This window comes from Desmodus rotundus, chromosome 5, assembly GCF_022682495.2.
Source record: "Desmodus rotundus isolate HL8 chromosome 5, HLdesRot8A.1, whole genome shotgun sequence".
Classification (NCBI taxonomy): Eukaryota; Metazoa; Chordata; class Mammalia; order Chiroptera; family Phyllostomidae; genus Desmodus; species Desmodus rotundus.
In genome coordinates this window covers 63,928,362-64,072,540 of record NC_071391.1, presented here as the reverse complement: position 1 = coordinate 64,072,540, position 144,179 = coordinate 63,928,362, and the positions used below count along the sequence as shown (strand labels likewise).

The window sequence follows — 144,179 nt, the reverse complement described above, 5'->3', positions numbered from 1 at the left end:
AGCAGGGTAATCAAGCCTACTGAGAAGTTGTCTTATTTTACTTTAAATAATTTTTTTTTTATTTTTCAATTACAGTTGACATACATATTAGTTTCAGGTGTACAACCTAGTGATTAGGCATTATATAGCTTACAAAGTGATCATCTCAATTAATCTTGTACCCATGTGACACCATGCATTGTTATTACAACATTATTAACTGTATCCCCTATACTGTACTTTACATCCCTGTGACTATTCTGCAACTACTAATTTGTACTTCTTAATCCCTTCACCTTTTCCACCCAACCCCCAGGAACCCTTCCATTTGGCAACCATCAAAATGTTCTCTGTATCTATGAATTTGTTTCTGTTCTTCTTCATTTATTTTGTTTTTTAAAATCAATTGTTGATACATATGTATTTATTGCTATTTTATTGTTCATATTTTTATCTTTTTTTCCTTCTTTTTTAAGAAAACTAACATTTCATGCACTACTTGTTTGGTGGTGACAAAATCTTTTAGCTTTTTGTTGTTTGGAAATCTCTTTATCTGTCCTTCGATTCTAAATGGTAGCTTTCCTGGGTAAAGTAATCTTGGTTGTAGGTCCTTGCTTTTCATATTTCACTTTGAATATTTCTTGCCAATCCCTTCTAGCTTGTAAAGTTTCTATTGAGAAATCAGCTGAAAGTCTTATGGAAGCTCCCTTGTAGGTAATTAACTGCTTTATTTCCTGCTGCTTTTAAGATTTTCTCTTTGTCTTTAACCTTTAGTATTTTAAACATAATGTGTTGTGTGCTGTGGGCCTCTTTGGGTTCATCATGTTCGGGACTCTCTGTGCTTCCTGGACTTGTATGTCTGTTTCTTTCACCATGTTAAGGAAGTTTTCTGTCATTTTTTTCAAATAGGTTTTCAGTTCCTTGCACTCTCTCACCTCTTTCTCGTGTCCCCATGATGCAAATGTTTATCTGCTTGAAGTTGTTCCAGAAACCCTTTTCATGATCCTCATTTTTTTTGGATTTCTTTTTCTTCTAGCTACTCTAACTGGGTATTTTTTGCTTCCTTATCTTCCAAGTCTTTTATTTGATAGTCTGCTTCATCTACTCCACTGTTGATTTCCTGTAGTGTATTTTTCATTTCACTTAATGTATTCTTCATTTCTAACTGGTTCTTTTTGTATGTTTTCTAGGTCCATTTTAATGTTTTCTATCTCTTTGTTAAAGTTCTCACTAAGATAATCTACTCTTCCCCTAACTTCACTGAGCATCCCTATAACCAGTGTTCTGAACTCTGTCTCTAGTAGATTGCTTTTCTCTATTTTTTTTTTTTAGTTTTTTTTCTAGAGTTTTGTTCTGTTCTTTCCTTTGGGCCATGTTTTTTTGTCTCCTCATTTTGGCAGCCTCCCTGTGTTGCAGTTTATTAGCTAGAGCTGCTATGTCTCCCAGGCTTGGTATAGTGGTCCATTTAGTAGGTGTCCTGTAGGGTTCAATGACACAGCTTCCCCATTCATTGTACCTGGCCACTCCAGGTGCACCCTCTGTATGGGCTGTGTACACCCTGCTCTTGTAGTTGAGCCTTGATTGCTGTTGGCACATCAATGAAAGGGATTTACCCCTAGGCTGATAGGCTACAAGATTGACTGTGACCAGTGTGGAGGATGAGCTGTGAGGGGACACACCCCACAGAGCAGGATCTACTTCAGCAGGGCTCTGGTGCCCACTGCATACACCCTTTGTGTGTGTTACTTGTGGAGGTGGTTGGATGGTGCTTCAAAGTGGTGTGAAGCTTTCCACTGGTAGCACTGGCTCTGGGACCACCAGGTGGAGGTCAGCTGCTGCCTGTGTTTTGCCTGGGGTCACCTGGCATGAGCTACAAAGTGGTCTGCAGATGGCTGCTATTTGTACTAGGCTTACAGGTGCCCAAGAGAGGCCAAGCTGCAAAGCAAGACAGGTTGATGATAGTGCCAGGCCTGGGGCCACTTAGCAAGAGGTACAGGGCATGCTAGAGCCAGGTGCTGCATGTTTGAGAGGTTTTAGGAAATTCTGAAGCATGAGCCAAGATGGGCTGTTTGTATGGAAAAGCCACTGGAAATAGCTTGAGTGTGCCAGAAAGTTAGTGGGTTGGGGTCTCAGGGAATCACTAGGGTGGGGTAAACAGGTTGATGGGCATTCAGATATGGTGCCCTCCTGCAGGCTCTGGGTTGGGGGGGGGGACTCAGAGAAGGACCAATGGCCTGTGCCAGCACTTCTGTCTGGGAGAATGATGCCCCTCCAGCTCTCTCCCTTATACTAGACAATTTAGTTCCTCCTTATATGTCCTTGGTGCCTTTCAAGCTGCTACCCCACTGCTGGAGTCTTAGTAAGTCCATGTGCGGGCCCTTTAAGAGGAACACCTGAAACTCCAGAAGCCCTCCCTCTCCTTCAGCCACAATTCCTGCTGGTTGTCACAGCCAGAAGTTATGGAGACTTCTCTTCCTGGCACTGGAACCCTGGGCTGGGGGTTCTGGCGTGGGGGCCCTCACTCTTCAGAGGATAACTCCACAGCTGAGATCTCTCTCCCAATTTTTTTAAATCTTCACTCAGGGATATGCTTATTGATTTTACACAGAAAGGAAGGGAGGAAGGCAGAGAGACATTGATGTTAAGGAGAAACACTGACTGTTTGCCCCTTGCACGTACCCCGACTGGGGATGGAATCAGCAACCTCGGTATGTACCCTGACCAAGAATACAACACACAATATTTTGGTGCACGGAGCAATGCTCCAACTAACTGAGGCACCTGGCCAGGACCCTCCTGATTTTTAGCTGCCACACGTGGGTATGGCACCAGCCCATTCCACATCTGTGCCCCTCCTACCAGTCTCAGTGTGGCTTCTTCTTTATATCCTTAGTTGTTCAGCTGGATGCAGGCAATTCTGAATGATGGGTGTTCTGTAGTTTAGTTGTAATTTTGTTTTTGGTTTTTTTTATTATTTTATTTTATTTTTTAATTAATTAATTAATTTTTATTCAGTTACAGTTGTCTGCATTTTCTCCCCTTCCCTCCACCCCACCCCAGCCAGTCCCACCGCCCTCCCCCACTTCTACCCTCCCCCTTGATTTTGTCCTTGTGTCCTTTATAATAGCTCCTATAGACCCCTCTCCCCACTATCCCCTCCCCACTCCCCTCTGGCTATTGTTACAATGTCCTTAATTTCAATGTCTCTGGTTATATTTTGTTTGCTTTTTTCTTTTGTTGATTATGTTCCAGTTAAAGGTGAGATCACATGGTATTCTATCACAGAAGTTTACACCAAACACTCAGGGGGTTGGAACAGAGCAAGTTAAGAAGCAGAGGCAGGACGAATCAGGAAGCAGGAAGAAACAGGAAGAAACAGGAAGAATCTCACAAACAATGGGAAGACAAAGAAACAATCCCCAAATGAAAGGAAAGGGGGAAGTCTTAGTTGTAATTTTGATCTGGCTGTGGGAGGATTTGAGTATTGCCCTTAACAATACCACCTTCTTGACCGGAAGCCTCACTTACCTCTCTTTTTGGTAGGCAAGTTTTTATAGTATGGCTCCTCAAATTGTACTACTGAATTATGAAACTTTTTGAAACCTAGCATCTTGCTGGGCCTTCCAGGCAAAAAGAAAAATCTGGCGTGCTGGGGGCCTTGCCTAGTGGGAGCAGACGGCCTGCCCTCATTGGGCTGGGAAGTGTCAGTCCCTATGGGACAGCTGGAAGAGTGAGGAGCTCCATGGAGAGAAACTTCTTGGCTACCATTGGGCTATGCGAGTTTGGGTACAAGATAACATGTCTATTGCACAGGGGCTTCGCCTTCTGACAAGAGAGCTCTGGGAAGTACTGGATGGAAACCTGGCCAAGCAGAACAAAGTGGCTCTGAGGACAAAATGGCTCAATCAAATGAAAAGTGCTTTCAGAGCTGACATCAGCCTGACATTAACAGCCAGGTTCTTGTTATTCTCTGCTTTTGAACCTCAGTAGGAGAACTTGTCTGCCTTTGATACTGTAAGCACAATGCTTCATGTTTAAAGATTAAAGCAGCTTTCTGGCTTGTTAGAAAGAAATCACATGGGAATGGGTTTCACAGCCAGAAGCTGGGCTTCCTGAAAAGGACTTCACTCTGCAGCAAGAGTATCGCTCCTTGTCGTGAATATCAAAAAAGCCCATGATTAACTCTCTCTATTAGGGGCCCCATCTCCCACTACTGTTATGTTTAGGATGGAAACAATACAGTCTGATTACCATTGTGTCCTGTGCCATTTAGACTGTAAGTGCAAACTGTGAAATGTAAGAATTTTTTTTATGTCTTGTCACTCCAAAAGAGGTTGTACTTTGGAAGTGGAATTAGAAACAAAGAAACAGTAATTAAAGACTGGTGTCTTCCGTGGGCCAAAAACACAGCCCACAGTGCCAACATTTTGATGGACACTATGTAATTAAAAGTTGCTTTAAGTGGTTGCTAAATATAAATAGTCACAAAAAGGTGACAAAGAAGGGTGATTGTAATATAGAAATTTTTAAAAAGTTACACACAGAATACATGTAAAACACCTGAATAAACATTTAAAATTAAATCCCTAGGGTGCATTGACAGGGTTATACTCCATAGTTTTTGCTTTCTTGTTTATATAAAGCAACAATTTAATGTATACTGTATTTGCAAAACATTACCAGTTAATGCGCACACATTTTTAGGGAAAAGGAGAAGTTTTGTGATTACAGAAGGATGGTATTTTAAATGACAAATTCCAATTTGTCTGAATTTATCCCTTTTGCTACTGTATCTGTTTAATGTAATCAAAATAATAAAAAATTAGTTATTAGTTTTTACTGTATGTAAAATATACCTCAATTAAAAATTTTAATTATTGGTCAATTTGAGCACGATATTGTGGTGGTGGAGGGGGAAATGTCTAAAGGAGGGGAATGGTGAGAGCACAAAATGTTTCTTCTGCTCCGTAAGTAACATTTATGTAAAGGCTCCTGTATTTGCAAAGCCATCTGAGTTGCAGTATCACTAGGGACTTTCCACAATGCAATAAAAACCTCATTTAAAAGATTGAAAATAAGTTGATTTAATATATGTATTTATGAGTTTAAAATAGTTCACACAATTTGTTAGTGTGGTTTTATTTGTTTTTACTGGATATGCTACCCCTGATGGTCAAGCCCAGGCCCCCTGAGGTGACTGGGTGGTTTCACACAACTACACTTGAGAGTGTGGCAGACCCTGCTAATAGTCCCTGTAACCAGCCCTGAACTTCCTTCTTTGCTTCTCTTAGAACTTAAGGAAAAGGTGATACCTACCTGAAAACAAATAAACAGGCATAGAAACTAATGATTGGCATTACTAATCTTCTCCAAAGACAAACACAGCAGGGCCCTTTAAAATGTCAGGTCGAGATTCAACAAGTCTGAACAGCCCAAGATAAAAGTGTTGCTAAATGAGCTCACAGCCAGCCCCTCACACGCCTGCCTTCTCTTGTGAACTGCTTTGGGACAACGGGAGATGTGGACAAGACCTTTATTCCCACTGGAGCAACGTGGGCTCTTTGTTAGGACTTGGTTCCATCCTGACTCTCAGATCAACTATGATGACAATTCAGATTACTGTCCACAAGGTACTCACTGTCCTTTTCAGCATTAACAATAAACTCTCTTGTCTCATCGAGCAGCACAGTCACTCATGGGGGACAAAAGTGTAAACCATAATCCCTATCTCAAGGAGCACTTAGTCTGCTTGGGAAGGTTATACACATACACACAGTGCTTATTAGCTATGGAAGGAAGGAAGGAAGGAGGGAAGGAAGAAGGGAAGGAAGGAAGGAAGGAAGGAAGGAAAGAAGGAAGGAAGGGGGGAAGGAAGGAAGGAAGGAAGGAAGGGGGGAAGGAAGGGAGGGAGAAAGGGAGGAAGGAAGAAAGAAAGGGTAATTTTTTAAAACTAACTTTTAATTTAAAAAATCTTCACTTGAAGATATGTTTATTGATCTCAGAGAGAGAGGAAGTAGGAAGGGGGGAAGAGAGAGAAACATCGATATGAGAGAGAAATATCTATGGTTGGCTGTCTCCTGAACACGCCTGGACTGGCGATTAAACCTGCAACCTAGGTACGTGCCCTGATTGGGAATCGAACTGACAAACTTTTGGTGCATGGGATGATGCTCCAACCAGCTGAGCCACCTGGCCAACGCAGGAAGAGATAGTTTTGAAACAAAACTCATTGCTCTCCATGTGATCTCTGTTCATCATTTTTAAATTGAATTAGTTAAGATTAATTTATTAGAGATTCAATACCTAATTTAAAAAATTAACAACTTATTAGCACTTTAAGAAACAATATTTAATAATAACAAAGGTTCATAAAGGACACATGGACACAACCAATGGGGGGTGGAAGCAGGGGCGGGAGGTGGGGATGGCTGGGGTGGTGGGGGAGTGGTGGGTAAATACAACTGTACTTGAACAACAATAAAATAATTTTAAAAATAATAACAAGGGTTGAGAACATCACACTATCAATATCTTAATACTTATTTTGCTTATAACAAAAGCTGATGTTTTGTTATAAGCAAAAAATCTTTTTCCCTCAAAAAGCTCTGCTTTTAACCATACCATGTTCTCATCCTTATTGTCTGTAGTGGCGGTGAAGTAACACTCTTGCAGTATCCATGAATCTTTGAGTTTCTGAGGAGAGAAATGGAAAAGAAGTGTCCTCACTTCTCCACGGACCCAGGAGGAGGGGGCAGCAGCTCAGCAGAGATCGCATTTAATTACAAAGTACCACAAATGGAGAGTTGCTAGGGTAGTCCCTTATTCGCAGTTTGCCTGTTTGCAGTTTCAGTTTTCTGCGGCCCAAAAATATTAAATGAAACATTATTCCAAAAGTAAACAACTCATGGTTTTAAATTGTGTGCCGTTCTGAGCAGTGTGATGAAATCTCATGTATCTCGCCCCATCTGGCCCCGGGTGTGGGTCGTCCCTTTGCCCGGGTCTCCACACTGTGCCCGCCCCGCCCTTCGTCATGCAGGAGCCACCATCTTGGTTATCAGAGGGACTATTGTATCACACTGCTTGTGTTCAAGCCCCCCTTATTTTACCTGATAATGAAAGGCCCCAAAGCACAAGAGCAGTGGTGCTGCAGTTTGGATATGCTGAAGAGAAGCTGTAAAGTGCTTCCTTTAAGTAAAAAGGTGTGTATGTATGGAACAAATATCATGGGTATAGGGTGGGTACTATCCGAGGTTTCAGGCATCCATTGGGGATCTTGGAACCTGTGCCCCTGGGGATAAGGGAGACTACTGTACATTCACTGTTTCCTGCGTTTGCAATTCTCTGACTTGGTTGAATGTGAAAGGTGCTGAACTCCTAGCAAACCCAGCAGAAAATGGGAGCTACAGACCTACTTAAAAGCATTTGATTAAAATATAATGCCTTAATACATTTTATTTGAAATGATTTCAAATTTACAGCAATCCATTCCCTAATCCTTAATTCCCTAATGCAGTATTTACATTTTACCACAATTGCCTTGTCATTCTCTCTTTTTCCATATATATTTATACATAGAGGTTTTTTGGAACCTTTAAGTTGCAGATGTGATGCCTCATTACTTCCTAATACTTCAATGTATATATTCTAAAAAGAAAAACATTGTCCTATGTAATCATAGTATGGCCATCAAAATCAGGAAATGAACACTGATACAATACTACCAGCTAGTCCTCTTGGTCCGTTCAAATATCTCTGATAGTTCTAATAATATCCTTTGTAGTTCCAAGATCAAACCCAGGATCACATTTTGCAGTTAGTTGTCATATCTCTTTATTCTTCTTCAGCTGGGAACCGTTCCATTGTTGCGGTGTGCTGCCAAACTGGCTCACGGAGAGAGAAGAAGAGCCCTGATATGTAGTGGCTGCCAATTCTTGTGGTGTAAATATTCTTATTCTGGCCAACTTCATGGTGCCAACTTGATGTCCTTGTCCCTGAATGTCAGAGTTGGAAAGAAGTGCATGCAATTGATTTTCTAGAGTGAGCCAATACCAGCCATTACTGACTACCTCTGCCTTTACTTGTATTTCATGACCACAATATGGTTTTTTAATAGAGCCCAGGCCAACTACTTCGTAGGATGTCTTTCATTTTTGGTGTGTTTGATACTTTCTCATATTTGATTCAGTTTACCCACGATATGGCAGTCATGCCCCAGAAGTGATGCTGTGTTCCTCTCAGTGTGTCTTGTCAGGAGGCACCTGAGGTTTATTTGTCCTGTTACTAGAAATAATAAAAGAGATGTGACATTCTTTTTATTATGCTGTAAGATAGTGTCTCCACTACAAAGATAAATTGTATTTTACACCTTAATAAATAATTAATAAGCATTTTTATGCAGAGATACTTTCAGACTCCTTAAATATCCAGTTCCTCCTTAAACTTTTACTTGCTAGTTTTAGCATCCACTGGTGATTCTTGCCTGAATGAATTATTCCTATTATGATTACCAAATAATGATTATTTAGTTCCATGAAGCCTTTACAATGATTAGTTGTCATTCTACTATCAAGTAGATCCTTCCCCTTTCCCCAATTTCTTTACTTATATTAGTATGGGCTCATGGATTCCTATTTTATTCATTGGGTTATAATTTGGTACTATCATTAATTATTTTGATGTTGAAACATTGCAGATTTGGCCAGGTGGAGCCTCTTTAAGATGTACCTATGTTCTGAGTTCCAGCCAAGATGGAGGTGTAGGTAGAAACCTTTTGCTTCCTCGCACAACCAAAAGGAGGATAACAACCAATCTAAAATCAATAAACAACCAGAAGTGCCAGAAAATCAAACTGCATGGAGCTCCAACAACTAGGGAATTAAAGAAACAGTCAACCAGAACAACCAGACTGTAAGAACCCAAGGCGAGGTGGCAGACAGCGTGGAGTGGGGGTGGGAGCAGCTGAGAGAAACCAGCGAGGCAGCAGACCATCTGGGCGGGGCTGGCTGAACAAGAAACTGAGTCCCAGAACTGACTGAGGACTAGGGCGGTTCTCTCCTTACTTTACTCTTGGGTAACTTAATGATGATGTGCCTTGGTGTGTTCCTCTTTGGGTCCAACTTCTTGGACCCAAAAGAAGTCCCTATGGACTCTCATGTGAGAAACTCCCAGTCTCACACGAGAATCCACTGGAAAGTGCACTAGAGCAGAGCAGGCGAGCTGCACTGTTCCCTCTCTGGCCCCTCCCCCACAGGCAGCGCTGAGGTGCAGCAAGGAGGGTTGCCCTGCCCAGGTGAATACCTAAGGCCCCACCCCCTTACAACTTATCAGGTATGCCAAGACAAGGAAATATGGCCCAAATGAAAGAACAGAGCAAAACTTCAGAAAGAGAGCTAAGTGTTAAGGAGATAGCCAACCTATCTGATGGAGAATTTAAAGCCCTGGTAATCAAAATGCTCACAGAACTGAATGAGCTTGGTCGAAAAATGGAAGAACAAGTGAAAGATACCCAAAATGAAATAAAGCAAAATATTCAGGGAACCAAGAGTGACAGGAAGGAAACCAGGACTCAAAGCAACAATTTGGAGCAAAAGAAAGAAATAAACATCCAACTGGAACAGAATGAAGAAACAAGAATTCAAACAAGTGAAGAGAGTCTTACAAACCTCTGGGACAACCTGAAACATTCCAATGTCCAAATTATAGGGGTGCCAGAAGGAGAACAACAATATCAAGAAATTGAAAACTTATTTGAACAAATAATGAAGGAAAACTTCCCCAATCTGGCAAGGGAAATAACTTCCAGGAAGTCCAGGAAGCTGAGAGAGTCCCAAAGAAGTTGGACCCAAAGAGGAACACACCAAGGCACATCATCATTAAGTTACCCAAGAATAAAGTAAGGAGAGAATCTTAAAAGCAGCAACAGGAAAGGAGAGAGTTACATACAAAGAAGTTCCCATAAGACTGTCAGCTGATTTCTCCAAAGAAGCCTTGCAGGCAAGAAGAGGCTGGAAAGAAGTATTTGAAGTCATGAAAGGAAAGGACCTACATCCAAGATTACTCCATCCAACAAAGCTTTCATTTAGAATGGAAAGGCAGATAAAGTGCTTCCAAGATAAGCTAAAGTTAAAGGAGTTCATTATCACCCAGCCCTTATTATATGAAATGTTAAAGGGACTTATAAGAAAAAGAAGATCAAAACTGTGAACAGTAAAATGACAACAAACTCATAACTATAAACAAGTGAACCTAAAAGAGAAGCAAAAACAAAAACAAAAACTAAGCAAACAACTAGAACAGGAACAGGATCAGAGAAATGGACATCACATGGTGGGTTTTCAGTGGGGAGGGGGAAGGGAGGAATGGTGAGGGAAAGGTACAGGGAAGAAGAAGCATAATTGGTGGGCATAAAATAGATGGGGAGAGATCAAAGATGGTGTAGGAAACAGAGAACTCAAAGAACTTACATGAACAACCCATGGACATGAACTAAGTGGGGGAGAAATGCTGGAGGGCTGGGGGCTGCATGGTGGAGGGGGGACAATGGGGGAGAAATTAGGAAAACTGTAATAGCATAATCAATAAAATATACTTAAAAAAAGAATGGAAAGAAAAAGATGTGCCTATGTTCTTTTGAGAGATTCTCATCATTCTTGGATCAATTTCTTACTTCATGGAACAATATATTTGTGCCATACATAAAGTAAGGTGAATCTTTTATTTTCTCTGCATTGCCCTGGAATTGGTGATCTTCTGAAGAGATTTGGTTCCTTGGAGCAGAGAATGGAGTTTAACAACCGATGTCTGGATAGTATATATGCTCAGGCTTTTGGAGTTTCATTGCTTCTTGGCCTCCTCAGAGCTGGAAAATATATGTATGCACATACTACTCACATACACAAATGCGTTGTGGTGGAATGTGAAAATGCACCACGCACACCCCTCTTCAAGGAAGAGCTTCTTGCAGAGAGCTGCCACACCCAGTCTCACCTTTCCTCGGGCATCGGGCATCCAGCCCACAGTTAATGACTGACTGAGGGAAGCATATGAAGACTGGTTATTTTTGTCACACTGAGGAACAACAACTGTGACAGGCCACGTATGCTCCAGAGTAGAGCTGACCACGACTTTCGGGGCCTGCATTGCAGCTTCACATCTTCTGCCCAATCTGTTTCCTTCCACATGTTTTGACCCCTAATATATATCCTACACCCCAAACTATCATTGTTTGCTTTATTGGAGAGCCCAATCGGCAACACATATACACATCTATTTCTATATTTATAAATATATAATTTCACATTGCTACTTCAAATGCCAACCAGTCACCATGGGTTTATTCTAGTCTTCCCCTCTCCCATAATCACCAATATATTTACTTTTCTCCCTCCATCCCTCTTCACCTGTAAGCAATCTCCTGAACAGGCAGAGCATATCGTCCGTCATCCCTACCCTCACCAGCCCGACCACCCTGGCCCTGCCCACCTCACCGGCTGTGCTAGCTGAACCCTCAGCACTAAACATGGGAAAGGGAAGTCCCGTTCATTTTATAAGATAAGAGGTTATAAAACTTCATGTAAGGAATACATTTTATTTGGTTTGAAAGTACATTTCAACAGTATATGAGGCTTTTTTTTTTTACTGGTGACTAAGTTCTATTAAAAATGAAATTCTATGTTACAATTTCATCTTGTGTCAAATTGGAGGAGAAAGAGTTTTCAGAATCAGCATTCTGGAACATGTGATAGAAAAGAAATGTCAAGGAAAAGCCCTAATTAGGAAGTTGCACTATAAAAGCAGCAATCATTTCCCACTGACATAGAAAAGTCTTTGCAGAGGATGTGTGGTTTGAACTGGCTTCTCTAGGATGTATTGGATTTGAACAAATGGATCAGGGAAACAGAAAGATGGGACATAGCGTCAATGAATAATAGGCAGAGGGGGTAAGAACAGGAACATCAAGGGGGAGGATCAATTTGGCAGAAGAGAAAGATTCAAGTAGAAGGAATGAGGACCCTGGAAAGTTAGCTTGTGGAGGATCCTGACAATCCTCAGATTTTATTTGGTAGACAATGGAGAGCTGCTCTTTATCTTTTTAGTGCAATGATAAAGATGAGAATGGTCAAGATGCACTGGTGGGAGAGAGCGTTGGGCCATTCCTGCAGTGGTTTTAGTGTTGTGATAAAGGTGGTGGGGAAACAGGGTTTAATCAGAGAAGCAGACACACAGTGAGTATTATGGAACGTGGATTTATTGTAGGAATAGATCTTAACTATTGTGATAGAGGCTATGGAAGCAAGGGTCTGGAAGGGGGAGTTGGAAGGTCAGAGAAAAGTCACTAATCAGTCTTTCTGAAGCACTGGCATGGGTGGGAAAGTTGGAGATTTAGGGGAATCTGGAGGATCGGTATGTGCAGCTTCCAGCATGGGACCACAAAGGACAGGTGGTAGAAAAGTTTATGGGAAGTTGTCACTTCTCTGTAGCTACTGCTTCTGTTGATCTGCATCCAGGCATCTGGTAGTGGGCCTGCACTACCATTAGTCTTCAAGGCCAACAGTTGTGAAGGAGAGCTAAACATCCAATAAGGGAGAGCAAAGGCAGCTGAGATGAGAAAAAACTCACCTGCATCTCTTGCATCTGTTTGCTAACCGCTTCTAATCATAATGACCTTCAGAAGTCAGTGGCTGCTAATTCACTCCACCTCCCAAAGCTTGCGCAGATTCTTTGTGTTACTCTGGGTCCTCTGGGAAGTAGAAGCAAAAATGGGATTCGCTTTGCAAGAGACTTTTTAAGGGAAACATCTGTGAAGGAAAATGGAGAGAGAGCCAGGGTAGTAAGAGGTCGAAAGAGCCATTCAGACCATGATGCACAGTCCGATCCTGCGTGAAGGTTGGGTGGATCAGTATAGACCTAGAAGAGTTCAGCAAGGCCACTGGGGAGTCCTGCAGTCAAATCAGAAGAATGTCCATCAGCAAAATGTCCTATCTCCTAGGTATGAGCCTACTTTAGTACTCACACCACGCTTAACACGCTTAATCATTCACTGAGAGTGACCCATGGCAAGTGTGAATTGGGTGCTTATGTGGTGAAGGATTTCAGAGTGCAGCAGCTGGGGCCAGTCAACTGCACTTTCTGTAGCTGGAAATCTAAGAATCTTATTTTCTTGGTAACTACACTCTTCTCTTGATCAAGTCTTACCTGAAGCCATGCAGGGAATGTATTAAATTCCAGCTTAACCAAATTTACACAGTACCAACCTCCACAGTTGGTTAGTGGGAATGAGCAGAGGACTTAGGAAATGCCTCATAAAGGTGGAAAATGATGGGAGTTAGTGATTGGATGGATAAGAGGAAAAAATAGAGGGATGAGATCAAAATGTATCTCATCTAGGCTGCTAGATATCCTTGTGAGGAGAGAAAGAAGTTAGAAGCAAAAGCTGTCCCAGAGGAAAGCTGATAAATCCAGTTTTAGACGTGTTAAATTTGAGGCCCTTGAAGGACATGAAATAGAACTTGCTAACAAGCAGCTGGAAACACAAGGCCGGCTCCTGGGCAGAAGCTCAGGAAGAAATATTTGATGGCCGTACAAGAAGAACGATGTGTGGAAGGCGTGGCAATTGGTGGATTCTGAGAGGCTGTAGAAAGAGGAGAGGATTTAATCCAGGTTTACACCCAAGACTAAGAGGAGAGGGACAGAAGGATCATTCAGAGATAGAAAGGGATCTGAGAACCATGATCCTAGAGCGCCACCAAGGCCGGAGGAGGAAGTAGAAACTTGAGGAGGAAAACACCCGCCGTGTCAATGCTCCAGAGAGGCCAAGAGATTGAAGACACACCACAGACACCCCCAGATTCAGGATGAGAAGGTCATTTGTGTTTTTGCACAGTGTAACTTCCAATGAGGGCTGGAGGTGAAAGCAGATGTCAGGGCATTAAGAAGTGAGTGGCAGGTTAAAAAAATGCAGGCCAGTGGGGCAGTTTGACCAGCATCAAGGACAAGTGAAAGTTTTTCAAGGAGGCAGATTTGAGCAGCATTATACACTGAAGAGGAGCCAATTCATAAAGGAGAAACTGACAAAATGAGAAAGAACAAAATCCTGAAAGAGCCTGGAAGAGGGGGAATCAAAAACTCAGGGAAAAGAGCGGTTAGTGTTAGAGGAAACACGTACTCTCGTCACAAATACACACGCATCTCCTGTCCACGGAAGAGGAACTCCTGGCCCCTTCTACAGAGGTCCTGCACATCATCCTTAGCCTGGTTAACACCCTGCATTTTTACTACTAACTCTGTCTCATACACCAGTCATTAATCCACAAACTAAAAATGTAAGTCACTTGGTTTTTTTACATGGCTTTTGCTAACAGCATGCAACAATTAATAAAGAGAAATATCTTGCAACTCACTGAAGAAGGATCATCCATAGGTGTCAGGGTTCTGGTATTTTATTCTTACATTAAATTTAAGGACACGGGGTCTTGTTAAACTGGCTTTTTATTTGAGGATTTGTGGAGTTAGCATATTATGAATGTCTTTGGCAAAATAATTTAGGTAAGAAAGTTTGTGCATATCTTTCATGCAGGTGACAACATCCCAATAAAGTATTTTACAGAGTGCAGAACACCGTCATTAATAACGCAACATCCTCGACAGTCATGCATATTTCCTTTTTATAACAAGCATCTTGGTAACGGCAGGATGCAGAGTGAATAGCTGCCACACTGAAATTCATGAAGTACAACCCATTTTACGAAATGCACATATAAAGACTTTCTGCTCTACTCCTTCTAAATTGCCATCTCTATCCTTATGACTTAGGGATTTGGGAAATAGTCTCCTGGTAATAATACCTTAAAAACGCAGCTCTCTTGCAGTATACCCATTATGCTGATTGAACTACATAAGAAATTCTTAAAATATAGCCTGCCTTATCTCTATAAGGATAATTATCTGTGGAGGATGCTGTGCTTAGAAGTAGCAAGGGGAAATGACTAATGGCTCCAATGCAGGATTGTCCTGGGACTCAGTGTCTTTATAAGAGCAGCTAGGAGTACATGCTGTCAAAATACATCAGGCAGATCAAAAAATTAGAATTCCTCTCCTTTTGTAGGATGAAAAGGAAAAATAATGAAGGGCACACTCAGCATTGCTCTGGTTCAATTCCTTTCTCTGGGCTGCACTGCTAAACCCTGCTTATTGAAACTATCAGAAAAAATGTCTGATTTATGGAATGTTTTTAAAGAAATACAATTTGAATACTCCTAAGTACAAGTAGTAGCTCAAGCCAGGCAGGTGTTCTGGGCGGGCCAGTTGCACGACTAGAGCTGACAATCATTTGTAATTAGCATTATGGCCACGTGTGTGGCATACTTTAAAGATGCTGTCTTTAAGCACTTTTTTACTTTTCAGTCTTCAGTGTTCTTTTGCAACTTTGTTTGCCTTAATTAGTAAACTTTCAGGAGTAAACTTCAGTCCTATCCCTGTTTCATGAATTCAGATTTAGTGGAACTTCAGTAAAGGAATTGTTTGTGTGTGTATGTGTGTTTTAAGCCATTTTATTTTTAACCAAAGAAGGCAAAAAAGAAAACACCAAGTTATAGACTGCAAGGTCATATAAGTTCTGAGGATGGGGCAAGGGCGTCGCTTCAAAGAAGGTGGATTGATACCGTATTTTTCCGTGTGAAATGCGCACCCACGTTTTTGTGAGCATTGTACCTGGGGTTATTATGCCCATTATTATATCCATGGTATGGAATCACTCTACCCATGTACAATGCACATCTTATTTTTCCTTCAAAAATTTGGGCAAAAGCGCACATTATAAATGGCAAAATATGGTATTTTAAAATGTATGAACCATATTCCAGAAACTGAATTAAATAATTTTGTATTAGAAGTCAGGATTTTAAAATCCCAGTCGAGAAATTCTTATGATCTAAGCTTCTAGTCATGTAATCCTTGAAATTCCAAAACACGCTCCCACAAAAGACACAGAGGCTTGGGACTCCTCCTTGGGACCGAAGAGTAATCAGAGGTCACCTAGGGAGCAGACTCAGCCAGCTGAAACAAAGAAGATGACCTGCCATAAAGCCAAAAATAAATAAATAACATCTTTCAAAATAAAAACAACAACAAAAAACTCTGAAGAAAAATCAAATACGGAGGAAATAAAACAGATGGCCTGAGCTCAGCAAACTTAAACTCACACACTTTTCTTATAATAGAGCTTCAGGATTCTTCACTCAGAATCCTTAGAATATGTCCTCCTCCATGTTGGACACAACTTCACCTGGCCTGAATACGGGTTTCTCAGCCAGCTGGAGATCAGAAGCAACCTGCTCCTTTAGGGTGCTGGCAGTGACAGCTGTAATTGCTAGCAGAAAGAGGAGATAGAATCTAAAAACCTAGCAGACTCAACGCCTGCCAACCCATAGTCTCTGGGATAAGTGTTTCAATAATCTCCAAGAACGTTTCTACATGACATTATAGAAAAATATGGCTCTGACTAGTCAAGCCAAGATTCATTTATGTCCAGTGGGCTCATGTTAAAGTGGGAAAAATATCTAAAATGTCAAAAAGTTTGGAGTAGAGTTTCCGCTACATTTAAATTTTATTGATGAGGGATATTTCATTTGTGGCAAAGCCAAAAAAAAATCTGTTTTCTTTCACTTCATTCATGCTTTTCCTCAGTCATTTACTTATTATTTTTGTCCATCCAACAAAATTTGATGTGCCCAAAGTGTTACTGTATTCAGATAATGAGGAAACACTGTAGTTTCAGATGGACTGATTTATAATTAATCTGAAATCACTTATGCAGGTCTAGAGAAACTCAGGATCCAAATACAACCTGGGGAAATGTTTCTCCAAGGGAAGGGAAATGAAGAATTTTGGAGTGTTAATAATAACCAAACCATACCCCAAGGCAGTTCCTTTGGGAAAAGTGTAGACAGTGTGTATATAGATAGAGAAAAATCATTCAGGCAATGTTATATATTCAAAAGAATAAAAGGAAAAAGGAACAGGGGAGGCACAAAGAAGAAAAAAAAAAAGAAAGAAAACAGATTCAACCAGGAGAATGAGGCTCTCACTGGAAAGCAATTCAATTACTTATCAAGCTACTTCAAAACTCAGGATAAAATAAACTCTTCAACTGCATCAAAATAATGCACTAACCCAAGAGGTACAGAAGACCAGCTTGAACTATGTCCTAGAGCAAAGTTTAATTTTGCTTGAAAACTCTCTTTTAAAGTTTAATTTCCTATTTGCATTCAGTTCTTTTCAGTGAATCCATCAGGCATTTATTGAGTTTCACAAATCCACATTTGCATTCAGTTCTTTTCAGCGAATCTATCAGGCATTTATGGAATTTTATAATACGACAGGCCTACTTCGTCTATGCAGTCTATTAAAACTGTCCCTTACTAATTGTGCCCAAAAGTCCACACACACACATTTTCATTACCCTTTCTTTTCCCCAAAACTGAAAACTAAAGAAGGCAAATCTTCCACTAACAGCCAAGAGCAATTATAATAAAACTGATTCAATAAAATTATGAAATTGGCTAACCTGATCTTTGACTTCATGAAGCATCCTTTCTGTAACATCGTTCAATTTCCACATTTATGGAGCACTTACTATCTGTTAGACTCTAGAAAATCTGTTCTCAGACAATATTTTGGTATCATTTATTTATGAATAAATACGTATGAGGGGGGATTCCCCCAAGAGCGGAATTATCTTCTGGAGGGTGGGCCCCTTGTAGCACAGGCTTCCCCTGCAAGGTGAGTGTTCTAGGAACCCACCTGTATCAGTGTACCAGTTGGTGTTGCTGTGAGAGGCTGCATTTGGCTTCAGTGAATTTTTTTGAAGACTCTTTCAGTGTGTTTGCCCACTTCATAATGGCTGATTTACGAGCTCACCTGACCACACCACACTGAGTGTTCAACAGTTTTTGACTACAAACAGCATGACCCCTATACCCCACCCTCCCTATCCATCTGATCTAGCCCCAGATGTCTTTTTGTTTGTTCGTTTGTTTCCCTGGATGAAAAACATCCTCATGTCCTCAAAGGGAAACATTTTGCTGGTGTGGAAAATGTGAAACAAAAAACAGCAGAAGCTCTAAAATGCATCAAAATCAACAAGCTCAAAAACTGTTTTGAGCAGTGAAAAAACATTTTGAGAGTGTACTGCATCAAATGGAGAGTACTTTGAAGGTGGCTGAAGTTTATACATGTAAGAATAAATACACAATTTTTTATAAATAAATTCTGTTTCTTTTGGAGGGTCACCCCTCATACATTAATTTAAGTGCCAGGCTAGGTGCTGGTATTTTAACAATAATCAAGATAGATATATTTACAGTCCAAGAACATAGTCTATGAGTCAATGTGTTGCCTTTCCTGTGGCATCTGCTTTTAAATTTTCTCAAATTGCACTATAAAATGCTTTGAACTATTTCTCTACCTTCTTCAGTTATATATGCATATCTAGGGGCTGGGAATTAAACTGACAAAAGGCAGATTAACAGGAGAAAGGCATACACATTTTATTTGATGTTAATATTTAAATTTTTACATGCATAGAGAACTTCATAGAAAATAAATAAAGACCCAAAGAGGCAGTAGACCCGGGGGCTTATACCATTTTAACAAAGGATAATAAATTTGAAGAGAAGTGATAAGACAAACGAAAAGGGTTCGGAGCATCTGGGGTGGCAAACTGAGGGAAGGCCAATATATGGGGACCACTAATGGAAGATAAGGGTTATTTTAGTGAGTTCTTTTGTGCAGACCCATCTTGGTGGTGACTTCTGTCTCCAGTGATAAGGGCTCTTTTCCTATGGGTAAAGGAGGAAGATGGGTAACACCTTCACAAAGGGAATTTTTTAAATCTGCATTTAGGCAGAAGGGGGAGAGAAAAGAGCTCTTTCTGTGTTTGCTGCTGCTTATCTGCCTTCATCTCAAAATAACCCTTATGCCAAAGTAGCATATTTGGGGGTGATTCTGATCCCCCCTCCAGTACCTTAGTAAAGTACTCTTGGACGGCAGGCACTAGAGCAGGGGCTGGGGTGTTTGGGGTGGGGAGACTGGATGCATGTAGACTACTTCCTGGTCTGGATGAAAGAGTTAGGAAGGTGGAGGCTTTGGAGGACTTTCCTTCTGGAACAAATTACTGGTCATCTGCACAGCACGCTCTCCAGGTAGTGTGATGGTTTCATCTAGGCCCACAAAAATGCCTCCTTATTTTAATCATTCTATTCATTGAACTCCCTGTTTCTATCCAGTGTTATGCCTTCCCTTTCACCTCCCCTGTCTTCTCCATAACCACCCCCAGACATGGTAGAATGGATTTCCCTGGGCTGTGAGCCTTCTTGATTACTGGTGTTGGTGAGAAGAGGGGCCTTGGAAGCACCAGCTCTTCACTCCTCAGTCTATAGTTCCGTGACCTTGGGCAACTTACCTAATTTCCTGAACTTCAGTTTCATCCACTATAAAGTGGCACTAGTTAGTTACATCTCCAAATGTTTCCGTGAGAAGCTTTCAAATAATAACAAATATTCATTGAGCACTTGTGGAAAGCCAGGTCCTTTTCTAAAGGACCTGACATACATTTATCTTAGTAAATCATTAAAAATCAAATGTATAGAGTAGACACCCCTATTATCCTTCCCCTTCTTTAGAAATAGATATTGGGAGGGAGAAGGGGAGACAGTGATGCTTGAGGTCAATGGTTATTTAGATGCTGGAGCTGAGTTTGAGATCTAGTCTCTTAGTTTCCAGAGTGCTGGTTTTTAACCACTAGTCTATTGGCAGCCAGCACAGGTGACTTTTCTCTTTTCTTTTTGTGTTCTCTAATGCTTACCTCCTGGCTGCCGTCTTCCTCACAATCAGCAGTCCTCTCTTCCGACCCCTACTGGACACCAACATAACAGCACCAGTATTCCCTTTTCAAAGCTGAGGGCTCACTTAATTAAAGCTTGTGGCTCAGGCAGATAAAACCTGGCAAGAACCACCTCCACTGGGATGACCCCTCTCTCTGCCCCATTGCACCACAGAAACAATCGCCAGTCTCTGTCAGTAGCCTAGCCATCTGCAGAAAGGCCCTCGAGTCCCTGGAAAGCAAAAACTAAAGTGCACGGTGCCCTGGCATTCACATCCTCTGTTGCAACTCTGACCCAACCCACAGAGTAGTCACTTCCATGAAGCAAAACTGGTTTGAGGAATGGTCTCCAGGCTCCAGGTTTGTTACCTCCTGATAGCTGTTCTTAAGTATTTGTAGGCCTGTGGAGGGGAAGAACAAGAAATTTTCTCTGTGTAGCACAATGAGAAGAAGCCACTAGAGGTAGATTTTGGCTGAATATAAAGAAGACCTTTTGCAAAGCAATTAAGCTTGTTTCCATCTGTAGAACGGGCCACTCTCTTAGAAGGATGAGCTCTTGGTCCGTGGAACTGTTCAGGAACGAGGACTTCTTTCCAAGGGCAATGAGGGCTTTGAAGTTAAACTGAGCGTGAAGCACCGCACTGGGCGAGTTCTTACTCCACATATGAAATGGAGTAAGGACTGGGGAGAGGGTTAAATGATGTGGCATATGTACAGCATCTTGACCGATGTCTACACTTAAAGGGCACTCAACAAATGGTGTTTGTTTATTTAGCTGACACTCACAAAGGCTGAATTATGTGTCAGACACTATTCCAAATGCTTTGAAAATACTAACCCATTAATTCTCTGACAATCTTATGAACTAGTACTGTTACTGTGTCTGGGTGGAATATTGGATGCAGTGACTTCTAGAGCCCCTCCCCTCGCTGAGATTCTGTGACCAAGTTCTGTGATGGCAAGGCTGGTCACAGATCCAGGCAGCGGCCCTTGGGGAAGAGGACTGATGCTTGATGGACTGTTTGATTATATTAGAGACCAGCTTTCCTGACCCGGAGGGTTAGGCATTTGGATGAATGCATTCTCAAGTCTCATACAGCTCAGGGCCCCAATCAAGCATTTTTCTCCCTCACAGACATGTTCATTAACAAATTCTTCCATTATCCTCGAAAGCATGCTCTGGCTACCTGGAAAATGCTCTCCTCTTTTTCTTCCTCCTCCTCCACGTCCTTCTTTTCCTCCTCCTTTTCCCTCTCCTCCTTCTCAGAATTAATTGATACCATGTATTTAATACTTATTTATGCCAAGATTCATGTTAAGTTATACATGTAGGTGTGTATATATGCATATACATACATAGATGTATACGCCATATTTGAGGAGAATGACTGGATCCTGTTATGTTTTGGTGAATTATTAAATATAGGTCCAGCCTGATCTTATTCAGGCCCTTGCTTATTTACCTAGCTACTTTAATGTCCCTGGGATTTATGTCTCTGAGCCCCTGCTGCGGCTAAGTAAATAGCAGACAGAGGTTTTCCATGACAACTTCTCATTACTTAAAAGAAAAAAAAGTTTTAAAATGAAAGGTCATAAGAACAAGATTGAGGAAAAAGACAAGTTGATCAGAAGGTAAATGAACATAGTACCTAAAAAACCAAATAAGGCCAGGAAAGACCTGGCCAGTACAAACTGGGAATTATGTATTAAGACTGACGCAACATTTCTCGTAAGCTAATATTTTGGATGACAGATTTTCTGTGAGAAATGCATAAGATTTTTTGTTGTTGTTGTTCTTGTGTGTGTGTGTGTATATATATATATTTTAAACCTCAGGAACTCATAGCCCAGAAGGAAGGAAAGAAAAAAAGAGATTATTTCTTCTTTTATTCATATAATTATTCAATAATCATGTATTAAGTTTTTATTATGGCTAGTTTGGGGTCCCATAATATGACAGCATTTGAAAAATTATAAAAACAAACAGCTTGATAAAAGGGTAAAAAAATGGATTTTGTTAAAAGGCTAAAGAAAGTTGGTTGTTTTCTTAAGAAGAAAGATTGGAAATTTACCAGTCAATACCTTTAACTATATGAGGGGTTATTTTAAACAATAGTGGTCAGTTATTTTTCTTTGCTGAGCAGAAAAAAAAAAAAGAGAGAGAAAACAGTTTTCACCTATAGCAGGGAAAGTTTAGAGGCTGTCATGGAACCTCATGATAGAATTAAGAGTCCCTGTGACCGGGCCGTGGCAGCAAAGGGCATGGCCTATGCCTGGCCACAAGATAAGAAGTTCCTCAACTTATTTTCTGTTGATCTCCACTGCCTACCACACCCACACACCCTCAGTCTCAGTTCCAGCAAGACAGGTTATAGGAGCTACCACTGCCAGTTGCCTAATCAGCATTGCTGGATAGTCTCCCCGGAGTCTAGATTTGACTCCCAACAGCCCACTTTCCAAGCCCCCATGGAAGCAGTGGGGCAGTGGGTGGAGCAGGAAGCTTGGTACTGGGAGAGCTGGCTGTCAGGTCCTGCTCCACACAGTGCTCTCCTTCGTTGGACCCCCGTTCTCTTGCTGTAAAGTGAGCAAGCTGGTCTTAGTACTAGTGGCTCTCAATCTTCAGTGTCAATGAGGATTTTTATAATTGATGTTCTTTAGGGGAAGAGGGTGCTTGTTTAAAATCCAGATTTCTACCCTCTTCCCCACATAATTTTTATTTAGTCTGGAGTGGCGCACAGGACCCAAGGTTCTGTTTATTAGTAAGTATCTGAGATAGGTGATCTGGGCTAGTGCTTCAATTTGTTTGGGCTGCCATAACAAAGTAACATGGACTGGGGCTTAAACAGCAGACATTTATTTTCTCACGGTTCTGCAAGGTAGAAGTCCAAGATCAAGGTGTTGGCAGGCATGGTTTCTCCTGAGACCTCTCTCCCTGGCTTGCAGTTGGCCGCCTTCTCGCTGTGTCCCCACAAGGCCTTTCCTCAGTGGTGTGCGCATCCCTGGTGTCTTCGTGTGCCCTAGTCTCCTCTTATTAGAAGGACACCAGACAGACTGGATTAGGGCCCACCCTAATGGCCTCGCTTTAACTTAATCACATCTTTCAAGGCCCTATCTCTAAATACAGTCACATTCTGAGGTTCTAGGAGTTAGGACTTCAGCATGCAAATTTTGAGGGGCACAACTGAGCCCCTAACAGCCAGGTAACGTCTAACATTTTACGGCCAATGACAGCTGGTCATACCTCTTTCCAGTCTCAGTCTCCTTTTTGAGTTTTGTAATAGAAGAATTGTGGGATTGTGAAACCTCTCTTTTCATAGCGTATCCACTTCTTTAGCCAAAATTCCCAAGCCTAATCTGGTGGCATCTGGACTTAATCTCCTGGTCCTAATTGACATTACCGCCCTATCTAAGGCACCTGCCACCTCCTACCCTCCACCTCCTGTAATGCATTGATTTCTGATCCGTCATGGCCTTATTTATTTATTTCCTTATTTCCTCTCTCCCCTGCTAGACTGTGAGTTCCATAGATTAGCCAACCTATATGGCATGCTCTGTTCCCAGCACCACACACAGTGCCTGGCACACTGTAGGCACTCACTAGGTATCGATGCCTGAACCCATGGCTGAAGAAGTGAGATGAATTGAGATGACATTTAAGCTTTTTTCCAACTGTAGAATTCCGTCACCTTTCCCCTCTTTATTCTTCCACTGGGACAGTGTTTCAGAGACTTCTTCCCAGCCACACAGGAATAAATAAAAATGTAGAATATCAAACCTCAATGATATCTACCTAGAGTCCTGGGAGAGTTGAAAATTATGCTCACTTTTCACCCTGGTAATGTCTTAATACTGTCTCAGACCTAAAGTACCTGGACTGTACTACCCAGAGATAGGTCAGGGGTAGAGGGAGACAGTCAATCAGCCAAGCGTAAGTGTCACACATCACCCATGATGACTTAAGTCCTGCAGATAATCTGCACGGGCCCACAACCAAGTCTGAGTGTGAGCATCAGGCTTCTTGATCTTTAAGATAAGAAGGCCAAAAAATCTTGGTTATGAACTTTGGACCTGAGACATTGACTAAGACAACAGAAGCAGTTAAGCTTTTTTATTTATGTAATTCTTTTAGGTCGATGAAAAGATGCTGGAAGGTGTCGAAAAAAGCAAAAATAAGAATGCAATAAAACTAATAATAATGATGGAAAATTAAAGTATCAATAATAGTTTAAACAGAGAGAGGCTCACATACACGGGTGAGTTATAATCTCTAACGGGGTTGGGTCTACACATGGGAAAGCCAGGTCATGTCTTAAGGCTGCGGAAGGCGTGTTTTCAGAGAGCTCTCCTATCTCGTCATCGAAGCACTCAATCCCAGCCTGAGTTGATTGCTTTTTCCTTATATTTATTAAATTTGAGAGCAAAGATTTGTTTCTATGTGTGTTCCCTCTACTATACTGATGGCTCCCTGAGAACAATGATCCCACCTCATTTATTTCTGCATCTCCCTGCACCTGCTCCATGGCCCGCAATACGTGTGTACTGAGTGAATGACTAACAAGGAGATTTAAGTATTATTAACCTGACATTGCCAAAATGTTTTATGGCAGATTAGACTGAGACTCATGACTTCTGCCTTGATCGTTCCAGTATATTCTGCTCTCAATAACTTTATCGAGTTTGTAAAATCTTGCTTTTAGTCTAAGGCCAAAATTTCTTTGAATAGGGAAAGCCAAACATGTTTTGGGGAAGAAAGAAGTCAGGAGAAGGATGCTTGCATGTCCCACCTCTGGGAATGCAAAATGATTTTCAAATTATTCCAGGTCAGACATCATCAAGAAAGTGTATACACTGAAGAGGAGCCAAATACCTGTAACACAATGTAAAGCATTTAAAAAAAATCAAATCATGATCCAAATTACACACATTGTTGCCCCACTCAATAATGTACATAATAGTAAATTGACTCTAATTATTAATTCCAATAGTCCCATTCACTGAGAAATCAGTTTATTATAAAGAGTTATTCAGCTCCAGAGCTCCTGGGGCTACAGCCAAGAACCTGCCAGAGAGGCAGTCATGGGGGATCATTATTAATTATCTGTCCAATTATTCCTCTCTCCCTTAGGAACGGCAATAATATGTGCGCCAAAATAAATGAGAGCAAGAAGGATTCACTTGTGCCTACCTCACTACTTCAGGGCCCTTCTAACAGAGTGATTGGCCTGGGTTGGTACTGAGGACTGCTTGGCAGGTAACACAGCGCCTTAAGACACCTTCAGAGCTGCACAGAAATCTGTGCCAGAGGGGAAGACCGACAGAAGTTTTCCGCACAGGAGAAATTGTCCCCCTTTCCCTCTGTCACTTTCCCTTCTTCTGGCTCCCCCTCCCCAACTACCCAGGAAAATTCTCTGGAAAAACTTCCTTCAGCGCTGTCATCTTCTTGGGCTAATCTTTCTGATTGTGCTCCCAACCAAACTGTTTTTCCTTTCCTTTGTTGAGCAAGCTTGAGGGAGATGGTGAAAAGGTTATGAAGCATCATGAGTTGAAGAAGACTTTTTAAAAAATTGTGTAAGATACACATAAAATTTACCATTTTAACCATTCTGAAGTGTACAATTTAATGACATTTAGTACACTCCCAATGCTGTGCAACCATAACCGCTGTCTAGTTCCAGAACACTTTTATCACCCCCAAAGGGAACCCCATGTCATTTAAACAAGTCACTCCCCATCATTCTCTCTTCCCCTCAGTCTCCAGCAACCAGTAATATGCCTGTTGTCTCTACGGATTTGCCTGTTCTGAATATTTCATATTCAGTCTGTAGCCTTTTGCAACCAGATTCTTTCTCTTAGCTAGGTTCATCCACTTTTTAAGAAAGATTTTATTTATTTATTTTTAGATAGAGGGGAAGGGAGGGAGAGAAACATCCATGTGTGAGGGAAATATTGATCAGTTGCCCTGACCAGGAATCAAACAAGTAACCTTTCGCTTTGTGGTATGATGTCCAACCAACTGAACCACACTGGTCAGGGCTGGGTTTATGCACTTTTTAGCATGTATTAGTACTTTATTTTTTTATATTTTATAATATTCCACTGTGTAGCTGTACCACCTTTAGTTCATTAGTTAAAAAACATTTGGGTTGTTTACATCAAACTTTTTAGGGGTATCTCCTATGCATTATCTCCACTTCCTCAACTGATGGGATCTGGCATCTGCCCTAACAAAAATAGCAGCCATAATGACAACAGCCAGTGTTTACGGAGAGCTCGCCCTGCTCCAGGCATTGTACACAGTAGTTTACAACTACAACCCTATTTAATCCTCATGGGGCAAAAGCTCGCGCAGGTTGGCTCAACACTAGGCAGCCCAGCAGGTGGCCTGGGGGCTGAAATCCATGCCAGACTCCACTGGCTGTGTCTGTCCTGAGGGACAGGCACGGGGCTCTTGTGTACACAAAAGCAGCCCCCACAACAGTGCTTTGGGGTAAATGTTATCATTATTCCTAGTCTATACTTAAGGATGAAGTGGAAGAGACCAGGGTTGAACCCAGATCCAAATGAGTCCATATTCTCAGCCACTACTTTTCCTTTTGGATACCATTGGAAAGGACATCTGTGGCTTCCTTTGTTCTTCTTCTAAGATTTCTTTTTTAATCACAATGCAAAATAAAAGATGTATTTTACACTGTGTCCCAGTACATAATGCACATGTAAAATAAAAAAAGTTTATGAAACCACCCTTAACCTTAGCACCTGCAATATACTTTTTCATTCTATTTCATTAAAAAAAAAACAAATCCAGTGGTAAAAGCTCCACAAAATTGATTTCTAGCAGGTTGTTACCCACAGTTTAAAAACCATGGCTGAAATCCATTTTTTTTAGTCTTTATTTTACTCACCCTTTTTGTGACATTTGACACTCTTGGACAGGCCTCTGCTTCTTGAAACTCAATATGTTTTCAGATCAGCCTCTCTTAGGCTCCAGAACGCTATTTTCAGCTTTCTTTCTGAGTCTCAATCTAAATGTCTTATATGTGCTTCAGACACACAGGGGCTCAAAGCTGAACTCATTGTTCCTGCCTTCCCCTTCACCCTTTAAAACCACTCTTTCTCTACTGCTCCCTATCTCAGTAATGCCTTTTCTACCTTTGTAGTCCCTCAAGATCTGTAAAGAATTTTACAGCCAAAAGATAAAAAAGACACCTTTGAAATGAACATATACAAATGGACAAACACATGAAAAGATGTTCAATACCATTAATCACCAAATAAATGAAAATTAAAACTACAATAAAAATGCTATTATATACCAATGAGAGTGTCTAAAATAAAAAGGACTGGCAATGCAAGTGTTGGCAAGGATGTGGAGCAACATGGATTGCTGGTGGGATATAAAATGGTACAATCACTTTGAAGAACTGTTTGGCAATTTCTTATAAATTCAAGTCTACATTTACCATGTGCTCTAATAATTCCACTGCGAGCTATTTCCTCCATGAGAAATAAAAACATATTGTACATAAATTTTTATAATAACTTCATTCATAATAGCCCCAAGTTGAAACCAACTCAAACATTCATTAACAGGTGACTGAATAAGTAAAATGCGGTACATCCACACAGTAGAATACTACTCAACACTGAAGACAATGAAGACACCGACCACTGAAATAGACAATACCATGGATGTACTTCAAACATACTATGCTGAGTAAAAGAAGCCAGACAAAGAAAGAGTACATATTGTATGCATCTATTTACATAAATTCTAGACAAGGGAAAATTAATTCATAGTAAGCCTATCAGTTCTCTGTGTTGGGGACCATAGGGGAGTTGTTTATTAACTGTAGGGAGCATAGGAGGCCTTTTGGATGATGGCGATATTCTATATCTTGGTTGTGGTTACTTGGGTGTATATGTAAAACCTACCAAACAGAATACTAATAGATGTGCTTTTATTTTATATAAAGCTTATCTTTATGAAGTTAATTTAGCTTATTGGAATTTTTAAAAAGTGTTCATCCAAGTCCTTCTTTCTTTCTGTTACCTCCTACAACTAATCAATTATTCAGTTCTCTTGACTCAACTCCAAACATGTCTCTCAAATGAGTCTCTCCTGTGTTGCTCTCCATTGCCCAATCTTAGTTCAGGTCTCTTCTCTGCACCAAGGTGAGGACCTCGTGTTTTTCCCCACTTTCACTGTCCCTAACTCCAGCCAATGTTTTCCTTCTCACCACTCCTAATCATACCCTGACACTTCCTGGATGAAATAATCCCACTGGCTGCTTTCTAAGTATAGGTTGGGGTACAGATTCATTCCTCCCTCCTTCCCTCTTTCCCTCTGAGTCCGTCCTTCCTTCCTTCCTTCCTTCCCTCCTTCCACTGATATTTGTTTGGAAGAGACAAGTGGTTAGCACACATGCAGAGTCATCCATGACTTGGTCCCTCTCAAGGCTCAGTTTTAGTCACTTTGAACATTCACAACTCCACACCTTTATATGTTTTGTACCTGTAACCTATTTTGTCCTTCCCTCTCTCCCTTCCTATTTATTTATATTTCTTAGAGATTTTTCTGTTCTGTGAAGCTCTTTGCCACTCACCCCAGGCAGACATATGTGTTTCAGAGCCTTTTATTTAATCCTTACAGCATTGGCTGATTATCACTTCGTTGTGTTTGTGAAGTCTGTTCCCCTTTCTGGACTGTATATGATTTGATGTTGTAAACTCCGCCACAGTCATGCCTGTGCCTCGAACAACTAACACCATGGGGTTTAATAAATGTTTATTGAATTAAAAGAAACAGACATTTTGGTTGATGATAAAGTTAACAACATAAATTCTCCTGTTGGAATTAATTTTTTCTTCTCCTACCCTCCCATAATCTGTTAGCAGTGTCTTTTTTATAATCACTTATTATTTTCCCACTAAATTGTGACATTTAAAACATTTCTGAAATATTTTAAGTACCTAGAAAAGTATAGAGAATAATAAAATAAACTTCCAGGTACCCACTTTTTGTCAAATCTAGCATTTTTCTCTTATTTGCTTTAGATGGTTTAAAAAATAAATATAACATTTATAGATAAAGTTGGAAATTCTCAAGTGCCCCTTCCCAACGCCATTCCCTTTCCTCCCTTTCAAAGGCAACAACTCTCTTAAACGTGTTGTTTATTTGCATGTGTGTGAATTCATAAGCAATTTATGGTGTTGTTTTACATATTTTAAAACTATATACAAATTATATAATACAACAGATGTTATTCTGCAAGTTGATTTTTGTTTCGTTCAACATATTTTTAGCTTTATCTGTGTTGACACATGTGACTCTTCTTTAAATGAGTGAGTTAAAGAATACAGGCCTGCCTAAATGGTCAGCCAGCTGCAGTCCAACTCTGTGGAAGCAGAAATGTTCTATTGCGCACTCATGGTCCTTATCATTTCCCTGCCGCAGCTCATGGTGTTCTGTGATCAGCTTCCCTTCTCTGGTTCCTGCATGGGAGACCGTGCCACAGACAGCACCGTTATCTCAAAGAGACAGTCCATGAAGAGTCAGGACTGGACACAACTTTCATAAGCTATAGAGATGGACTGAATCTATAAATCTGAAAGTTAGCAAGGACAAATGTGAGGTGCTGCATTTGGGTAAAAAAAAAAAAAAATCCTATGGCACAAATACAGGCTGGCCAGACACGGCGCAGAAGCAGACCATGAATAGAAAACAGGGTGCTTTAGTTGACAAGCAAGGAAGACTGTGACAGGAGGCTCCAGAGGAGAACCCCCGAGAGGAAGTCTGGACTGAGAGGTCTAGTGATGGAGCCAGGGCTGCTTGGACTGTATCTGGAAGAGTCTCCAGTTTCTGAATGTGGAGCTTGTTCAAGAGAAAGTAGTGAGAATGGTTGAATGAAAAGGTAGACTTTTCACATCAAGAAAAGAAGTGCACCAGGCCTGGGCTGGACCACCACGGTGGTCTCCTACACACTATCTGACAGTCTCCCCGACCCCTTCTTCTCTGCACAGCTATTAGGTTGTCTTTGTAAAAGGCACATCTGATCACACCAGGTGTGAGCCTTCTCTTAGGACCCTGAAGGCACCTGTTACTCTCAGGATAGGGATCAAATCCTTAGCTAGGCCCTGAAAGCGCAGCTTGGTCTGGTCCCAGCTCCCAGCTTCCCTCTCTCCAAGCTGCCTCTGCTCTCCAGCCTCTCAGTCCCTCCGGTGTCCGGGCAGCCCATGGCCTGGGGATCTCTTCTTCATCCTCCTCACTCCTTGGTCTAGGTCAGCTTCCCTCATTATCCACTCTTAAAGAACCTTATTTCCCTCCTGAGTCTATTGATCCCTACAGTATTGCACATTCACTCATGTGATTGATTTGATTGATTTTTATCTGGCTTTTAGCGGGACTCTAACATCACTCAGGTTTAGAGTACCCATGTCTGTGTTTGCTTTTCCATTATGTGCACCTTGCTCACAGCAAGGCCTTCAATTAACATTTGTTGAAGAGTAAATGGATGCCTGGGAAATGGTTTAAAAATAGATCTATAGGATGATGCAAGCCTAGCCTCTGAGTCTTGAGTCAGGGAATCATTTTCTTTGAATGAACAAGATTCAGGGACACTATAAATTGCTGAGACATGTGCCCTGTTAGGCCAGAAAACCTATTTCTCCGCAAAAGTTAGGAGTTGGCAATTCCCAAGCCCCATGTCAGAAGCCAGCTGTCTGCCCACACTTTTCAAAGTATGGTGATACATTAACCCTCACAGGCAAAGTCCAAGGACAGGAGCTTGCTGTGTTGGCTGTCTGCCGGACGCGGCAGTACCAGCCTGTGCTCCAAACGTACACTGACGTCAGTGGGAGTTCCCGTGCTCAGCAGGTCTGACGCTGCCTCCACAGTGCAGTTTGGAGAGAAGACTTTTCACCGCTTCCTGCTTGGGGGTCAAAGTGAAATTTGGCCTGTATACTGGTTTTTTTTTTTTTCCCCTGATGTAATTAACCTTCATTTGCTATTGCATTTGTATGTCCCCCTACTTTATTATTTACAAACTGTTAAATAAAAATCTGAATGTGGAGCTGGGGCTGGGGGAGGGGAGCCGAATCAAGTTCTTAGTCTTTTGACAAAGTTCCAAGCAGAAGGTCCAAACCGGCACAGTTAAAGGCACCAGAAAAAAGGTTTTGTCACTTTAGGACACACAGAGAGGCTGCAGGATTTACAGTGTTTTTTACCTTTTTTTATTATTAAAAATTTCTCAAACTTTAAAGTAAAACATGTTAGCCTGTAGGATCCTGCAGGATCCTCACCAAACAACTACTCAGCGCATCGCATTTTAATATGCTGTTTGCAGAAAAGATGTCCCACTAAGTGTTTGCAAAAAGCAGCCACATGAAACCCTGTTTCATATGGAGTTCTTTAAAATACAATATAGCAAGATATGGCCATGCTGTCAGAAATGTTTGTAAAGGCCTCAGAGTGAACTTCTCCCACCCAACTGCTCTCCGTGTGCCTCAGACACACCGCAGCATAGTGCTTTCCAGGGCCTCACGGCCCACTGTGGGTCTCTGCTGAGATGGTGAGCCCTTGAAGCTGCAGTACCTCTCAGCTACTTTTTACAGGCCTTGCCTCTGTCAAGGTGTCTGGTGCATGGTAGGTGCAAAGAGAACAGGGATCGGAATCAGAGCTCTGTGCTCCAAACTTACTCTTATATTTTCAGACTCTAGGACTTAGGCAAATACCTAATCTCTTCAAGTCCAATTATTCTGTAAAATGGGGAGTCACATCTCCTCACAGGGCAGCTGTAAGAATGAAATGAGATGTGTGGCCTGCATACCGTAGCTACTCAATTACTGTTATCACAAAGGATTTAAGAGGTAGGATGCTGGGCTCTGCCTTTTGCCAGCTGTGTTACCTTGGGCAAGTCCCATAACGTTCTTGAGCCCTGGCTTCTCACTGGTTATATGGGAATAATAGTACCTCCCGATCAGAGTTGTGGCGAGGAGCAGATTTTAGACTGCTGGAGTTAATGGGCCAAAAAATAAACAAAGTCTGGTGACCAATACAGAGTTGCCAATCTCTTATTTTTCCAAGTAGGAGTGTTCCAAAAAAGAAACTATCAGCTACGATCACAGCAAAGTATATCTTAACACCCCAAAATCAGAAGGATTTCTTTATTTAAATGAACATATGTTTAAAGAAAAATGCTCTCCAATGTTTTTACTTCAGACTGGTGAAAACTTCGGTTGGTGCCGGCACTAGCCAGGTCCAGCCTTTGGGAATTATTAATTATGAGGATTAGATGACATGTGTAAGTGTCAGGGTAGAGCTTGACACACAGGAAACACTAAATAACTATTGACTGCTGCTCTTTAATATTATTTGTTATCATGATCATAAATTACAATTCTTAACTATCTCACTAAAAAGATCGACGTGTGAACTGAATGCCTGTTACGTTTGTGACCAGTGGAGCTAAAGAAAGAGAAGCGGTAAGCATACGGGTCACTGATCAGATTTGGAGTAAGAATATTGTTGGCAAACGTTCACTGAGGGCTTCCTATTTTCAGGTGCTCCTCTAGGTATTTTACGTGTATGACCTCATTTGTGCTTCACGAAAACCCCGTTTTATAGATAAGGCAAGTGACACCTGGAGAGGTAATAGAACTTCTTCCAGGTCACCCATTAGTAAGTGGTGAGGCCAAGATTCGAACCCAGGCAGTTAGGCTCCATCATGATGATCTGCCTCCCTATACTAAAGATAAAACATGATAAACTCCAGTGTAAATGAAGACATTGTATAAATAGAAGTATAAGATAATTGAAGGAAAAGGCAACAAACTATGTCATTGAATTAGATAGGAGGCAGCAAAGAAGAGCCTTGATGGGCACATAGTCCCATAATCATATCCAATTTTATGTAAAAATGTCGTGTTCTAGAAATGAATGTGTCAGGTATCATTTTAAGTGCAGCTGAAGAATTTGATGTGTCAGAGGCTTGGCACTTCACCTTTATTTTCTGCCAGGCTTCTCCAATTGGGTTTTCTGAAGTGTGACATACCTTTGACAGTGATGGCTGGAAGGAGTGAAGGGGAAGAGCGTTTGGTTCTGAGTCTTGTTTTCAGCATTTGCAATCCGTGGTGTTGCCAAGGCAGCAAGGGCAAAGTGCCGGGAGGGCACCACGTTGGACTGGACCAGAGGTGAGGGGCCGGGCAGACAGGACAGCCTGCTTGCCTCTAAATCACCTGCATGGAACCCACGTTAATGAATCAATCTCCTATGAAGCAGCCACTGCTTCATTGCTCAGCACCAGCTCTATGGCAGTCCCCAAAAGCCAGCTCTGGACATGGGCCTGTGCAGAATGTAATGAAATGAGAGGTCACATTTTCCCAGAGCCTCACTGCCAACATGTGGCCAGTGCCCAGCTGAAATTGGCAGGAGTTGCCACCCAAACTTCCTTACAGCCAAAAGCACAGTAACTGGCTGCTTGGAGATGAGTCAGTCACGGCCGCGCCTGGATCACTCCCAAGCTGATGCTCTGCAACAGGGACACGCGGAGGACGTGGCCAAGGTCTTACTGTTGTGGAAGGGGCTGCCGAATCCAGTTGCTCTTCTGAAGTTCTGAGACCTCTCTGCTGGTTGAGGTTAAGCCTCCAAGGGTCACAGGATGCCAAATCACATGGGCTTTTCATCATCTCATTATTAACCTTGTTTCTTATTAACCCCAACAGGTAGTTTAGCCTTGACTCCAGTGCTACTCAGCACGAAATTACATTTTGTGGTTCCATTTTGGGGTTCAAATTGAGAGCATTTTCTGTGTTCCAGGCATGGCTTTAAGCACTTTGTGTGGATTATCTACTTCTCACAACCACCCTTCACAGAAAAGAACAGGCAAACAGGGGGAGGTAAAGCAACTCATTCAGAGGCCACACAGAGAAAGTGCTTTTATAGCCCAGGTGAACTCCAAGGTCTAAGACCTTTAATCACACTTATCAGTACCTCTGTCCCATGAGGGTTGCAAAAAGAATTATTATTTAAGTGATAATGTCTCTGTTTTCTTCCCAAATAGATGGCAAACTCCTTGAGGGAAAGGACCATTTCTTACTAAGGTGCTTCCCCAGTGTCTCAGTCAGGTTGAGCTGCTACAACAAATACCACAGATTTGGTAGTTTCAACAACGGGTTTTTATTTCTCACAGTTCTAGAGGCTGGAAGTCCCAGACCCAGGTGCCAGTGTGGTTGAGTTTGTGGTGAGGGCCCTTGTGTACTCACATGGCCTTCCTTGGTGGGTACATAGAGAGAAATCTTGTCCTTTTCTTACAAGGGCACTCATTAATATCACCCCTGAGAGCTCCATTCCCACCACCCAAGGCCTCACCTCCTAAGACCTCCTCTCACATTGAGGGTTAGGATTTCTACATACAGTTTGGGGAAGTGACACAACCATTCAGTCTATAAGACATAGTATTCATTCATAGTTTTGGGAAACATTTATTGAGCACTTACTATGTGCTAGGGTCTGTGCAAAGCATCTGCCAATACAAAGACAGAAAAATCATCAGGCCTGTTCTTTGGGAGCTAATAGTCCTATGAGGATAATACCCAAGGAAGTGCATGAGTTATTACAAAGTAAGCAAGTCTACCTGTCATGATGTATACCATTCTAGCAGGTCTTAGCAATATGTATAGACTCTTAATTTATTTTATTTTTAGATGCAAAGAATGAGGATGTTATTCTCAGATAAAGTACTTAAATTAGTCCAATGGTGGGTGTGGCATAATACAAAATATAGATTTGGTCTTTGTCCCCAGTTCCTGATACAGAGCTCCTACATCCTTTGGAATTTCCTGAGTGATAGGAATGCCAGGAATGTTTTTTTGTCCTAATGAGGTACTCTGAGTGTGCCCCAGATAGCTTCAAGATGGGGCACATTGCCAGAAAGGCCAAATCTTTATTAGAAGCCTGGAACTTTAAGCCCCCTCTACCCCTTCCACCAACCTCCAGGGAGGGGAGAGGGGCTGGAAACTCAGTTAATAATCAATCATGTTTACATTATGAAACCTCCATTAAAAACCCTAAACAGCATGGTTTGGAGAGCCTCTGGTATGGTGAACACATTGAAGTACCAGGAGGGTGGTGCACCCAGAAAGGGCATGGAAGCTTCACCCTCCCCCACCCTGCCACTCCCTTGCTCTATGTATCTCTTCCATGTGGCTCTTCCTGACTTCCGTCCTTTATAATAAACCAATAAAAGTATGTACCATGCCTTCTTGAGTTCCGTGAGTCATTCTAGCAAATTATCAAACCTGAGGAGGGAGTTGTGGGAACCCCCAATTTATAGCTGGTTGGTCAGAAGTACAGGTGCCTTGGGACTTGTGACTGGCCTCTGAAATGAGGCAGTCTTCTGGAACTGGGCCCTTTAACTCATGGGACCTGACACTAACTCCAGGTGGTTAGTGTCAGAATTGAATTGAACTGTAGGACATCCAGCTGGTGCCTGGAGAATCCTAGAGAGGATTGGTCAGTGGTGTTGGAAAACACCCCGATGGCTTTCTTGACAGAACAACATAAATTTGTCCATCATTAAACATGGGCCTCAGATGATACAAACATCTTCTCACAAAAGTATGTAGCAGGCTCAGAAAGGCCTACCATTTAATTTGTATGAATTGTGTTAAGGTCAAAATAAGAGATGGATGCTTAAACATTTTCTGGTCTTAAGTTCCTGTCCAGATTATTATAAAGGCCTCCTAACTCATCTCCTTGCTTCCACTCTTGTTCTGCTTGAATCATTCATGTGTTGAGCATCTACTAAGCCCTCAACATGCTTTCTCTCATTTAATCGCTATGACAACCCCAGGTCTCCTGCTCTCTAATTTATATAGCAGCCACACTGTGCTCCTCTCTGCTCCCTCTACTCACAGAGCCCTTTCCCAACTCTGGGCATTTGCATCTGCTGCGCCCGGGGCCCAGGATGCTCTTGCTGCAGCTCTTCTCATGGCTGCCTCATGTGCGTCCATCAGGTGTCAGTGCCAATGGTCACCTCTTTGGAGAGTCTGTCCTTGACCACCCAATATAAGCTTCTCTCTCCAATTGTGATATCTTTTCCTGTTGGTGAGTTCTTGCTGATGGGGACTTATTGGGACCTGTTTTGCTCATGTTTATTTCTTTTCTTGTGTTTGTCTGTTTTCCCACCCAAATGGTTTGTGAGCTCTGTGTAGTGGCTCACTGACCAATCTTGCTTAGCGTCTATCCCCAGTGCCTAGTGTTTGCCAGGAACAGAGGAGTTTCCCAATGTGGATTTGGTGAATGAATTGATAAAGGTATCTTAAGAATATTAACTTAATTAAGAATACCAAGGAATACATGCTAAAAAAATATTCCTATACCTCTTTTTGTAAGCAGTGACCAAATAACTGTGTCCACATTTTCAAATTAACAGGCCTGGTTTTCATATGTGGTCACTAGATGGGTGTGCATTTGTTGGATGAGTGACCATATGAAAAACAGGTCAGCTGCACCTTGGAGAAATATACCCAAGTGTTTCAGATATAACTGGAAAATCAAATGAGCACTGTTACATAGCTAAGAGCAGAGAACCGTGGGAAGAAGGAATGGCTAGTGGTCTGGGGCTGTCTGAAAGGCATCGGGTGCGTGGTCTTTGAATGGGGAATCGTTTGGTGTGGGCTGGAACTTGAGGCAGGTGGAGAGAGATGGAGGGGTGAGGAGTAGCAGGAAATGAGTTTGAACGTTAGACCACAAATGATGGAGGAAACTGCTAAATACCATGTTGAAGAGGACAGACTATGCTGTAAGCCATGGCCAGCTGTGAAAGTGAGAGGGAGCCTAGGAAGTCAGAGTGATTAGATTAATGCCACACGGAAGAGGGGTCATGGACTGGAGAAAGCACGGGCTGCAAGCAAGGCGTAAGGCCCTCCCTGTACTATAGTGGTGCAGTAAGAATGAAGAGGATGCTGTGCACTGAGTTAATGCTCAACAAGTTTGCTCAGTAAATAGCAGATATGCAAAACGTGTGCAGTGAAATATATAGCACATTATATGAGCTGGTTAAAGGAAATTTAGGGGATGGGCTAGAAAGATATCCTCTACATTAACAGCGCCAGTGTGATTGTACAGACAAGCATTTTGTGTTCCTACATGAAGGATGGTAGATACAGTGTTCAGGTCAGTCACAAAAGTAAGGACTAGAAGGCCTTTCAGAGTGGACCTATGCTCTTATTCTTTATTCTCACCTCTATGGCTTGGCTCTTTCCATATGGGGCTGCTTTACATTACCTGACTGTGCCACACAGTCCCCCACCTCCAGAGTATTTCTCTTGTTGGTCCTTATCTCTCCATTTGTCTCTCCCATCCCTGCTGGGTGAAATCCTACTTGTTTTTCTTGGCCAAGATACATAGTCATGTCTGATGCCTTCCTTGACTTGGTTCAGACAGAATCAATTGCTCTACTCTGTACTCCTGTGTTATTTGCATTGAGGTCTATTATGTAAATCCATATTGGGGCACAATCTTGTGATGAGTCATAAGGCAGATTCTAAGGCCAGACTGCCTGGGTTTGCTCTTGACTGGCCACGTAGGTTGCTGGGCTTTAGTTTTCTCATCTGTAAATGAAGATATTATCAGTATCTTTGAGAATACCGTCCATCTCACAGGTGGCTGGAAAGATGTGATGAGCTGATGCATGTGAAGTGAAAGAACAATGCCTGGCACACAGTAAGGCGTTAAGCGTGTTAGCTAGTTTGCTCTTTGACTGTGGGTTTCTGAGGGTAAAGGGTATAGATCTTATTCATCTCTGTAAGCCCAGAGCCTGGCCCAGTGCCTGACCCACTGTGGTCCTCAGAGAGTGCTGCTGAATGAATGGACTACACAAATGAGGAAACAGGCTTATGGCAGTTAAGGGCTATGTCCATGGCCTCATGGGAGCATGAACCCAGGGCCTTGCTAGCTCCAGACCAGTGCTCTTAGGTCGGCCATTAAATTGGCTACCCCTGCATGGGGAGTAAGCTATTCTGCATGCACATTTAGCCAGGAAGATTCAGTGCACTTAAACTCTCTTTTCAGGTTGCCTTTTATGACATCCATGAAAGCAATATTTACAGTTACAGAACATAAAAAAAAAATGAATGCAAGTGTAAACTTTGGAAATTACTGTGATTTAGGGAATGATAGGTGTTATTTTCTCACAAGTTTTATGTAATGTGAGTGCATGCTATGGAATAATGCGAGCAAAAGTCGTAAATAAACCTGACGAGTATGTGTTTCTAAGATGGGCATGATGGCAATGTATGTCTTATCTTTCAAACATTCGTAAAATGTGTGGTATTTCTAACAGTTTGAATGTGAAATATTTCCTTACAATATTTATTGGCCGAAGACACTGTGAAGCAGAAGCATACTCATGATTTGAGGCCCTGATGTAGAACCTCAATTCCCTAAGTGTATGGGCTGCGGAGAGGCAGGAGGGCAAGGTAGGGTCCAATGTCCTTCCCTCAGAATTAAGACCTCTTGTCCTCCACCCTGCCCTGACTCTGGGCCAAGTTCTGATTTGGGGCCGGTATTTAAAGAGCTCAGATACATTGCAGGTTAGCTCTGCTGTTGCGTTCACTCTGATCTAGGTCCCAGTTCCAGTTAATGACCCAACTTGTTGACTGCCCTCTCTCTGTCAGGTTCTTACCTGCTTTATGCCATTTAACCCTCATAAGACTTTCATATGTGATGAAACAGGTCACCACAGAGGTTAAGTGACTTACAAAGATTCAAAACCTGGTACATGGTGGAAACAAACCAAATGCCCATCAAATGGTAAATAGATAAATAAAATGTGTTCTATTCACACAATGGAATGTGACTCAGCCATTAAAAAGAACAAATTACTGATACATGTTTTGTAATGAAATTTTCCAGAGAAACAGATCCAGTAGGATATATAATATATTAATATTTAAATGTTACATATATAAATAAATTAAGGAATTACGTCACATGATTATGGAGGCTGAGAAGTCCCGAGATCTTCATCTGCAAGCTGGAGACTCAGGAGAGCTAACTGCCAGTACAGTTCCAATCCAAGTCCAAAGGCCAGGGAACCAGGGGAGCCAACAGTGTAAGTTCCAGTCCAAGTTGGAGTCCAAAGGCAGGAGTAGACTGATGTCCTTGCTCAAAAACCATCAGGCAGAGAGATAGAGAACAAATTCTCCCTTACCTGGGTTTTTTTTGTTGTTGTCGTAGTTAGCCCTCCAACTGATTAGATGAGCCCACCACACTGGGGAGGGCAATGAGCTTTATTGAGTCTTTCCATTTAAACATTAGTCTCATCCAGAAACACCCTCACAGACACACCCAGAAACAATGTTTAACCAAATATCTGGGCACCGCGTGGCCCAGTAAAGTTGACACATAAAATGAACAATTACACACTACAACATGGATGAACTTCGAAAATACTATGCTAAGTAAAAGAAGCCAGACACAACAAGTTACATTTGCACGGTTCCCTTTATATAAAATATCCAGAATCGGCAAATCCATAGAAACAGAAAGATCAGTGGTTGCCAGGACCTGGTGGGAAGAGGGAACTAGAGAATGACTGCTTAATGGGTATGGGGTCTCCGTTTGCGAAGGTGAATTTTCTGGAACTAGATACTATTGATGGTTGCATAGCACTTTGAATATACTGAATACTACTGGATTTGTACATTTTCAATTGGTTAAAGCGGTAAATTTTATGTTATGTGCATTTTTTCACAGTAAAAAACAAAACAAAACAAAACACAAAACCCGGTGTATCTGTCTTTGAAGACCTTTTCTCGTATAACAGGATGTGCTTCCCCCTTGTCCCCGATTCTCAGTTCCTATCTTGTAATTGGGTCTCTCTGTAGAGAAAGCTTGGTCCCTCAGTCCCTCTGCTGCAAGGGCTGCTTGCTTTTTAAGGCCACCCCTCCGCTTCTTTTCCCTGCCCACAAAGGCTGCGTTGGAGCTTTGTCCTGTGGTTGGAACCTATAATGTCACTCATTCCCACTTCTGGCTGCTGAAAAGTCTTGGCCGGATGTTCCCTTTATCTCTCTGTGGCCCCACCTGATACCGGCTGCTTGTCTAATCCCCCACCTTCAGCCTGTCGCAGGATTTCCATGGCCTGATTCTGGGCCGGGCTTGGGCTTCCACCTCAGGGAGTTGTCCAGGCTGACCTGTGCCAAGTGCCTGTGCTGTCTTCTTCCTCACTCCCCTTCAGTTCTTTCCCCTGCAGACACTTCCCTACCCTCCCACCCCACTCCTGACTTACTTGTTCTGCTCTTTTGACTCCCTGTACTTGTCAAAATGTCCCCAAAGTGACAATTAGTCCTCTGCAGAAACTGAGTGAAGGCTACTCATTCTAGCTTTCCTTGCCCTTCCCCAGCTGAGCCCATCTTTTCAGGAAATGTGTGGACATAACCCTCCCCACCCTGAATTCATCTTTCCAGCCTGTGCATCCAGCAGAGCTGTCCCCTGTCCCAAAGCCTTGTTCTCTCCTGTGGATGCTTAATGCCATGGAACCCCGTCTTCTTGTCAATACGATCTGCTACCACCTTCTCACTCCAGGAACCTTCAGACACCCGGACACAGGGCACAACCTGCTCATTTCCTGAATAAGCAGCCACACTTCATTTGCCATGACTTTTCCCCAAGTCCCTGCCTGAAAAGGATGATGTCATTATACATGTAAAGGGAAAAAAGAGCTCTTTTCAGCTTCCAGCTGCAAAGGAAGCAGGCTGCATCTAGGAAAGATGGTGTAGCAGCCCTGACTGAGGCCAGGCTCAGCTGTGTAAGCAGGTTGGGTAGAATGAGTCAGCATCCCTTCGGACTGCCCCAGGGGAGAAAGAAGTACAGATGCTGCAAAGTAGTCTCAATGCTTTGGCTTGAAAATATCCATCTGTTGTTGACAAGTAGTGTTATAATAAACGGGGAGTCGGAGGAGGAGGAGCACTGGGGGCTGGGAAGTCTTTTTGGAAAAGCAATACAATGAGAGCCAAAGTTGAATGGGTGGGAATAAGGAACATGGAGGGGAGAGGCCTTGCAGGAGGAGGCCCCTTGTGACAAGTCAGGGGATGGTGAGTAGAGGAGCCTGGCTGAAGTAGAGGACAGAAATGGCAGAGAAAGTTTGGAAAGAAATGTGGCTGGGAAATGTGGTGAAGGATTGACTAGCTGGTTGACTTTGTATGACCTTGTGCCTAGGTTTTAAACCCCCCAAATGGCCATGATAAGACCTGGCAGTGCTGTTCACAGAGTTCGGTGAGATACTTGAGGTGAAGCCCTAACCCAGTACTGGGCACTTTGCGGACTTCAAAAAAACCCTGTCAATTCTGGTTCTCCCTTCCTGGGCTCAGCTGATTGGGCCCCATCAATCTGCAGGCTTTTGGAGCTGCAAGGCTTGGTAAGCAGGAAAGGAATTTCAAAATCCTGGCGGAGAGGGAATTATGAAGGTTGTGAGAGGAGCTTGTGGAAAGTGAATCTCAGCTTGCTCTGATGGAGACTGGCAAAGACCAAAAGCTGGAATGGGATGCACCGATTCCTGGGTCCCAGGCAAGTTACAGGAATGGGAAGTCTTTCAGTGATCTCTGAGACCCTGCTTGAGGCAATCAGATCCTGTTGGAAGTCTTTTCCAGGAGGCACTCTAGAGTTCTCAGACAGTAGGGGTTATTAATCCCTCGTCTCCCAGGTGGAAGCAGAATGTGTGGGATAGAATGTAGGAGACTTTACCTTCCCCTGTCAATCATCATTTTTCACTCCAGCTAAAATTTATCAGTGTATTAAAATGCATGCAGGCAGAATAAAACCTAGTTTGAGGTCTAAAATATAGCTTGTCAGATGAGTATTTAATGCTGTGTTTTAATATGCATAAGTGCAAAGCAGGGTTTAATGTGTAAGCTAAAGTACACATTAGCAATTTCATAAGTGAGCTAAAATCACAGTGTACATGAGCAACCTGAGGAGAGGGAGGGGTGATGGGAAGAGAGGGAATCAAAATGTCATAAAGCCTCAAAAACTTTTTTCTTTATTCTCCTAAGTAGGGCCTTGAATTCCCAGGTGAATTTACAATGGTGCTTCCTATTATTATTTACTATATTCTGTTCTGTTTTATTGAGATAGAATTCACATAACATAAAATTAACCCTTTTACAGTGTATGAATCAGTGGTATTTTAGCACATTCACAGTGCTGTGCGATCATCACTTCTATCCAGTTTCAAACCATTTCCCTCACCCCCAAAGTGAACCCTGCACCTATTCAGCAATCACTCCCCCCCCCCTGTGCCCCATTAAGCAGTCACTCCTCATCTCTCCTCCCTCCAGACCCCGGCAACTACCAATTGGCTTTCTCTCTCCCCAGGGATTTACCTATTCTGGATCTCAAACTCTCACTGTATTTTAACATTTTATTTATTTATTGTTTTTATTTCTTTCCTGTTATTCACAGAAGCTTGTGTGTTTCTCTAAACCACAGGCAATGCCTGCTGCAGTGGAAGAATTCAGAGGCTGCAGTGCTGAGAGCCAATCAATATGTCTCATTGTTGAAAGGAGGACAACTACGGATAGAACCCAGCTGTGTGGAACCAATGTAGGTACGGCTGGGAGACGGGCCTACCGCATTTTTCCTAAAGGGGACAGCAACTGTTTTTGTATCACAGGCCCCTTGGCAGTCTGGTGAAGCTCTTCAACCTCTTCTCAGAATAATGATTTGAATAAAATAAAGCATGCACAATTACAAAGGGAACCAAATATACTGAGATACAGTTGTGATATATCAGATTAGTGGATGATCAAGTAATATTTACACTTCTTTATTAATACATAGAATAACAAGATCTAGCTGTAGGTCTAATAACACCATAATTTTAAAGTAATGAGAGGCATGCCCTGACTGGTGTCGCTCAATGGGTTCGGCATCATCCTGGAAACCAAAAGGTTGCCGGGTTTGATTCCTAGTCAGGGCACATGCCTGGGTTGTGGGCCCAGTCCCCAGATGGGGACATGTGAGAGGCAACCAGTTGATGTTTCTTTCACACATAGTTTCTCTCCCTCCTTTCCCCTCTCTCTCAAAATGCACAAATAAATAAATAATCAAAATCTTTGAAAAAATAACGTAGTGAGAGGTGTAAATTGTATTTTGAGAAATCTACAACATTATAATGTGATATGAAAATATCTGATTTCTATTGGAGTCAAAGATACAGTTATTTCTAATAATACTGTTTGTTGATTAAATCAAAAATGAAAACATGAATGGAAGTCAGTGAAAACAAAGATAATGTTCCCTCATTCGAGTTCACCAGCAAACCTTGATTAAGAACCCTTGCTCTGGGATCCATGTTTTCTAACCTATTTTCTGTCATGAATTCCTTTGAGAATGTAACAAGAGCTGTTTGTAGGCCATCTGACCAATTTAAAAAAAAAAAAAAGCATTTGCCCACAGATCTAAAAGTCATATCGTGTTTGTGGACCTCCAGATGCCCATCCACGAACCAAGGGCATGGACCCCAGGCTCAGAGATTGAGTTCAAGATATACCAACAGTCAAGGTAGCATACCATGTAGCATATTTTTGGCTGTAAATAATAAAAACCAACTCTGGGAACAGGCAGTTTTAGGGTGTCTTTGTAGCAGAATCTTCTGAACAGTTGTATCTGTGTCCCACATCAGGAATGGGTAAGCTCCACCTGTGGCCAGCCTTATTCCCTCTGATCATCGTTCCAGTGTCTGAACAGCCCACCCTGGGTCAGGCGCCCAGCCCCTCACTGGGGGAAAGCTGAGCATCTTGATTAAATACCTCAACAGGCTATACCTACTAAGAAAGAATTTCTCAGAAGGAATTTGAGGTCCTAGTACAAAAAAAGAAAAGCAAAAATGGTGTGGACATAAGGCAGGCAAAAGAGAAAATGAAGTTTACTTTAAGTCCCATGAAAAGTGATGATGAGTACTGATATTATTACTGTTGCTGTTGTTCTTATTATTATTAATATTGGACATACTTTCTGGGAACATTTTAATGTTTCTGAAATCAGGCTATGGTTGTCAATATACATACATGTATCCATTGAAAGCAGCCTTCTCCCCTTTCCCTGCTCCCAGAAAAGTAAACTGCTGTGAAGTCATGTTGCATCCTACAATTTGAGGAGGCTTAGAACGAGGAAATGTGGCCTTACAGAGACAATCAAAGCTGTACAAGCTGGACTTCTAGAAGCTTCCAGAAGTGCTCCCACACTTACGCTCTTCATGCCATTTTCCTTTACTCTCTGCGTTCCTAAAGCTCACTTACTTTGCCTAATTAGGCTCTTATTTCACATCAGGTCTTTGACATACTACTAAATGCTGTGATGGGATTCAATTCCATGGAACAGGTGTTCACGAACAGTCGTGACCAGTCAAGCTCTTTTCTGGGCACTGTGAGCCCTATAAAAGTAGAATAAGCCAGAGCCAGCTGCTCTCTGAGAGATTACAGCTTCAGCGTAGAGACTGCACGCACATGGGGACCAGGTAGAATGCTCAACTGCAGTGCTAGCCTGAGCGCTGTGCCCAAGGGGAGTCCAGAGTTCAGAGAGCAGAGTGTGGGTTGAGTGGTGAGGAAAGCACCCAGGATGTCCCTGTCCCTGTGCCTGCACCTGTTGGGGGACGGCGCTCCCAGGACTCCTCTCTGAAAGTAATGAGACACTGAGCAGTTGCAGCCCTGGTCACTGTCAAAGAGACAGAAGCCTGGAGTGAGAAGGACCACATGCCAATGGGATCCTCATTGGGTCAACATCCATTCATCTCTCAGGTCTCTGCTTTAAAGTCACTTCCCGAAAGATCTTCCCAGACCTCTCAGTTTATTTATTTATTTATTACCTCTTAAATTTGCGTATTTTTGTTGAATTTATTGGGGTGACATTGGTTAACAAAACCATGTAAGTTTCAGGGGGATACAATTGTATAATAAGTCATCTGCACATTGTATTGTGTGTTCACCACCCCAAGTCCAGTCTCCTTTCATTACCACTTATTCCCCCTTCACTCTCTCCTACCTCCCCCATCCCCCTTCCACCATACTTTTGTCTGCCTATGAGGGTTTTTTATTTTTATCTTTGCTAAATCTCTTCACCTTTTTCACCCAGCCTGCCTACCCCCTCCCCTCTGACAGCTGTCTGTTTGTTTCCTGTCTCTCTGAATCAGTCCTCTCAATTTAAAACTAAGTCCCTTTATTAAACTTCCCCCTTTTTTTTTACTTCAAAATATTTAACATAATGTGTAATTATATGTTTATTTTTCACTACACTGGTCTGTGAGCTTCTCTGGGAAGAGAAAGAACTGTGTCCTTTTTGCTTGATTCTATATCCACAAAACTCAACACATCGCCTGCACACACAAGGTGCTTAGTAAATATATGTGGAGTGATTGGAGAGTTAAGTGCAGCCTGGAAACCTTATCGGTGTTTTCAGATAATGATGAAGCACAGTTGGGGGACAAGGGCACAGATGATCGGAAACACCTTTTGGTGTGAAAAATGTGCCAGACCTAAAAGGACAGTTGGTTTAGGAGTCACTGATAAAGATCTTGAGGTTATGGATCTGAGGGAAAAGGTAATTTATGTGTTACTTTTCGGTTGGGAATTAAAAACCTGTAGAGGACTATTTACAGCCCGTGGAAGAGGGGCGAAGCTCCGGTGCTCTGTTCATGCTCACTGCCTGGTCCGCCCTTAATGGGACTCGGGGGAGTTGTGGCGTTAGTGTGGTCTGATTTTCCCAAGCAAAAAAACGGAGCCTCTGAAAGGAGTTAGACAAGCATGAAGACAGGCAAGTTAATGAAGCTCTTATTTCTCCTGAAATAGAAACTTAACATTTGCCAGCGAGGAGAAAGATGTGAAGAAATTAAATTGAAAGAATCCACCGGCGTTCTTGGCTTGAGAGCTCGCTGAGGTGTCGGCAGTGGGGTGGAGTAGGGCTTCCTTCCCATCCTTTATCTGAAGACTTTAATTCCACAGACCCAGAGGCAGTGAGCATGAAGATCTTGGTTGAACTTTTCATTAGTGCTCCAGCGCCATTGTGCAAATGAAAGCAGAGATCTTAAAACATTTCCTTACATGGAATTTTACAGCTTTACGAAAATGAGCAAGGCTATCTTTACTGCAGTGTTGAGTAGGCATAATTTTGTTCAGTATTTATTTAAAATTTTATATATATATATATATATACATATATAAAATATTACTACCAGTGAGAAAAAGACATTTTTATTATAATAACTTATAAAACTCAGGCAGTTTTCTCTGAGGAATTCAAATCCCAGCTAAGTGCATGAAATGGGTAGGCTAGCTTCTGGTAAGAGTGTATGAATAAGTGGATGGGACTTCATGCTTTACTGCTTTGCAAATACAAGAAGTTAGATATTTCCTATTCAGCTTAGCAAAAGTAAATTTCACCCTTCTCTTAGTTCTAGGAGGATTTTTTCCATAACGTGAGTTTTTGGAACTCATATCAGATTTAACTTTGATTAACACCAACTGAACACCTATTGAGGGAAGCATTACCAAAGGAGTTAATTGTTTGACCACTCTATTCAGCTGGGCATTGGGTAGATTACTTAAATGTTCCAGGCCTCAGTTTGCTTGTTGTGAAACAGGGATTAAAAGCAGTATCTTCCCTTACGGTCAAGTAGCCCATGGTTGACCCTAAGTGTTGGTGACTTAAGGATTTGCTCTGCCACAATAACACACACACACACACATATACGCATATATACTTGGTCACTGAACCAGATCTCAAGCCCAGACCTTGGTTTTCAACAGGACATCTCCAGAGCCATGGCCAGCTCCCTCCTGACCCTCTGCCACAGATGCAGTCCTGGGTGACGCCTCTGTAGCCCCACTTCCTACCAGTGGAGCTAATAGGACTGCCAAGTAGGTGTGAGGCAGACAAGGAAACACAGACTGTACTTACATGACTAAAAACAAGAAAAAAAAGTTGATGGAGGGACAGTGTACAGTGTCTGAAGGGCCCTAGCAGGGATTTCCCAGCAGGTCTCTGAGACTGTAAAGTGGTAATTCCTGAGGCTCTCAGATTGCACAGACCAGTAACATTACAAAAACCTTTAGGGGTAAAACTGAGTTTGCCAATTTTTTATTTTGCTACAAAAATGACCGAAAACAAAACACCCACGCTATCACAATTATGATATTCACTGATTCAAAAATGGAATACATTTGCTTCACGGTGCTCTAATAAGCTCTTGTTTTGGCCTGGCTGACAAAGACCTCTCCAGGGACTGTGGCCATTGGAAGATGAACCTGGGACCTCTGCTGTAGACACTACACAGCCGGGCACAGACCTGCCAAGGGAGCAGGTCTGTGGACATAGGCGGTCGACCTCTGCTCCTAGCAGCTGCAGCCAGACCACAAACCCAATTACAGTTTTGAGGGATCCTACCAACTTCAGCAAATGCCCTGAGGCACCCAGACTTCACGATTCTGGACCTCCCTCCTCTTGCTTCAGGGCTTACATAATTTCTTTCTCAAAACCAGCGCAGCACAGCACAACTTGGCCCATCTCTGACGCACAAAGTAGCATTTCCTTGTTTATCCCAAGTGTGAGTCCTTGTTCTCTTCACTGAGTCACACAGGGATCCAGCGGGGTGTGTCTTCCACAAGTTAAACTCATGATATTCTTCTTGTTTTTTCTCATCTGTTTCTACAAAGCTAATGTCATATGGATGAGTCAGAAGAACCACAAGGCATATAACATTCATTCATTCATTCATTCATTCAATAAATATTTATTGAGAACCAATTACTCACCAGTCTCTATGCCAAGTGACAAGTAGCAGGCAAGCAAACACTGTCCCTTCTCTCATGGAGGGAGAAAAATAAGAGAAAGAAACAAATAAATAAATGTCAATTATAAAATGTGATAAGAACAGGGAAAAACAAGAGTGTCATGACCGAGTGCTTCAGAAAAGCTTTCCTGAGGAAACTGAGTCCTGAGGGTTAATGAGGAAACCGAGTCCTGAGGGTTAATGGAGTGGGCATTCAGTGATTTTGTCACCTTTCATCCACTTTCTCTTCTGGTAACAATGTCCCGATGATTGCCTCTGGGGGCTTGCTCTTCACAGACTGGGGTTGGGCATGTGACCAAGCTAGGTCAAGCTGACTTCATTTCAGGGCTTGGGACCTTGGGCCGAGCGGTGCTAGACGAAGCTGGAGTGGGCAGTGTGCTGAGTGAGTGGTGGAGCAAAGCCAGGGCCTCTTGAGGGGAAAGTTGCCCCAGAATTCCTGGGACCAATTTGAGTTTGGATTTATCTTAAATGCAAAGGAAAGTGATAAAGATATTTTGAGCATGAGGTGGAGATTTGTAGCAGCAACAATGTCATAAAGGAAAAGCAGAACAATCCAATGAACAGTGTAAAGACTTTGAATCAGTCATCCTACTTCTGCTCTGAGGTGGCTCCACGACCCTAGGAATTTGTCAGGCTCTTTTAATCTCTTTTGGTCCCAGTTTCCTCATCTACAAAATGAGGCAGTAGATTAGCTGATCTCTAACTTCTGTTCCTTATCTGACATGTCATGTTTATGGTGAGTCCTGTCAAACTGGACAAGATATCCATCATTAGTAAGTTCATGAAAAATGGGAGAGATAAACACAACCAATCCCGGTAACACCTGTTGTGTTTCAAGGAGTGATAATATCTAAAGCATTACAAGCTGATTTTGCCAGCCCATTTCATGTTGGCTAGCAAAGGATTTTAAACAGTACTGGGCTCAGCAACCAATTCATCAAAAAACTTTGAGAGAAGGCGTTCTGTAAAGTGAGACACTGCTAAGCTGAGACATAGTGACTTCAATTGAATGATTCTTGACAAAAAACACTAGTAAGTGTATTGACTCTTGGGTGAATGTCACCCAAACCTTGTAATAGCCAAAATGCCTTTGTGTGATGTATGTATAAGTTATCTGTTGCTGTGTAACAAACCACCCGACACCTATGGCTTAAAACAACCACCATGTTATTTCCTACAATTCTTGGGTTGGCTGGGCCTTTTCTGGCTGGTCCTGCCTGGGCTCACTCATGTGGCCACATTCAGCTGGTGTTTGGTTGGGGGCTGCTGAAGCTGGGGTGACAGGCCTCTCTCTGCCTGGCGTCTTTCATCTTCAAGGAGATTGGACCAAGTTTCCTTACTTTCTTTGCATCATTCCAAGAGAGCAAGGAGCACTGCACAAGTGCTCATCAATGGTCCCTTCTTTTGCTATATTTGCTGATGTGCCAGTAGTCAAAGCAGGTCACATGGCCAAGCCCCGGGTCAGCATGGGAGGGGCACCACTAAAGGCATGTGCACCGAGGTATAAATTCATTCGGGGCCCTTAGTGTCACAGTGTTTGAACTTTCCCTCTTAGACGTGGATTGCAAGATGTGCAACTTAAACTTATAAATGATGTGCTTTCACAAAGACACCGCATCCATATTACTACTGGTATAAGAAAGCACTTGAAGTCACTTATTAAGAGACTGAATCCTACATCAAATGACTGCTTGCCTCATAAAATTAGTCATTAATTTTTAGCAGTGGCCTTGAAAAGTGACATACATAATACTTAGAGGAAAATAGCATTCACAAATTAAAGCAATTTACACTGCAATACTGCCCCAATTTGGAACTTGAGGCCTGCTGATTTCATATTTAGCAACATCCAGGTACCCCTAATCCCTTTGCCCTAGTATGTACATGCCTGTCTCCTCCACTAGACTTCAAATTGCTTTGAGGGTAGAAATCTTACCTCACCTGGGTGTGTTTCCCTCACCCTCACAGCACCTCCAACACCCAGGAGACGTGCCCTAAATGCCTGTTAAATGAACTAATCAATAGTTGCCTTTTATTAAACACATGTATGTTCCAGGGACTTCGCTCACAGACTGGACCACCAGTTCTTCTCAATGCCACAGATAAATGTTATCCTCCACAGTTTACGACTGAGGGGACTGAGGTGTGGAAAGCCCAAAGTGGACAGGCTGTTTTCCAGCCAAGTCCCACCTGACGCCACTTTACTGCCGCTTTATTTGCGGAGCAGGAGGGAGGCTGTCAGAAGTGAAAAGATGTCCTTGAGGTGTTGAGAGAAAGGCCAGAACAAAACACTAAGAGGCAGTAGCTTTCAGGGTCCAAAACTGTTCACTGCTTTTGCAATGAAATAAACACTTGTTAATTGACAGATTGGCCACTGGAACCGAGGAGGAAACCCTGCAGAAGAGCGTTCTGCAGCTCTTAGGAAAACCAAGACCAGTTCATTCTTAGATGCGGGGGTGGGGGCAGAGAGGAGGGGCTGGAGAGGCCTTGCTCCCAGGGCTGGCCCTGTTGGGCAGGTGACAATACCACACATACCATGGCTTTACAGTTATCCTCAGGTTAAAATGTAGGTAGCTATTATTTCACATTTTGCCTCTAGTTCTTATTACCATTTGATTAGTAATATAAAAATAGCTACCATTTTCAGGGGTGTCTAACCGTTTGGTACCTCTGCGTCCACTGGAAGAAGAGTTGTCTTGGGCCACACATCAAATACATTGCGACACATAATCACAAAAAAAATCTCACAATTTTTAAGTAAATTTACGATGTTGTGTTGGGCCACATTCATAGCCATCCTGAGCCGCAGGCAGCCCATGGGCTGCAGGTTGGACACCCCTGATGGGTAGTACAGTATAGATGGGCGAGTGTGAGTGTAAAGTGCTTTGCACACAATGCATGATCTCAATTAAATCCTCCCAACAACGCTCTGAAGTTGACTTTATTCGTTTTAATTCACAGATGAGGTGACGGTACCCAGGGAGATCAGCTTTCTCAAGATTTCCAGCTTTTAAGTGGTAACTCTAAAACCTAAGTCTATTGGACTAGAAGCCGTGGATAGCATTTAGCTGTGGGCCTCTTGTGGCTTTGGTGCTGGTCTGAGGCGGGAAATTGTGAGTCCCGTTTATTCATGCTAAGCTACACATGTGTGTGTACATGCACACATGTAATTTACAAAACAAAACAAATCCAGGTCAGGATATCTTGAGGTTTAAAAGTCTGCTTGGGGATTTCCAGTCAAGATGGCGGTGTAGGTAAACACAGCTCGCCTCCTTGCACATCAAAATTACCACTAAACCACATCAAAATTACAACTAAACTATAGAACAACCATCTTTCAGAACCATCAGAAACAGAGCTGAATGGAGGGGTTACGACTATGGAATTAAAGAAGAAACTACATTGAGACTGATAGAAGGGGTGGAGACACAGAATGGGTTGGTCTCACACCCATGGGTGGCAGAAAATATCGGAAGGGATATCTCAGGAGCGAGGGGTCCCAGTCCCATGCCAGGCCTACTAGCCCAGGGTTCCAGTCCCCACCACTTCTGGCTGTAAAAACCAGTGGGGATTGAGGCTGTAGAGACAGAAACTGTTAGACTCACTGGTAGTTCCTCTTAAAGGGCCTGCACAAAGACTCACTCAGACTCGCTACCTTTGAGCTCCAGCATGGGGACAGCAGATTGAAAGGCACCACAGACATATGGGGAGGAACTGAATTGCCTAGCATCATAGCAAAAGCTGAGGAGTGCTTTCTCCCAGGCAGAGGTGCTGGCAGAGGCCACTGTTCCTTTTCTGAGCCCTCCTCCCACAGAGGCGCAGACCTGGCAGGTGCCATGTATGAGACTCCATCAACATGACTCACACTGTTTGCCCCACCCTGGTGATTCCCTGAGGCCCTGCCCCACCCAGCTTTTGGGTCCACCCAAGTTGTTTCCAGTGGCTTTTTCATACAAGTGGTTTGTCCTGGCCAATGCTTTGGATTTTACTAAATTCTCTCAAACAAGCAGCACCGGGCTTCAGCATACCCCCTACCTCTTGCTAAGTGGTCCCAGGCCCAAGACTGACAGCAGCCAGCCTTGGCTCACAGCTTGGCCTCTCTTGGGCACCTGCAAGCCCAGCACAAGTAGCAGCCATCTGCAGATTGCTTTGTAGCTTATGTTGTATGACCCTGGAAAGAACACAGGAGGTGACTGACCTTGGACTTATGAACAGCAATCAAGGCTCAACTACAACATGAAGGTACACATAGCCCTTACAGTGGGCACACCTCAAGGATCCAGCTTGGGTAATAGTGAGGCTGTGCCACTGGACCTTACAGGACACCTACTACATTAGGCCACTCTACCAAGCTTACGAGACATAGCAGCTCTACCTAATATATAGAAACAAACACAGGGAGGCTGCCAAAATGAGGAGACAAAGAAACATGGCTCAAATGAAAGAACAGAACAAAACTCTAGAAAAAGAACTAAACAAAATGGCGACAAGTAAACTACTAGATGCAGAGTTCAAAACACTGAACTTAGTGAGGACCTCAATAGCATAAAAATGATCCAGTCAGAAAAGGAGGATACACTAATTAAAATAGAGAAAAATTTACAGGGAATCAACAGTAGAGTGGATGAAGCTAGGAATCAAGTCAGTGATTTGTAATATAAGGAAGCAAAATACACCCAATCAGAACAGCAAGAAGAAAAAAGAATTAAAAAAATGAGAATACTGTAAGGAGCCTCTGGGACAACTTCAGGTGTACCAACATTCGTATCACAGGGGTGCCAGAAGGAGAAGAGAGAGAACTAGAAGTTGGAAACCTATTTGAAAAAATAATGACAGAAAACTTCCCTAACTTGGTGAAGGAAATAGATATACAAGTCCAGGAAGCACAGAGAGTCCCAAACATGATGAACCGAAAGAGACCCACACATCATAATTAAAATGCCAAAGGTTAAAGTTAAAGAGAGAATCTTAAAAGCAGCAAGAAAGAAGAGGTTACTTACCTACAAGGGAACTCCCATAAGATTGTCAGCTGCTTTCGCAAAACAAACTTTGCAGGCTAGAATGGATTGGTAAGAAATATTCGAAGTGATAAAAAGCAAGGACCTACAACCAAGATTATTCTACCCAGCAAAGCTATCATTTAGAATTGAAGGACAGATAAAGAGCTTCCCAGACAAGAAAAAGCTAAAGGAGTTCATTACCACCAAACCAATCTTATATGAAATATTAAAGGGACTTACTTAAGAAAAAGGAGATTAAAACTATGAACAATAAAATGGCAATAAATACATATATATCTACAATTGAATCTAAAAAAAATAGACAAGCAGAACAGAAACAGAATCCTGGTTATAGAGAACATTTTGATGGCTGCCAGATGGGAGGGGTGAAGGGGGGATAGGCAAAAAAGGTAAAGGAATTAAGAAGTACAAATAGGTATTTGCAGAATAGTCATGGGGATGTAGAGCATATGAGGTGTGTCTAGAAGGTATCCAGCCATGTAATATGAAAAATAGAGCCATGAACAAGATACAAGAAACATTGTCATAGGACAATGATGCTTCAATCCCCTTCAAAGTGGGCACCTTGGGACCTCACACATTACTCCCAATTACCATCAGCCCACCTGTTGTATTTTCTTGAATCTCATAGAGGGTCTGAAACCTCTTCCCTTTCAAAGGCGGTTTTGGTTTTGGGAAAGGCCATAAGTTGCAGGACGCCAAATCCGGGCTGTAGGGGGCTTGAGTCACCGGGGTGATTTGATGTTGTGGCCAATATCTGTGCAGGAGAGGTGATACTCGAGCAGTGCACTGTCATGATGAGGCTGCCAATCACCAGTTGCCCATAGCTGTGGCCTTCTGAATCATCTGAATAGTTTCCAGGAAGGAACGTTCAAGCTTAACACAAAATTTGATGCTCACTCAGTCATTTTGAATCTGACAGCCACACAGTACACATGCTCACTCAGCAGGCATCCACTGACCAGTACAGTGAATGCTTATTGTTCACACATGCGCATTCCAGTCCACTTGCCTTGGCTGCCAGGTCGCATTGATGCCATGCAAACTGTTTTCATTATATTGACAATAGTTGAACTTTTTCTGGACAGGCCTCTTAGGAAATAGAGTAGCCAAAGAACATATATGTACGACCCATGTACATGAACAAACAATGTGGGGAAGGGTGGGTGAGCTGGGTGGAGGAGGCAAAGGAGGAAAAATTGGGACAACTGTAAGAGCATAATCAATAACATAAGTTTTTTTTTTTTTTAATTAAAGCCTTTCTTGCCTGGAGAGGCATAAATCTCTAGTCATTCATTCCTTCTTTTGCTTCCTCAAGAAATATTTACCGTGCACTTCAGTAATCCCTTAGGAGAGAGAATGGTGAACAGCAGAGACAGGTACGTTCTTCTGTCCACCACCTCCTCCAGATTTTACTATTTCGAGGCGGAGGCATTCAGAGAAGCAGCAAACATATCAGCTCCGGTGATGACTTCTGTTCCGGCAGCGCGGGAGTCTGGGGAAGCGCACTGAGCAGCGAGGTGGTCAGGGCAGGCTCCCCGGTGGCAGCGTCGATCTCGGGGACCGGCACGAGGGACCAGTCTCCCGGCTCCGCGGTCGCCGGGAGAGTTAGGGTTAGGGCGAGAAGATCCGGCTTCCCGACGGCAGAGGGCGCCTGGAGCTGGGTCCGGTGCTGCGGAGCCACCGGCGCGGGCGCCGAGCGGACGAGGGAGGCGCGCGAGCGGCGGCGACTAGTGCCACGTATTCCCGGCAGCGGACGGCGCGGAGGAGGTGAGCGGCGCGGCGGCCGAGCTAGCCGGCGGGCGAGCGAGCACGCGGGCGGGCGCGGGGACCCGGCACCGGACGGGAGTGCCGGCGCCGGGACAGCGCGGTTCCCGCCACGCCGGCTCCGCCTCCGCGCCGGGTGACCGCGGAGGCCCAAAAGCCCAGCCGGTCCCAGGCGCAACTCGTGCGGGCAGGACGGGCTGGGGCCGTGGAGACGCGAGCCCGCCTGGCCGTTGCGGCTCCGGACGCGGAATCCCCGCCGCTGCGGGGCCCGGGCCACGGCCGGGAAAAAGTTGGGGCGCACAGCGAGCCTCCGTGGGCCGGGCAGGAAGTGCGAATGCCGGCGGACTCGGGGGTCGGGAGGACGCGGTGAGAGGGGGTCCGGGGCCGGAGGCGGGGCAGCCGGGAGCGCCGGCTTTGGGAAGGCGGGAGACGCGGGTCCTCTGCGGGCGGGGAGAAACGGGTGCGTGCGCTCAGGGGCTCGGGCAGGAGTGGACAAGTGTCCGGCCGGGCGCTCTGCGGGTGAGGAGGGAAGGAAAGAGGCCCCAGGGGGTATGAGCTCTGGGGGCTGGGGGACCTGCCGGCCGCGGGGTAGAGGGCTGGGGACTGGACTTTGCTTCCTGTTTCCCTCTCTCGGGCAGACCCTGAGAGAGGGTCAGGCTCCGAGTTGGGGACATCTGGCGACAGAAGACCCGATGGAGAGTTCCTGGAAAGGGTGGGGGAGGGAGCTAAGCATTGCTTCCTCTACGGCTTGGGCTGAGTACCGCCCCTCCTCATCTGCCACATTTACCTCCCAGACTGCGGTGCTTTTGTCCTGGGGAAGTTGAGGAAGGACCCCTGAGTAGATTAGGTATTTAGATGTCCCAGTGTGGTATGAATGGGCTCCGTGAAATCAACTGTCGCAGGGAGCTGTCTTCTGAAAACAACTCTCCCCTCCCACACCCACCCCACCCCACGCCACTCCCTCTCCAGTACCGCCAAGGTCTGATTCCCTGGCCTAGGCTAGACCGTCCCCTAAACCTAACAGCACATCTGCTCACAGGGTCGTGAGTATCCTGAAGGGGGTATACAACATGGACTTTTTATTCTCTGGCTGAGGTTGGTTGTTTTAGAAACAAGTGGTTCTGGAGGATGCTTAATTAAAACAACCTGTGTGGTGCTCCTCAACAATGGAGATGACTCATAGTGGCTTATTGTTTTCTTCTGCACATAAACTTTGTATTCAAGACACAAGTATGCTAGGTTGTTTGCAACAGTGATAGAGCTGGAGACCCACACTGTGGGCCTTTGGAGCAAGGAGTATGACCTTAAATGAGTCACTCGTCCTCTCTGGACTTCAGTTCTCTTCCCTGTGAAATGGGGTTTTGAGGAGAGAGAGAGCTATACAGTGTGATGGAGGCAGGAGTAGGTTTCTGAGGGACACAGATCTTTTTCCTTGTGAGACTAGGTTAGCCACACAAAATCAACCTCCGCCTATTCTCATAAAGACATTTGGTTGGACTTAAAACAGATGAGAAGCAAGAATGATGGCAAAAAGCAAGACAAAACCCAAAGCCAAAAATAATCGGTATTAGACAGAGTATGAACACTGTTCTCAACAGGCAGTTAGTGTATGTACATGGCTGTCCAGCTGTCTTTACTATAGAGTGGTTAATGGTAGTGAAAAATAATTATGTCCATTTCACTTGTGGACCTGAAATTGTTTGTTTTAACCTTCAAACCTGGAGTGGATGCTCAGTTGGACTGAGCCGGTGCAGCCTTACTCGAAGGACATCCCCAGCATTTCTCATTGCCATAGTACTGTAGATTTCCTTCTGCCTGACTGGTGCTGGGATCCTCGTACCGCCACCCTCCTGTCATCTTTTTCGTTCTGGCTTGAGAAGTGGTGAACTGATTCCTGTTGCTTATGACGTTTCTGAACTTCCCAGGTTTCTCTCAAAGTGAGTGTCATTAACAAGCAAACAGTGCCTTCGATGTGCGACATTACAAATAGATTAAGGTGATAACTGTTCATTCCACCCCTATTCCCAGACCTTCTGAGCAGCTTTGTACTGGAACTGCTGGGTCACCTACTGGTCATCCAGATTTGGATACTAAGGGTCATCGCAAGGTTGAAATGGCATGGCCAGGCCGAACACCACATGAATGGTCAAGCCATGGCGCTGGAATTAGAGGAGGGTGTTTTGTATTTTGTAACTGAAAGCTCTTGTCCGTCTGTTTTCTTCCATTAGTAGCTTTCAAAATCCACGTTGAGTTCGACCACATCATTATCAGTAATCCTTTTCTGTCAGTGTCCTGGAGGCGGCAGTTAGTGGTTATGTCTCAGTCTGAGGTAGTGGTAAAATTGTATCCTCTCCAAGTAAAGGCTTGACTAATCAGGTTGAATCTTTAGAATATCTGTAATATGTATGTATGTTTAAATTTTGCTGTAACTAAGGGCTATTAAATTAATGAAAGTCATGATGCTAATAATAGTTCCCATTTGAGCCCCTACCGTTTATCAGGCGGTGTGAGGCGAGAGAAGAGTTCAGGGAGGGCACAGCTCTGTGTTACAGCCGGCTTGCACAAGTTACTGTTGCTCTTTGAAACCAAACAGCCTTTTAAAATAGTGGAAAAGGAATTGCTAGCTATCTTACAGGGTTGTGATATTAAATGAGGTAAGGTATATGGAAAGCAACATGTAAACTGTAAAGTACCTTCAACCCAGGACAGCGTTTTAACATAAGCAGTTGGAGACAGTGGAAGCTTATGAGTCCCTGGGTCTTGGTATCTGGTGGGCCTGGGTGTACATCCTGAGCCCATTGCCTGACCCCTCAGAGCCTGGTTTTTGCAAAAGTAAAACCAGGATATTATTACCTGCCTTGTGTTAAATGAGACACACTGGGGGTGCATTGGTGCTCAGTAAAGGTGTCTGCCCTTTTTGCTACCTTTGCCCACAGGCACTTGGGGTAATGGCACTGATTAAGTCCTCCCCTTAGGAATTGTCCTCAAGGGAAAAAGGCTTTTAAAGTTCACTTTAAAAGTACTTAATGAATAATTCTTCCCGCCCTTGCCTTCCCATTCCAACTCCCACACACAGAGTAGATATTCCAGCCCCTGCCACCACCTAAAAGGAGGGAATTGAACAGAACCCAAAACGAGAAAGGATGGGTCTTTGATAGGAAGGTAAAGACGGATGCAGCTAGTTTCCCTTTGCCCATTTTGCGTCCTTCTCTCCTTTTTTATTCATTTTGTGGGCAGGGAAAAGCTACTGAATTTGAGGGGTTTCTAGCTGGAAGAGGGTATTGGAGGAGCTATAGTGTAAGGTAGGGAGGGGCAGGGCAGGTGTGGGCTGGGAAGGAGATGGAAGAGTTGAATCTGACACAAAAGCCAGAAGGTGGGGCATGGGAGAAACCTGTTAGACCTGAGATTTGGCTAAGGAAGGGGCCAGTTTCCATCTGGTCCCATGAGGCTCTCTTGTGGGGGCTTTGAAGGTGTCGTGTTCCGGGCAGATTTGAGGGTTGTCGTGGCATCGTAGAGGAGTTGCCACAGGAAGTTGTGTCCTGCAAAGGAAATGAAATTCCAAGAGGGTGTTTGTTGTGACTGATGCCAGAATTTCTCTGGGAATTTCCTTAAGATTCAGTCAGTCTATAAAAGTCCTTCTCAGTTCTCTGAAGATATTAATGAAGAAATATGTAAAAAATAGAAACATGTTTTTTGTGAGCTTTTGAAATGTAATCTAAAATCTTTGGAGCAAAGGAAGTCCCCTCAAAAGTCATAGAGCTATATATTTTAAAAGCATTTCCTGCCAAAGTAACGTTTTCCTTCTCCTTCTCTTCCGTTCCTCCTCTTGCATTACTTTGATAGTGGGTTAATTTTGGTTTCTTTCACATTTTGGAAGCCTAATTTTTATGTTTATGACTGTTAATTTTTAGATCTTGAATGTGTCTTCTTGAGTTCATGCATATCTCTTCATTAGGAAGCAGTGGTGCGGTGAGCTGATGAGGGACACAGACTCCACGGCCAGGTTGGCGCTGGCAGAGTGGCAATTGCTCTCAGAAAACTAGGCTCTTTACAAGTTGAGTTTAATCCTCTGAGAAGCTCTGGAGGTGATCGTCTTATTCCCGATGCACAGAGACGGAAATGGGCACAGAAACACGTGTGTGCCCATGGAGCCAGCGAGACGGTGGCTCGGAGTGTTAGCTGAGATCTCTGTGCCTCCCAGACCTGTGCTGGCAGAGGCCTTGCACATCCTGCCAGGGTCGGACTCCATCCTATGGGCAGGGGGTTTTCATTAAGGGAGGGAGGGTCAGGCCTGTGTTTTAGAAAGGTAGCTCTGTGGGTTGGGTGGAGGGTGAAATTGGGAGTAGAGAAGTGAGCCCATGAGAGTAATTGGCATGAGAGATGATGAGGACTTGAACTTAAGACTTTAAGATGGTGGCAGTGGTAATGGAGAAGGGGGATGTGTCAGGATGGGTAGTGCTTAGTGCCCCCATATTGCAGATGCTAACTGTGTAGACCAAGAGCAGTCTCCGCAGAAACCAAGGTTGCCTCTATTCGTTTCTTCTGACAGGTAGAGAAGGTGCCTGAGTAAAACCTGAAGGCGCCTTCCCCTCTCTTTGCCCACCCCTTGGCCTTATCATTTTTGCCTTTCTTTTTTTTTAAAAAGTATTTTATGTATTTATTTTTAGAGACAAGGGAAGGAAGGGAGATAGAGAGGGAGAGAAACATCAATGTGTGGTTGCCTCTCATGTGTCCCCTACTGGGGACCTGGCCTGCAACCCAGGCGTGTGCCCTGACTGGGAATCAAACTGGCGACCCTTTGGTTTGCAGGCTGGTGCTCAAACCACTGAGCTGCACCAGCCAGGGCCATTTTTGCCTTTCTAGGAGTATCTCAAGAGGATGGAATTCAGGCTCCTAGACCCCATTTAGGAAATGGTGGTTGGAGCATTCAAACAAAGCAAAAAGCATTGAAGGAAAAAAGCCCCCAAAGAAGGAAGCATCCCTGGGGTGTAGTCTGTATCTCATTGTTCCCGGTGGCCCAGTAGATCCACTAGGGGGTGTGATCCTCAGTCTTGCCTGTTGCCCAAGAGTTGATCTGCCTCTAGGCAAGGTTGACAGGTCACCAAGCATGCAGGGGCTAGCTGGGAAAGGAGTGTTGGGTGAGTTCACAGTGGTGGCCAGCCCTGGGGAGGAGGTAGGACCACCCTCCCCAGCAGGGTGCAGTCTCAGTGGGCAGCCAGGCCATCCTTGGGTGAACTGGATTCAGAGCAAGGGGAGATGATTGGTCCTGGTGGCTAATGTCTGCCTGTCCCCGTCAGGATGTACGATTGTCATGTCAGTAACATGCTGGTCTCATGCCCTCTAGTCCAGTCAGTGCCAGGCTTTGTAATAAACTCTCTTGAGCTTCTTTTCCCAATTACACAATACCCGTGCCCTTCAGATAGCTTGTTCTTGCTTGGCTCACGCCAGTGGTCAGGTTTCTGCATTATTTGGACTCTGTCCTTTTTTCAAGAGGGGTTACCTTTATTCCCAGGGCTACCGGGGAATATTGGATTGCCTGCTTCCTGGCGTCGCAGTCAAAAGCCATCTCTGTGGTGAGTCACTGTGGCAGGCTCAGCTCCCTCACCTTCTGGTTGATGGTACCCCTTTCCCTCCAGATTTGACCTCTTTTTTATCCGAAGGGCAGGTCTTGGCAGCCCCCTAGCTGCAGGCTGTTCAAGTGCACTGTGAGTTTGGCGCTAACAGGTTACCTGTTTTAATGGGAGGGACATTTTTGCCTGGGGATGTTAGCTGTCACGCCTGCCTCTTAAACTTTCCACCCTAAACAGAGACCCTTGTTTTGTTTTTTCTCTTTTTGCTTCATGTTTAGGTGTGTGTGTGTGTTTGGAGTGTATGTATGTTTTAATTATTACTGGGAAGCAAAAAAGATACTCATCAAATATTTGAGTCTACAGAAGTGCTTTTCCTGGCAAGCAGAAAGAACAGATAGATATTTAGCCAGCATACCATTGATTTATCTTTCCTTCTTCCACACTGTTACTGTTTTGGCAGAACCATCTGTTTTGTATACTGGTTCAGTTTGGGTTTCGTAGTGGGTATGGAAAGATGCCTGGGCCGTTGGCCGAAGTGGAGGGGACTCCAATGAGTGGGCTCCGGGGCTGCCAGTCCCGGCAGGCCCTGCAGTCTGAGGAGCCTGGCACACGCATGCCTTGGTCAGCAGGGTGGAGTTGGGCCAGGCCTTGTCGTTGACTTTGCTGGAAGCAGCCTGCTGGTGACAGCAGGTGGCTTTCCCTCTGCTGTGGGAAAGGAAATTCTCTTAATCCTGGTTATTGCTTTTATTCCCCTCCTTCTGTGGGGGTGACAGGGAGAAAGTCCTAGAATAGTGAGTGTTGGGGCTCTGCAGGCTCAGGGTAGGTCAGGTTTGCAGCTTGCACAGAGCTTTTCCAGAAGTTTTCCCCGCTTCCCACATCACCCTTCTTGCCTGTTGATCCTAATCCCGTTTGTCATCAGTGGCTTAGAAACTGGACTTGAACTTGGTCAGTCACTCTTGGGAAGACCTGGGAGTGTGGCACCAAACTTGTTCAGATGGGCGTGGTAATAATTTTCACACCAGAACAAGAACTGTGTTTTGGTGGTGGTGGTGGTGTTTTTTAAACAGTTCAACTGTTTTTTTAAATGATCTAGGCAATACATGAATATATTATGCTCTTAAGCCTTACCCTCCCATTCAAAGAGTGCACAGTAGTACATGCCAGAAAACGTAAAGTCCTCCTCCATCCAGCAGCCCTCCTGCACGCGCCGCCTCCCTGCTGGGTTCTCAGAGGTAACCAGTTTTAGCAGTTTGATGCCTATCCTGAAGTTGTTCGTCAACCTGCATAGACACACGTACATACAGTTTTGTTTTGTAAGCATCGATCTGGTTGCGTCATATATATCATTCGTTATTTTCTCTTTTCCCGTAATACGTCTTACAGATTTTTTCATGTATGTAGCTCTTCTTTCTTCTTTCTTGTAATTTGTCTTGTCTACAACATATTTTATAGTACAGATCTATCACAGTCTATGAGGCAGCCCCCGTTGATAGCATCTGAACTAACTCCTTGGCTGGGCTTCCTACCTACGCACTGTTGTGCACATACACACACGTTTCTCAGGGGTGGACCTGGTGTGTCAGAGGTGTACACCTGTAAGCTGTGCCAGCAGTATGCACGCTGTGCTCTCAAGGGCTGTACTGGTTAAACCAGTAGGGCCGTGTGAGGCTGCTCATTTCCCGTGGGCTGCCATTCTTCTAGGTGAGAGACGTGGGTTGTGTCAAGTAGGCATTTCATTGAAAAGGGATAAGGCTGTGAGACTCTTCATTTGGCCTCTAGAGCATGGTGGGCGTGTCCTCAATAACCATGGGGAATGAGGGAGCTGAGCCCTCAAGGACCAGGGTGTGAGCGTCCTGTCCACAGGGGTGGCCACACAGCTCTGAAGCAAGCGCTTCTGGTTTCACATTCTCTTCGCTTCTCCCGAGCCTGGGTACTGTAGGAGGGCACTTTAGTTTCGGTGTAACCTGCTGGAGCACTTCTGCCATCCTGCCCCTGGAGGAAGCAAGCGTGTGCCAGCGGCCCACTGAGGCCAGTCTGCTGTGCACTGCTGAGGCAGGGATTCTGGACGGGGAGCTCAACTGGGAGGACATTTAAAGATTGCCTGCCGGGAAGCCAGGCAGGCACTCTTGCTTCTGGAACAGCCTCCATGAATGGGGTGAAGCAAGATTCCGTGTGTGGTGGGCCTTTCCTTCCGGTGGTGTGGTGGCCAGTCCCCCTCTCTCATGGCTTCTTGAATATAGTGAGGGTTTGCCCTTTAGCCAGGGTGCTTTTAGGAGAAGCCATGGTTTCTTAGAAGGTTTTCCAAGGGCCTGACCTGGTAGAGGAGGCATCTGGAAGCCCTCATGAATAGGTGTCGCCTGGCCGTTACTGCAGTCTCAGCTGCCCAGTGGGTTTGGGGAAGCTCTGGCCGACTGGACAACAGTGTCCTTTACCTACCGTTCAGAGCAGGCCGAGAGAAGAGTGATGGAGGAGGCAGTCTAGGGTGGTGAAGAGACTCCAGGGTCAGGCCGGGGGGTTCCAGCTCCCACTGAGCCCCTTATGGGAGCAAAGTTAGTTTATCTCCCTGTGCCTCAGCTTCAGGAATAACAGTACCTACCTCACAGGGCTGCTGTGAGGATTCAGAGAGTGATGTTTGTAGAGCTCTCAGCACATGACCTAGTAAGGACTCAGTAATTATAAGGGCCGACTACTCATATTTGTGTTCTTTTTTCCTTAATAAGTGTCGTCAAATGCATGAATGCACATTACATTTGCTAAATGTGAAACTGCCTATAATCTAGTAATATTACAGAGAGGAGGCCCGGAGATGCAGAGCTGACTAGAGGCAGGAGGTCGGGCAGGGAGCCTTTGGAGGGGAGGAGGGCAGGTTTGATGTTCTCTCCTCACAACAGATGCCCTGGCGCGAATCACTCAGGCCCCAAATGCAAAGGGCTTTTTCCTCTTTTTAGAAAGACTGAGAGCCAGAGTTCTGTAGAATAACTGCTCCCTTTTGTTTTTGTGGAGGCTGAGCCAGGCCCTGCAAGGGGAGGTGCCTCCCCTGCCCATGGTTGGCTATTAACAGAGAAAGATGGGGTCCAGGTCTCCTCACTCTGGGAGTTGGGATTCTCTCTCCTCCACTTTGCCACATGCTGCCTGTTTCCAGATGGGGGCAAATACTGCAGTGTTAGGCTCTTTGCAAAGGTGTGCCTCCTGAGGCCCTTGGGAGATGAGGTCACTGAAGTGCAGAAGGTAAAATCAAGGACAGCCCAGGTGAGGCAGGGCTGGCATTCAGACGTAGGCCTGCCCTGCCCCAGACCTCGAACTTGCACCTTCTAGCTGGTTCCATTCCTCACAGTGTGGGCCCTGGGTCGACATCCGTGCTGGCTTCATGTGCCTGGTCACCTGTAGCTGCACCCCCCAGTGAGCGACGGCCATGCATGTGTGTGTGTGACAGCAGGTTCATCTGAAGTCCCTAGTTTGTTTGCTGCTGGTTTACCCGCACCGGAGGTCTGAGAACTGCAGGCTGAGTGTGGGCGAGGCTGTACCCAAGACCTCTAAAGGAGCTCAGCCTGCTGAGGTTCAGTTGGCGATAAGGAAACCTTGCTCTTGCAAGCTGAGCGTGGTGTGTGAGCTCTTCCTCTGCGGGTCTGGGAGGGGCAGAGCCACGCAGTGAGGACGCCCGTGGGACCTGGGCAGACTGTATGGCTTGTAGAGGGCTGGGACATGAGTCCAGGAAATGGATGTGAACGTTAACTCTGCAGACGAGATGATAGTGGCCTGTGGTATGAGAAAGTTGTCCAGGTGCCGTGTGGTAAGTGCCAGCGCACTGCCCTAAACATTCGTCAGAGGAACGGAGACTTCACCTGGGCTCCCCTGGTCTGAGAAGGCTCCTCAGAAGCAGCTCAGGTAAAAGCAAGCCTCCTCTGCCCCTTGGAGAACAGGTAGACTTCCCTTTGCAAATGAGGACCCCGAGACCCAGGCTGAGCTACCTGGTTCAAGGCTGCAGCCCTCGATGGGGGAGGGCTGAGCCGGGCGCCTGTCCTTCCTGTCCTCTGCCCACATGTGGTTCGTGACCACTGCGAGTGGTAGCTATCCTGAGGAGCACTTAGTGCCTGGAGGAACTCAGTATTATTTATGAAGTAAACGAAGTCCCAGTTCAGTTCTGGGCCTGCTCCTCTGTCTCTGAGCAAAGTTAGCACACCAGCCTCTCAGTTTTGCAGTCTGTAGGATGGGTATAGCACCCCTGCCTCTCTCCTCAGCCTACCTTCATTCACTCAGAATTCATTCAGCATATATTTATTAAGTGCCTACTTGATGCCAGACACTGTTCTATGTGTTGGGCATTTTGCACTCAACAAACGCTTAAATACCGTTTCTTCTGGAGTTTATTTTCTAGTGAGGGGTGACAGAAAATAAATGAAAGCCGTGATATGTTTATCTGTTTCCAGGGCTCCTGTAACAAAGGACCACAAACAGAATGGCTTAAACAGCAGAAATTCATTCTCTCACAGCTCTGGGGGCTCTGAGGGAGAATCTGTCCCATCCTCCTTCCCAGCTCCTGGTGGCTGCAGGCAGTCCAGCTCTGCCCTCTCGCTCTCGTTGTGTGGCCTTCTCACTGTGTTTCTCTCTCTCCCGTTTTCTTATAAGGATTCCCAGTTCTTGGGTCAAGGCTCGCCTACTCCACTGTGTCCTCATCTTAACTAATCATACCGGCAAAGACCCTATTTCCAAATGAGGTCACATTCCAAGGCTGCAGGTGGACATGGCTTTTGGGGGTCACTTTCCAACCCAGCACAGTATGTGAGGCGGTGGTGATTGTCGAAAAGCAGGAGGAGTGTTGGGGCAGAGGTGGGGTGGGAGGTGTGAGAAGGCCATCAGAGCAGGCTGGCTGAGAAAGCCTGAGCCTCCGTGTGGAGGAGGGAAGTGGGGACGGGCTGATGTGTGGAGGCACAGCAGGGTAGGCCGAGGGAACAGCAAATGCAGAGGCCTTGAGGTGGGTGTGTGCACCTGCTGGGATGGTGTAGGGACAGCATGATTGAAGTCCTCTGTGTGCATGTGTGCACGTGCGTGTGTGTGTATGTGTGTGTGTGTGAGAGAGAGAGGACGTGAGGTCCCAGAAGTGTGTGAGGGGGTCAGGGATCCTGAAGGTCCTTGCCAGTCTTGAGGGGACTGGGGCCTTTGGCTCTGGTGAGACAGGAGGTGCTGTTGTGGCTGTGAGTGCGGGTGAAAGCAGGATTGGCGTGGACCAGCTCAGTTGGGACTTTTTCCCAGATGGCCATTGCGGGGCTGTGCATGGCCTCCGAGATATTTTGCAGCATCTGTTGCTGTGCAGTTTCTTTTTCAAATGTTAGTGCCGATCCACTGCCCTTTCCTGTCTGTTCTCTCTCCTCCTATGCTTTTTCACCCACCCACCTCCCCACACTTAAACCGCAGTGGGGAAGGAGAGGAAGTAGACAGGTGGGTTTGGGGAGGCTGGGACTGCCAGGACGCTCGGCCGTGTGGCAGCCCTCTGGCCCTGGGCCTGCCTGTGGACACTGTGCCTGTGGTTAAGGAGTACATCACCCCGCCAGAGTTAGAAAAACTGGTCAGTGTGCAAGCTCAGTGTGCGCCTCTCCAGGTCCCTCTGCGGATAAAGTCAATATACTGTGAAAAGACTTGAGTCAGCTCCCTTGGGCACCAGGCCACACTTGGCCTTGAAAATACAGGGCAGGGAGGACGTCCCAGAGCACCTGTGCAGGGACTGAGTGAGCGGTTGTGTGGTCAGTGTGTACAGGCCGGGGGCCCACTTTGTAACTGACCTGCAGGGCTTTAGGCAGCGTGTTCTCTTTTGCTTTAAAAACAATTAGTCCTGCCATCTGAGTATATTATTCAAAAGAAGAAGGGACTCCAGGCTGTACTTGCCCTTTGTACGCCTGGCCTGATGATCTGAGGCCTGAGCCGGTTTGCTTTGCACTGCCGCTTTGGGAATCATCGTTTCAGATTCCTTGGCCTCAGAGCTAAAGGGAAATCTCCTTATCTGGCTGACATTTAATTTCCTCTTTGGGCCTCCAAGGGAAGGGGCCCAACAGGATTGTGATTAGAGCTCCACAGAAGTGGGCCATGGGTGGGCCTGCTCCCTATTGGGCCTGGGCCCTCTTCCTGGCCTCCACCTGCTAGTGTGGTGCCAGGAGCAGCCGGCTGAGGGAGGTTATCTGGGGGGGGGGGGCATGGGCACTGTCCCCCGTCTGGTGTAAGTGGAGATGGAAATAGAATTCCCTGGCACTGGAAACCGGGAGCAGCTGCTCTTCTGAAGGATTTCAGGAATTGCCTTTGGGAACTACTCACTTATTCCCCCACCCTCCCCAAACAAAACACATCCATGCAAAATGAAAGTTGTGAAGACTATTCCTAGCTAGAAAATGAGCATGAAAAATGTGTTTTGTGAGATTGTAATTCCTTCACCAGAGTTATTTCTGGGTGTGCTTCCCCCAGCACTTCAAAAGCGCTTCCTGAGAGGAGCTGCCTTTGAAACTGTGTGGCCTTCTCCACCAGATGATATGGGAAGTTTTGACTTGGGAGCATCCCCAGAAGTCTGGGGAGTGTGGTCGTGTTAGAGGCAGAGAGGCCTCGCTCAAGAGCAGGGGCCAGACTGGGCGCCAAGTGTTCCCATAAAACACCTCCAGTCCGTGCCCAGCGTGGCCTTTGTTTCTGTGCCAACACATCCCCAGTGTTTAATAAATAAATACTTGTTGATAGGCAGGATCTACTGGATGTGGGCCTTGGCAGTTTTTTTCTGGGCTCCCAGCATCTAGCGTGCTGTGTGTTAGCTCAGAGCCCTGAGGGCTCCGTCTTCTGGCCCCATGTGGGGACTGGTGACATGGCTGTGGCCCTGGGGAAGTCGTTTGCCTCGCTGGGCCTCTGTTGTTATCTCATCTTTAATAACCTGGGGTTGGATGAGATGGTCCCTGTCCTCCCCTGCACCCTTTCCACTGCTTACAGTGGAAGCTCCTTGAGGGCAGTGGGGACATGAGCCCTTTGTGCTGTGGAGCCTGACACATGCAGAGCTTCCACAAAGCTGCCCCTGTGGCCTTCGTCCTGCTTGGCCAGAACCCCCAGAGTGCCTGCTTTCTGGGCGAACTTTGTCGTGGAAAGAGGAACAGGTGGTGGGGGATTTGGCATATCCCTCTAGCTCGGCTCGGGAGGCAGGTGCCTCCAGTTGTTCAGCGTGAGCTCCTGTTCTTGTCTCAAGTTTCCTGCAACTTTTTACTCTTGCCTCGAACACAGTCCCTGTACTTCTGGATGTTGTTGTGAGAGTTGTTTTGGCAGTTACTGGCAAGGCAGAAAAGAATGAATCACGACTACAAAACTGTATGTACATTACCTTCCAAATGTAAGAAATGTCTATGCATGAGGAAAATACTGTAAAGAATTTAATTTCAGTGGTTACCTCTGGATTTTGGTATCATAGGAGATTTTTTAAAAAAGATTTAACTTATTTATTTTTAGAGAGAGGGTAAGGGAGGGAGAAAGAGAGGGACAGAAACATTGACGTGCAAGAGAAATGTTGATGAGTTGCCTCTTGTAGGCCCCCAGCTGGGGACCTGGCCCACAACCCAGGCATGTGCCCTGACTGGGAATCGAAGCGGCAACCTTTCAGTTTGTGGGATGACGCCCAACCCGCTGAACTACGCCAGTCAGGGCTCATAGGAGATTTTTTTAATCTTTATATTTTTCAGCATTTTCTACAGTGATCACATTGTCTTTATAGTAAAAGTAATTAAAATTATTTTAAATTAAAGCTACTTATTAGCATATAATGTGCTAGATGATTTTTAAGAACTTGCCATTACAATATTTTATTTAATCCTTACTGTAAATCTGTGAGATCTTTTTTAAAATTTTTCCCCCTTGAATAATTTAATTTTATTTAAAAAAAATTTTGTGTGTTCCAAATTTGTTTTGTTGTTCAAGTACAGTTGTCTCCATTTTCCCCCACCATCCCCCCCCCATCTCCACCTCCCACCCTCAATCCTACCCCTCTTTGGTTCTGTCCATGTGTCCTTTATCCATGTTCCTGACAACCCTCCCCTCTCCCCCTGCCCACCCCCCGTTATCCCCTCCCACCTCTCCTCTGGTTACTGTCAGTTTGTTCTTAATTTCAATGTCTCTGGTTATATTTTGCTTGCTTGTTTGTTTTGTTGATTAGGTTCCACTTATAGGTGATTTCTATTTAAGGTTATTATTGATAGGTACTTACTCATTTTTTCCCCCTTGGTACCTATGTTCCTCTCTTTCTCACTCTTTTTCTTCCCGTTGTTAAAGCAGTCCCTTTAGCATCTCTTGCAGAGCTGGTTTGGAGGAGGTGTATTCTTTTAGACTTCTTTTGTCTGGGAAGCTCCTTATTTGGCCTTCCATTTTAATTGAGAGCCTTGCTGGGTAAAGTAGTCTTGGTTGCAGGCCTCTGGTTCTCATTACTTGGAATATTTTTTGCCATTCTCTTCTGGCTTGGAGCGTTTCCTTTGAAAAGTCAGCTGCTAGCCTTATCAGGGCTCCCTTGTATGTTACTTCCTTTTCTCCCTTGCTGCCTTTTAAGATTCTCTCTTTGTCTTGGAATTTTGCCATTTTAATTATGATGTGTCTTGCAGTGGGCCTCTTTGGGTTCCTCTTGATTGGGACCCTTTGTGCTTCCTGTATTTGTGTGACCTTTTCTGTGAGTTTTTTTAATTTTTTAAGTATTAATGTTAAACTCCAGCTGGTGTGGCTCAGTTGGCTGGAACATCGTCTGTTGATGGGGACTCCGTCCTGCAAAGTCCCTATGTTGTGGATGCAATGAACAAATTCACACGGACTACAGAAGTCCTGTGGATGAAAAGGGATGGCATGGCCACTCTCTGAGAGAGAGAGTGCCTTGACCCTTGCCTTGACAGGCTTTTATTGGCTTTCCAATAGCCTACATGAAAGAAGGTTCTCATTCATTATACTTAGGTTTGCTTTAGGTGATTACTTTTACAGATAACAAAGGAAAGGATGTTACTGATTACTTCTTACAGATTAACAAGGAAAAAATGTTGCAAATGCAAGGGAACGATAAAAGTGATTGATTGGTCTGTCTACGCTCTGTCCTTGGAAGGATTAGCACAGACTTTAGGAAGTTACTTTAAAGATATGCAGTAAACATTTGCTGCTTCAACTAAGGGTGAGGGAGTTTTAGCAGAAGCAAACCTCAAAGCAGCCTAGGTATAATGCAGGCCTGGTTTCCCTCGGGAAAGCCGATCCAAGGGTTTGGCTTCCTGTGTGCTGACTCACACCTATCGGTTTTCCAATAGGGCGGGGCTACATTTGCCATGCCACTTGGATAGGTTCCCTATAGTCTGGTAAACTGAAAGTTCACCGATTCGATTCCTGGTCAGGGCATATGCCCAGGTGGCGTCTTCAGTCCCCAGTCAGGGTGCGATCTTTTTCTGTCTTGCATTGAAGTTTCTTTCCCTCTCTCTCTACCTCCGTTCCCCTTTCTGAGATCAATGAGCATGTCCTCTGGTGAGGGTTAAGTAAATAAATAAATTAAAAAAATATACAAATGTTAACTTAATGTTTTTATTATGGTAAGATGTATATAATAAAAGTTACCTTTTTCACCATTTTATATAGTTATGTCCATTACATACATTCACCGCGAAAACTTTTTTAAAAACTCCTTACTTTATAAATGAGAAGCTGAGACTTAGAAAAGCAAAGTCGTTTGCCTGAGGTGATAGAGAGTAAATAGTTCCAGAGATAAGACTTGAACCCAGGAAGCAGAGACTCAGGGATCCAGGCGCTCTGGTTTCTGGTGGTTGGAGTCTGTGATTCCTTACGCTGCCTCCTGCTCACCACGTGATTGCAGAAAGCCGGTCACGAGTGTGTGCCTCTCCTTTGAGAGTTCCAGGGCTGGGCTTTGTGTATTTGTTGTTGAGCCTGGCTTAGGACACGTGTGGCTGACGTGGTGCTCCTGCTGGTGGGCACCGGGGTGGATGATTTCTGTGTTCCTGTCTTTGTTAAGGAGGCCGCAGTGTGTGGGCTGCTGTGCTGGGAAGGGTTGTGTGGGAGAATCCCGTCTCTAGAAGGCGCCCAGCAGTGGGGTGCAGTCGAGAGAGCAGTGGTCAGAGCTTAGACCCCTGGCTGCATCAGGTCTGGCCGCACCATGCTGGGTGATTTTCGAGAAAGGGCGTGAGTTAGAAGGCCTGAGCTTTCGTCCTGATTTTACCATGTGGTAGACATGCTTTGGCTTAATTTTCTCATTTCTAAGTGGGTGATAAAAACGCTTGTTCTACTTGCCTTCCACAGCTGTAGATGATCGCATGTCATGATGTGGGAGAAAGGTGCCAGGGACACTAACGGGCTGTCAAGTAAATTTCTGTAGTGGGAGTTTTGAGTGTACGGTGGTGGGGTGTGGGGCAGCTGGGGCTGGCCTCAGAGACTTGAGGAGGATGGGCTTGGATGTGATGAGTAGCGGGTTTGCTATGTCTTGTTTTTGCCATCTTCTTCTACCGTTGCTCAGTTGGTGAAGTATAGTGCTCCATTGTCTACCTACTGGGATGCTCTGGGATTTACTGGGATGTGCCCCTGCCAAGGTCCTGGGATTCACCCTCCCTGAGACTCACATCTCCCTGGTGAAATGCACTGTAATGTGGCAGATCATTTTGTAGCCGTGGGGTCATTGAAAGTATTCTGCGTTTTCCCTTGGCCTTGCTTCTCCTCCTTGTCTTTATAGCAAACATCAGTCTCTCTGTTTCTGTTCTTGAATCTTGAGTAGCCAAGTGTCCGAGTGGGCTGGGATCTGGAGGGCTCACTGGTGGGGAGAGAGCTCACTGTCTCACAGTAGACATAGTTTTTGCTTCTCATTGTACCAAGCCACTGTGGAAGATCGAGCTCAAGAAGACAGGGTCTCAGCTCTCAAAGAACCCCCTGTGGCATGGGGAAGATACATAGACTCAGCAAACAGTTATGAGGGGCAGGGACAATAGCTCCAAAAGTGAGTGGCATGAGAGGTGAAGCTTCACTGTAAAGCACAGGTGGCAAACACAAGGCCTGCAGGTCGAATCTGGCTCTCCACCTGGTTTCTACCTGGTGGCAGCGCCGAGCTCTCGCTGAACTGTTAAGGAGTTAGTTACATTTATACAATCCTAAATTACATTCGGCCCTTTGCAGGCAGCCTTGAGGCTGATGTGGCCCCCGGTGAAAATGAGTTTGACACCCCTGCGAGTCTAAAGGAATGAAAATGCATCCTTGGGGCTAGTCCAAGGTAGTGAATTGTTAGTGTGGCTTCTGTGACTCTTTGCTTTAAAAAAAACTGTTTGGATCAGCTGTTTTAAAGCTAGGGATTCTGCCCAGCTGCCCCCACCATAATTTCTGAGTCATAGCTGTTGCTGTGCACGTCTCACCTGACAAAGAAGGCCGGGGCTGTGGGCGGGGCCTGCTGAAGTCAGCAGCCCTGTCTCGCCGTCCACTTGTTTTTGGCTTTTAGAACAGTCCTCGAAGACTAAGTAGGTCAGGAATATCTATTTTGAACCGAGTGTGGCTGGGCTGCATGGACGTTTAATTTCCGGATCAAATCCTGTTGGACTTGTTTGCCCAGAAGGCTGGCAGCAAGTGCTCCCTGATTGGTCGTGCGGTGCATTTATAAAGTGCCAGCGGTGTGCAGTAACGAGACACGCCTCCATTCCTGTGGGCCAGCCCTTGGTGGGGAGCTTTCAGACTCCTTCAGGGAGCCGGAGAAGGTAGTTTTCTCGCCCTGCTGCCTTGAATTTTCTGAAAATTGTCGATCCTCACTAACTTTATGAAACCTATTCTTTTAAGGAATCAAATTGAATTTTTACCCAGCAGCAGTTGGCTTCTGCTTCTGTTAGTAACAGCTGCCAGTTGCTGATGTACTGCGTTAATCCTTTTATGTACATTTTCTCATTTAATCCTCGCAACCTTGGAGATGGGGGTTATTGTCTGCATTTCGCAGGTGAAGAAACAGAGTCAGAGTGGTGCAGTAATTTGCCCACAGACCGAGTGTGCAAGTGGCAGGGACAGAGATTTGAACACAGGTCCATTGGATCAGACTCTGCCTTCTGTACCACATCACACGGGTCTTGGGGGCCCCGGGAGTGGAAGCCATCCCTAGCTGGAAATGGGGAGCACAGTTGCAGCTCCTGGGCCTGTTCTGAGGGGAGCGGTGACCTTCCTCTCGGAGGAGGCCAGCTGTGGATGTTGGAGATGTGGGTCCCCCACCCACAGGGCCTTCTGTGTGAAACTGGAGTTGTGTTTTAGGCTCTTACTCTGAGATAACTGGACCACAGAATTCTCAGTTTTCACTTTGCTATTTTCCCCACTTTGCTATTTTCCCCGCTTTACTATTTTTCTCTAGGTGTTCCTTCCTCAGTCGTTGGGTGAGTGCAGTGAGGTGGTGAGATCCACAAGCTGGTGTAGGTGCTGGTGGAGCCATTCTAACCACCTCCTCTGTCTGCACCATCTCTTGACCTGAGTGTCCCCCCCCATCTTCAGTACTCCCGTCTTGCCCTACATTTTTGGAGGAGTAGACACAAGCTTTGGGTGGGTGTTTGGGCTGTTCCTTCTCTGCAAATCCTTCCCCCTTAGTTCCTTGCAGAGTGCTGGCAGTCACGCTGCTGCTCACAGTCCTTTATAGATGCTGGGGTATCAGTTTGAGGTGCTTTGCCCTTTTGCCCCGGCACTGCCTCACCCAGCACTCCCAGCAAGCCCTTGTCCCCTCCATTTTCCAAATGGGGGTTCTTAAGGGATGGCACAGACCTGAGACTTTTAAGTTCCTCCAAAACTTGTGTAGCAAATGCCGGAGGCGGTGCTTATTTAAACTTAGTTATAATTTGAAAGTGAAAGAATGCCCTCTTCAATGGCTGGCTGTGCAGTGGGGTTTGCGGTCAGGAGTGAGTGCCAGGACCGGTCCTCATTTCCCTCCCAGCCCTTTCCTCTCGGAGTCTGCATCCTATACATTGGGGATAATACCTCAAAGGGCTGTGTGGTAGGATGTAAATGAGATAATGTATATAAAGTAATATCTACAAGAGCTGTGGTAAGATGTAAATGAGACAATGTATATGAAATTACCCAGGACTCAACAAATGGGTTATTACTCCCTGTCATTATTTTAAAACACTGTGACTTTGAAATCATGTATCTCAGAAGCAGAGGCCTGAGAAACTCCCTCCCCCGTAAGGGCCTCAGGAACTGACCTCTCCTGCAAATGCCCCTCCAAAGCAAGAGGAAGAGGGCAAAACATAAGGTACTGTAGAGAACCCTCATTTTAGCTAGAATCTTTCTAAGGTTGTCCCACTCCTTCTGGTTTGGGGGTGGAGCAGCAGGTGTTTGCTTCCTTTGCTGGGAAGCAGAGCTCTGGGAAGTCCGAGCTCACCACATGGGCTCTTTCAAGTGTCCAGGCCCAGGACTTAAAAAAACAAATGATACACTAAAACAGGATTTGAGAAACAGAGGTATTTTAAATGTGCACATTGGACACACCAATGCTTTTAGCACCTACATGTTCAACAACTATAGACTTATCTTGAGACAACTTTAGAATCTAAATTTTGGGCCTTCTGGTTTCTCTCTCTCGTAATTTTGAGTCTAGACAAATACAGGGCAAGTTCCACAGGAACCAGGAAAGTAACCAGGGAGTTTTGATCTTTGGGGATTCTGGTTTTGTGTATGTTCGCCATGTGATCTTGAGCAGTTAGCTTTACTTCTGGCCTCAGAGAACTTACAGTCTTGAAGGGAGGTAGACCTGGAGTTGTAGAGCCCTAATATTGATGTAGTTGCCAACCAGGATGCTTTTTTTCAGGGCCTGAGGCTTGGCGTTGTGATGGTCTCTATTTGCACACTGTAGTTTTTCCTAAGAGGATTGCAAATAGGATTAAGGACTGGACTTTTTAGCGTAAGCAGCTCTCATTTTGGGCTCCCAGTGTTCAATTATACCATCTGGCACAGTGAGTTACAGGTGCCTGTTTACCTGTCAATCTGCCCAGCTTGTCAGTAGGCTCTGCAGGGCCAGGGACTTGGCCTGTGCCCTGTTACAGTGTAGGCATCTTATGTGTTCTGCTTTTATGTGGAACACAGTTGATACCTACATAGAAAATTTGTGGGAGTTGGGGTCACTTAGTGTGGTGGAAAGAAGGCTGAGGGGTGGATTGTAATGGCAAGTGCAGCCATTTTTTTCCTCAACCACCAGGGGGCGCTGGGAGCTGCGTGGGGCCAGTGGGTCTGCAAGTCCCCTCCCCTGCAAGCCTGTCCCACATGTCGACTTGGTTCTCTTCCCTACCCCATGGCCATAGCGTCTCTGTTGAGGAAAACAGAAATAGGTACGAGGTAGATGCTTTGAAACAAGCCCAAGGGGTAAGTGGCATTAACTCCTATTTTATAGGCCAAGATCTGGAGATGTCAGCGAGCTGATGTGCAGGTGAGCCAGTCCGTATTTGGACCGTGATCTGCAGATTCCAGGGCGCAGGGCCTTAACTAAGCTGATCCACTGCCGCCTCTTCCCTGAAGACATGCCCAGTTTTACAGATTTAATTAACCTGATAGCCCAAGGAACTTAAGTTAGACCTAAGGATGAACTTACATGTTTTTTAAAAATTAAAGCTAAAACGGGGTCTTCTACGGCAGGGATCTTCAAGTTACAGAATTAATTTAGTGGGCTGACAGGTTAACAAAAATAAAAAGGGACAAAATAAAAAATATTAGTGCATCACACGTGGTAAGACTTAGTGTCTGTGTGTGTTCCGAATCATGATGGAAATAATATTTCTGGCTGTGGGTCATGGCCAGAATCACCCTAGAGAGAAAGAGATTATGGTCTAGATCAATATAGGTAAGATGGTAAAGTCCTTGGAGGCAGGGATCTATTTCCTTTGTATGTTTCCTCCATCCTTAACAGAGTGCTGAGTACATAGGTGGTCCCTGAGCCTGTCTGGGAGAACGACAGATGGGAAGAAGTCAGCACACTTCCTGCGTTTGTCCTCCCCAGGAGGTGAGCGTGGTGGTCTCCTGTGCTTTGTGAGGAATGCAGAGAGACAGTCAGGGTGCCCTGGTTGAGAGGTTAGGCTTTGAAGTCGGAGCCACTGGGTTTGAATTCTGCGGGCGGCATCCAGGTGTGTGGCTTTGGGTAACTCCCTCAACCCTACAGAGCTTCACTTTCTCCATCTTTAAGCTGGCCGTAATGAGGGCATGGGCCTTGGCGCTGCCGCGAGGGTTTAGGACAGGTGGCGAGTTAAGTGCCTCGAGCGCTGTGCTTGGCATCTGATAAGCGGTCAGGAAGCATTATCTGCTGCTCTTGTTTTTATGGTTAATATTAAGAGAGATTAGGTGACCCGTCCACTGTGAGAGGCACCTTCTAGAGCTCCAGTTCTGTGACGGTTGTAGATCTTGAACTGAACTAGAAGCTCAAACCTGCGGTTTGGTTTGCAGTGAAAGGAAGTGAATGTTGCAGTGGGGCAGGTAGGTGTCTGTCTGTGCTTTCAGGGAGATGTGCAGGCTTTGGAGGTTAGGGAAACCAAGCGTCTTCCATACACAGCGAGAGAGAGAGGACACTCGTGAAATCTGAGCCCGTGAATGGCATTTCTGAGGAAAGAGATGTTGCTTTTTATTTAATCACAAAGCAACACTTCCAATTTAATGTTAATTTTTTTTTACCACACTTTTTTTTTTTAAAGCACAACTTTCCTGAAACTGAACTTAACTATGTGTATGATGAGATTGGTGATTTTGTGTCTAGCACAGTGATATTTTTAGTAATATTACTAAATTATTTCTGTGATCTGGTAAATGCTGATTTCTGCGGTCACCTACGGGGCCCAGCAGCACCATTGTCAGTCAGCATTAACTACGTGAAAATGAATACGTGACATGTTGAAGGTGCAAGACCCTGGGCCCTGGACGCTGGACAAAATCTCACAGGGACGTGGTTTTGGCATTAGCACCTAATTTTTCAAGTCTGCGTCTGTTCAGTTCTGTTGTCTAGGCTGGAGTGTCTTGAGACTTTGTTCTCCTCAGTTAACAAAATTCTTTGTTTTTTTTCTCCCTTAGTGCTGATTGTGTTTGTATCTTGGGAAGGAAAGGTGGTAGACACTAAAAATTACCCCATGATAGAAGGGTTTACCATGGTTTTCTGGTTTATTCTTTAGCTAGACTTAAGTTTCCATCCACCCGTGCTGTACTCCTCTCCTTTTATTTATTTACTGAGCTTGATTGAGGTATAATTATCAAATAAAAATTGTACACATTTAGAGAATACGACATGATGATTTGACATAGGTATACATTGCAAAATGATTACCACAATCAAGTTAATTAACACACGCATCGGTTCACAGTTACCACTCGTGTGTGTGTGTGTGTGTGTGCTGAGAACACGTAACATCTACTGTCTTAGCAAATTCCAAGTCCACACACAGTATTATTAACTATGGTCAACATGCTGTACATTACATCCCCCAAACTTATTCTCTCATAACTGAAAGTTTGTACTTTTTGTCCCTCATTTTGCTATTTCCATTACCACCCCCCCCCCCCACCCCTGGGCAACCACCATTCTGTTCTCTGCTTCTGTGAGTTTAACTATTTTAGATGCCCCCAATTAGTGAGGTCATACAATATTGTTTTTCTGTATCTGGCTTACTTCAAGCAGCATGATGCTCTTCAGGTTCATCCCTGTTGCACATCTGCCTGTGCCCCTAACAAGCCGTGTGACTTTGGTAAGTCCCTTAACCTCCCTGCACCCCTTTCTGTGAAATGGGCCAGTAACAGTACTACTACCTCATAGTTGGTTGAGGATTACATTGCATAATATATGTAAAGCCCTCATTGTCTTGTCTGCTGATAAGCTCTTCAGCACCTGGAAGCTGCTATCATCCTCATCCTCCTCCTCCTCCTCGTCATCATCCATGTTGTTAGTGGAAGGCTTTCCAGGAGGCCGGGGTTATAGACTTCGCCTTACTGCTGTTAACACTTGGTCCTGGATATATTGCTGAACCTCTCCGAATCTCAGGATTATTTTCTCTAAAACAAGGGAGTGGCCCAGATGCTTCAGCCTCCTAGCTCCAACGCTCTGCTTTGTGTGCCGAGTGTTCAGTTTCTTTTCGGACCCGAGGGACGTGATGCTGGCCACCAGGAGGGGGAGATCCCACTTTCTATTAAACAGGGACCTGTAGGCCTCTACCAGCTGTTGGTCCTGATAACTGTTTCTTTCCTTGATTTTATATTCTCAGCGTATCTCCCCTTCCCCTGCCTCTGCCAAATGACTCCTCGTGCTGTATGTGTTTTTTTTTTTCCCCTAGTATATTCAGACCACAGGTATGCCCAGTGGGCTGGACTTAAGTCTCAGTTTGGTAGCGCCTTGCACAGGGGATGTTACAAGTAAGGGAGATCCCATCACTTTGCTGTTGGTTTTTAAATCATGTCTGGGTTTGTCCTAACCACGTTCAGCCCAAGCATGGAGGGCTGCCTGTGTCTGAGGCTGACCAAGGAGAGTCACTCAGGAGAAAGGAATGACTTTTTTGATTCATAATAAGCTACTTTCTTGCTTGTTTCCTTTTTGGCCTTCAGTTTCGGTGTGAACGTTAAAGGGCTTACCAGAGCTAATCTCAGTGTCAGTTTGTTTATCTTTTGCGTGTGCATCTTTGCTAGCCACCACTTGTGCAAAAAGTGGGGTGTGAGTTCCTCTCCAGCCTGCTGCTGGCATTGCAGGGTACTGTCTTGTGCTCCGGGACAGGCCTACAGAGTGAAGGCATGGAGTTGTTTTCAGCCCACTTCCTGCCTGACTGAACACCTGCCCAGTGAATGCTGTCAGCACGCCTGCCTCTTACCTGATTTGCCAGCCGTCCCTGTCATATTGGTGTCTCGCTTGTATCCGAAGAGTCAATTTTGTCATTTGCAGTTAGCTTACTGTGTCCTTCGGAGAACTGTTTCGTTCTTCACTTAATTTGAAGGTGCTGATGTGTCGTCTTCTGGTACCGTCGCTCTGCATTCCCATCTTGTCGCTGTCCTCCCCGTTAACGTCATTGGTGATTGGCAGCCTCATAAGAGCTGCTGAAAGACCGTGGATTGGTTTTCATGATTGCCTCACCCTCCTTGGGCTACACTTACTCTCTAGCAAGTCATTCTTAAAAGTGTTGCTCATGGTTTAGAGCTGATTAGAAATACTTTATTTAAGGGATGGGACTTAAAGGTTTTTTTTTTTAATAAGCCCTTGCTTATTTCTAGTGGTTTTAGGTTCATAACAATATTGAACAGAGGGTACAGAGATTTTCTGCATAGTCCGTTGCTCCTTCCCCATGCATAGCCTCCTCCTCGGTTATCCACATTCCCCACCCCAGAGGGACAGGTGTGAAAGCCGATGAATCTACACTGACTCATCATAATCACCCAGAGTCCGCAGTTTACATTAGGGTTCACTCTTGGTGGTGTGCATTCTGTGGGTATGGACAAATGTGACACGTATGCATAGTATAGTATCATACACGGTATTTTCACTGGCGTAAAAATCCTCTGTATTCTGCCTGTTCAGCCACCCCCAGCACCTGGGAGCCTCAGATATTTTTACTCTCTCCACAGTGCTGTCTTCTCCACAGTGTTGTATAGTTGGAATCATACGGTTTCTCGCCTTCTCAGGTTGGCTTCTCTCTTTTTTTTAAAGATTTTATTTATTTAGTTTTAGAGAGAGAGGAAGGGAGGGAGGAGGGAGAGAAACATCAAGTGTGGTTGCCTCTTACACATCCCCTTCTGGGGACCTGGCCTGCAACCCAGGCATGTGCTCTGACTGGGAATCGAACCAGAGACCCTTTGGTTCCTAGGCCGGCACTCAGTCCACTGAGCCACACCAGCAGGGCCATTCAGATTGGCTTTTTTCACTTAATAATATGAATTTAAGGTTCCTTCATGTCTTTTCATGGCTTGATAGCCCATTTCTATTTAGTGCAGAATAATATTCCATTGTCTGGATGTAGCACAGTTTCTTTATCCATTCACCTACTGAACGACATCTTAACTGCTTCCAAGCAATTACGATAAAGCTGCTATAAACATCCACGTGCAGGTTTTTGTGTGGACACGAGTTTTCGGATCTTTAGGGTACGTAACGCAAAGGCACAATTGCTGGGTAATATGGTAAGAATGTGTTCAGTTTTGTAAGGAACAGACTACTTGTCTTCCAGAGTAACTGTGCCATTTTGCACTCCCACCAGCGGTGAATGAGAGTGCCTGTTGTTCACCTCCTCACCAGCATTTCCTGTTGTCAGTCTTCTGGATTGTGGCCATTCTCCCAGGTCTGCAATGGTGTCTCCTCCTAATTTGCATTTTTCCGATGACAGACGATGTGTGGCAAGATTGTTTTTAAAAGAATGCTGGGGGCTTATGTCTTTCCAAAGAGGAAAACAATGGTTTTACTAGAAATGAGTGCCAGAGCAGAAAATGCTGTCTTTCCTGATACTAGAAAGTTGTCCTGGTTCAGGGCCTCTGCTGGGTCCTCCCAGCTACCGTCTGTGGTTCAGGTGTCTTACAGAGAGTCATGTGGTTTTCAGTGGAGCCCTGTTCAGGTGTGATTTTGTTGTTAAAAATATGCTGGAGACACAGAAACCCTTGTTAATTATTTGGTAGAAATTGCACATCTTAATTTTTGCTTCCTCGTGTTCTTGGCCTTTTAAAAAGAACTATACTGTTTGGGTTTCTTCTGCCTAGTCAAAAATAGGGTGAGGCTAGAAAAGTACATTTTTTAACTTCTTTGAGCTCATCTTGGTTCTACATTGTACTTTCAGTTTCCTTTTGGATTTTCTTTGTAGAGCCTCCTATTTTCAAAATATTTTAAAGGGTTCCTCAGAGAGTGAAAGAGACTCACCATAAGAGCTAGCCGTTCCACCCTAGGTATATTGGAGAGAATTGAAAACAGGGGCTCCAGTCTTTGTGTGCAGATGTCTGTAGCGGCACTGTTCACGGTACCGAATGGAAATAACGCAGATGTCCGCCAGCTGGTGACCAGATACACACAACGTGTCACGTCCATACAATGGAGTGTGGTTCAGCCATAGAAAGAAAGGAGGCACAGATATGCGCCAAAACCCGGATAAACCTTGAAAGCACTGTGCCATAGGAGAAAGAAGCAAACACAAAGGTCACATGTTGTATGATCGCATTTGTGTGAACTGTCCAGAGTAGATAGATCCGCAGAGACGGAAAGCAAAGGGGCAGTTTTCAGGGGTTGGGGAAGGGGAGTATGGGGATTGTGGCCACTTAATGGTGTGAGTTTTCTTTTGGGGTGATGAAAATGGTTGGGAACTAGAGGGAGGGAGGCAGTAGTTGCTCCACATTGTGAATATCTTAAATGCCACTGAATTGAACACTTTACAAATGGTAAATTTGTGTTAGGTGAATTTTACCTCATCACAAGCATTTTTTGAAGGGGCAACACAGATGTGTTCTTGCCAAGGGTGGCTTTTCTGTGGACAGCAAACAAGAGTTACTCTTCAGAGAGGCCCTTTACCGTGGGTTCAAAGAGGGAGTGTGCAAGTCCCCCTGCTGGGAGGGTGGCCTGTCCCCCACGCAGAGTGAACCCCCCGAGGAGCCTCCCCTCATTCAGCCTATTCTTTCTTCTGTGAGGAGGGTTTAAAAGGAGCCCTTACAGGGTTGCTGTGGGAATGAGGTGAGCCCATGGGTAGAAAGTGCTGAGCGCGCTGTAAGTGCTTACTGAACACTGACCTTCATTTCTGGTCTGTGGAAGGAGAGAATGAAAGGGGCTTAGGGGGAGAAGCAAAATGCCAGAACTAGAGAAACGGGTTGATTTCAGCCATCTAGGTTTAGGTTAGGCCTTGGAGAAAAGGATCAAAAAATCCAGTTTCCTAGATTCCTTTCAGAATTACCATTAGCAGGTGCAGCCAGTGAAGCTGGTAGTGAAAGCTGACTTCTGCCAGCTAAAGCAAGCAGTGTTCCTACAGCACATGAAACGCTGCAGGTAGTGAGGGATAGAGAAGTGCTTGATCCAATTAAAGAAAAACACCCCAAGCGAATTGCAGCAGTCTCAACAAGGCAGTGAGGGGCAGGTGTCCCCGCCCACTTCCCTTCCTTGCCCCTGCTGCTTCCTACCTGAGGGGTGCGGGTATCTTGTCAACCCTCCACTCTTTGCAGGAAACCGAGCAGCTGGGTTCATCTTTGTAGGCTGGTTTTGTGTTTCTGATTCCTGCTCTTTCCTCAGAAGAAGGGACTTTAGTCATCCCCTGGGCCTGATGACCCCTCTGGCAGAGTAGAGGAATTGAAGACTGGGACCTAAGGAGAGCCCACCTCACTGAGCTGTAAGGGCAGAGGGGAAGGGGGAAGCCGGGAGGCTGCAAAGGCTGGTCTGACTTTCACCGATGAAGAAATAACAGGTTTTGTTTCTTAGCACCGAATTGCACTGCGGAGAGGACTAATTCTAAGATACGTATTACTGGGATGTAAATGGGTACATCAATCTCTCTCTTTTCTGATTCTGTTTGCACTCGACCTCTTTGCTGTACAATTAGCACCTTTTTACATACTTATCGTTACTACACAATTTAGTGCCCAAATAACATCAGCTGTGGTGTAGAAATAAGAAAGATCATTGGACTTGGCATCTGAAGAGCGGTGGCTTAGCAGTATAGTGTGTACAGAATTTCTACTTAGTTTTATTATTCCGTCTGCCTGGTCCTCCTCCTTCTGGGGAACTGCTTCCCCTCTGACCACTCTTGGGGCCTGCTGGGTGTGGTTCCTGATTGGTCCCCTGTGCCAAAGGTGGACCCTTGACCTGACTGGGCTAGTCAGGGCTCTCCCTGAGTTCTTTTCTTTTCTTTTCTTTTTTTCAGTGAAAGGGGAGACTTTATTATGAGGCCCATGCGTTTCAGAGACTCCAAGGCAGTACTTGCAGCCATGTAATAGGATGTTAAAATGGGGCTTCTCCCTGCCTCTCTTTCCACGGAGCCGCAGGCACAGGGAAACCCTGTATACACCGCAGTGAATGTGAGGGGGCCTCCCACGTGGAAGCTAAAAGGAAAAGCCCAGAACTGCTTTTATCACTTTTGGACCGCTCAGCCAGATCAGAACAATTAAGGGAGGTGGGGAAGTTTAGTCTGTGGGGACGGAGAGGATTTAATGGAGACATGTCCTTGGAGAAGCTGCCTGTGTCTATCCCGCTGTTCCCAGCATTTTATTATTCAGCGTAGGGCTGGCTGAGTAGAGGCACGGTGGGTATCATTTCAAGCCCATCTCCATGGAGTTTTGAACTTGAAGCCCAAGAGCCTTTTCCTCTGAGGTGGTGAAGCTGGGAAAATAGGGGCCTGGACCTCAGGTGGCCCTGGTTTCCTGTCTGGAGGAGAACTGGGCCCAGTTGGGGAGGGAGGAGGTCCTAGGCAGAGAGAAACCAAGATTCGGAATGTGCTCATCAGGGGGTCCCCTGCCCTTCCCTGTGGTGGTTTCCTTCCCCTAGGCTAATTGGACTGGCTTTGTTTTGTCCCTTATAATCAAGGATCTTAAGTAAACATGGTGTGACCTTTAGCCACTCACTGAACTTCTCTTAGTCTTGCTTTTCTTTTGCATGTGTACAAGGAAGTAACCGTAATCACTTCACAGTTACTGATGTGTCCAGATGAAAAAAATGTATGTGAAAGCTTTGGGGGACTGTAACATAGGAGACGGGGGCTGTTACAAGTTTGGTGGTTATTTTACTAATTATCTGACACTAATGATTTGATTGTTCAGAACACATTCTTACAGAAACAGATGATGTCTTTAGCACATTCGATTTTTTTTTAAAGAGTTAAAATAAGCCTGACCTAATCTCAGTATTTGCAGAAAATGAATGAATGGGTCTTGATAGATTATGGCCTTTTCAAGCCTAAAATAAGCTTTCTCTGAGTTGAGCTCTAATTATGTGCTGGTGAGCATTGAGTACAGATTTCATATCAGATGGGCCGTTGCCCATGCCTCCTGTGCCAGGGAAAATCGTGCTGAAATTTTAGAGTGATTGCGCACTTATTTGGCCTTGGAGTTAAGTAGCCTTCGGTTTGAATATCCTGATGTTGTCGCTTACTAAACTGTGTTGTCTTTGAGCCACAATCTTGTCATCCCTCCAATGGGAATAAGATGATGTGTTTCAAGTCCCTAGCTGTGTCTTGTATGTGGTAGGTGCTAAATAAATGTAGCTAGTGCTATTAAGAATGGTAGCTTTAGTAACCGTTGCAACTAAAGGGGGTAAGAATAGAAAATAAGAATCTGAATTTGGTGTTTAGTGTCAAATCAATCAGTGTAAAAGTCAGCTAATCAACTGCTATTGGGTGCCTTGTCTGTGAGGTATAGTGGTAGAGTGGATAAGGAGGTGTGTAACACCACTCCTGTCTATTGGGGGAACGAGTCATATGCCTATAGAAAAAACCAGGTAACACATAAGGAACTGGGCTTTGGAGGGTGGCAGAGGATGGGAAACGACGAGGCATCCCAGAGGAAGCCTGCAGTTGATGGTAAGTGTAACAAGGGAAGGGGAAGTGATGTCAAGAACGAAACGTTTAGGGTGATCTTTTGGAAGAGACCAAATGATACATACACATTATGCCTCATTTTCCTGTGTTATTTTTCCTTTGCCTTCCTGATTTCCATCCCAGATCTGCTTAGTGTTTTCCGATCATTATAATGAAGATCCATACCCTTCACGCATTCCAGAGTTCAACTCTTTTTTGCAGACTCGTTTTCTCTGTGAACAGTTGCCTTTTGGTTAGCCCACGCCTTTAACTCATCAGAACCCCCCTAGCAGATTGTGCACCCCCTCAATTCGCTCTGCCTTATTTTATTTTCCTGCACTGTAAATGGCCTCTTTGGAGTTTTATCATGGTGAATCTTGACTGTCAATTCGTCAGATGTTTGTTGAGCGCCTACTTGAGGCGGCAGGCAGGCAGTGGGCTCAGGAAGGCCGAGGAATAGAAAGATTAATGAGACGGGTAGTCTCTGTCCCGAATCTGCTTGCTTAGTAGAGGAAACAGATGGGCAGACAGACTCTAATTAAATGTGATTAGTGCTTTATTTGGGTCGGGTAGGGGAAGACATTTGGCAGGAGCCCCAAATCCTCGAGTCCTCCATCAGCCGCTTGCTGCTGTGCTCGGTTCACAAAGGCTGTGCACCTCCCCTGCCCAGTCTGGAGACGCCTTCTTTGTCAGTAGCTACAGTTCTGATGGGAATCTGGCTACACGGTTCCCTGATGGCAAAGTGCTTAAGTTCCTTCTGTCACCCCCACCCAAATCGTCCTCCAGTCTACATGGAAAGTCTAGATCTAGAAGTCTGTTCTTTTCCTCTCTTCCCACAGACCTACACTTGCTCCTCAGCTGGGTTCTCCAGCACATCATCCCAGAGGCCTGAGAGGACCTCTGATACCTCCCCCTGCCCTGCCCCGTTCTGATTGTTCTCCAGGTCTGTGGGCTGTGTCTCCTCCTACTCCTTTCCTCATCCTTGTCTCCCAAGTCCAAGCCATCACCTCCAGCTGTGGGTCATGACCCAGGTTACTGGGTTCTGAAATTAATTTAGAGGATTTTTACTAACATTAAGGAAGAAAGGAAAAGAAGAATCAAAACCATCAGAGTGGAGTGCATGTAGTACGGTTGAGTTTATTCTGTGAAACTTGTAGTTTGTATATAATAATGGTTTTACAGAGAAAAGGTTAACGTTGTTAAGGGCTTTACATATACGGACTTATTTATCCCCCACAACAACCTATGTGGTGGGATCATTACTGTTACTCCTGCTTTATAGATGAGGAACCTGAGGCTCAGGGCAGTGGAGAAACCGGCCCAGGTCACAGAGAACGCCGGTGTTCCAGCCCGCCCACCAGCCCAGGCTGGTAGCCCGCCTCTCGAAGACTCTGTGTGTGTGTGAGTGTTTATATATATATTGGGTTGCAAAGTAAAGTGTTTTTCTTATTCTGCAAGTTGTGATAAAAAAAAAAAGAAGAGTCGGAAAGTTTCTGTTTGGTAGACATCTGTACCTTTACTCCTGTCCCCTCCAGATCTCTGAGCAGCAGCCACAGTAACCGCTTACAGTGCAAACTGGATGATGCTTCTCTAAGAGGAGGGTCCCCTACTGTTAGGATAATGTGCATTCTGTGTGGTGACAGGCCTGTGTTGCCTGGTCCCTGCTGCCACTTGAGCCGCACAGCTCATCCTGTCTCGTGGGCTCTGAGCCCCCACGAGTGCGGTGAATGTGCTCCTGTGACCTCAGACCCAGGCCCTTCATGACCTGCTCCCATGGTACCCTGGGCTGCAGTCCACGGCACTTACTGTATCCAGAAAGTATTGGTTTGCTGTTCAGTTGACGACACATGGGCTGGCTCACACCCCTAGCCCTGAGGGCAGTGTCTGGCCGGTCAATCAATGAATGCTTACTGGGTGTTCCGTTAGCCCATTTACCGGACTAAAGCGGCCTGTTTGCCTGTGTGCATCAAAGCCCAGTAAGACAGGAACAGGAGCTCGCAGCAAAGAAAGTGAGGGTTTATTTTTAGGAAGTGGCCCACACCCAGAGGCACAGGCGAGCTAATGCTCAAAGACCTGGCTCTGAGATGGCGTTCAGGGGATGGGTTATATAGGGGAAAATTGTTCATCATGGTGACCACTGGCATTAGGGTCGCGGTCTATACCAATTGGTCGCACTAGGGTAGGGGTCATTGGTCATTACGTCTGGTCCTGATGCAGCCGTGGCATCACTCTGTCTGGTTTCGCTACCTTTTTGGGCCTGAAGCTGAGACACAGCTGAGGCCTAGACGTATCTCTAGTTGGATGGAAACTGTCTCTGTGGTCAGCAGACCTGAGGCTTTGTTCCTAAGATTGTTTGATGTGGGTTAGACATTCATTGTCTTGAGGGCTTAATGCTTAATGGAGCGGGGGACACAGGTGAGTCAGGCTGCTGGATGAGGCCAGTTTGAATCAAAAGGAAACGGAAGAAAAGATCACATTAAGGAAATGAAGTTTCTTTGTGGTTACCCTGTAGAGGTGAAGAAAGGCAAGAATCTCATTTTTGACTTAATTATATCAGAATATTCCTTATTCTTCTTTCTATCTGACCTTTCTAGAAAGCTGTTCTTTAATTAGCCATGTTTATGTTTATAGATGGGTCAAAATCTTTTGTGTGTATGTGGTGGGGGGTGGTTATCTTTTAATCCACTGGGTTTCCAATGTACTATTCTAATTGGATGAAGAGCTAGCTGCTGGCCTGCATCAATTGTACAGGCCCTCAGCTACCTGTGGGAGGGGCCCTGTGGCCTGGTGAGAGTCCTGGACCCCAGATCAAGAGATAAAGGCCCTGTTTACAGCACATCTTTGCAGTTTAGCTATGAGACAGCTTCGGGTGATGATGGTGTACCCACCTATCTGCGGGCTGATCACGACAGGCAGAGGAGATAAATTCTGTGAAAGGTACGTGGCAGAGCAGTGTTGGCTCTTCAGGAAGGGGGTGGTTTTGTTTCTTCCTTTCTTCTCTTTTAGGCTTCCTTGTGCATGAGGGTGCCCCTGCTGGCCCAGTGGCATCAGGCCCAACCAAGGTTAAGGGCAGTTCTTTTATCTGTTGACTGAGTGTAGGCCTGGGGCAAAGCCATTTCAGTTCCTTCTCTAAATTCACATATTGGTGCTTTTTAAAAAAAACTTTGATATTTGACCTGTGGGGAGCTTTCTGAAGTACATTAATGCAGTGACAACTCTGTATTGCACTTTGGCCCTGAAGTCATAACTATACTGATAGTAATACAGCTTTTGCTTTTAGGGAGTCTGCCATACGCCAGGCGTGTGCTCAGGGTGTGATACGTTACCTCCCCTTCCACCAGCTCTGTGAAGTAGGTGGTGCACTCCACATTTTGCAGAAGAGGAAACTGAGGCCCAGGGAAACTTGCCGAGGTCTTCAGCTGGCATTATTTGTAGGACACCTTTATCATTTTAGTTACAACTACCATACTAAAGTTTTGTTTTTGGGGGTTTTTTTTGACTTAGAAAATAATGACTGGAAGCTCCTCGAGAGCAAGTTTTAATAGTTGTCTTTCTGTCTATTCTATATGGTCTGTGCCCTTGGTTGGTGTAATGCAGCTTTTCCTGGGTGAGGTACTTCCTCAGGAGGCCTGGTTGTCCAGGCCAGGAGTTCCTGTTCCCCATGCTGGATTCTGCAGGGGTCTCCGGAAGTGCTGCCTGCTGCTCCTGTCTACCCCCCTGCCCAGTGTGGAGTGCATGCGTGTGGTTGGATAGAGAACATGCTCTGGAGCTGCGATTTTCCAGCTTTTTCATTTCATGACACATATACACTAATTACTAAACTTCTTCAGCATAGCAACAAATATGTTTTTTGCCAATGGGACAAAATAGTAGGTATAATTTAATTCATTCACACTGGATGGCTGTTATTGTGTTGGCTGTTGTCATTTTTTTTTTGACCGTCTAAGGGAAAAAGAGATCAGTGCCCTTGCCTAAATAGTCAGGTACTACATGTTTTAAAAATTCTGGCAGCGCCCTGGTTGAAAAACGCTGATCTAGAAGGGGGAGCTGATTTCCTCTCCTCTATACTTTTTACTTCTAAATGCTCCTCATTATCTTCTTTGGGCTGCCTTGGTTTTCCCTCTTTATGCTGCAGTTTACTGCTCTTTGCTGGCTCCTTTATTTTTATTTTCCAGACTTGCTGAAATGCATCTTGATTTTGGCATCTTTAGATGTTTAAAGCCCCACGCTTTGTTACTGATGACTTCCCCCATTTTGCAAGGATTCCATTTGGTGGCAGTCTGTTTTGCAAGACCCCATTTCTTTCCCTTCCATCATTAAATTTTATTATTTTTCTCTGTCTGCTCTCTTATGGAAATTTATATTTCATTTTGTGGATTATAATAATGGACCTCCAATGCCCTGTAGTTCGATTTCCAGTCCTACGTTCACAGGGCAGAGGGCACAGTTACGTGTCCTTGCTCTTTCCGAAGGGCGGGTCTGTATCATTTTGGTGCTCTGCACTGTGGAGCGGCTCTTGTGAGGTTGGTTTTGGACGCCCCATCAGTGTGGCGGCCCACTGCTGCCCCTCTCCCCGCTGCCTCCTCACCTCACTCCGCCAGCCACGACTTCCTGCTTCCCCCACGCCCTGACCAGCAGCTCTCAAACTTTTCATTCAAGACTCCTTTAAAAATTCTTAAAAATTAAGAAGGTCCCCAAGAGCTTTCAGTGATGTGGATTACATCTATCCAGTACGTTACGATATTAGAAATTGAGATTGAAAAGATTTAAAAATATTTGTTGAATTAGTTTAAATATAGCAATAATAAAACCATGACATGGTAACAAACAACATTTTTAATAAAAAAGCACTACTTCCAAAACGAAAACATTTAATGAGAGAGTGACACTGTGTTACTTTTTCTAGATATCTTTAATGTCTGCCTTACTTGGAGACAGCCGGGTTCCCCCCAGTGCTTTTGGAGGCATTCTGTGGCAGTACGTTGTGTTGATTCTACTCTGTGAAGAAAAATACAGCCTTACACAGAAATGTAGTTGGAAAAGGGGAGTATTCTGATAACCTTTCAGTTAATTGTGGATAGTCTTTGAAACTGCATCAGAGCCTGACAAGTGGTAGTTTCTTAAAGGTTTGTTGTGGCATAGGATCTGAAATCATGTAAATGAACTTTTCATACTCTGTTACATTAAAATCTGTTACTCTATGTTAGACTCTGAAAGGCTCTTGCAAGCATTTTGTAACACCATGCATTAATCATTTGGAAAATACCGCACTTATTAATGTCACTACCATGCTCATCTGCAGTCTTTAAGTATTGAGATGCTCTAGAGCTCACAGTGGGCAATGTAAGTTTTTCAGAATTTTAATTTTTGCTTGAAAGCTAACAATTTTTCTATAGCAACAAATACTATCAATTTTCCTTGAACTAGCAAGCTTGAATTACTAATTTTTGAGACAATGTTTACAAATACCCAGATCTAAGTAACCACAATTTTTCTCTCCATCATCTTTCAAGTAAAAGTGGTGCTCCATGAAAAAGAGCGGCCAGTTCACCTCGCCCAGCCACACAGGCGCTGCTTTCCCCTGCAGCCATCTCACTTTGGCCCACCCAGAGTACTTCATGAGTGATTCCAAACCTTCACCTGGGACAGTGAAAAGATGGGCACTCAGGGGTCGATAGTGAATAAAATCCATAATGTTTATCTCTTTATCAAAGACATTCTTAGGTGCAGTTGACTTTTTTTAACCATGAATGTGTGGTGGAGGGGAATACAGTGAATACTGATATGGCCAGATGCCTTGATTCTTGCCAAGGCACCAGCACGCTCACCCACCCTTGCCTCTGCACCGTCATCTCGAATCTCAACACAGCCGAAGACAGGTTTGACCCCGGAGAGGGTCTTAGACCCTGCCTTGCAAACCACTGGATAAGGCCAACTGTCCTGAGTCACCTGCCTGGAATACTCATCCTCACCACCTCTCCGTCCTTGTGTGCAAGTGCCCGTGTACACATATACATGTATGTGTACACATGTCTGAGTGTGTATACAATTATGTGTGTTGGCGTCTCTCACTTCAGTTAATACTAGTGCCGATCACGTGGGTCTCTTCCAACAGCACGTAGACTGTGGGCCAGGTTTCACATTTACCGTGGTGTCCGCAGCACCAAGTTGCCTGCCTATTAAATGTTAACTTGTTAGAGGTTGGCTGTCTTCATCATCCTTGTATCATTGTTGCCAGGGTTTCATAAGTGTTTGGGGGAAAATGAAGAGTTTGGGTTAGTGCTCTCCCGGGTTTCCTTAGAACGTGGGTTCTCTGTGATGCCACTAAGCATTAAGCGTGGCAGGGCTTCTGGGGTTAACTAACTAGGTGTGGGAATGTTCATGCAGCTTTTTCATTGAAGTATTTCCCTGACCCTTTATTGTATAATGTTCACTGTGAATTTTTATGGGGGGCGGGAGGCTACGGAATGTAGTATTTTTCCAAATTGACTAACACGTGAACCTTCTTTTCTTGGCATATCTCATGGGTTCCTTGGAATTTTCTTTGGGAAATAATCATGTAGCCAGGCTTTTCCATTCTTACAGATTAGGAAACTGATTACCTTTTTTCATTCATGCATTAATTTATGCCTTATATATTTAATAAGTATCTCTGGAGGCTAGACTCTGGTAGATTTAGGCATACAATGGTGAGCCAAAAAAAAAAAACAAAACCCAGAAAGAAAAAAAAAGAAAAACAACCCAATGGTGAGCAAAAAATATCCCCCAAAACTATTAATATATTTTTGAATGAAGTAGATGGGTACGTGGGAGACTCAAGTATTCATTAACTAATCACCCAAAATTACAAGTGAAAGCGTTATGTCAGTGGCATGTAGGAAGGTCCACTGTGGTAACCCCCTTACTTCACTTTTTCCATTTTCAAAACCCTGCCAAGTTACTTAGGCATTCTTCTCAATACTTTGTGGGCTACCTGCCCAACCATACCACCCAGAGTATCTCATGTGGGAGATGGGACCTTCTAAAATGCAAGCCAACCTCCTCTTAGTGCCCGGCACATAGTAAGTGCTTTGTATATGTTGATTGGCTGAATGAAGAATAAACAAACATGCTCAGAAACATCTTGACGCTGAAGGACAAACCCCGTACCACGGTCTCCATCCCGGTGTCCAAATTTGCATTCTGCAGGGTGAGCTGAATAAAATCATATAACATGATTTCGTGCTCTGCTGCTCTGACCTGGCTGATTTGGGAGGCAACCAGTAATTCTTCTCTTCTCCACCGTGCATAACTAAACACAAAATACACCCTACTTTCTATTTGGATCCAGTACCGCCCATACACTGGGGGGAAATGTTAATACATTCTCTACATGAATATGTTTAATCAAAGGACATGATGATACAGTAACTTGGCCTTTGGTCTTCTGACTGCCTGGATAGATGATAGAGCAGGGTTTTGCAACAGAGTAACAGCCTTGGAGTCAGGACTTTGGTAAGAATATTAAGCCAGTGTTTAATTTGATGTTTCATTCTGTGAAGTCACCTACAGAGAAATCAAACATCTACATAAACATCTACAGTGCTTTTGGTTCTTGGCATGCAGTCCTCACCAGTCACTTCGGGCTGGGTGAGCTCTGAGAGTGCATCCAAACCTGCTTCCCCCGACCCCACGTACAGCCAGGTGGACAGGAAAAAAATTACCGGCTCAGGTTATCCTCGTTTCAAAGTCTGAAACTTCTTCGGCCACATCATGTTCCTGCCAGAGTCTGAAAACTGCTAGCCTTGAGACGGGCCACAGGTGGCATGATCTCGCTTGGAGGACGACATGCATCTGGGTTGCTGATTTTTCAGGTTTTGCTCTGAGACTGAACTAAGAAAATTCTCAGGGAGTTTTGGTCCTCTTGATTTCTAATTTTTGTGATTGAGTTTGAGTCACAGAAATAGCCTGAGTTGCTAATTTTTAAAAATAATTTTCTTTTCTTTGTATAAGTAATTCACACTGATTGTAGACATTTGGGAATGTATCAAAAGCCATAATGCTGAAAATTACTTGTAATTCTAGTATTCAGAGATAATCACTTACAAAACATTTTGTTGTATTTGCATGCATTTTTATATGCATAATTAAGATCATTGTGTATAAATTTTGATTTCTACTTTTCCCACTTAACACATGAATATTTTCTCTTGCGTTGAGAGCAGTACAGTATAGGAGCTTGCATTAGTTTCCTGTGGCTGCTGTAATAAAGTTCTGCAAACCGAGGGGCTTAAAACAACAGAAATGTATTCTCTCATAGTTCTGAAAGGCCAGAAGTCTGAATCAAGGTGAAGGCCGACCTGTGCTCCTTCTAGAGGCTGTAAGAGAGAATCTGTTCCTTGCCCCTCCCAGCTTCTGGTGGCTGCTGGCATTCCTTGGCATGTGGCCCCCCTCTCTCCAGTATCTGCCCCTGTCTCACGTGCCTTTCTTGTGTGTGTGTGTGTGTGTGTGCATGTGTGCGTGTGTCTGTGTGAAATCTCCCTCCGCCTCTGTTCTGAGGACACCTGTGGTGGCCTCTAGGATTCACGTAGAAGATCAAGGATATCTCTTCATCTTAAGATTCTTATCTTAATCATATCTGCTGAGATCCTGGAACATTTTTGGCTTCCAGAGTTAGGGCCTGATGTCTTTGTGACTGTCATTCAGCTTAGTTTAGGGTTCAGGAGCTTGGACTCTGGAGCCAGACGGGCTGGGCTCCAATCCCAGGGCTGTCTCTAGGTACCAGAATGGCCCTGGGCAAGTGTCTTAACTCTTGGTACCTCTGTTTCCTGATCTGTAAAGTGGGAATAGTAACAATACCTCCCTCTTTGAGTTGATGTAAGGATTGGGCGCTAATAATGAGCAAAGCACGTAATAACCTTAGGATAGAGCCTGGTCCATGTAAGGATCAGCCGTTGCTATTATAGTTGTTATTTTAATTAAAAGTTTTTTGTAAAATGTCATTTTAATGGCTGCATAAAACTTTATGAATCCACCATAACTTATCTAATCATTTCCTTTCCTTGGCTAGTAAGTTTACTTCTATTATTTTTTGTCTCATCCAGAACACTGCCCTGGATGCCTTTGAGTGTTCACTTTTGTCCCCATTTCAGGTTATTCCCTAGTGACGAGTTCCGAAGATGGAATTACGTCAGAGGGGGTGTACAATTTTAAGCCACTTTTAAGGATTTGCCAAATTGCATTTGGGAAAGATTGTGCCTATTTCACTCCTACCAGTAGTTGAATGGTGAGAGTGTCCATTTTACTGTGGCTATACCTGTATTGAGTGTTACAGTTTCAAACATCCTCAGGCATTTTGGCATGGTCTGCCCTTTAAAAAGACTGAAATGTAACAGCACAGGAACTCAACATCGTGGTTCCTTTAGCAAGACCTACTCATTCTAGGCAAGAAAACTTCTAATGAGAAATTAAATCCTTGCTTTGTTAAGTCTCCAGGTATTTTCTTGATTCTGTTACGAAGCCTGGGAACTTCCTGAATGTTCTTGAGGGTAGAGGGCAGGGTGTTGCGGGAGAGGATGTGTTAGTAGCAGGGCAGTGCTGGGTACACAAGGATTTTAATTAAAAAGTTTTCAGTCTGTTTTCAAACTTGGACATGGAAAGCTCTGAGCATTTATTGGGCGGGGAAGGCACACTCGAACAGAAAACAGCTCAGTTTAATCACTTTACAACGAAAGGCAGGTGACGGACAGGAATAAGGGGTCGGGAGGAGACAGCTTCTGTGCTGCCTGCCAGGGAAGGTGGGGGAGCAGTCTGCACTCACCCTTGGCAGCCCTGCCACCTGCGAGCCTCCTCACCTTCCCAGCACATTGCAGCCTGGTCCTGCCGGCCCGGCCCCTGGGCTGTGGAGGGACAGGGTCCCAGCTGAGTGAAGGACAGGGTGGTGGTATATTTCCTCAGTGGTGAACTGATAGGGGTGTACGGTGTGTACCATGTACAGCTGGTTGCACAAGTTCAACGATATCCAAACCAGCCAGCTGTAGGGGTCTAAGTGGTAGCCCCACAGATGTGTCCAAATAACGTTACCTTATTTGGAAAAAGGTCTTCGCAGATGTCACTAAGATGAGGATTTTGAGATGACATCAACTCGGATTTCCAGGTGGGCCTCAGTGCCATCACAGGTGTCCTTATAAGAGAGAGAAAGAGAGAGGTCTCTCTCTCACACTCACACTGCAGTGAAGTGGAGGAGATACGTGGCCACCTGTGGAGCCAGGAAACGCCACTAGAAGCTGGGAAAGGCAAGGAACACATTCTCCCCAGAGCCTCTGGAGGGAGTGTGGCGGGGCCGACACCTTAACTGGGGCTTCTGGCCCCCAGCACTAGGAGAGAATATATTCATATTGTTTCACACCACTCAGTTTGGGGTCATTTGTTAGGGCAGCTGCAGGGAACTCATACACCTGTCTGTGCTCCCTTGAATAAGACAGGTGCACTGATCGAGTACCTGGCTGTGTAGCAATGCCATGCGCTATAAAATTTCAAAAGCTCTCAATTTCTGTACTTACCTTGTCGTGAACCCTCAGCAGAGTTGGTAGGTGGCACCAGTTTGCAGACCACCTTTGAGTATCTCTGGTCTCCCTGCCTTGCTTTATGAATGAGGGAACTGAGGCCCAGAGGAGGAGTGGGAGGACTGAGATTGGAGCACAGGCTGCTTGGGATGGACAGAGAGGATGTGGCATCAGCCTCCTGGGGGCCAGGTCCCGGTGGGCAAACAGGAGAGCCACCCTTCGGCCTGTTCTGCAGGCCAGCTGGTGTCCCGTCACTGTACTGTGCCCTGCTGAGTGAGAGCCGATGCTCCAGTGAGCCCCTGGAGCACCGAGCTGCTTAGATGGCCCAGAAACTGGGCAATTTGTGAAGCCTTTGCTGCAGCTAATGAGCCAACAGCAGCAGGCAGAGGACCCTATCAAGGGTAAAGGTCACCATTTGCTGTCGACTTAATTTTTATCTGACTGCTTCCGTCCTTGTGATTCGGTTGTTATTTTCTGTCTGCAGCCCAGTTTTAGCCTTCTATATTTTCTGAATGGTAATTATCTGTTAGAGAACATGGGATTAGACTATAGTCATTTCAACTCTTACGCTGCTTGAATAAGTCCATCCAACCTAACTTGGTATTCGGGGCCTCCTGAAAGGTATTCTGCTTGCCAGCACTGCCTCCTACCCCTTCCTTTCACACACCGCAGTGTCTGGATTTTACCCAAATTATCACTCCCTAGTAGAGGGGACTAGAAGGGGTTGGATTCTTGAAGCACTATAGTAAGTCACTTCATGGCTGAACAACTCAAGTACCAATGTAAACTTACAACCAGGAGATAGTGGGCACAAATCTTTGAAGACTTCAGGAAAGGAAGGTTCCCGTTTACTAAAATACGCTGTAAAGGCAACACAAACAGCTAGCACCTGGCACTAGCGTCTGGCCTGCCATCCAGCTCAGCTGAACCGCCAGATGACCACAGCCAGGCAAGACCAGACGGAAGAAAACCGAACCGCTGAGCCCAGCACTAACTGCTGACCCATTCAACCATTCAGTCATTCTTTGCTGGCTGTGGTCACTTTCCACTGTCTAACCTGTGTATTTTCAATGAAATTCTTATGTCTTTGTTTTGTTATGGATAATGCCCATATTAGGAGCCCCTTCTCTGCAGTATCTGGGCTTCCCTCTTAATATTTCATACTGCTGGGATTTTATGCATTATTTATTGTGTCTGGTCTTTGGGTCTCACACATTTCTCTTTCTCTCTGATACTGTGGAATGGTAGTTCAGCAGGCCAGGTCACTTTCTCATCTCTTATTTTTCCAAGGCTTTGTTTCAGAAGCCTCTTTCTTCACCTTCTACTTTTGTTTCTTTTTCTCATCCCAACCTGCATACCTTATTCTTAAATCAGGGATTTTTGGTTCCAGGAACAGAAATGCCCTTGTGCCGGCTTAAGTTAATAGAGGGTTTGTTGTAGGAACCTCAGGAGTTGCGGGGAGCAAAGCTTGACCTGCCTGCTGGGCTGGAGCAGGAAGGCCCTTCTAAACCAGAGCTGCGTGGTCCTGCTCCGCTGCTGTCTGTCTGTGTGTGCTTCTCTGGGTCAGGGCTCAGGACTGCCTGCTGCGTTCACAAGTGAGGGAAGGGGGGAGGGCAGTGCAGCTGATGGTGGTACGTGTCCATCTCCAAGACCGGCGGTTGGGGGAGGGGAGCCCTGTGACTGTCCTCTCGGCATGGACTTGAGGGGGTGTCCCCAAAATGGAGTGTGTAGAGGGATAGCCCCCGAAACCTATTAATATACCTCTTCTGATTTCTCAACAGGAATAACTCAGGAATAACCTCTACTGGAAATCAGTTTGCTGAAACTATTGAAACAGCAGCTCTTAAGTGGAATAAAAGGTGAGTAGAAGTACATTTGCATCTACTAAAGATTTCTTGCAAGGGAAACCTGTGTGTGGAGGGATCACTGTCCTTCCTCAGACATGTCCAGTTCTATATGGGATATTTTACACCCACTATCCTCCCCGCCCCGCTCCCGGCCACGTTTCTCTTCGTCCCTCGGGGCCTTTCTCAAAAAAAAAGGACCTCCCTGGAAATGAAGTATTTTTGATTCCTTCCTGCTGGCAGGGATCTCTTGCTTTTGAAACCCTTCTCTCTCTTTTTTTGTTTTAAAGATTTTATTTATTCATTTTTAGAGGGGAAAGATGAGAGAAAGAGAGGGAGAAACATCCACGTGTGGTTGCCTCTTGCACGCCCCCTACTGGGGACCTGGCCCACAACCCAGGCATGTGTTCTGACTGGGGATTGAACCACCGACCCCTTGCTTCGCAGGTCAGCACTCAATCCACTGAGCTACAGCAACCAAGGCTACTGTCTCCTTCTTACTGACATGTATTGTAATGGGCTTTATGATTTCCTCTGTGCCCCTCTCAACTGTTCTGTTCCCATGGCTGTATTGAGTGTGGGGGCTCCTTCTCTGTGGCCTCCCCATGCACATTTCCACACTGGATTATAGTTGTCTGGTTGTGTGTTTTCCCAGTAAGCTCCTCAAGGGCGTCCCTGAATCGTGCCTGGGACATAGTGGATGCTCCATAAAAGTTTACTGAAGGAACAGTGAGTCGGCTTCCCTGCTAGGCTGTCAGCTTCTGTGTGGGTTCCCTCTGCACCTCCACCACTCCGCTCATTCTCAAGTTGGTTCTATTCTCTCAGCACTCGTCAGAAATTGCTGATCTCTAGTTGCCCTTTGTGTTTTGACTGTTGATGAAATGAAGCTAATAGCAAAGTTTTTATATCTGATTTTCGTTTTTCAGGGGGGGCAGTTGGACCCATGTGAAGAGCAATAACCCAGAAACTGGAAGGGAAGGGAGGTGACAGGCAGGTCAGGAAACCAGTGACCGCAAGAGCGTGGCTCCCGCTTGGCCTCCTCTTCCCTGTGGCTGGTGTTCAGTCGTGAGGTTGGCTTTTGGTCACGCTGTGATTGCGGCCCCTCCCATCTGCTGGCACCCATCTGTATGCTCTTCCAAGCTTCCAAGCTGCTTCAATCAGTGGACAATTGCATTTTTTTAATGAGAATGTGTTTATTGATTTTAGAGAGAGAGAAAGGGAGGGGGAGGGAGGGAGAGAGGAGGGGGGATGAAAGAGAGAAACATTGATCAATTGCCTCCTGTACACACCCCAACCAGGGATCGAACCTGCAACCTAGGTATGTGCCCTGACCAGGAATCAGACCCACAACCTTTTGTTATATGGATTGATGCTCCAACCAACTGAGCACCCAGCCGGGCCAGACAGTTGCATTTTAAACCACCTCCTTGCTCCAGACCTTTTTGCCTTAGGTGAATGAGTCAGCAGTTTCCTTTTTTCTAATTGTTTACTGCATTTGCTAAGTACCCCAAAGACACTGCTTACTAATTCTACCAGTTTTCTTGGTCACCATCCTCTTAGAGGACTTGTCCAGCCTTTCCTGCCTGACAGCAAGCCACAGTTGTCTCTTACAGCTGTAGAGTTCTTCCCCTTCCACAGGGCACTTCTACACCGTCACCAGATTTTCTTCTCCCACCCATCCTAGCAAACAGGCAGGGGCAGGTGGAAGCTTCTCACTTTCAGTCAGGAAACAGGCTCAGCAGCTAGGGGTCTTGCATGAGGTCACGTTGTCAATGTGAATGGAGTTGGGTTTCTCTCTCCCCTGCACCATCTTGGTCCTTCTCCTTGGAAGCCACTGCTGCCGTCATAAAACCTGGGCACTCTGTCTCTCACCTGTCTCTTACCCACCCTGAGTGTTCTGTTGGGAGGTCTGTTGGGAGATGCAGTCTGACCACGGTGTTTCCCCCCACCCCAGCTAGGCTGCTTTCTTGAGAAAACATATATCTGTAGATATCTTCCTCCCAAGATCTTCCAGTCAGGCTTGTCTTATTTTTGTTAGGGCTTATTTAAATGCAGGGAATTTAATTAATTTACCCTAGTGCTGCCCTGTCTGACTCTATGAGTAAACTGGAAGACACTAATAGGGGTTTGATCAGCCTAATCTAGCTGCATCTAATGATGTTCTTTCCCTCCCTTCTCCTTTAATAGTTGCCAGTGGTTCTATCAATCAAGGCGGCAGAGCACAGTGCTTTATTACCATGCGTAATTGTTTCATTTAATGTGATTTTTTAAAAGTGGCTCAGCTTTTCACTAGAAAGCAGACTGTCGAATGACATTTTGATTTGTCCCCTGACGGGGGATTGGGAAACGGACAGACACCAAGTGCAGCACAGGAGGAGGCATGCTAACTTCAGTGAGAGCAGGGTGCGATTTCGGTGAGTCATTGTTTTCCTAAAATGGGCCGCTTTCTTGGGTGTTTCTTTTTGTTGAGAGAGAGACCTCCCTCTGCATGGGGGGCCACCCACCTTAGATGAACATTTCTGTAGGGGAGAATCGAACCCCCCAAACAGGTGGCACTTGAAATGGTGTGCCTGTCAGGGTGCGGGACTAGATACCAGGAGCCTCCGGCTTGGCAGTCCTTGAAAACATCAGTTTTCAGCAAACCTATTACGATGCTTGGAGTTGAAGAAAATAGGCTGCATGTTTTTACTTCTGATGGTGGTGTGATGCAAATACCATTTTACTGTTAAAAGTTGCTGTTTTCTCAGCCCCGTGGCTGGTATGTGTGTTACTAATGAGGGTTATCAGTCAGAGGGGCGGCCTGCACGTGTGCTGGCCAAGTGGCCCCATAAGCTCCCCATGTGCACCCCACCTTGGCTGGCACAGAGGTGGACACCGGAGCACCCCGAGAGGAGGTCAGGAAGGGTCACCAGTGAGAATGGCCTCAGGCATCCATCACCCCACAGGTCACCTCTGTACATTGTAGCACTTTTACACCTTTTGTAGCAATTAGCAAACTTGTGTAGCTCATGGGCACCTCAAGCTTAATGAGTCTAAATATTAACTCTTGGTCTCCTACCTCAGCCCCTTTCCACATCTCCCTTTCCTCCATCTCATCAAGGTGCACAGCTGTTAAAGTGCATTTTCAAGCCAGAATCTGGGGCATCATTGACCTTTTTCTTCCTCCAAATCACCGAGTCCTGGTGATGCTTCTTGAACTCATCTGCCCTGCATATCCACCTCCAAGAGCCTGATTACTCACGTCTGCCCTGGTTACTGCAAAGGCCTTTGAAGGGGCTGCTCTGCTTCTACTTTCCCTCCATTCTTTCATCACTTTGGACCCAGAGAGATCTTTAAAAACATGTGTCATATCATTTCACTCCCTTTGTTAAACCTGTTAGTGACCACCTCCTGCACTTGGATGAACCCCGTACTCTCGGCACGGCCCATGGAGAGACTGCACCATCTGGGCCCCGAACCTGGTGGCGACCCCCCAGGGTCATTGACATCCATTGAAGTGGCTTGTAGGACAGCGCTCCCTCGCACTGCGGACTTCCTTGGCAGGTTGCAGTGGCTTTGGTTTCCCAAGTGCAGTGAAATAACTGTCCAGCTCACAAAGGCATACTTAGAATGCATGTTGTGTTCTGGGAAACGGTGCAGGGAGTGATTTCTTCCTCCAAAGCCCAGAATATCAGCTCTTACAACACAGAGGTGCACCACTATTTCATTTGGAACATGAGTAAGTAAAAAAACCAATATGTAATCAGTTATTATAATACCCTCACTACTTTCCAGTAGCCTCCCCGCCAAATATTTTTACATAAAAATGTGTGCAACATTTTAGCTTAGGAAATCATGAAACTTGGTTCCAGGCTGGTAGAAGACTGACTTTCTACTGGGGAAAAAAGAAACACCAAATATTAGTTCCCAGCTTTCCTCTTTAAACATGTATCTCCTATCCTGAAACCTACTTGCTTGTCTTATCTTGCCCTTAAACTCTACTTTGGTGTGTTTTTGTGGAACCATGTGTACACAGAATCACACCTGAAACAAATTCTGTCTTTGCTAGGCGATACTCTCCATCCTCCCCAGGCCTTTACTCAAGGTAATGGGATTATTGAAATTTCAGCTTTATTTTTGGTGCACTATGGCTTCAAATTAAGACAGCTTTTCTACGATCTTAAGTTTGAAGACTTTTTGTGGTTCCAGTTGGGTGGGTCACTCTGATGAGTTACCAGCAAAGATTGTAGTGGGAATACCGGGCAAGGCGATCTTACTACGGCGTGATACGCACTGTGGTGGAGTTGGTTACCAGGTGCCACGGAGCACAGGGATGAGCCCTCACCCACTCGGGGGACTGGAAAGTCACAAAATACTCTCTAGAGGATGTGACCTTTGAGCTGTCTCTCGAAAGAGGAGTTTGCTAATCGGAGGAGTGACTGGGACAAAGAGGCAGAAAAGGGCATTTCAGACAGCCGCATAGACAGGGCCCAGGAGGACAGAGCGGGGGCACGGCCTGCCTAGGTTACCACACGGTTGAAGGCCCGGGGTGGGTGGGGGCTGAAAGGCGGGCCGGGCCGGGTTGTGCAGTGGAACGCCCCTCTGGAATTCCACCCTGGGTAGTTGCTGGATCAGATTTGTCTTTTACAGCAGGGTTTTTGTAGGCTCAGTCTCTACTTCAAAGCTTCTCCAGAATGGCAGGAGAATAGCGATCCGTTCAGACACACAAGTCCTTTTATCAATTTCTATATGTGTGACTCAAAATTCTGCAGACTTCCAAGTTTAAGGTATGATACAGGCCACCTACCAGTAATCACAAAGACATTATTAAAAGTTCCCAAAATGTGATTGGTGTTAACTTCCCGCACTGTTGGAGTTTATGGATGAGTCTGTTTCATATTTCTCTGGGAGTTCAGCTACCTCGCCACGCTCAGCAGTGGTGCCTTTTGGGCTCCTGTGGAGCGTGGACTTACACAGGCTGATGGAGTTCCTGTGGATCTGGGAACGATGCTCTAATGCAGTCTTGAATTTGTGACAACTTTTTATTGCTAGGAATCTAGACATTTAACTATCAGTAACTGTTAGCTTGGCTTTCTAATTGTTAGTTCAGTATGATTTGGTTGGTTGGTAACCTTGAAGTGTGAGGAGATGCATATTTACAGCAGGAATGTGTTTTAGCCTAAGAATGTCCGACAACTAGACTATAAAACATATGTGAGGTTTAAATGAGTCATCCGTACCCCTTTGCTAAAGAAGGTGTATTCATGTCTCGCATTAGCTTCTACAGTGATTCTTCACAACTGTTACCACATTCAGTTTTGCAGGTAAAGGGAAAGTGTGTGGGATGGGCAGGTTGTAGCATCCTTTGCCCTGCTTCCAGAGGCAGTGATTTTAACAGGATTTAGGAATGTTTGTACTATTTAGGGCTCAAGAAAGCAGTAAGATATGGTGGGGAAACACAGGTTAGGAGACTGTTACAGAATCCTCATGAATGAAGATGAAGGCCTGACCTAGTGCTGGGCAGAGGGGGGGGATGGGGCAAGGGGTGTATGTTTGGGATAAGGGACTGGGAGGACTTGGAGGACAGTTTGATGTAGGGAATAGGGGAGAGGGGAGGAGTCCAGGAAACCCCCAAATGTTACTAAGAGGAATAGGCTTATTCATCCAGCAAATACCGAACCCTTAGTGGGGGAGGTGGGCAAAAGATGATTAACTCTTTAAAAAGGCAGGGCAAAAGAAGGGCTATTTTAAAGGCATAAGGATAAGCAAAAGGGCAATTTTAACCAGGGGTCAGGGGAGTTTTCTCAGTGGTGAGAGTATAGAAGGCCTGCCAGGATGAAAAGACTTGGGCTAGGCACCTGTTGGCTTGTTCTGCCGAGACATGCAGAGGGACAGAAATCCGACTGCTTCACGCGATGTTGGGGACAGTGTGGGATTGGCACAAGGGCCTGGGAGGCCAGGCCAAGCCTGCACCGCGTATGTTCGCACTGGGGCCACTTTTTAGTTAGAGGACTAAGACCAAAACTTGGTGTGAGTGGAGTCATTCTGTCTGAAGACTGAGGAATCAGGAGGCTGGAGGCAGAAAGATATGTGGGTGAGAGACATTGAAGACGTCAGTGGCGGCGGGGAGGACCTGCAGGCTTGGGTCCGGGGTGCAGGTGTGTGTGTCAGTGCAGCAGTTTCCTTTGGAGGTGGGGCGGGGCATGGAATCTCCAGTCAGTGCCCAAGGGAGAGCAGGCAGCCCCCTCCTGTAATGCAGGAGTGTGGTGGGGAGAGCGAGGGAAGACTGAGTTGAAGGTGACTTGGAGACCCCTCCTCACTGGGGTGATAGCAGCAGCGGTGGGCTGCAGGGACCTAGCTCATTGCTGACCTGGGGCACTCTGTAAGCCTGCAGAATGGGCCGCCGGCAAAGTCAGGAAACAAGAAAGCCGTCTTGTTTTCTGCCCTTTGCCCAAACCGTCTCTATTGACTGTTCTGTTTGGTAAACCAGCTTCAGATTCAGCAAAAAAAAAGGTGGCATTTAAATTAAAGCTTACATATTTATCGCTCAGTGACAGACTCTACTTCAACAGCCAGGTTCCTTGTCTGATGGGGCCATTCTCCTTCCCCTCCCCCAAAACCCACCCCGCAGACGCTTGAGAACATAGGCAAGCTGCTCTGTAAATATTTGATAGCAGCTCAGTTTCCTGCTTGCTCCCCTGCAGAATATTTGAATGTTGGCAGCAATCAAGGCCTGTAGTGAAGCACAAGTGATAGGCTTTGAGACTTAACCAGTGGTTCAGAGAGTCCTTTCCGGATTGATCTTCTGGCCTCCTCTGCCCTTCCTCTCCCATTAGAAGCGTGCCTCAGTCGGCGGCTCCGGAAAACCTTTCAGGCTTGCCCCACCTCAGGGCCTCTGCCCTCTCCGTTCCCTGCCTCCCACTTCTCTGCCAGGTGCCCCTCTTCCCTGAGTCTGCTCCAGGCTTGCTCCTGCTTTTCCTTCAGGCCTCCACTCTCTAATCAGAGGTGCAGCCCCCTTGTAACACTCTGTGTCGTGGCGCGTCCCTGGCTCTCTGTCACCTTAGGCTGCTCTGTGTTCCTCCATAGCACTTCACTCCTTGACAGTTTACGAATTTATTCATCTCCGTCTCTCTCACTCTACTAGAACGTGTGTTCCTTCAGAGCGGGGACTTTGCGTTGCTCATTATTGCATCCCCACTGCCAGCACAGTCCGAGCACATCGCGTTTTCCTGTATTTGGTGCATCAGTGACTTATCAGGTGCAGCAGTCGGTTAATCAGTCTGCATATTCACGACATTTCAGCTGTGCCTGGCCTGCGGTAGAGGCTCAGTAAGTGACGGACCGAATGAATGGGGAGTGAATGACTGCGACTAGCTAGTCCCCAGCACTGGTGAATAAAAGAATGGATGAGCGAGCTTGCCCACTCCCTTCTGAGACTGACCCTCTCTGTGGGCGAGCCCCCAGCTTCCTTGTTTGAGAAGGCCCAGATGTACGTTCTTGGGTGTGTGAGGTTGCTTGTATTTGATAATTCATTCATTACCTCTCTTTCTGTCTCAGTATGTCTGCCATCAGCCAGGCTCTGTAATTAACTTGCTGTAATTTAGCTTAGAGATGAATTTTTCATTTTAAGGATGCCACAAACAACTGCCGCTTGTGATATCTTGGTTGTTAATGAAGATCACGCCAAACAGAACATGAGGACTGTGTTACGTGTGTAGGAGAGAAGGGGCTGTTAGCTCACTCCCGGCTGCAGCGGTGCGAGGACAGGCTGGTGAGTGCTGGGGGAGCTGTGCTTCTCTGCTCCCGGGGTGCTCCGCGGGGCGCAGGCAGAGCCTGGGGTGGGTGTGTGTATCTTGCTCAAGGGTTGTGTTTTCACCCAAAGATTTGAGGGAAATAACACTTAGAGAATGTTAAAACAAATGTGGGTGTTTGTTAGAGGAGAATTTAACATAGCTTAGTGGCTAACAGCAGGGCTCCGGAACCAGGCTGGCTGGGTTTGAAACCGTCCCTCTGTGGTCCTGGGCAAGTTCCACAACCTCTCAAAACCTCGTTTCTGGCCTCTAAGCTGACAGCCTGCCGTGCAGGGAGCCTGCGGCATGGGGCTGTCGTCAGCATTCGGTGAGAGCCACAGCCTCCTTTACCCCAGTGCCAGTCACATCGAAAGTAAACAAGAGCTAATGTTATATACCATTGCTTGACATTTTAAGATAAAGGAGGCAGCAAATGAAATTTTTTTCTTGGCAGTGAAACTGCCTCAGACCTGGCCTCTGGGGGTGAATGTTTACTTCTGCCATATTTGTGATGGAAAAGTTAGCAAAGCACAGCCCTAAAAAACCCCACCACATACAGTTGGCTACCTAGTTTTCACAGAATTTCCCCGCACCCTTGTCTTAGTCTTGAGCTGTCACCCAGGTGAGCTGTTATCAACAGGGATAAATTAATGATGCTTACTTTTAGTACCTGCTGTCTTAAAGTACCTAATTGAATAGCAGACGAAGTTGAAGGTTTGGATAAAGAATTGCCATTTAAGGAGTGACAGTTGTTAGAAGAGCTTGTGACTTCTCTGAGGGCTTTCAACATTATTTCCATTTCATTCTCATAACAGCCTGTGGTTCATCAAGGTAGAAAAGACTGTCAGAGTGGAAAGAAACTTCAGTAACTCTTGGGTCCATCTCTTTCATCTTATTCCTGAATCCTTTTTATTGCATCTCATTAGGCTCTTGGTTTCTCCCGGAGACAGAGAGCTCCCTACCCAAAAAAGCAGTCCAGTCTGGCTCCCTATAACTTCTACCCACTTCTACTCAGGTTCTGTCTTCTAATCCTAGAGCACAACTAATCCTAGCACCACTTCAACGTGCAGTTTATGTTCTTTTTGGTACGCGGACCTCGCCACTGAGTGTTTCCCCAGGTTTTCTGGGAACATGATTTAACCATTTAGTGGCCCTTGATGGTGGGGAACCTTCTTAATCCAGTGTTGATCAACTGCAGGTCACAGCCCAGTAACTGATGGTGACATCCCTTTTAACTGTATCGTACCTGGCAATTTTTTCCCAATCAAATAAAACAAAACAGAAACGATTATCAGAGTGTGTTGCTCATAGTGAGCTTATATATTACCTTGTATAACTTTGGTTTCAGGTTGTGTGGTGTTGAGACAGGATAGTAAGAAGCTAGGAAAATTCCTTGGCAAGTGGAATAGGGAAACTGAGACAGATAGGTGAACACAAGAGCTGAGCGATTTACAGCCAGATACAGAAGGTCACCTCCCTGGAGATAACGTCTAGGCCTCAGCTGTAGTTCAGCTCCAGGCCCAGAACAGCAGCAAAACCAGGTGGGCGAGGCCAGGACCAGCTGCAAGTACAAATGCCCTGGTGCTGCCGACCCGTCAGAGGGGACCACACCCTCAAAGGGCATGCTGGGAGAACTCATGCGTATTCTGCTAAAACCCTGCCCTGAGAACTCCCCTGACTCCTGGCCAGGTTCCTGGCCCATGAGAGAGAGAAAAAAACTCAAGACAAAGGACCCAGCTTGAGCATGGGCCATTCCCTTTCCCTTCTTCCACCATTTCTTTCTTCACAGGCACGCGTCTCCTAAACTCTAGGGCAATGGACAGCTGGCAGCTTGTCCCAGGCTGATGTCCTGAACCTGTCTCCAAACCCCCTTTTCTCTGACTTCCCAGGGAGCTGAGGCAGCCCGGTCTAGGCTCTCCTGTTGCTTCTTCTATGCAAAGCCATTCCTTGTTTCGTGGTCCCCGGCTTTAATAAATGTACTCTCGTTGTCACCTGGACTCAGGTTGTGAAATCTTTCCTACGTGAAGTCAAGAACCCACACGCTGCAGCTGGCCCTGGGCAGACCCACTCAGGCCAGGCCCCTGTCCGGAAACCATGTGTGTTGCTGTTAACTATATGTATGCATTATAACAATGTTCAAAGCCATTCTTGTAGACTCTCTTACAGGAATTTCAAGTTACGTCATTTCTGTGTTTAGTCGTCATCTTCATCCTGTCTACAGCTGAACTTGCTTCAGGTCAGCTAGTTACACCAAAGGTGCTGTGCTGGAGGTTAGGTCACTACCTGTTCATTTACCTCTACAGCTCCTCTGTAAAGGAGGGCGGCGGGCTCTTGGGCTTAAATAACAAGATCCACCAAAGGGCTTGCTTCTGTCCGCGTGCCCCACTGTCCCCCAGGGAGAGGAGGTGGTGGTTGAGCACCTCGGCAGCTTTGTGTCATTGTAGGGCAGGTCCTGGAAAGCCAATGTTTCCTCAAGGCAGGAAGAGCTGCCTTTGCTCCGGTTCTTGGAGCAAAGGAGCGTGGTGTGGGGACCAGCCTGCACTCACACGGACTTGGACGTCTTTATTCTCTGCAACAATCAGGAGAGGTGTCAGCTTGTTACATCTTGGCCTGGGAAATGTGACAGCAACTGGAACTGAAAATGGAGAGGCGCGGCTGGGTGGAAGGAGCAGAATTGAGAGTCCGACAGTTTTCAGATCCTGAAACTGTGTGTGTGTTGCGGATGGGGAAGGTGGGGGGGCGGTGGGCATTCCTTGGACAGGCCGCTGAAGCTCTTGGAACAGCAGCAGTGCTTCAGATGCCAGGTCCTGTGCCGGCACTTTTCTTCTGTAATCTCATGTAATCCTCACGTTGTCTTTCTCTTGCATTGTCATACTGGCCTGACAAAACCCCCGCGCTGGCGGTACCCAGCACCCCCGGCTCTCACCCTGTACCTGCACCTGACTCACCTCCCTGTTAAGATCTGGGACTCTGACCATAGGTGGGCCCTGTGTGCTGGGGCTACACACTAGTCCTCTATTGAGTGTGTTCTACCCTCCTGGGCAGCTGCTGTATAGCTTCCCTCTCTTCAGACTTCCAACGTCTCCCTCGTCCCGCCTCCTCGGCTGCTGACATTCCTTCCATTTCACTGCGATCCTCCGAGGATTTGCACACACTCCGACCTCCACATCGGTCCCCTGTCCAGGGCCAGCCCCCACTGGTGCTTCCCTCTCCGTCAGTTCCTTTTCCTTCCTTCTCCTGGTCCATTTTTCCCTGTAATACACACATTCAGTAACTGCCTAAACAAACAAAACACTTGTCTGTGCATTCTCATCCTGACCCTATTTTTATAATGCAGTTATGCATTACTTAACAGTGTTTCAATCAGTGACAGACCGCATATACAACAATGGTCCCATAAGGTTATAATGGAGCTGAAAAGTTTCTATTGCCTAGTGATGTCATAGCCGTTGTAACATTGTAGCGCAGCACACTACAGCTGCCCACAGTGTTCGGTACTGTAGCGCGCTGCACAGAGCTGCAGTCTAGGAGCGAGAGGCTCTAACATACGGCCTCGGTGTGTAGTAGGCTGTACATCTAGGTGTGTAAGTGCATTCTGTGATGTTCACACAATGGCAGAATCGCCTAATGACTCATTTCTCAGAACATATTCCGATTGTTAAGTGACGCACAACTGTAGTGACGATAATGATGGATGATGATGCCAGCTACACTTACATAGTATTTAGTGCGTACCAGGCATTATTCTCATGTATCAGTTCATTAGGTGCGATTATTGTCCCCACTTTTCAGACGAGATTGGGTGTGTTCAGGGTGGTATGGCCGTGGACATATTGTCCCCTCTTTTCAGATGAGAAATGAGAGGCAGAGAAAGATTAAGAAACTTGCCCAAGGTCACAGGGCTGATAGATGGGAGACCTGGGATTTGGGTGGAGACTTGGCCTCTGAGTCCTGTCTTGAGGGGAGTTGCCGGCTGTGGTCTTTGGTCTCTCTGCTCCTTTCCTCTCTAAGACTGACTCAGACCTTGGCCCCTCTCCACCAAACTGTTATCTCAGGTCCCTCTGATCACCTACACGTAGCCAAATCAGATAGTCATCTCCTTCTTCTTAGAACACTTTCTGCCCTTGCTTTCCAAGACACTGTATTCTCCCTGGTTTTCTTCCTTTTATATATTTTTAGTCTCTTTCACTGACTCTTCTTCGCTTCCCAAGATCTAAACATCAGATTGCACCAGGGCTCGGTTCTCAGCCCCCTTCTCTGTCTGTGCTCACTCGGCAGCCTGAGGCTTTCAGTGTCGACAGCTCCCACGCTCCTGTCTGGGGCCCACCTCTCTCCCCGAACCAAGCTCATTCCTCTCACTGGCTGCTCAGTGTTGGAGGCTCTGCTAAGGACATCCAATAGGATCTCAAACTTCACGTTTCCAAACTTCCCACCCCACCTCTCTTATGCCCTACATCTTTCCCACCTGCCTAAACGGCACCTCCATGCTTCTGCTTGCTCAGGACAGAGAACCTTTTGGAGCCTTTAGTCTGTTTTCTTTTTTCACACCCTAGTTCCAGTCTGGTGGTAAATCATGTTGACTCTTCCTTCAGAGTACACTCAGTGTCTGACCACATCAGCTCCTGCCCTGGACCAAGCTACCATGTCTGACCTGAATAATTCATTAGCATCTTCCCTGATTTCCTGCCTTAGCCCTTGCCTCTCTGCCCTGTTGTCTGACTTGCTCTTTTTAAATCCAGGCAGAGCCCTCTGGTGGCCACCATCTTGGCCTTCTCTTGTTCCCGCTGTGACTTCACTCCTAAAGGCGCCCCTCTGCCCTCTGTAGGGCTGTTGCTCAGACATGCTGGGGGTGGGGCTGGGGGGCCACCTTAGGGCCTTTGTACTTGCCATGCCCTCCTGGAGGATCTTCCTAGAAATCTGCATGGATCAATTCCTTTAAGTCTCTGGTCCAATGTCACTTTCTCTTGAAGCCTTCCTCGATTGGTTACTCTAAATATAAACCTCTGTAAGACCCGTCTCTTTATTTCCTCTACAACACGTAGCCTCATCTGACACACATTCTAGTCATTTGTTAGTTGTCTGTCTCCCCCATTCCCTGTAAACTGTATGAAGGCGACATTCTGCCTGTCTTGCTTACAGCTGGGTCCCCAACATGTTCCCTGACACATAACAGATGCTCAAAAAGTATTTGAAGAAGAGGTATTTTTACAGACAGTAATCGAAGGTCTGTGAAGTTAAGCTACTTGTTCAGGTCCCCAGATCCTGGAAGTGCCAGGAGGGGATTTGAAGCCCTGACATGAGCTTAATTGCTCTTTACTCTCCTTTTCCCTGCTAAATCAGGACAGCAGCACATAGCGGGCAGGGTTGCTGTGAAGATGAAACAGGTGCACGGGGAAGCACTGGACAAACCCGTGTGCTGGAGGGGTGCTACCTAATTTATTGATAACCCTGGCTTTTTGTGTTACTCAGCAGCCTACCCAGAGGGTCTTTCATGTTCTCAGGTTTTTACTGAGGGGGAGCTGACACCTCTGTCACCAAAGTAGCTATTTTCTCCTTCCTTCCGCCCTTGGTGAGAGAAGTAAGTGCATGTGTGTCTGTGTCTGTCTGTCGGCCCCTGTCTGCCTGTGGCTCTGATCCCTGCCCCCCAGCCGTCAGGTCAGGAGCTCCCCTCCCCCACCTCTGTGGCTGGCCAGCAGCGGGGGGTGCCGGAGCTGGTGTGTGGGTGGCTGTCATTGTTCGTTCTCGTCTGTGTACCTGGGGAAGGCGCTCATGTTATCAGCAGGTGCTTAGCGGGTGTCAGGAGTCCCATCTTGCACAATTCTCCTGGCAACCTGCCCGCCCCAGCCCCCATTCTCTGCAGCAGGCTGGGGTGAAGCGGTCATAGGCCCATTATGGCTAAATACCAGGGACATAAGACGAAGCCAGCACACTGATGAACCACAGAGCTCGGCTCTCTCTCAAGCACACAATTTATGTTTCCCTCAACCCAGGGCAGCTTCCTGGGGTGGGGCAGTTCAGCCATTCTAACGCTCATGTTACGATAATGACTCAGCTAACGAGAAGAGATGGCAGAGATCCCTTCATACAGACTTTCTTGTGTGTTTATTCATTTGAGTTCCTGATTTTGACATAGGAGAAAAATGCAGCCATTTTCTTGAAGCACCTTAAACTGCCTTTTCTGAAGACAGAGAGCTGTGGCACTTCAGAAGAAGTGGATGGCAGTGAGAGCAGGCAGTCTTTGGCTTCTATCCCTGGGAGTGGCCTTTAGGGGGAGCCGCTGCCTGGGTCTGGCATCTGTACTTGCATTGATTGTGTGGGGAGGTGAGGGTACAATTGACCCAGTCCACAGCCGCTTAACACTGTCACCAGGCCAAGGCACACTGTGCTCAGCAGGCACCCCTTCAACAGCCTGTGACATCCTGGGGCCTTAGGAGCAGCCTGGCCTACCTGTGAATTCAAGCAGGATGTGGAGCATCTTTAAACCAGGGCGGATGCACGCTGGGCACGGGCGTGCAGGGGTACCTCCCAGGAATCAAGGCAGGCTTTACCTGCTGCCAAAGGAGACTGGCTCTAGAGGGCCTGGATCCCTGGCACGCTCTCCCTGTGTCCCCTGCTTCTGGAGCCAATGGGCTGAAACCAGGCATGGATTCTTGATTCTGCATCCGTTTCTGCCGGATGTTTCCAGAAGATGGCTCAGCCACCTGGAGGCAGCTGTGCGGGGTGGGAGGAACCGTCTCTGAGTTAGGTTTGAATCCCAGCTGCACTGCTGCCGTGCTGCCTGGAGCCTTCTCTAAGCCTCAGTCCCCTTGGCTGCAAAGTGGGATAAAGGTCGCAGTCAGGTTTGTGTGTTTGTAGAGGGCTTTTGGGGCAGTAGCCTGAGAGGGTGTGAGCCATCAGGAAGTGAGAGCTGCTGTTCTTAATTGTGGGGTGACTGGGGGGCACAGTATGGTCACACAGAGAGGGACGCTGGGCTTTGGAATTAGGTCTGGGTTCAAATGCTCATTCTGTTCATTCATTAAATATTTAATGAGTGCTTATTATGGATTGTACACTGGGGTTGAGACTGTGCTTGTTTCCCACTAGTCTTTCATCATGGGCAAGTCACCATATTTTTCTGAATCTCAGTTTCTTCATGTAAAATATGGGTAAAAATACTGATCTTGTAAGACTGTTGAGAGTGAAATGAGCATTTATAAGTGTTAACTAACTAGTTTGCTTTTTCTACTATAACTTTTTCTACTTTACCATAGGATTTCTTCTGTAACTATGGTTAGTACTTAAGATGAATTCCTTGTCTTAAACTATTCAAAATGATATATGCAGCCCTGTGTTTACTGCAGTAATAGCTGTAACTAGTAATAGCCAAGATAGAGAAGCACCCTAAGTGTCCATCAGTAGGTGAGTGGATGAAGAAGATACAGTGTATTTATACAATGGCATATTATTTAGTAATAAAAAGAATGAAATCTTGCCATTTGTGACAACATAGGCTAAGTGAAATAAGTCAGACAGAGAAAGACAAGTATCTTATGATCTCACTTATATGTGGAATCTAAATGAACAAAATAGATGAATAAACAAAACAAAACAGAAACAGACCGAAAGATTTAGAGAACAGTCTGTTGGTTACCAAAGGGGAAGGGGTAGGAGGATGGAAACTTTAAAAATTAGAATTACTAAATGATCCAGCAATTCCACTTACGGTATATACCCAAAAGAAGTGAAAGCAGGGTCTCCATGAGACGTATACCCATAAAGGAGCGAGGCTGGGCGGGACAAGTTTTGGAATGAGATTTTTCTAGATTTTCATCCCAGCTCCATTATTTGTTAGCCTTTGGAAGTTACCTAGACTTTATTGTGCTTAGTTTCCCTATGCACAAAATGGAGAAGTTAAAAAAAAAGCCCAGTAAAAATAAAACAGGTGAAATTAATTTAACAATAAATATATATTTTAAAAGATTAAAAAATTTACTTTTAGAAAGGGAAAGGAGGAAGAAAGAGAGGGAGAGAAACATCAATGTGTGCTTGTGTCTCAACGTGCCTGCAACCCAGGCATGTGCCCTGACTGGGAATTGAACCTGCGACCCTTTGGTTTGAGTGGCCAGCACTCAATCCACTAAGCTACATGAGCCAGTATATTTTAACAATATAATGGTATTTGCATTTACATTATATTTACATTTAACAGGCTAATTTAACAATATACTTTATTTCACTCAGCATATATCCAAAATGTTATTTCAACATGTAATCAGTATAAAAAATGTAATGAGATATTTCACATTCTTTCTTTTTTATTAAGTCTTCAAAATCTGGTGTGTATTTTACACTGCAGAACAGCTCAGTTTGGACCATGGCCACATTATAGATGTCACATGTGGCTTATTGCTAGTGGCTGCAGGGCCGTGCTGGTTCAGCAGGTCTGGGTTATGGGAGTTGGGTTTGATCTGTGTAATCCTGAACCTTTTCTCCGTAGTTGGGCCAACTGTCTTCTCCCAATAAACCCTTGAGCAAACCTGCCCAGCAGCAGATTGGTAACTCTGGTAGTTTTCAGGGGGGGAAATAGGAAAAATGGAGGAATTTCATCATCTGTGGGTTATGTGGTACATCTCAACTGGATAAGCCTCCCTGGATAGCAAGTTACCTTGTGCCATTTTATTTATTTATTTATTTATTTATTTATTTATAATTTTAAAACTTAGAAAAATTTTAAATTACCATTGACATGCAATATTGTATTAGTTTCAGGTACATATCAGTGATTAGGCATTTATATAGTGTATGGAGTGATCATCCCGATAAATCTAGTACCTACGCCTCTGACGCCATCTATGTGCCATTTATGAAGCATCTGGTGCGACCTGTTCCACTGGTGTACGAGATATTTCAGATCACACACTTTTTCTAATTTTTTTCAGTTACTCTACAAAGCAGGGTTTCTTCTCCCCTTTTGCAGAGGAGGAAAGTCAGGACATGGGAGATTAAGTACCTTGCGCAAGGTCATACAACTAGACCTGGAAGGGCTGAGACTCAAATCTGATTTCAAACCCTTGTTCTTACCTCTGCTCCTGCTGTTTCTGTACTAGGGCCCAACACTATATGTACATAAAGAATTTAATGTGTACATATATATGAGGTCTGTCCAGAGGTATCCAGTCATGTAATATGAAAAACTGACATTTATTGAAGAACATATAAGAAACATTGTACATAGGAAAATGATGCCTCAGTCCCCTTCAAAGTAGGCACCTTGGGACCTCACACAGTTCTCCCAATTGCCATCAGCTGCCCTGTCATATTTTCCTGAATCTCATCAATGGTGTGAAATCCCTTTCCTTTCAAAGGTGATTTTAGTTTTGGGAAAAGCCAGGAGATGGAGGGCACCAAATCTGAGCTGTAGGGGAGCAGAGTCATCTGGGTGATTTGATGTTTCACCAGAAAACTGCAGAGACGTGACGCTTGAGCAGGCACATTGTTGTGATGAAGCTGCCAATCACCAGTTGCCCATAATGGAGGCTTCTGAGTCATCTGAATAGTTTACATGGAGGAATGTTCAAGCTTAATGCAAAATCTGATACAGATTTGTTGTTCTACTCATTCAATCATTTTGAATGCAGTGGCCACACAGTACACATGCTCACTCAATGGGCATCTGCCGCCCCCACTGACTAGTACAGTGAAGTCGTCGTTGTTCACCCTGCTCATTCCAGCCCACTCTCTTTGGCTGCCAGGTTACATCAATGTTGCGCAAACTGTTCTTGTTATATTAATAATGGCTGGACTTTTTTTTTTTACAGACCGTGTGTGTGTGTGTGTGTGTGTGTGTATGTAGATATTTATTTAAAAACAAAAAAAAAGACTGGGCCCTGGCTGTTGTAGCTCAGTGGATTGAATGCCGGCCTGTGATCCGAAGGGTCGCAGGTTCGAATTCCCAGTCTAGGGCACATGCCTGGGTTGTGGGCCAGGTCCCCTGAGGGAGTGTGTGAGGGGCAAATACACATTGATGTTTCTCTCCCTCTTTCTCCCTTCCCCTCTCTAAAAATAAATAAATACAGTCTTTAACAAAACAGACTGGAAAACTATAATTGGAAAAAAATTATAAATTTAAAACATTTATATCCAAAAGGATGTGTCTCCCCCCTTTCTCTCTGTGTCCCTGTCCCCTGCCCACATGCATTGGAATATCCATGCTGACAAGTCAGGTGCCCCTAGTGTTGATGGGGGAGGGGCAGAGCGGGTGGAGTTTCATTAGAATGGGGTGGAACCCAGGTGTTTGTGAAGTCTTCTGTTTCCCTGGTTAGGGGAGCTAGGTGCAGTGGGGTGACTGGACGGCAGCTGCAGTTGTATCGCTGGAACTTATCTAGTAACTTCTTCAACCTGCCTGGCCTGCTTGATGGGAGAGAAGCCAGACTGTGCCCTGTGAGCTTCATCTTTGACCTCCTCTCAGCCGGGGGCTGGTGAGCAATGATGTGGCCCCAGAGTGGGGGAAGGGCTGGGGAGATGTATGGGGCAGGCACCGAAGGATGGGACTCTGCCACTCCTTAATTTTGAGACAGTGGCAAGGCTTTGGATTTCCCATTTGTTTAAAAACTGGAGTAATCACAGTATCTTGGGCTCTTTTCCTTGCAAGGCCCAGTGACCCACTAGAGCCAGCTCAAGTCAAAAGTGGTGTCTGTCATAAGATACAGAAACACGTCAACTTAACCTAAGGATAGGAGCCTTTACAGAGCTGGCCTTTTAAGGGAGTGCACCGGAAAGACAAGAACGGAGTCCCCTCTCTCCAAGTCTCAGGGGTCCTGCTGTCTGCTCCCATTTCCTCTCCTCTACCTGGCTTCCATGTGCGTACATGGTGTAATTGTCCAACTTCAGTGTTCCTTCATGTTCTTAGATTTCTGAAATAGAGGCTGATTGGCCCAGCTTACCTTTTCAAGGCAAGCCTTGCATTTTATTTTTATTTTTTTAAAGGCAAACAATACCTTTTATTTTATTTTATTTTTAAAGGCAAGCCATACATTTTAAAGGTCCTGGCAGAGGCCACCTGGTCCAGTGGGCTGAGGCCAGACCGTGTGGTAGGTGGTCCTCAGCCACTCAGGAAGTGGGGCCTGGATATTAAGCATTTAGGAACATCAACCATAAGGGCTGGTGGTTCCCTGCTGTGTTTGCTTTTTCATGCCCCAAAAGGGTTATTTCATTCCTTCTCTTTACCCAAGCCTGCTTCCCAACTCCCCAGACTCAAAGTGGAGGCCCTTTCCTGTTTCACTGAGGAAACAGAAGCCTCTTGCTGCCCCCACAGAGCACAGACCTGCCTCCTCCTGCATCATCCCCACCCCACCGCCTGCTGGATTCAAAGTTGTGCCTTTGCTTCTCTCAGCCTGCTCCTCCAGCTGCTCCCCTTTCTCAGCATCTGGGTTTCGTCCCACTCCGTGGACCCCTCGAGCATCCTCTGGTTTTCCTCTCAGCCCCACGCGCTCTCCCAGGGGAACCTCAGGCCAGTCGTCTCTCTGAGTGCTAGTGGAACTGTTGGCGTGCAAACCATTTATCACAAGTCACTACAAAATTACAGAGTATAAATCAGCTGCGTACTCTGCATAATTTAGTTTGGCTGACATTTTTTTCCATGGCAAAACTCCCTCAATGGAGGAAGCAGTGTGTTCATTTACAGTCTGCCATGAGCTTCTGTCTCCTCAGACAGGAACAGTTTGCGGGCCCCGGGGTAGCTGTCGGCAGCCCTCCCTGAACCCTCCCCGCTCATTCCCCTGGAGTGACTCCTGGCAGATCTTCATGTGGAAGACCCAGCAGATGCTGGTTTAGCTTCCTTCACTTTGTCTCCCAGTAGAGCTTTGAAGCAGTGTCCTTTGTGACTCCCGTGGTGCCCAGGAGTCCTCTTTCTCTTTGTCTTCATTGCCTCTTCACCCAGGCTCCTTTGCTTGCTTTCTTCCACCTGTCCTTTGTCGGGTGCTGCAGGGCCCTTGCTGGGCCCTTCCCTCCGTGTGCCTTGCCCTGACTGAGCTCACCTCGTCCGAGGCTGATGACTTCCAAATATAGATCTTCAGCCCCTACTGAGCTCCTGACTCATTTCCTCATCCGCCTCCTTGATATTGCCATGGCGATGTCTAATAGGCGTCCTCACACACGGATAGGTGTGAACAGAGCACTCACACTGTTTCTCAGTCCACCCCCCTCCACTCCCCATCTCTAGAGGCAGCATCACCACCCACTAGTTGCTCAGGCTCTGAACCTTAGGTCCACGGTTCCTCCCTTTCCCTCATGCACCATGTCTACCTGTGAGGAGGTCCTGTCAGTTGCACCCCCCAAATATAACCTGCCTCCATCCTCTTCTCCATCAACACTGACTCTCCCCCTCTGAGCCACCCCCTCCCTCCCTGGCCTTCTCTAACAGCCTCCCTTTTCATTCTCTGTGTCCCACTCTCCACTGACTGGACTGGTCCAGCCACAGGGATCCCTTTTAAACCATGCACCTCCCTGGGTAAAGCCCTTCGGTGCCTCTCGCTGCTCTTGGAATGAACCCTGACTCCTTACCCTGGTCTGTGAGCCCCTGGGTGACCTGGCCTCTGCCTTCCTCTCCAGTCTCATCTCCAGTCCTCCTCCGAATGCTTCCACTCCGTCTGCCTGCTGCTCTTCCCCACTTGTGTCCTGGCTGGTCCCTCTCCCTCTCCTTGTCATCTCAGGGAGGCTTTCCTGACTCTTCTGCCCCAGGGGAAGAGAGGGGCTGTGGTTTGAGGCCCATGCCCCAAGTGAGTGAGAACAGGGAGGACACCCACATTAGCCTAATGAGGAACCCTGAGTTCAGCCCAGTGTGTTTATCCTTTAAATCCTGACCAAACCTGCGCTGTTGCCAGCAACTTGAGGCTCTTTACCAAGGCTCCAGGAACTTCTGAATGCATATTACAGAGCCGGTGAGGGGTGAGGAGAGGGAGCCGGTTCTGTTGGCTCAGCCAGCCTGGACTGCTTTTCTGAGGATGGGTAGAGTGCCACAAAGGTGTCACCCTTTATGAGAGAAGTTGTTCTCATTGTTCAGATGAGGACATTGAGGCCTAGTGAAGTTAGGTGGCTTGCCCCAAGCCATTCAGCCAGTAAGGGGGTTCATCCTGAGCTTGAACCCAGGTCTGTCTCAAAGTTCTTCAAAAGATCTGAAAAGGAGAATTGGTAAAGCCAGGGGTTTTTACACCTGTCAGGTCTTAAGAAAGTAATAGTGGGTATTTTTAAAAGTTAATGCAAATTGTACATTTGGCCAAATGGGGACACCCTGAACTTTAATACTTGCTTTTGGCTGGCATTATTGTTATCTCAGCACAATAATATCAGTCATTTCTCTCCAAAAGGATCTCTTCCTTACTGTGAATAATACGGAAAACATTTGGGGGTTTATATGGGATAAGAGGAAGTCGTAAGAGATTAGGGTCTTTCTACCTACAGGAAGGTATCACATAGACGTTTCCCAACGCAGAATTCACATTCCACATTCTCCCACAGAACACGGTCACTTAGGCTTAAATGTCATCTTCCTCATCAGGATGGTACAGACCACCTACTGTCCTAGGACAAAACCGGGCACACAGTGTCGTCTTACAAAAGCCCCTTTGTCAGAGGAGTATCGGCAGGCACTGCTCTTCCGCCTCTGAGAGCACCTGACTCATGCTAGCCTTCCCGGACGTTATGGTGGACATTTTGTTACTGAACCCAGACAGTAGGGGGTCCTGCCACTTGCCACCTCCCAGACAGATCTCCAAAGACGGAGTTCAGTGGGAAAGAAAGGAATCTTTTATTTATTTATTTACTTATTAATATATTTTATTGATTATGCTATTACAGGTGTCCCATTTTCTCCCCTTTATTCCCCTCCACCCTGCACACCCCCTCCCACGCACATTCCCCCCTTTAGTTCATGTCCATGGGTTGTACATATAAGTTCTTTGGCTTCTACATTTCCTATACTATTCTCACCCTCCCCCTGTCTATTTTCTACCTACCATTTATGCTTCTTATTCCCTGTACCTTTCCCCCCTCTCTCCCCCTCCCACTCTCCTGTTGATAACCCTCCATGTGATCCTCCATTTCCGTGGTTCTGTTCCTGTTCTAGTTGTTTGTTCGTTTGTTTTTGTTTTAGGTTTGGTTGTTAATAACTGAGTTTGTTGTCATTTTACTGTTCATATTTATCTTCTTTTTCTTAGATAAGTCCCTTTAACATGTCATATAATAAAGGCTTGGTGATGATGAACTCCTTTAATTTGACCTTATCTGGGAAGCACTTTATCTGCCCTTCCATTCTAAATGATAGCTTTGCTGGATACAGTAATCTTGGATGTAGGTCCTTGCCTTTCATGACTTGGAATACTTCTTTCCAGCCCATTCTTGCCTGCAAGGTTTGTTTTAAGAAATCAGCTGACAGTCTTATGGGCACTCCTTTGTAGGTAACTGTCTCCTTTTGCTGCTTTTAAGATTCTCTCCTTATCTTTAATCTTGAGTAATGTAATTATGGTGTGCCTTGGTGTGTTCCTCTTTAGGTCCAACTTCTTTGGGACTCTCTGAGCTTCCTGGACTTCCTGGAAGTCTATTTCCTTTGCCAGATTGGGGAAGTTCTCCTCCATTACTTGTTCAAATAAGTTTTCAATTTCTTGCTCTTCCTATTCTCCTTCTGGCACCCCTATGATTCGGATGTTGGAACGTTTAAAGTTGTCCTGGAGGTTCCTAAGCCTCTCCTCGTTGTTTTGAATTCTTGTTTCTTCATTCTGTTCTGGTTGAATGTTTCTCTCTTCCTTTTGGCCCATACCATTGATTTGAGTTCCAGCTTCCTTCCCATCACTGTTGGTTCCCTGTACATTTTCCTTTATTTTACATAGCATACCCTTCATTTTTTCATCTAATTTGCAACTAAATTCAACCCATTCTGTGAGCATCCTGATTACCAGTGTTTTGAACTGTGCACCTGATAGGTTGGCTCTCTCTTCGTTGCTTATTGTATTTTTTCTGGAGCTTCCATCTGTTCTTTCATTTGGGCCATTTTTTTGTCTCAGTGTGCCTGTTATGTAAAGGGGCGGAGCCTTAGGTGTTCACCAGAGTGGGGCAACCCACATCACTGCGTTGTGACACTGTATGTGGGGGAGGGGCCTGAGAGGGAACAATGCTGCTTGCTCCGCTCTCTGCTGGTTTCCAGTCACTTCTCCTGCTACCCACAAGCAAATTGGGCCCTTCTGGTGCTGATTCCTGGGTGGGTGGGCTTGTGTGCGTTCTAGGATCCTGTGGGTCTCTCCAACAAACTCTACTGTAAGGCTGGGAGTTTCTCCCGCTGCCTCAACCCCCCCAGGAGTTTTCAATCAGAGGTTTGAGGCTTTATTTCCCCACACTGGGACCCTGGGTTGTGTGGTCTGTCTCGTTCCCCAGTTGTTCCTCCCGGTTTATTTGCATGCAAATGTGGGAACACCCAGTCCTCAATCAGCCACCTTGCTGGTCTGCCAGTTGCCACCTTGCTGCTCTACCAGCCACCACCTTGCCCACCCTGCTCTGCCAGCTGCCGCCTTGCCGTGAGTCCTCTCTGCCCAGCTGCACGTCTCCACCCCTCCTGCCACTCTAGATGAATGTTTCTTCTTCAACTCCTTGGTTGTCGGACTTCCATACAGTTTGGTTTTCTGTCAGTTGTGGTTGTTTTTGTTTTTAAATTTGTTGTTGTCCTTTTGGTTGTGTGAGGAGGCACAGTGTGTCTACCTACGCCTCCATCTTGGCCGAGGAATCTTTTATTAATGGCAAGTTTCAGCCAAAAATATCTGGATAACAAAAGTACAGGGAAAGAAAAAGAGTGACATCAAAAATAGCTATTTAAATATTTGTCATCACAACTACAACATAGGTTCAAGAACTGAAAATAATACAAAAACAAAAATCTGTTCACAGTGCTATTATCACCAAGGTCTTTGGAAATAATGGCAAGTTTCTGCCTCAGAGCCTGTTCTATCTAAGATACCCAGAGAAAAAATGCCCTGGCCAGTGGCTCAGTGGATTAAGCGCCAGCCTGTGAACTGAAAGGTCACCAGTTCAATTCCCAGTCAGGGCACATGCCTGTGTTGCAGGCCAGGTCCCCCACTTGGGGTAAATAAGAGGCAACTGATTGACTTATCTCTTGCACATAGAGGTTTCTCTCCCTCTTTCTCCCTTCCTTCCCCCTCTCTAAAGAGAAATAAAATAAAATCTTAAAAATAAAAAAGAAAGAAAAGAAAAATCACCATGTCACCCTCTACCAGCTCAATTCAGGGTTGTATCAGGGACCTCTTTTCCCACCCAGAAGTACCATAAACATAGGTGGCTCAGCTGGTCTCCAGTCACTGTCCATTTTCAGGCGTCTTTCGGAGTCTGTGCCCCAGGCCTTGGCTCACAGACCTGCACTGGCTGCTGCTGGGGGAGGGGAAGGAACCAACTGCCTTTTAGCTTTCTGGGGAGCTCTGTTTCAAAAGTCCTCTCCCAGAATTCCCTGCATGCTGAGAGCCAGTGGTAGTGTCCATCCTTCCAATCAAAGTGGGTCAGTGTCAGCCACGTTTGCCTTTGCCCCTCTTTTGGCAGCCATGTTTAGCAAGGGGGCAAAGTCTCTAGTCACACATGTGTATGTGTAGCTCAAACCCCTCCCCCATTTCCGGGGGTGTGTGTTCCCCCCACCCTTTCCCCCTTTACAATTTGTCTTTATTTTCTTGCACCATGTCCAACCCACACTCCTTCATTGTGTTTAGAAAACATTCCACCTACTATGGAGGTTGGGAGTCTGGGCCGTGGACATCCTGGGCCTTGGTTTAGCTGGTCAGATGCATGGTGGGTGGGGGCAGGAGGTGCAAGTCAGATGCACTTGTGAGGTGGTGATGCAGAAAAGCCAGGGCGCAGAAGAATTCGTCCTGCAGCAGTGGCAGTGGCCTCAGGGCCTCCAGCTCCAGTGGCCCTTATCCAGGTGTCGGTACAACATGGGTGTCCTGTGGCCTGTGGTGTGAGTTGGGCTCTGGTCTTGCTAATTTCCTGAGTCTGGTCCTTTGGCTTTTCTGGGGAGCCTGTGACATACCAGAGGCCTTTGAGAAAACAACTCAATTTAAATCAGCCAAAGCATGCTTCTGATGCTTTTTATTATTTTTTAACTTTTAATTTTTTAAGAGTCATTCAAAATCTTTATTACATTGTGTTCTGCCATTTCTATTTTTAAATATATAATCTTCATTATATTTTTTTCCATTACCATTTAGTCCCCTTATACCACCCCCATGCCCCAGCCATCACCGAATCGGACTCGAATGGAGCTGTTGCTGTGTCTTTTATCCATGGGTTTTATTCATCCCTGCACTCCTGACAGCACTGAGTCACCACCTGAGCTCCCTCCCCAGGCTACAGAATTTACGAGAACCCTGGGTGGAGAATCCTAGGTTGGGTGGGTGGCAGGACCGCAGGCTCAGTTGTTTCCATTCATTGTCTGACCCATATTCCTCTGCTTGCCACCTGTCGTGTACCCCTAGACTGGGTTTGTGAGGATACAGCCAGGCTTTGCACCTCTTCCTCAGTTCCTCCCACAGTGACCCGCACACAGTGGGTGCTCAGGAAGGTTGGCATGGAACCAAAGAAAGAAGCTGGCGCCTGTGGCCCTCTTCAGTCCCAGCGAGGCTGCCCCGGGCCGCAGTCAGGCACGTGGTGGGAGGTTGGGTAACTACATGCCTGGAACCTACAGGCTGTCTGCAATCAGATAGCGGAGACTGGATACGAGATTGTGGATTTAGAGCAGCAGAGTAAGTAGTTAGAACCTTGGAAGGAAGACCTGTGCCCCACTTTCCTCTGAGTGGAGGAAGTGAAGTTAGTGCTGTTCCAGTCCTTTCCTGTCAGGGCACACACAGAAAGGGCTCATGTTTATATGGAACTCAGGGCCTTGCCCAGCCACCATGGAGCTGAGAGGCTCTGTCTCAGCACGCTGAGGACCCATGTGCAGTGCACCTGTGCATGCTGCTGAGACAGCTGATGGAGGTGTTACCCTGGGGTATCCCTGACCGCCCACCACTCAGCGGGGCTGACCTCTGCTGTTCTTAATCCCTTGTAAGTTGCAGATATTTTTCCTAGTTTAGTCTTTAACTTTATGATTTCTTTTGCCTTTCACCCCATTCTTTCTTGATTATTTTTCTCTCTATAGGAGGTTCTGCGCCTTGACCAGAGGAGTGTGGCCCTTCCTTCAAAACCCTCTCTGGACACGCCGTCCTAGCATCCCCCAGGAAAGATGCGGCAGCTCAAAGGGAAGCCCAAGAAGGAGACGTCTAAGGACAAGAAGGAGCGGAAGCAGGCCATGCAGGAGGCCCGGCAGCAGATCACCACGGTGGTGCTGCCCACGCTGGCGGTGGTCGTGCTCCTGATTGTGGTGTTCGTGTACATGGCCACGCGCCCCACCATCACCGAGTGAGCGCCGCAGGAGGGCGAAAGCAGAAGAAAAATGTCTTTTGTTGTCAGAGATTTTCCTGATGCTGAGCTCTAAGCAGGAGCACCTGTCTTCTCTGGTCTTTGACTTGATTAAAGTTTTCCACTTTTCTTGGGAGAGAATAGGGAGCGTTTTATCACTGAATGTGCCATACACTTCATGTGCCTTTCAAACTTCAAAGCTGTGTGTGTTTCTTTTTCTCTCCTAAAATCGATGTGTAGCTCTGCCCGCTGAGAGGAGGGATCTCTGGGTCGTGAATGCGTTGGAATCCGTGCTCACCCCATCCCCATTGTTTTGAACATGAATCTTTTCCTACATGTGTTCACAATTTCCAAAGGGACTGTATTTCTTCTCTGTGCTTAATGTGATTTTAAATATGTGAACTCAAAAGTGAAATATTTATTTTTTGAATAAAGGAGATAATAGCCTTAACTACCACATGTTTATCTTGTTTTGCCAACAGGCAGCTTGCTGTCCAGAAAGCACCGGCAGGCTTTCTGTCCCTGGGGCTCCCTCTCAGGGCAGGGTCCCTCTCCCCTATGCGCCTCCTGCAGGCTTTCTCCACCCCCACCCCCCCCACGCCCTGCTGTGAATCACTTCCAGGAAGTTGTGCTTTTTGACTGGATCATTTTAAGATTGAGAGAATCTTGAGAAGGGCAGAAAGGGTGTGTTAATTGGTCTGTCTAAGCAACATAAGAGTTCTAATTGGAATATGACCACAAGAGCTTTTTACACCACTTAGCAAACAGCAACAAAGAAATGGTCCTGGAGGGAAAGGTCAGGGTTCATTCTGCTCCTGCTGAAAGGATGCAAATTACTGGCTGCCCAGCTGAGTTTTTGATGCAAATTGGCCTTTCTGGCAGGCTGGCTTCAGTGTATTGGAAAGACATTGTTAGCCCTGTCCTGGTTCCTGATGAAGCAGCCCCTTTTTGGAAGTCAGACTCTGGTGACTCTTCTGAGTGTCTGTTCTGTCAGTGCTGATTATGGAGAGATCTGGGGGGGAGGAGCTAGAGGGTAAGGGGGAAGAGCTGTTCCAATCTTTGAGGCCTCATGATTTCTGCACGGATGGCCAGGCTGATACTGAGGACTTGGGGCCTCTTGGAGAGTCGGAAAGACTTCGAGGTGTAGGAAGAAAGGACTCCACCTGATGCTCGGAGATCCTGGGACTTGCAGGGCCACAGGGCTCTGTGGGCTTCCCTGCAAGAGCTGGCGTCAGTGGGAGACATTGTGCCGCCTCACTCAAGTCTCTGTGGCCCTGGAAAGAGATTTATTAAAATATTTATCAAATGCAGAAGCTGCTCGCATAAAGTACCTCTCAGGTTTCTATTTTCCTCCCCTTTGTTTGGTTCTCTTAGGAGCCTCAGTGCTTGTTGGTCTCATTCATGAACATCTGCAGAAACAGAATAGTATAATATACCACATGTACTCACCGACTAGCTTCAGCAAAGCCCCCTCCCAGGCCACTCCTGTTCATCTCTACAGCCTCCCACACCCAGACACTCCTGTGCACGCCATGCTGGATTACTTCGCAGCAAAACGGGGAGGTGGGATTTAAACCCACCTCCCTGTTTTGGCAGACCTAAGGCAGTCTGGCTTCAGAGTTCATGCTCTTGATCATTAAGATCTATTATCTCTTAATACTGATCTCTTCCATTTCACTCTCCCAGTTTCTAGACACCTTACCTTCCCAGGTGTGACTGAACCGTCCTCACTTGGTAACACTTGATACAAACAACCTTAGATGCCATCTTTAGACAAACAGGCTGTGATTTCAGCTTTGCCCACTGAGTTATCTTAACATCCTGGCCAGTCCCTCATCCATTGCTCAGTGGGAGAGGAGCCATACCCCCACAGCCTTCAAGGAACAATAGATAACATTTAGATATTCTTGCTTAGGACATTTCGGGTATGATGTGAGAAGAGCATAAGCTTTGGGAAAGGTGAGCCCTGACTCGGCCACTTTCTAGCCAAGTGACCTCAGTCAGGTCCCAGACCCTGAGCAGCAGTTGCCCCACGTCTCTAAAGTCAGGTTCATCATACTCTGTAGAGGATGTTGGGAGGATGAATTGAAGTAGGAAGAGCGCATGACCTCGTGCCTAGTAATTTTAGGTGCTCAGTAAATGACCATTCCCTTCCTGCCAGTGTGTTCACCTCACAGAGCGGACTGCAGGCCCGCCTCCCAGGCCTTCAGTTGCCAGCTGACACCTCGCCACACACTACACTAGATCCTTTAGGAGCCTCCAGGCGTTATTTTCCCCCACCGTTTCCCTTGCTGCCTGTCAAGGCGCCTAGCAGATTGTACTGGGTTCTCAGGAGAAGGCAGTTACTAGACGGGCTTGGTGGAAGCAGGCTGAAAGTGGACTTTTAAAAGTGAATACACCTTGGATGTGAACCACCTTCTGGCAGGGATGAAATCCCAATTTACTGTGGACTTGCTGAGTGGAGTTCAACAGTTCTCAGGGTAAACAGTACTCCCATGTGGGTGCCCTGAGTAATTTTTTTGAGACATTGGCTTCCAAATTACTCCCCTTTCTTCAGTAGCTTCAAGGCAAAACTGAATAATTAATTAGCAGTTTCAAAGAAAATCATGCTGGGGCTATGCAGTAGGACATGGGGCTCTGGCTTTCAGAGTCCTCATTACTGAGCCTAACAGTTCTCGAAGAGCAAATTCCAAGAGGACTTAGGTTAGAAACAGGAATAGAAACCATTGTCATTCGTTGCAAAGCTGTCACTTGATGTATTTTTAAAAAGTCATACCAAGATGTGTCTGTGTGTCTGCTGGTTCTGAAGCCACCAGCTGAATTCCTGTCAGTTCAGCGACAGAGCAGCACACACCTGTCCTTCCTTCCCACGTCCTCCATGAGGCAATAGGGAGGACACCTGCAGCCAGACTCACCTGGACAGATGCTAACACCTACCATAATTGTCCTTCCCTTTCCCCCCAAAGAACCTCACATCATTATTTACTCACTAGAGGTAGAAAAAGAAGGAAATCTCTTGAAATTGTGACTTTCAGATGTTTTTGTGGAAGTCTGCCATCATTTGTGTGTGTGTTTGTGTGTGTGTGTATCCACCGTGTATAGCTCTGTATTGACATGTCCCACGTGGTCTTCCACCCGAAGACATCTGCCTTATTCTGAACGCAGTTTAGTTTTCAGGAACCATGTCTAATTCTGTTCTCTACGATATTTACCACAGACTGCATAAGCATTAAAAATGAGATACAGAATCTTTGGATCAGGGAAATGCGAGTAGCGTCCTCTCAGTCCTTCCAGAACATATGCCCTAGACCCGGATGAGTGTTTGCACACGTCTGGATCCCTGTCCTCCTCTCCCCCAGGCTTCAAAGGTCAGGAAGGGCAGTCATGCGCACAGGTTTTTCCTCACCCACTCTACCAGGCCTCATTTTTTCTTATGGGTCTTTGTGTACTTCACTAGCCAGTCTGTCCTCCTCTATTTTCTCATTATTCTGCAAATGTCTCTGACTTCAGTGTATTTCAGCTGGGTCATCTGTATTACCTCCCTGCCTGCCAGTTCTGTGGAAAGGAGCCAGTCTGTTCAAAAAGCTTTTAATCTCTTGAGCTGTTGGGTAATAACTTAAGGAAAGGAGACCAGAACGAGCATTTGGATGCTCACTAATGCCGTGGTTAAGCACCTCTCTTCTTCCTTTGTTGTTCACTTCCCTGTTGTCGCAGGAAGGCTGTCTGTCTTTGAACCCTCCTAGGGCTGAAACTATCCTCCAGCCTGGGACTATTCCTTTTCCATTTGATACAAGCACAGCTGGTCACACGCTATTACCTCAGCTCTTTCAGAAAAGCACATTAAGCCTTTTGGGATTAGGCCTAACTTCCAAAGCATAACTCGTTGGGATTGGAATAAATTAAAGCCCATTACGAACTTCTTTTGCAAGCTGCTTCACCTTGAAATACCTCTCCCTCCAGCTGCATTACTGGCTCAGAGCAAGGTCGGCCCATCTATTTCAGTTCAGATTCTCCAGAGACACTGGCATTCCCTGCCTCACATGGTCCTCATGGGCTGGGTTTTAAAAGATGCAGCAATATCTATAAAAGATATATTTAAAGTGAAAGTGTACTAAGCATTGACAATGTAAAAGATGGAAAATGATATGTCAGGCAAATTGAATAAAAGCCATAGCAGCAATTTTAACCTTAGCAAAACAATTACAAGATGAACATGCTATCAGGGGTACAGGATGACATGTGCTAGTGACATAATATTGAGTGATATGATTGTGTATATGTATGTTGCTAATACTATAGCCTCCAAATGGACAAAACAAATGATTATGGACGGAGTAGAAATAGATCAGCAGTGTTAGTTGGAGGTTTTAAGATATACCTTTCACAGATGGATAGATCAAATAGCCAAGAAGAGCAAAGATGTAGAAGATTTGAGTGACAAAATTAACTTGATCTGGAAGATAAATATAGGTCTTTTTTACTCAACAGAGAATAAACATTTTTTTTAGGAATACACATGGAACATTAGTAAAAATTGGCTTACAATTTTAAAAATTTGATTAGAAATACAAACTCTGAGATTCAAGGAGTTCATCAATTCCAAGCAAGATAAATGGAGCCCTGACTGGTGTGGCTCAGTTGGTTGGGTGCTGTCCCACAAACCAAAAGGCTGCAGGTTCGATTCCTGGTCAAGGCACAGGCTTGGGTTGTGGGTTTGGTCTCCAGTTGGGGTATGTGTGAGAGGCAACTGATTGATGTTTCTCTCTCACATGGATGTTTCTCTCCCTCCCTTTCTCCTTCACTTCCCCTCTCTCTGGAATCAATAAAAGAAAAAAAAATTTAAAGAGATAAATGGAAAACCTACAGCAAAAGAATTTCCTAGAGGATAATGACAGGGTGAACTGTGGAAATTGTGGTTTTGAAAAGGCTTTAACATTGGAGATTGGAAGTAAGAGGAGAAGGTGAGAGGTGACATAAGTGTTCTGATTTCTTACTCTTCTTTTATTAGGAGTAAAAATTAGTAAGTTGCTATTAAGCTTTATAAGAATAAGTACTGAAAGAATAAATAAAAATAATATAATGAGCTAATTTATTGGAGGGGAGTATGAAGAAGTAAATGATATTATTATTTTGTCATTACTTAAATATGGTGCCTGTAGATAGAAGCTAAAGTACCATATTTAAAGAAAAATACTCAAACTGGATTACAAAGGAAAACCCAAATACACACTATATAAAAGAGATACATCTGAAAGTGATTCCAAACAGCTGAAAGTAAAAGGATGGACAAAAGTATATCAGTGATACATGTAGAAAATAACAATAGCACCAACAGAGTGCTGAGAGGAAAATTCATAGCTTTCCTCTGTAACACAAAAAATGCAATGGTTAGGGAAACAAAAAGGAAGCAGGGTTTCCCGGCCCTGCTATTAAAGCTGAAGGGGAGCAAAAGCATAAAAGAGAGAAAGGACATAGGATGATGATAACGTATATGATTCACGATGAAGATCTGAAAAGTATGAATATGTACAAAATGATCAAATTTTAACAGAAATTATAGGAACTGCAAGGAGTGACACAGACATGTTAGTAAGTGGAGACTTTAGTTCACCATTTTCAGCCATGACAGGGCAAGTTAATAAAGGATAAATGCTGAGAAGACCCAAACAACATCATAAAAGAGATCTGACTCGTGTATGTCAAATTATGTCCCTAAACACAGAGGCTGTGTTTTTTCAAGTTCCAGAAACACACAAAAAATTATGTTACTTATTTAATGTTTGCCTGCTTCCTCTGCACCATGAGCTTTATGACATAGGAAGGGCCCTTGTCAGTCTTGTTAACCCTACTTCCCCCTAACTAACAGAGGTGACCAATAGATATTTTTGAATAAGTGGAAGAACACATTCACAAAAGCAAAATACAAGGGGCCAGTCAGTCCATGGGGGAAAATAAGCATGACTTTATAAACAAAGGTTTTCTGCTCAAATAGTGAAACAATGCCATTTTACCTATCAACCTGGCAAAAGTTAAAGTAACATGCTCTAAATCCTTGGTTTATATATATAAATGCAAACAGAGTGTCAATTCTGCAAAATGTCAAGCAGCACAGATAATACAAATAGCTCTTCCCAATTTCTGATCCCTTCATGCAAACTTCCAAAGTGAGCCAGGACCTTCCAGAAATGTGCTACCTGTGTATGTCACAGCCTGACATTCTCTTTATTTCAGTGGGTGCACGGCCCCAGGCAGGATGGCGCATCATCCCATCGGCCCATGGCAGGGGTTGACTCATTCCTGAGCAGCCCGTAGGAACTCTCTGCTTAGCTGTTCTTGCCCTTCACTGAGAGTCTGCCCAACTCTGCAGCTCTCAGTGGAATATCTTCCCCAGCCTGGCGGCTAGCTTATTGCTGACATGAAAATTTGCTACCTGGGACTCAATGTACATTTTCACGTAGCAACAAACGTGTACGTTTTATGGTAAGATAAAACTATCCAGACTATCAGTCTATCCAGATTATCCCACAATTTTAGAACATTGGACTCAGTCTGTTGAGTTACTGGTTTAATTTCCCACCCTGATAGATTCTGATTGAGTATCTAGGATTAGGAGAGCCTACAATTATCAAAGATGGACCCTAAATGCTAGTGGTAACAAAATAAAACAAGAAGCAGAAGATTCCACAACTAAATAAGGATATCTTACTATAATTCCCCCTTCAAGTTAGGGTGGGATTTGGCCCCCTGCCCTCTAGTCTAACGACCTGCATTAATGGTGAGCACTAGTCTCAGCTACATCCAGAACGATAATTTGAGTCCATGTGCATGAAGTAACCACGGCGCAGGGGGATTTCCATCTCAGCTCTTCACTGGATAAGAACGATGACAAACCCAGATGTCATATTAAATCCTTGACATCAGTTGCTGATGTGTTGGCTCAGACTATGATTATTTGAATAAAGACCTCTGGTTAATGATGGCAAAATGGATACATGCTCCCTCCTGGTGATAAAACAATAGTATAGGAAAAGGGCCTAAATTCCCAGGAAGAAGAGAAAGTGAGCATAGATAAGAGCAACGACAAAGGAGGAAAGCAAATGGGTGAGTGGTAACTCACTACATAAATACACTATATATACCTATACCTGAGCATACCCGAGAATGCTGAAGTATAAGCTAGCAATGCAGCCCCTAAAAATCAGCCCAAAACTTTCACTGAAAATGCTCATAATGCTCAGGAATTGATGTAACCAGCTTCTCCTGGAAGTAATTGTGAAGATGGACAAGAAAAAAGGAGATTGATTGAAAGTCAGTATAAGAAAAGAACCCAGGCTTTCTCCTCAACCCTGGCAGAAGGCAGGGGACTTGAGAGAAGGTGTCTTGGCTGAGAGCATCAGGTACAGTTGGAGGAAGAGGGTTTGTACTTAAAAATATGGGGCTTTGGTGATAGACACATAAAACGCTGAGATCCCAGTCTTTTCCACACCCAGCCCCTGAAGGATTGTACCCTTCAGACAGTAAGTAAAGCATCTTCTCCTGGTAATCTAATAGGCCCAGGAGAAAAGACCTAAGGATGCTAACATTGTGGACTACCCAAAGAACGATCTATTTGGATGAGCCTTCGGGAAAGACCTGGGACAGTAAAACTCCACCAGGCCTCACGCATGGACACAGAGCAATTAGTGCCCTGCCCGTATTCCCATACAATCAGCTAAGGACCGCAGCACAGTTTTTAAAAGAGGCCACAGTAACGAAACAGTTACAAAGCAGTGCAAAGGAAACAGAGACTACACTGAATGACTGAATAATGATTGTTGTACTGGATCAACATGCATTTTCTGATATGAATGTGTGAATGTAGGTGCTTTAAATATGGCTTAAAATAATCGTGTGTGCTGCACAGTGGACAAAACTGAGATTATGAAGGGAAATACTGAGAAAGTTAAAGCCAATCTATACAATTCACACAGAAACTCTGTTAAAGAAACTATCATGTTCACGTGGCCCACAACAGAGTTGGTTAAAACAAACCCCAACTTCCAGGATGTACTGAGAGTCCAGGATGTGGGACGGTAAGAGCTGCGCACAGCTGGAGAAGACGAGCCCACGATGCTGATATGAAAGCAACAGGAGATGAGGACTTTGAGGATTCCAGATGTAGAGGAGATTACATCCTCATTGCTCTTACCACTTCAAGTTAGGATCGGGAATAGACACATACCTCTAGAAAACCCCTGCGGGAATGGTAAGAACTATGACTGAAAACACATTTTAACACCTCTGACTGTATTTAGATCTTGTAAATTTTCAGCTTCTAAAATACCATTGAATAAGCTTACGGTGTTTCTTGGTGTTCGTATTAGACTACACAACTACTGCAGCCTGAGGGCCAAATGCAGCCTGCCACCTGTTTTTGAACAGATGGAGAGCTAAGAAAAGTTAGGTTTTAAATTAAACTTTTTATTTTGAGATAACAGTATGTTCAGATGCAGTTGTAGGGAGTCCTAGAGAGAGATCCTGTGATCGCTTCCCTAGTTCCTCCAACATTAGCTTCCTCAGCCCTGTGGAACAGTAGCCTAGTGCACCCAGGAGATTGGCAAGGGCACAGTCAAGGGGCAGAGCAGCCCTTGCACAGCCACACCCACTTCCCTCTTGCATTTGCTCTCTCATTGCCGTGGCAACCACTAATCTGGTCTCTATTCCTATAATTTTGTCATTTTAAGAATGTTATATGACAAAGTGTAATTGTTTGAGCTTAACTTTGTTCACTCAGCATACTTCTCTGGACAGTCCCCTAAGTTTTGTATGATGAATTAATTGGCTTCTTTATTGCTGTATAATATTCCATCATATGAGGCACCACTCTTTTTTCACCATTCACCAGTTGACGGACATAAGTTTTGTTTCCAGTTTAAGGCTATTGTTCATAAAGCCACTGTGTACACGCATGTGTAGGTTTTGTGTGTGCCTGAACACATCCTCCCTTCTCTGGGGTGAACGCCCACGAGTGCAGTTTCTAGGTCATACGGTGGCTGTCAGGTTTTCCAGAGTAGTGGCGCCACGTTATATGCCTACTGGTAACATTGTCCAGTTTCCCCGTGTTCTTGCCAGCACTTGTGTTGTCGCTATTTTTAATTTTTAGCTATTCAGGTATATGCAGTGTGGCATCTTGTTTTAATTTGCATTTCCCTAATGGCTAATAATGTTGGACATCCTTTCAAGTACTTATTTGCAACCTGTATATTCTCTTCAGTGAAATGCGTTTGCATGTCTTTTATCTGTATTCTAATTGGATTATTTATTTTTTGCCATTGTGTTTTGAGAGATTTCTATACATTCTAGATACTAGTTCCTTTTTGGATAAATAGTTTGCAAACACTTTCCCCCAGTGTCTTTTATCATTCTGTTAAGAGGGCCTTTAGCAGAGCAAAAGTTTTTTAATTTTGATGACTTCCAATTTACCAGATTTTTCTTTTATAAATTGTGGTCTTCCTTTTTGTCTAAGAACTCTTTGTCTTGCCCTTGGTTCCATAGCTTTTCTCCTCTGTTTTCGTCCTAAAAATTTTATAGTTTTACATTTATGTCCATGATCCATTCTTGTATAATTGACTTTATAATTTGTTAGAGGCCATGTATGCAGAGCAGTCCCCAAATGGTGAAGGAGCAAGAGGTCAAAGAACAAAGCAAACATGTCCAGCTCATTGGTTTAAGGAGATTTAATAGGAAGCTTATTTGGGTGAGTGAAGGATAAAAAGAATACCTGCACCATTCACGCCCCTCCCCCCAGACCACCTGTTCTATATCCCTCCAATAAATGGACCTGCCCACTCCTAACGGAATGCAGGGATGGTCGAGGGGAACAAAGGGACAAGACACTGGGGGTTCTGGCACCAGGGTGAGTTTAAAGATAACAGTGAAGGCACCTTTTCCCTAGAGAAAGAACTAAAGGTGCAGGAAGGATTAATGGAGGTAGTTTGGATTCACCTGAAGTCTCTGTACACATTCCAGAGTCTACCTGTGGACAATGGGAGGGCATCAAAGATTCGGGTAGATTAGTTTTAAAATGGAGTCGGCTTTTGAACAGAGTCAGGTCTACCAGCACAGCATGATACTTGCCTGTCTTATGTCTTGCTTGCTTTCCCTCTATATTGGCTTGACCAAAAAGTTTGTTTGGTTTTTTCCTTAAGATGGCTCTAGTAGGGCTTAGTTGTCTTTAACTTCATTAGAAATAATTTGTTCAATTTTAATGGTGACAGCTGTCATACCAGTGTGCATTTAAAAAAAAAAACATCAAAATTGGTGAATTTTTGTGTAGTCATTTTAATATTGATGGAAGAAAATAAGTGACATTTTCAACATATCATGCTTTATTAGTTCAAGAAAGGTAAAAATGCAACTGAAATGCAAAAAAAAAAAAAAAAAAAGATTTGTGTGCAGTGTAGGTGAAGGTGCTGTGACTGATCAAACGTGCCAAAAGTGGTTTGCGAAGTTTTGTGCTGGAGATTTCTTGCTGGATGATGCTTCACAGTTGGATAGACCAGTTGAAGTTGACAGCGACCAAATGGAGACATTAATTGAGAACAATCAATGTTATGCCATGTGAGAGATAGCTGACATACTCAAAATATCCAAATCAGTAAAAAATAATATCCAAATGGAGACATTAATTGAAAACAATCAATGTTATGCTATGTGAGAGATAGCTGACATACTCAAAATATCCAAATCAATAAAGTTACTGGTGAAAATGAAACATGTCTTTTAGTTTACAGGAAAAAACACATGAACTTTTTGGCCAACCCAATCTTAAAATTGGGTAGATTGAATCTTTTTTATTCCTTTTTCAAAATTGTTTTAGCTATTATAGTTCCTTTGCCTTTCCATATGAGCTTTAGAATAATCTTGTTTATGCCTACCAAGAGATCTTGCTGAAATTTCAAGAATTGTGTTAAACCTATGAGGTCTGTCCAGAAAGTATCTAGCCATATAATATTTAAAATAGAGATATTTATTGAGGAAGATACAAGATACAAGAAACATTGTACATGTTTCAAAGTTATGACCTCCTTGAGGAAATCCGGTTCACTGGTAGCGGTTTGAACAACGTCATTAGTAACTGCAGCACGATGTGCCTTCTGCTCTGGTAGCAGAAGCCATGGAACGCATTTTGCCATGAGATGTTCATGTCAAGTTCCTGCATCAAAATCTCAGACACAGTAGTTTCAGAATCCCCAGATCAGCTTGTAGTTCTCTGTCAGTTGCTGATATTTGTTGATTGCAGCCCATACATGTTCAACATTCCAGGTGTTCTGCTTGTCGCAGGCCTTCCAGAATGTGGATAATTTTCAACAGATTTTTGTCCATCTTTGAAGATTTTCTGCCGTGCTTTTATTTGCACTCTACAAGTTGCATCATCCCTGAAATCTTTCTGAATCATCTGAATAGTTTCCATGGAGGAATGTTCAAGCTTAATGCAAAATTTGATGCAGATTCATTGCTCTACCCAGTTAGTCATTTTGAATGCGATGGCCACACAGTACACATGCTCATTCAACTGTGTCTACCACCCCCACTGACTGGTACAGTGAAGTCGTCATTGTTCACACATGTGCACTCCAGTCCACTCTCCTTGGCTGCCAGGTTACATTAATGTCATGTAAACCATTCTTGTTATATTAACAACGGTTAGACTTTTTCTGAATAGACTTTGTATATTGAGTTTGGGAGGACGAAGATCTATACTATGTTAAGTCTTCCAATCCATGGTATATCTTCATTTGTTTAAATCTTTGATTTCTTCCATCGTGTTTTAACATACAACTTTGCATGTGTTTTGTTAGATTTACATGCAGGTATTTGATTTATTTGAATAATTTTAAATGGTATTATTTTAACTTCAATGTCCTTGTGTTCATTGCTGGTATATATCAATAGAAATGCAATTGATTTTTTTCTTTTTTTAAGTGTATTTTATTGATTATGCTATTATAGTTGTCCCACTTTTTTCCTACCCTTTATCCCCCTCCGTTCTGCATCCCCCCACCCTCCAGCATTCCTCCTCCCCTTAGTTCATATCCCTGGGTCCTACATATGAGTTCTTTGGCTTCTCCATTTCTATACTATTCTTAACCTCCCCACTGTCTATTTTGGGTTCACAGGCCAGTGCTCAATCCACTGAGCCACGCCAGCCAGGGCCCCCACTGTCTATTTTGTACCTACGATTTATGCTTCTAATTCCCTGTACCTTTTTCCCCATTCTCCACCCTCCTTCTTCCCACTGATAACCCTCCATTTCTGTGATTCTGTTCCTGTCCTAGTTGTTTGCTTAGTTTGTTTTTGTTTTTTAAGTTCAGTTGTTGATAGTTGTAAGTTTGTTGTCATTTTACTGTTCATAGTTTAGATCTTCTTAAATAAGTCCCTTTAACATTTCATATAATAAGGGCTTGGTGATGATGAACTCCTTTAACTTGACCTTATCTGGGAAGTACTTTATCTGCCCTTTCATTCTAAATGATAGCTTTGCTGGATAAGATAATCTGGGATGTAGGTCTGTGCCTTTCATGACTTCAAATACTTCTTTCCAGACCCTTCATGTTTGTAAAGTTTCTTTTGAGAAATCAGCTGAGTGTCTTATGGGAACTCCTTTGTAGGTAACTGTCTCCTTTTGCTGCTTTTAAGATTCTCTCCATATCTTTCATCTTGGGTAATGTCATTATGATGTATCCTGGTGTGGTCCTCCTTGGGTCCAACTTCTTTGGGACTTTCTGGGTTTCCTGGACTTCCTGGAAGTCTATTTGATTTGCCAGATCGGGGAAGTTTTCCTTCATTATTTTTCAAGTCAGTTTTCAATTTTTGCTGTTCCTCTTCTCCTTCTGGAACCTTTATGAGGTCAGTGCTGGAACATTTAAAGTTGTGGAGGTTCCTAAGCCTCTCCTCATTTTTTTGAATTCTTGTTTCTTCATTCTGTTCTGTTGAATGTTTATTTCTTTCTTCTGCTCCAAATCATTGATTTGAGTTCCACCTTCCTTCCCTTCACTGTTGGTTTCCTGTACATTTTTATTTATTTCACTATTCATAGCCTTCACTTCTTCCTTTATTTTGCATCTGTATTCAACCATTTCTGTGAGCATCCTGATTACCAGTGTTTTGAACTCTGCATCTGATAGGTTGGCTGTCTCCTCATTGCTTAGTTCTTTTTCTGGACCTCCCTGTTATGATCTGTTCTTTCAGTTGGGCCATATTTTTTTTTTTTTGTCTTGGCTCACCTGTTACATTGTGAGGGGTGGAGCCTTAGGTATTCAGCAGGGTTAGGCAAACCACTTAATGCATTTGTTAATATTTTGTTAAGGATTTTTACATCTGTGTTCATGAGGGATATTGTTCTGCTTTTTGGTATTGTCTTTGTCTAGTTTTGGTATCATGATAATTTTGCTTCATGAAATGGATTGGGAAGTCTTCTATTTTTTGGAAGAGACTGTAAAGAATTAAGATGTTAGTTCTTATTTAAACTTTTGTTAAAATTTTCTAGTGAAACCATCTGGGCCTGGAGATTTCTTTATTTTGGTAGTTTTTAATTTATGAGTTCAATTGCTCAAGAGTTTTAGGGCTAATCAAGTGATCTATTTGATACTGAGTGGGTTGTGGTAATTTGTGTTTTTCAAGGACTTGGTACATTTCAACTATTTTGTCAAATAAATATTTGTGTTTATAGCACTCATAATAGTATTGTTCATAGAATTCCCCCATTATTATTTTGATTTTCTGATTTCTGCATGGTCTGCAGTGATATCCCCTATTTCAATTCTGATATTGGTAATATATGTTTTCTTTCCTTTCTTTGACTTGCTAGAGATTTGTCAATGTGATTAATTTTTTCAAAGAATCAGCTCTTTGTTTTATTTCTTTATTGTTTTTCTGCTTTCAATCTCATTGATTTATGTTTTTCATATTTCTTTTTCTTACTTTGGAGTTATTTTGCTCATTCTTGAGAGAGGAACTTAGATTATTGACTTGGGAGTTTTTCTCATTTTTAATGAATGCATTTAGTGCCATAAAGTTCCCTCTCATCATTGCTTTATCTGTTTCACACAAACTTTTTCTTTTTTTTATCCTTACCTGAGGATATGTTAAACTTTTTTAATCTTCACCCAAGGACATTTTAATTTGCTTTTTTTAGAGAGACAGAGGAAGAGGGAGAGAGAAACAACGATGAGAGAGAAGCATCGATAGATTGCCTTCGTTCTCACCCAGACTGGGGATCACATGTGTCTGGAGCAGGATGAACCCACAACCTGGGGACAGAGTACGTTTTACTGATTTTAGAGAGAGAGAGAGGGTGGGAGGGGGAGAGGTGGGGAGAGAAAAAGAGTGAGAAGGGGAGAGAGAGGGGGAGAGAGAAAGAGAGAGAGGGGGAGAAACATTAATGTGGGTCAGTTGCCTCCCGTACATGCCCCAGCCGGGGATCAAACCCATAACCTAGGCATGTGCTCTGACTGGGAATTGAATCTGCAACCGTTTGGTGTATGGGACGAAGCTCCAAACAACTGAACAACCTGGCCAGGGCCTCACAAACTTTTATATACTATATTTTTATTATCATTCACTTCAACATATTTTTAATTTTCCCTTGAGACTTTCTCTTTGACCCATTGATTATTTAGAATGTTGTTTGGAGATTTTTCTGTTATTGATTTCTAGTTCTTTCTCTTCCTATTTTTGATTTTCTAGTTTCTGTTATTATTATGTAGTTTGATTCCATTGTAGTGATAGAATTCACTATATTTTTTCATTTCTTTTACATTGTTTGACGTTTGTTTGAATACCTAGGGATATATTTTGGCATATGTTCTGAGGACACTTGAAAAGAATGTATATTCTGCTTTTGTTGGATGGAGTAATCTATATGTGTTAATTAAATTTTGTTGGTTGATGGTATTATTGATTTTTTCTGTATTCTTGCTGATTTCTGTCAAGTTCGATCAATTGATGAGAGAAGGGGTGTTGAAATCTTCAGTTGTAATTGTGAATTTGTCTATTTTTAACTTTTTCCTGTTTGCTTTATATATTCTGCAGTTCTGTTTTTCGGTGTAGACGCATGTAGGATTGCTTTTTCTTGGTGGATTGACCCTTCTATCATTATATAATGTCCTCCTGTTTCTGGTGATTTTCTTTGCTCTGAAGTCTACTTCATGTGATATTAATATAGCCCCGCTGCTTTCCTTCTATCAGTGCTTGCATGGTATAACCTTCCTACCCTTCTACTTTCAACCTGCCTATATTATTAGATTTGAAATGAGTTTTTTGTATACAGCGTAGAGTTGGGTGATGTTTTTTTAATCCACTCTGCTCTGCCATCTGTTTTTTTTTTAACTGATACATTTAGACCATTTTTATTTAATGTAATTATTGATATATCAAGGCTTAAGTCTGACATTTTATTTATTTTTATTTTTTATTTTTCTGTTTATTTTTCCTAACTTCCTCTGAGTTACTTGGACATTTCTAAAGAATTCTATTTTGATTTATCTATAACATTTTTGCCTGTATCTTTTTGTATAGTTTTTTTTATAGGTGGTTCTAGGTTACATTATATATACATCACTTACCATAATCTCCTAGTGTCATTTTGCTAGTTCTAGTGAGGTGCAGTAACCTCACCTCCTTCTGTCCCTTCAACCCTGCCCTGTTTATAACAATTATGTATTAAAATTATAACATATTATAAATTAAACATTAATTCTACATACAAACCATCAAACATAACTTCAAAAACAAGGGGAGAAAAACAGTTTACTGTATTTAACCATATTTTTACTCTTGCGTTTTTTTATTTCTCCTGATATTCCAAGATTCCTGCTTTTATTTATTTTATTTTTATTTTTATTTTGTTTAGAGAACGTTAACAATTCCTTTAGGGTAAATGTAATGATGGCAAATTCTCTTAATTTTCCTTCATCTGAGAATGTCTTGACTTCCTCTTCATTCCTGACGGATATTTTCACTGTGTGTAAAGTCTGGATTACGGTTCTTTTCTTTCAGCACTCGACCGCATTGTGCCATATACTTCCGGCCTCAGTGGTTTCTTATGAGAAATCTGCTTTAATAAAAACTGTTGTCTCTGTATAGGTAAGATATTGTTTCTCTCTTGCTATTTCCAAGATTTTTTAAGTTTTTAGAAGCTTGACTATAATATATCATACTGTGAATTTCCTTAGGTTTAGACTGTTTTGAATTTGCTTAGCTGTTTGGGATGTTTTCAGGCATTATTTCTTTGAGTACTTTTAAAAAATATTTTTTAAATTTATTTTTAGAGAGGGGTATGGAGGGAGAGAGGGAGAGAAACAACAATGTGTGGTTGACTCTTGTGTGACCCCAACTGGGGACCTGACCTGCAACCCACGCATGTGCCCTGACAGGGAATTGAACCAGCGACCTTTCATTTGGCAGGCCGATGTCCAATCCACAGAGCCACACCAGCCATGGCTCTTTGAATAGGTTTTTACCTCTGCTCTTTCTTTCCTCTTCTTCCAAGGCTCTAATGGTACAGTTTTTAGATCCTTTTTTATAGATTCGTGCATTTCTGAGATTCTGTTGACTTTTTTCCATTATTTTGTCTCTTGGTTGTTCAGATTGGGCAGTTTCTGTTATTCACTGATTATTTTCTCTGTCCCCGTCAGCCTATTGTTGAGCCTATCCACTGAGTTTTTATTTGATACTATAGTTTTCAGTCTGAGATTTCCACTTGGCTTTGTGTCTTCTATTACTTTGCCGAAACTTTTCTGTATATTCATTTTTTTCAGGCGTGCTTCTCATTGCTTGCTGAATCACTTTATGATGGCTGCATTTAATCTTTGTCAGATAATTCTGACATCTGTGTCATCTTAGTGTTGTCCTCTGTCGATTGCCTTCCTCATTCAACCCGAGATCTTCTATGCTCTTGGCATGACATGTGAGTTTTGACTGAAGCCTGGATATTTGGGGCATTATAAGATACTGGATCTTATTTAAATTTTGTGTTTTTACAGGCTTAGTGTGACAAAGTCCAAGCAGGGAAATGGGGTGCAGCATCATGACTGCCAGATGGCAGTGGCAGCCCCGGTTCTGGACTCAGCTCCCGTTGGCACCTGAGCAGAGGGGCTTCTCCTCACTGCTGGGGTGGGGTGGGAGCTCCAGCTGCCCGGCGGACTTTTGCTGATATCACACTGGCTGGGAGGGCAGGGATGCCTCATGACTGCTTCCTACACAGCCTCCAGTGACAAGAGAGGGGACCTCATTTCTACTGTGGTGAATGTGCTGACTCTCCACTAGGCCTCCACTGACACCACCCTAGTGGAGAGGGCAAGGGTTGACTTGATATTGCCTTGTGGGGGCTCCACACAGTTTCCACTGGTATTGCTGAGGGCGATGCCTCTTTATCTGCCGGCAGGGATGAAGGTTCTGCTGCTCCACTCAGCCTTCTCTGATACCACTTCGGCGGGGAGTTTGGGACGAGGGTGGAAATCCAGGCTGCTGTAGGTGGGGGCCACATTTTTTCCTGTGGTATTTGGCCGAGTTAGAGTGGTTATGGTCTGAAAGTTTTCTGCCTTGCTATGCGGCCTTTTTCCTTGTCTTTTGTCTGAAGACAACAGGCTTTGTTGGGGACCTTTTGGTTTGCGCCCACTGTCATTTCAAATTGTCCCCCCTTTTAGTCTGGAATATATGAGTGTATTCGTTTGCTAGGGCTTCTATAAAAAAGTATTACAAACTGCTTGGCTTAAATGCCAGACCCAAAATTTGGGGTGCCTTGTACATCTAGCATAGTGTCTTCAATGAAATAAATGCATTCCTCCAAAATGAAGCTGTGTGTTTGGTCATGAAATCCTTTATTTTCTTAAGTGCATGTATTTTAATATTAAAACTAGTGACTGAACTATGTGTTTATTTCCCAAGCTCTGAGACTGCTCTTGACTCGTTTGTTTGTTTTTTAAACCACAGTATTGTGATACAATCGACATGCAAAAGGCAGTCCATATTTATGTATACAACTTGATAAATTTGGAGGTAAATATACATTCGTGAAACTAGCACCACAATCTATGCCATAAATGTATCCATTACCTCCAAAAGTTTTTTCCCTCCCTCTTTATTGTTTTATTATTCCAGAGCTTCATGTGTGTATATATGTGTATGTATGTGTGTAGAGTAGCAGACTTTATGTTTGAGGCTAAAGAGGTGTTTTAGTTTGTTTACTCATATTTTATCCCTCAAAATCATTTAAGAATGACTCATCAAATAATTTATCTCCACCAAGAGATGTGTTTGGGATTGAAAATGGTTTTAGCTCAAACAGTACCTACTTTTGGAAGAATTTCCTCAAGCTGATGAAAATGAGAAATTTCAAAGTTGCAATATTCTTGTCTTCAAAAACAGAAAAACAAAAGAAATTGTACCAAATGGGAAGAATGTTAGCTTGATTCTTTTCTGTTTTATCATTTGAATGCATGACATTTTCTGATGAAGAGAGCTCTGTGGTTCACACCTCAGGTACCACATGAAGTCTAGTTGGTGCGGGCCCTTTGGCCTCATCTTATACAGTAATTTTTTTTAGGCAGTTCACTATACCTGATAATAGACATATTGACCAAATCATTTAAAAGCCTAATTCTTTATTTTGTGGGAACACACATAGAACCCAATAAATTTTACCTCTGATAGGTTCTTCCTGTTTGGGGAGCAACCTGTCATTTCTGTATGAGTAAGTCAGGTCCTTCTTACCCAGAGGAGGTCTGGATGGCCAGTTGTCTGCTGTCCCCGTCAAAGCAAGTGTGGTTAGTGTGGTTCATTCCAACCTCTTAGGTCCTTGGGCATTTTGGTTTTCCCCTCCTTGGCAGGCAAGGGAGGAAAGGGTGTCTATTTAAATTGTTAAGTGCAGCCTCTGTCATTAGGTGCCTTCCCCAGAGGGTTTATCTGTGAGTAGCACACTGAGTGTGAAGGCAATGATTCTTAATGGGGCTGTAAAGAAGCAGAACCCTGGTCTGTGGGCAGCATCAGGCTTTTGAGGGGAAAAAAAAAAAAACTTGGATGGACTCGGGCATGCAAAAGAGGATTGTGTTTAATAGTGACTCTTGGAGAGTGAGGGAGGGTCACTTTAAAAAAGCCTGAGTCTGTTTAGAGGCTGTGTGGCCTAATGGAAGGAGCGTGGGCTTTGGAGCCCCACAGACTGGCCATTTTCTACGTATCTGACCTTGAGATAAATCACTCAGTCTTTCAGGTCTCAAAATAAATTGGGCCTAAGTCTTACTTTGAGGGGTTATTATAAGTATTGAATAGAAATTGAAAGTCACAAATCACTGAAACTGACTAAAGAAGAAATAGAAAATCTGAATAGGCCTATAACAAGGAAAGTTTGCCATGAAGGAAAGCCTAGGCCCAGAGAGTTTCACTGGTGAGTTCCACCAGACATTTGAAGAAATTATGCTAGTTCTTTATAAACTCTCAGAAAATAAAGGAGTAGGGGAAAGTTTCTAGTTCATTCCATGAGGTGAGAATTAACCCTGAGATCAAAGCCAGACAAAAGCATGACAAGAAAATTACAGACCACTATCCCCCATGAATATAGGCACAAAGACCTTCAACAAAATATTAGTAAACCTATTGCATCAGTTGGGTACTAGCTTATCATGGGTGATCACTTCATAAATTATGTAAATGTTTAACTACTGTGCTGTACAGCTAAAACTAATGTAATATTGCATGTCAACTGTAACTGAAAAGAAACAAATTAATTAAAAATAAAAAATACAGTGCATCTCTTATAAGCAGCAAAAAAAAAGTAGTGAACCAAATCCAGCAACATATAAAAAGGATTATATATCATGATCAACTAGAATTTATCCTAAGAATGTAAAATCAATTTGTACTAAAAAATAAATTAAAGTAATTACCGTATATTAATAAAGGACAAAACAACCCACATGATCATCGTAGTAGATGGGAAAAAAGCATTAGACAAAATCTAATATCCGATCATAAAGACTCTCAATGAACTAAGCAAAGTAAATGGGAACTTCCTCAATCTGATAAACAGCATCTACAAAAACCTACAGTTAACATCTTACTCAACTGTGAAAGACTGAAATCTTTCCCTTATGACCAGAAACATGGTTCCTGTCACTTCTTCAATTTAACATTATATTGGAGTTAACTAGTGCAATCAGAGAAGAAAAAGAAATAAAATAAACCCAGAATGGAAAGGAAGAAGTAAAAGCTGTCTTAATTGAAAGACAACATGATCCTGTATGTAAAAAATTTTAAAAAAACAACCCTGGCTGGTGTAGCTCAGTGGATTGAGTGATGGCCTGTGAACCAAAGGATCAAAGGTTCGATTCCCAGTCAGGCCACATGCCTGGGTTGTGGTCTGCGTCCCCAGTTGGGGGCATGGGAGAGGCAACCACACATTGATGTTTCTCTCCCTCTCATTCTCCCTAAAAATAAATAAATAAAATCTTTAAATAAAATTTAAAAATTTAAGAAACACACACTACTAGAATATATGAGCTCAACAAGGTCACAGAATACAGGAACAATATACAAAAATCAATTGAATTTCTATTTATTAGCAATGAATAATATAATAATGAAATTAGGAAAACAATTTCATTCATAATAGCATCAGATAGAATAAAATACTTAGGAATAAATTTAACAAAAGAACTGTAAGACTGACACATTGAAAACTACAGCATTTCTAAGAGAAACTAAAAAAGATCCAAATAAACAGATATTTCATGTTCACTGATTAATTGGAAGACTCTATATTATTAAATGGTAATTTACCCCACATTTGGGGAGAATTACCATTTTAATTCTTATCAAATCCCAGCAAGGTGTTTTTTTTTGGTTTGTCTCTTTTTTTGCAAAAATTGAGATGCTGACAAGCTAGTCCTAAAACTTATGTGGAAACACAAAGGACCCCAAAGAGCCAAAACATCTTGTAAACGGGAGGATTTACACTGTCCAGCATCAAAACTTCCTACGAGGCTACAGTAATTAAGACCCTGTGGTACTGGCACAAGGACAGACAGGCAAACCAACAGAACAGCATTAGGAGTCCAGAAATAAACCCTTACATTTATGGTCAATTGATTTTTTAACAAAAGTACCAAGACAATTCAATGGGGAAAGAATAGTCTTTACAAGAAATGATTCTGTGACAATGGACTATCCACAAGTAAAAAGATGAATCTACGCTTTTATACCATACAAAAAGCTTAACTCAAAATGGGTCATTAACCTGGTGTAAAACCTAAAATTATAAAACTTTCAGGAGAAAATACAGGAGGGAATATTTGTGACCTTGAGTCAGGGAAAAATTTCTTACATATTATGCCAAAAGCATGATCCATAAAAGAAAAAGATGATGAATTATACTATATTAAAATTAGAAATGTATGGCTTCAAAAGGGACCATTAGGAAAATGAAAAGATAAGCCACAGACCGGGAGAAAATATATACAGATCATATAACTGATAAAGGCCTTATTTCAAAATGTATAAAGAATCCTTATAACTCAATAAGAAGGAAAATTATTATAAAATGGGCTAAAGATTTGAATAGACATTCACCAAAAAAGATGTGAATGGTCAAAAAGCACACAAAAAGATGCTCAACACGGTAAGTCATTGGGTAAATGCAAATTAAAACTAGGATGAAATACCACTTCACACATTGAAATGTTATAATGGAAAGGATAGACAATAATAAAAATGGGAGAGGATATGGAGAAGTTAGAACCCTTATACATTGCCAGTGGGAATGTAAATGGTGCAGCTACTTAGGAATACAGTCTGACAGTTTCTTTTAAAAGTTAAACATACATTTACTATGTAACCCAGAAATTCTACTCCTAGAAATCTACAAACAGAAACAAAAACCATCCACACACAGACTTGAATGTAAATGTTGGTTAACAACTTTACTCATAACAGCTCCCAAACTGGAAACAAATGTCCATTAGCTGGTGAAATGGATAAATAAAATGTCATTTATTCATACAGCAGAATACTATTCAGCAATAAAAAGAACAAAATATTTATAC

General features: G+C 44.5%; 1 protein-coding gene across 1 annotated transcript; it reads left to right on the top strand.

Annotated features, from left to right (window-relative positions):
- The first annotated feature begins 29,228 nt into the window (after positions 1-29,228).
- On the top strand, positions 29,229-122,553 carry LOC139440946 (uncharacterized). Its single transcript, XM_071221597.1, has 6 exons — positions 29,229-29,409; positions 30,622-30,731; positions 54,131-54,454; positions 54,517-54,854; positions 95,849-95,926; positions 121,844-122,553. Exons 1-6 carry the CDS (start codon positions 29,229-29,231, stop codon positions 122,058-122,060), a joined length of 1,248 nt encoding a protein of 415 aa, XP_071077698.1. The 3' UTR covers positions 122,061-122,553.
- Positions 122,554-144,179: the final 21,626 nt, after the last annotated feature.

Excerpts from the sequence above, each read along its gene's own strand:
- LOC139440946 (XM_071221597.1), top strand. The coding sequence starts at position 29,229 with ATGGTCAGCCAGCTGCAGTCCAACTCTGTGGAAGCAGAAATGTTCTAT. Across the intron at positions 29,410-30,621 it reads AAAGAGACAGTCCATGAAGA|GCAAAGTCCAAGGACAGGAG; the intron begins GTCAGGACTGGA and ends TAACCCTCACAG. Across the intron at positions 54,455-54,516 it reads CGCGCGAGCGGCGGCGACTA|CCGGCGGGCGAGCGAGCACG; the intron begins GTGCCACGTATT and ends CGGCCGAGCTAG.